Source organism: Trachypithecus francoisi, unplaced genomic scaffold (genome assembly GCF_009764315.1).
Source record: "Trachypithecus francoisi isolate TF-2019V2 unplaced genomic scaffold, Tfra_2.0 Contig00395, whole genome shotgun sequence".
NCBI lineage: Eukaryota > Metazoa > Chordata > Mammalia > Primates > Cercopithecidae > Trachypithecus > Trachypithecus francoisi.
This window is the reverse complement of record NW_022680616.1, coordinates 1-130,851: the sequence shown is the minus strand read 5'-3', so window position 1 is coordinate 130,851 and position 130,851 is coordinate 1. Positions and strand designations below refer to the sequence as shown.

Here is a 130,851-nt window from a genome sequence, read left to right as displayed (position 1 = left end):
TTCTCCAGGAGTCAGCTCCAGACACACAGGGTATTGGCATGCTAATTTCCAGCCTCAGTGGTCAAGGTCAACATGCTAATCACCCTCCTCCATGAAACAGTGACAAAAATTACCTGAAGAAAGTGACAGCCAAGCTCCAGGCCCCTGCCCCACAAAGCCCCTTCCCCACGCCTCCCTCAAGGTGACCCTCGCCCCACATAACCCTCCTGGTGAATCCAAGCCCCCCTCCCTGGGCCTTAGCCTAGCTGCTCGTCTGCCAGGAATCCCTTCCTCTCTCTGCCTAACAAAATTATCTGCAGCCCAGTCACTACCTCCTCCAAGAAGTCCTCCTGGATCTTCAGGTTGTATTCTAGTGCTTCCCTAGCCCTGGCTCTCGCTTGCACCTGCATTTACCCCACCAGGGCCTTGCTCTCCTGGACTGTATGGTCTCTCTCATTTTGACATAAGCAGAGCTGTGGACCCACATGGCCAGTCACTGACCCTCCTCCACCAGGAACTTCCTGCAGGCTCAGGCAGGACGGAGGACCCCAGGCTCTGGGCCACGGCTCAGGGTTCCACTGCAGGGTTCCTCACCCAGGCCCCTGACGTTACTGACTCACCAGCTGCCTGGATGTCCTTCACAATCTGGCCGTGAGGCTGCCGTTGTAGAAGGCCTGAGCACCCTCGATGGCCAGCGTCTCGTAGGTGTCAGCCAGCCGCGGCAGGGTCAGTCTCTCCCCCTCCCGAAGCACCTTTCCATTCCGGCAGAACACCTCACTGGGGCAGAGGGGGCTCACGTAAGGAAGCAGGTGGGGTGGACTCAGCTAGACCACCCCCCACACCTGCCCACAGAGGAGAATGGAGCAAAGCAGGGGCAGCACCTGTCACAGGTGGGTGGCCCTGTCACTCAGCGCTCATCCTCCCAGTGTACCTTCCAGGAGCCTCCTAGTGTCCTTTACCACTCAGGACACACGGCCAGCCACAGTGGCCACTGGGACCCCAGGCTGAGAATGTGTCCCCACACGTGGTGGGAAGGGTCTGCATCTCCTCAGCCCGTTATCAGTGCGGGGTCCTGAAGGCAGAGGGCCACTCCACTGCTGCTAGGGGCCTGCAGGGTCCTTGGGCTGTGCCTGCGCTGCCTGTGTCCGGGGGCCGCACCCACAGACATACCACAAGACAGGCTGCTGCTCGATGATGGTCCGCTTGTTTTCCAGGGCTGCTGCCAAGCTCTTGCCCACGGGGAAGCCCTGGCGGGCCAGCTGGATGCTGGGCTGGAAGAGGCGAGCCCAGGGCAGCCGCCCATGCCGCTGGTGCACCAGCTCAAAGCCTCCGATCTCTCCAGGCACCGCCACCCACAGTCCCCCTGGGGAGAGAGAGCCACAGTTAGCGACCGGGAGTGGGGAACATCGGAATCTCTCGCAGGCAGCATCCCAGGCACATTCCCTGCCTCGTTTTACAGATGGGGCAGGGGCTTATGCCATTGCCTATGATTCCTGCATTCTCTTACCCCGAGCAACTTCACATCTACAGATGCTGAGTTTCTCAATGAGTATTTAAAAAAAAAAAAAAAATCAAAGATTCACCAAGCACGGTGGCTCACGCCCATAATCCCAACACTTTGGGAGGCCGAGGCAGGTGGATCACGAGGTCAGGAGTTTGAGACCAGCCTGGGCAACATAGTGAAACCCCATCTCTACTAAAAATACAAAAAATTAGCTGAGCATGGTGGTGGGTGCCTGTAATCCCAGCTACTTGGGAGGCTGAGGCAGGAGAATTGCTTGAGCCCAGGAGGCGGTGGTTGCAGTGACAGGAGATTGTGCCACTGCACTCCAGCCTGGGCAACAAGAGTGAGAGACCTTCTCAAAAAAAAAAAAAAAATCAAAGATTGAGTATGTTGCAGAAGACTCCAAAGGGTACCACCCAGGATCCTCACCTGAGGTCTAAGACTTGCTATGGTGAGTGTGCCCTGCTCCTCCATCCTCCAACTTTTTTTTTTTTGAGACAGTGTTTCATGCTTGTTGCCCAGGCTGCAGTGCAGTGGCACAATCTTGGCTCACTGCAACCTCCACCTCCCAGGCTCAAGTGATTCTCCTGCCTTAGCCTCATGAGTACCTGGGACTACAGGCGTATGCCACCACACCTGGCTAATTTTTGTATTTTTAGTAGAGACAGGGTTTCACCATATTGGCCAGCCTGGTCTTGAATTCCTGACCTAGGTGATCCACCCACCTCAGCCTCCTGAGGTGCTGGGATTACAGGAGCAAGCCACCGCGCCCAGTCTTTTTTTTTTTTTTTGACAGGGTCTCGCTTTGTTGCCTAAACTTGAGTGCGGTGGTATAATCATGGCTCACTGCAGCCTCAACCTCCTGTGCTCAAGTGATTCTCCCACCTCAGCCTCCCGAGTAGCTGGGGCCATAAACACATACCACCACACCTGGTTAATTTTTTTTTCCCATTTTTTGTAGAGACAAAGTCTTGCTATGTTGCCCAGGCTGGTCTCAAACTCCCAGGCTCATGCAATCCTCCTGACTTGGCCTCCCAAAGTGCTAGGATTATAGGCGTGAGATGTTGAGACGCTCCCATCCTCCAACTTTTATCCCACAATCTATTGTGCCTCCTTTGAGCAGTGTCCCTGGATAGACAGTGACTTCCCCTCAGGTACCTGGGGAATTTGGGGGCCTCCTCTCCACTGAAGACCAGATTAGAAAAGAGAGACTCCACCTCACACTCTAGAGCACCATCCCCACAAATGAACAAATGAGTGAATGGGATGCCTGTTGAAAAGGCAGGATATAGGCCGGGCGCGGTGGCTCAAGCCTATAATCCCAGCACTTTGGGAGGCCGAGACGGGTGGATCACGAGGTCAGGAGATCGAGACCATCCTGGCTAACACAGTGAAACCCTGTCTCTACTAAAAAAATACAAAAAAACGGCCAGGCGCGGTGGCTCAAGCCTGTAATCCCAGCACTTTGGGAGGCTGAGACGGGCGGATCATGAGGTCAGGAGATCGAGATCATCCTGGCTAACACGGTGAAACCCCGTCTCTACTAAAAATACAAAAAAACTAGCCGGCGAGGTGGTGGGCGCCTGTAGTCCCAGCTACTCAGGAGGCTGAGGCAGGAGAATGGCGTAAACCCGGGAAGCGGAGCTTGCAGTGAGCTGAGATCCGGCCACTGCACTCCAGCCGGGGCAACAGAGCGAGACTCCGTCTCAAAAAAAAAAAAAAAAAATACAAAAAAACTAGCCGGGCGATGTGGCAGGTCCCTGTAGTCCCAATTACTCGGGAGGCTGAAGCAGGAGAATGGCGTAAACCTGGGAGGCGAAGCTTGCAGTAAGCTGAGATCTGGCCACTGCACTCCAGCCCGGGCTACAGAGCGAGACTCCGTCTCAAAAAAAAAAAAAAAAAGAAAGAAAGAAAAGGCAGGGTATAGACAGCCTGGGGCCAATTTTAGCTTTACCACCTCCCAGCTGTGTGACCTCAGCTGATTTGCATGACCTCTCTGAGCCTCGGCATCCCCACCCTGTAAAATGGGAATCCACACAGCATCCCCTCCCGCAAAGGAGCAGGGAGGGGTGTGAGGGGCTCGTGGGTGAAAAGCACGGAGCAGAGCGTGGGCCCCAGTGAGCCCTGGTCCATAAGGTCTGCTAGTGTAATAATTATTCTCTCCGTGTGCTGCACAGGGTGGCCCCAGAGGCCTCAGTAGAAATAACAGAAGCTCCCGGCCCTTTACCCTAGTGATGATGGTCCTGACCACACATTGTGGGAGGATGCTATGGGGCCAGGAAGGGATGGGGGTGCTAGAATTGCCCCTGGACCCTGATGGGGCCAGGCTCCTGTGGGTAAGGCCCCCTCCTGGTGGCCCAGCTGGCTCTGCACCCACGCCCCAAGCCACCTACAGGACCGCTTACCGTCTTGGGACTGCTCCGAGCTGTTGAACATGCTGGCAAAGGCCAGCCTGGGGGCCACCTCGTGGGTGTTGGTGACCTCAACTTTTCCTAGAAGGAGAAGCAGGTAGGCAGGCAGACCCATGCCGCGTCAGCCCGGGGACCACCCAGCTGTACCTTGGCCCAACCCACACCCCCTGCCCCTCTCCCTTGCCTCTCCCAAGTCACTCACGTGTGGTGCTGTTGTAGATGGTGAGGAACAGGCCGCCCCCGATGCCCATGCTGTGGGCATTCATGAGCCCCACACACGACAGGGCTGCAATGGCTGCATCCACCGCAGAGCCCCCGTCCCGCAGTGCATCACTGCCATGTGGCACATAAAGACGTGAGAACCTGCAGGCTTCCATCCTGGCCCCACATTCACACCCTGCTGCCCACCTGCCTAAAGGAGGATGGAAGAGAAGTCCATTCGAGTTTGGTTTTTTTTTTTTTTTGAGATAGAGTCTCACTCTGTTGCCAGGCTGGAGTGCAGTGGCACAATCTTGGTTCACTGCAACCTCCATCTCCCAGGTTCAAGTGATTCTTCTGCCTCAGCCTCCCGAGTAGCTGGGACTACAGGCACGTGCCACCACACCCAGCTAATTTTTGTATTTTTTAGTAGAGACGGTGCTTCACCTTGTTGGCCAGGATGGTCTCAATCTCTTGACCTCATGATCAGCCTGCCTTGGCCTCTTTTTTTTTTTTTTCTTGAGACATAGTTTCTCTTTGTTGCTCAGATTGGAGTGCAGTGGTGTGATCTCAGATCACTATAGCCTCAATTTCCTGAGCTCAGTTGACCCTCCCATCTCAGCCTCCCAGGTAGCTGGGACTATGGGCACACACTACCACGCCCGGCTAATTTTTTCTGTTTGTTTTGTTTTCGGTGGAGATGGGGTTTTGCCATGTTGCCGAGGCTGGTCAAGAACTCCTGGGTTCAAGTGATCCACCTACCTTAGCCTCTCAAAGTGCTGGCATTACAGGTGTGAGTCGCTGCATGTGGCCTTTGTTTTATAAGACAGAGTCTCACTTTGTCACCCAGGATGAAGTGCAGTGGCATTGTCACGGCTCAATGCAGCCTTGACCTCCTGGGCTCAAGCAATCCTCCCACTTCAGCCTCCTGAGTAGCTGGGACTACGGGTAAAAACCACCGTTCCTGGCAATTTTTTGTCTTTTTTGTAGAGACAGGGTCTCCCTATGTTGCCCAGGCTGATCTCGAACTCATGATCTAAAGCAATCCTATCACCCCAACCTCTCAAAGTGCTGGGATTACAGTTCCTCTTTTTCTTTCTTTCTTTTTTTTTTTTCCTTTTTTTTCTGAGACGGAGTTTCACTCAGTCACCCAGGCTAGAGTACAGTGGCGTGATCTTAACTCACTGCAACCTCTGCCTCCTGGGTTCAAGTGATTCTCTGCCTCAACCTCCTGAGTAGCTGAGAATAAAGGCGCACGCCACCATGCCTGGCTAATTTTTTGTATTTTTAGTAGAGAAGAAGTTTCACCATGTTGGCCAGGCTGGTCTTGAACTCCTGACCTCAGGTGATCCACCCTCCACAGACTCCCAAAGTGCTGGGATTACAGGTATGAGCCACCTCGCCCAGCCAGTTTCCTCTTTTTCAAGCAAACAAATGTATATGACTTTTATAAGTGGGACAAAAAGGGAAATTGCTGTATTTTATTAATAACTTTTTTTTTTTCTGGCTGGAGACGGTGGCTTGCACCTGTAATCTCAGCACTTTGGGAGGCCAAGATGGAGGATCACTTGAGGCCAGGAGTTCAAGACCAGCCTGGGCAATATAGTGAGACCTCATCTCTCCAAAACAGTCTTTTTTAATTAGTCAAGTATGATGCACACCTGTAGTCCTAGCGACTCAGGAGGCTGAGGTGGGAAGATGGCTTAAGCCCAAGAGTTCAAGGCTGCAGTGAGCTATGATCATGCCACTGCACTCCAGTCTGGGCGACAGAACAAGACGCTGTCTCAAAAAATCAAAAACCTAAGATTTATTCTGTTTAAGTCTTTAGGAGGGAACTGATCTTTGTATATGACATGAGACAGGAGTCTAAACAGTAGAGGCCAGGTGCCGTGGCTCACACCTGTAATCCTAGTACTTTAGGAAGCTGAGGCGGGAGGATCACTTAAACCCGAGAGTTCGAGGCTGCAGTGGACTATGATTGCTCCCCTACAATCCAGCCTGGGCAATAGAGTAAGACTCCACCTTTAAAAAAAGAAATAAGCTGGGTATGATAGCTCACACCTGTAATCCCAACACTCTGGGAGGCCAAAGCAGGTCGATTACCTGAGGTCAGGAGTTCGAGACCAGCCTGGCCAACATGGTGAAACCCTGTCTCTACTAAAAACACAAAAATTAGGCCAGATGCAGTGGCTCGCGCCTGTAATCCTAGCACTTTGGGAGGTATAGGGGGATGAATCACGAGGTCAGAGGTTCAAGACCAGACTGGCCAATAGTGAAACCCTGTCTCTACTAAAAATGCAAAAATTAGCCAGGCATGGTGGCACATGCCTGTAGTCCCAGCTACTTGGGAGACTGAGGCAGGAGAATCACTTGAACCTGGAAGGTGGAGGTTGCAGTGAGCTGAGATTGCACCACTGCACTCCATACTGGGTGACAGAGCAAGATTCCACCTCAGGGGAGAAACAAACAAACAAACACAAAAACACAAAAATTAGCTGGGCATGGTGGCGCATGTCTGTAATCCCAGCTACTTGGGAGACTTAGGCATGAGAATTGCTTGAACTCAGGTGGCAGAGGTTGCAGTTAACTGAGATTGCACCACTGCACTCCAGCCTGGTGACAGACCGGGACTCTGTCTCAATAAATAAATAAATAGAAATAAGTAAAAATAACAACCAAACAACAAAACAGAGGAGTTTATCCAAAGTGACAGAGACTCTTAGAACTGAGAAAAGGGGCCCTGTTGGGTTCTAGGAGACCCACACCCTGCTCTCGGGGTCACCGTCCCCTTCCCAGAGGCTACTGAGTCCAAGCAAAGCTTACATGTGGGGAAACTGAGTCTTAGAGGGGCAAAGGTATTGTCCAGGTCCACTTGCCCGGTTTCCAGGGCCCATGACCCCATGCCCTGACCTGCTCACCTCCCAATCTCAGAGCAGTGCTTGGCATCCGCAGCCACGGCAGCCCTGGCGTACACATGGTTGTCAGGTTCCTTGGAGGCCAAGGGCAGCGAGAGACAGAGGCCAACAATGTCCACGGCCAGCAGGCCCAGCACCACTAATTTCTTCATGGCTCTGCTGCATCCACGGGGTAAGGAGCAGGGTCAGGCCCAGCCTCAGACACACCCATAACTGAGCCTAATCTAGGCTGAGCTGAGCAGCTTCCCAGGATGCAGCAGAGAGAGGAGTATGAGGAAGAGGTAGACATGGCAGCCAGTCTGAAGTTTCCCTGTTAATCCTCCAACCCAGCTTGATGGCTTTGTCACCACAACCCCAGAGCCACAAGGCTGAAACTGGAGCACAGCCCCAACCCCATTCACAGGCAGGAAACTGAAGCTTAGACAAAAGGGATTTACCGAGGTCAGCTGGCCCCAGGAGGTCTGCAGACCTGCAGGTAAGCCCAGGACCCACCCACCCCTTACGCTGCCAGCCTCCAGGATGGAGTCACTACCCCTGGGTATGAGAATGCACAGATGTCTGGGGCTTCCCCAGGCCTGTCTACACCCCTGGACCGGACGCTTACCACCCAGACCTGGAGTTGGAATCCATCTCCCACACTGTCTACCCTTGCAGTGCACAGTTGAGAATTAGAAAAAACACCCCTTCAGTAAGATTTAATAACCCCTACCTGCTGGAAACCTGTTGAAAGAACTATATGTATCTCTATATAGAGCTGAGAGGTGGCAGGGGCCCCCTGGAGTTGGGCAATGACTCCTCGCACAACCGGCCCTGTCCCACCCCAATCCACAGCCACAAACAGAGCCCAGGAGTGGGACAAGCATGGCCCAAGGACACAGGGTCCCCCAACCCCATCACAGCTCTGGCTCTACTCCAGAGCTGACCCCCCACCCCCACCCCCACTCAGGGCTGCCAAGTCCTCCCGGGCCTCAGTTTCTCCATGCTGTACTCTTCCCTCTTAATTCCAAGAAGCCACAGCTGTCTCAAGGGTGTCTTCGCGTAAGTCAGGTGACTCCCCCCAGCCCTCCTTCACCCACCCGCACACCTCACTCAAACCCACTCATCAGTCAAGAAACGGAGGCGCCCCCAGCCCAGACCCAGTCGGATAAAGAACCCAGGGCTCTGCCCACCTGTGGGATCCTTCTGCAGGGTGCGCCCACACCGGTCTCACCCCCTCGCTGAGCTGAATGAGGCTGGATTTCAGCAGGAGACAGATTAGAACAAACGTTCCCTGGGAGATGAGGCCACAGAGCTGGGGTGCAGCCAGACGCCCACACCAGGAGGGGCTAGAGATGTAAGCATCTGAGGCCCCACAAGGTCTGAGGAGCCTAGATCACCTCTACAACCCCAGGACAGGGATGTCTCTCCTAACAGGCCCTCTCCCCAACTTGCAGGGCTACAGGCAAGGTTCTAGGAGATGTCACTCCAAGGACCCTGGTCACCTGGGCTGAAGGGAGTCACATGATGCAGGAGGGTCCTTCCTCAACCCCCAATTTCAGGGATCTGAGCAGACAGGCTGACGGAGGACCCCAGACAGTGGAAGCAGGGGGATGAGGCCCATCCATCCATCACACCCTCACCTGCTCTGCCCCATTCAATGAGATGGGGTGGGTGCCCTCACAGGGCTGGGATACCCCCATTAGAACTCCTCCCTGGCACCCCCTTCTCCAACAGGATTTGGCACATAGGACCATCTGCATAGACCTCTAGCCAGAGGAGGTTGAGGTCTCTGGCAGATGACAGCTTGAGGTCTTGAGATTCAGATCTGAGCAGACAAACTGTGTCCTCGACACTCACCTTCCCATCCTGAAGGCACGGCCTGGGCTGTGAACCTGACATACTGACCAGGCTCCAAACCCCCGACAACCTACCTGCTCCTGTCCAGGGAGGGCCCCTCTTCTCCTATTTCCCCCAAACACATGGGGAGGGCTCAGCACTGCCCTGATGGACACAGCTGAGGCCTGGCCTGGACGGGCCTGCCCTGGGCCCTGTGTTACCTGTGAGTGCCTTCTGGTAAAGGGCCAGAGGCGTCGAGGGTGAGGGTTGAACCAATATCTATATTCTCGGGAAACAGTCTCATTTTGGCCTCTTCTGCGACGAGGAGGTTGGCAGCATGTTGGGACACAGCAGGAGAACATGTTGTTCTCTCGAGTGTCGACTACCAACTGAGCTGGAAATGGGGCTGTGTGTATAATATGGGTGCCTAGTTACCAGAATTCTAAGTTCTGTAGGGGTCTGTCAGTAAGAAAGTGAGGTCACATCTTGTAGGTTCCATCCTGTAAGCTCCTCCTTTCCATAAGACCTACTCAAAGGCGCCTCTGGGCTTCTGGCCGCTCACCCTCCCCCATCAACTCCTTAATTTTCACCGTTATGCCAAAGTGTACCCCTTCAGCACCTTGGGAAGACCTGGATGTAACCAGGGTCCCAGGTTTGAGGAGACAGTTCTGGGTCAAACAACCTTTATCTTAGCAGTTGTGAGACCCTAGGGAACTCCTTTGGTGTTTTGGGAGCTTCCCAGCATGCACAATGGGGGTTACGCTAACATCTCCCTCGTAGGGAACTCAAGAGGTGTGTTTGAGATAGATCTTAAAAAACTCATGGTGTGGTGTTCCCTGTAGTTTATTGCACACACTTACAGATGGAAGAAATATGAGAAGCGTTGAGAGGTAGCATGGAATATACCTCCAGTGGGCCTGGGGTCCACAGTGCGGTCCCAGGAGAAGACACTTTTGCTCTGGGCCTCATCTTTTATGCTGCACCAGTAGAGGTTGAGATTAAATGAAATTCAGACCTTCACCTCTGACGTTGCACCTTCCAGTGTCTTCCCATTTTATTTAGACCCAGACCCTGTGCCTCATCTCAGCCTAGGGTGGACAGCATCCACAAAGACAGCACTGGGGGTTAGTGACTCCCTTCTGAATGATGGAGTATGACACAGGTGATGGAATAGCACTTCTGGAGTAGTTCAGGATGTTACAGCAAAGAGCCATAGCCTGAGGAGCTCATCAAAAACAGAATTATATTTCTCCCAGTTATGGAGGCTGGAAGTTGGATATCAGGGTTCCAGCCTGGTCAGGCCTTAGTGAGGACCCTCCAGTCCCATTCACTGAGCTTTTACAGTGCTGTCCTTTCCTTGGAGGACGGCTCAACTTTAGGAGCATGGGTAGACCTCCATTCAAAGCCCAGCTCCCACTTACAGCTTTGTGATCGTGAGAAAGTCATAGGACATCCCTGTGCCTGTTTTCTCCTCTGATATATGGCATTAGTGAGAATTGCTTCCTTTTTTAATCACAGAAAATAAAGCATGCGAAGAAGTTAACTCGGTGCTATTGTGCAGAGAGTGAGAGCCCAGCAAACCAGAGAGATCAGCTTGCCCACAGCAGTGGTGAGGAGTGTGGAGAGTGGGTGAGGCTGGGGCAGGAAGCAGGCCAGCCTGCCAGAGCCCAGGAACAGGTGAGGGGCAAGAGTGGGCTCCTCTTTCTGAATTCTCAGGGGACACAGACATGCAGGAGCTGTGGGGAGCACAATCATCAGGGCTGCTGTCATTCCCCTGGTTCCCTCCGTATCTGACGTGGTCCCAGGGCCCCTCTCCCTGTGTTTCCTCTCTGCCCTGCTTTCTTCCTGGCTGCCCTCCCAGGACTCATTTTTGTCCCTGGTCAGCGGGAGTCTGGAGGTAACTATAGGCCTATTAATAACTTCTCTGAGGTTCAACCCGCCATTTGTTGAGACCTCTGAGCTTAGTCAGAGCCCTCCTCCTGCTGGGACCTGAGAGAAGGCTGCGGGGAGCTGACAGTGCAATGGCAGTTTTCCCTGGGGCTGCCGCTCCAGGGCCCACTGGCAGGTATCTGCTGAATTCAAGCTTTCTTTTGGGTTTTGGGGTTCTGAGGTGTGACTTTCCCTTTGAAGACAGGCTGAGTCCCTGGTGGGTGCCTTAGCCTCAGAAATGGGTCCCCCTGAGCTGGGAGTTGTGCTCTACCCTCAGTGTCCTAGGACACCTCACACCTGGCCCTGCCCATTCTGGCTTCCAAAGCCCAGAGAGAGGGTCTCCAGAAATTGCTAGATATAAAAGGGCTACAAATAAGTCATAGGAAGTGTATTTACAGAACTCAGTGGTTTTCAGCCATTACATTTACTTCAGCAAAAGCGATATTTAAAAATGTGAATACCCTGTGTCACCCTGCGGAGAGTTGGGTTTATTTGATGGGGCAGAAGACAGGCATCTTTGGTTTTTTGTTTGTTTGATTATAACAGGATCTTGTGCTGTGGCCCAGGTTATAGCACAGTGGCATGATCATGGGCACTGCAACCTTGACCTCCCAGGCTCAAGGAATCCTCCCTTCTCAGCCTCCCAAATGGGTGGGACTATGGGCCTGCACCACCATGCCATGCTAATTTTTGTGTTTTGTAGAGACAGGGTCTCACTATTCCACCGAGGCTGTTCTTAAAGTCCTAATGTCAAGCTGTACTCGTGCCTCTGCCTCCCACAATGCTGAGTTTACAGACGTGAGCTACTGTCTGTATCTTTTAAGAGCTTCCCTAGTGCTTTGAATAGGCACCCAAGCAAAGAAGGCTTTGCTTGCAGAGGCTTGTGGAATCCTGTTGAGGCTGCATCTTCTTCACAGCCAGCAGATTGTTCCCTGAAGTGTCTGCTTAGCAATGCACAGGCTGTTTACATCGAGGGCTTTGGGGAGCTGTTGGGTTTGGGGGTTCACTGGGGCATGAGTGTTGGCTGTGGGATCTGTCACAACCTGGTCCTATTGGACACCCAGTCCCATAGGATCCTTCTTCCCAGACCACCATCCTGCCTCTCACTGCTCCTATGACAGGAGGCCAAATATCACGTCCCCCTTGACAGAGGCATCCAGGTGCAGGACTGAAGTGGAGTGACTCACATCAGGAGGGGTGCAGCTGCTTGCTGAAAGGGTGTTGGGAAGTGTTGGTCCGCCAGCTGTCACGTCCTCCGGTTCTGCTGAATCCCAGTGATCCTCACTTGGAGTCTGGGTCTCAGAAGGGTGTGGCCCTGGGTTCTTGGCTGGCTGAGCTGGTGCTTTTGCAGCCTCTGGGGCTCTTGTATGTGAGGCCTGACCTGAGTTGCTTCAGGAAACTTTTGCCCCTGAGGCTGCCTTCTGCTTAAGAGCAGAGCCTTTGTGTGGAGATCTGGCTGGCCTCCCTAGCACGCAGCCTGTCCTGTCCTGTTATGTCTGGGTTTGAGGCTGTTTGGAGGGATCTCTTCCCATAGAGGAGGCAAGGTCAGTCGTGTGGGTCAGAGCGAAGCATGGCCATCCCAGGTTGTTCCCGGCCTTTGGCTGGAGGAGTCTGAGAATGACCAGGCCTGGGGAGCTGCCCTTCCTAGGAAACAGCTTGTCTCCTCCCCTATTTTGGAGTTTCTGGATGTGACCCAGAGTGTGCTGGGCCTCTGTAGAATGTGCTGGGTGTAGCCGTGTGATTCAGGGTGGGAGGTGCATGGGATTATCTGCTCTGAGCCAGGTAAGGGCTGGACAGGACTGGGGCAGTCCTCGAAGAAGCCAAGTCTGATGGGAGAATAGGCATGGGTAGAGAGGGGACATGGTCACCAGGGCTGTGTGTCACCTGTTCTTGCTGCTTGGTCTGTCCTGGGAGTGAGAACAGAGGTGGAGGCTGCTGTGGATCCTCTTTGGCTTCCTGCAAACGGGTGTTCACGTGGGGAGCAAGGCGGGTGGGGGAAAAACTGGTCTCTGAGGTGTTGAGTGGTTTTTTGTATGTCATTGTCCTTTTTCTCTCTGCTGTCCCCAACAGCTCTGCTGTACCAGCCCATTGACCAAGTAAGTCACTCAGAGCATCCTGGTCCTACACATGAGTGTTAATGCCCTTGAAGGGCCAGAGAGGGCTTAGGGGTTTCTCAGAAGACTGAGCCTGGGGTGGGGGAGCACCAGAGTCACTGCAAACAGACCATTTGAAAAGTCAGGCAGAGGGATCCTAGGCCCTGAGTATGCCTGCCTGGCCTGAGGTAACCATGCCAACAGGGCCAGGGCCTCAATAGAGCTTAGCTACTGAGCTTGACATTTGGCCAATTGCTCTCTTGGTGAAGGCAGGAACATCTTGCTCCCCCAACCCCTGTCTTTTGATCTCCAGGACCTTTGGAGCAGCTGCAGGGTGGGTAGAGGGGTGTCTCTCCCAGCTGCTAGGTGAGATGAGCCTCCAACCTGCTGCCTCTGCCAGGGGAAAAGAGTGATGACTGCAGCAGGGAGAAAAGCGAGCCAGGGCCCTTTTAGAGTCAACCCTGCTGCTCTGATTCTAATTTTCAGTTCAGATTTTGCAGGCATGAGTGTGGGTCCCTGAGTGCCTGCCCTTTGAATTCTTTTGGTGAGGACTGAGCATTCCCCAGGGGCTTCTCACTGAGCCCTGGAAACACATCCTCCAATTCACCAGCTCATCCCTTTCCAGGACCTGCTGAAGCACACACCTGTGGACCAGCCAGACTGCCTGCCACTACAGGAGGCCTTCGCACCTCCCAGGACTTCTGTCTGGCATCAGTGAGGACATTGATCCCGTTGGACTGCAGTCACAATGGATTCCCAAGGGGCAGGTGAGCTCAGGTCCCGGCAAGACCTCACACTCAGGTTGAGGAGCCCAGGGTAGACCAGATCTTCTGATGGCACAGGCATCACTCTGTGCCCCTTGTCTCTGCAACCCTGATCCCCCATTCCCAGCCAAGGAGAAGTCTTCAGTCCTTGGTCACCCTGATTTGATTCCCTGTGGCATTCTGGGCCCTAGGCTGAGAGCTTTAAGTCCAGTGTCTCAATAATCCTCCTAAGAATCCAGTGAGCCAGAAGAGGACACAGGCCCAGAGAATCTCTCCAGGTCTGCCACACAGTCTTTCAGCTGTGTCAGAGCTGGATTCCTTACCTAGTTCTGGCTGTCTGGAGGTGCCAGGCATTGTCCCCTGCACCAGGGAAGTCGGACTGTGAATACCTCATTCTTGAATGCAGACATCTGCCTCTGGCCAGTGTGATGCCATCAGGGTGACCTGGGTGGCTAAGGGAGCAGGACATCTCAGTCACTTTAGATCAGCCTTCATGAGCAAGAGCCAGGAAGGGAGCCCCACAGAGGGAAAGGCTGGTACTAGAGGTGGCCGAGGTCATCCAGGTTGCTGGAACGTTCCACATGGGCTCCTGGATGTTGATCAGCAGTTTTCCTAGGGACCCTCTTGGTGCAAGGGTGAGGCTTAGCCCAGTGAGGGGAAGCAACACTCAGCATTAGAGGCACAATTAACCCCTGTGGGTCGGCAGCCTGGCCCAGATCAAAGGCTTCCTGACTGATAGAGGTTGTTAAGTGGCCCTTAGGAGTGAAGACTGCCTGGGTTCATGCTTGTTTGTTACGTTTGCGAGCGTGGGGCAGGTCTGGAGAGTGTCTGATGGAGCATAAGGAGCTGTTTCTGTGCAGTTGTTGGTTCTGGTTTGCAAAACCATGGAATGTCACTAGTTTGTTTTCATCTGGGGATATCTGAAAAATCTCTGGAAGACTTTGAGTAGCATCGGTTGTAGGTCATCTTCACTGTACACTTTCAGTACACACACCTACATATTGCAGTATACGTAGGTCACACGGTGTGTCATGGAGACAGGAAAGACTGGGACAGATGGTCACAGCCCCATGGGAGCCCCCCTGACCCTGAGGGTGGCTGATGGGAAACTCTGGAAATCCTCATGGAGTAGAGACCATCCAGAGCCCAGATGAGCGGCATCTGTAGACCCCAGGACACTTCAGCATCCCGACAAAAGGCAGCCTGGGGTCTCCCATTCCCTGGGTGTATTTTTTTTAATGTATCTATCATATACGAATTTGGGTTTGATATTTGGCTGCCTCATTGTGTCTGTTCTGTATTTTTGTGTTAATGCCAATACCATATTGTTTGGATCACTATAGCTTTTCTATGTCATTTGTAATCCGGGAGCATAATACATCCATGTACTTTGTATTTCCCAGTACTGAGACTGCTGGATGACATAGTAGTTGTATTTTTCATTTGAGGAGGAACTGCCGACTATTGCTCATAGTGTGTACACCAATTTCTGTTTCCACCAGTGGTGTCAAAGAGTTTCCCTCTCTGCAAAGCTACACTGGTGATTGCCTTTTCAAAATTCTGTTTTTGCTTTTCCTTTACCTGTTAGTTCATTTCCTGCCTTTCTTTTTTTTTTTTTTTTTTTTTTTTGGAGACGGAGTCTCGCTCTGTCGCCCAGGCTGGAGTGCAGTGGCCAGATCTCAGCTCACTGCAAGCTCCGCCCCCCGGGTTCACGCCATTCTCCTGCCTCAGCCTCCTAAGTAGCTGGGACTACAGGTGCCCACCACCTCGCCCGGCTAATTTTTTGTATTTTTTAGTAGAGACGGGGTTTCACCGTATTAGCCAGGATGGTCTCAATCTCCTGACCTCATGATCCGCCCGTCTCGGCCTCCCAAAGTGCTGGGATTACAGGCTTGAGCCACCGCGCCTGGCCCATTTCCTGCCTTCTTTTCAGCAGTGTCTATAGGTTCTTTGCCCAAGTTTTATTGGATTATTTGGTTTTCGTATTTTTTTACTTTGTGTTAGTTTCTGGTATATGTCAGATGAATACCTTCAGCTATATAATTCCTTATACTCACTGCCTCACAGCATCCTCTGCTCATTCTGTCTCTTCTGCTCAATGACCACTGCCTATGTCCCATTCTTCTCCCTCCCCAGGGCAGGGTCCAGACCTCCTGCCTCCCACGTTTCGTTATACTCATGGAGGCCTGGCCCAGTGCGGGGCCAGCCACATGGCATAATGTCCAGAGTCTTTCTGGGTGGTGGGCAGGCCAGTTGGCATGGAAAATGGCATCTGGGGTCTCTGAGTTGACTATTGAATGCAGACTCACCCCACTCACAACCAGTCGGCACCACTGCCACCCAAGCAAACCACCTGGGAGCCTGGAAATTGCTCTGCCCACCTGTTGCTATGGGCACAGACACATATCACAGGGAGGACTGACAACAGAGCCTGGCCATCTGCCCCTGGTGCCCAAGGATGACATTCAGGGGTCCGGGGATTACCCCAGCCCACCAACCACAACCTGTGTCCATGCAGGCTCCCACAGGACCCGAGGACAGGCTGACCCCTCCCAAAGAACCCCCACCCCACAAGTGCCCAAGTACTCCATGCAGGGACCTGGGGATAGACCTGCCCTTCCTGCCAATTCTGGCACATGCTTGCACCAGCAGGGTGCCTAACAACAGGCCAGACCACCTGCTGCCAGCATCCAAGCCTGCCATCTTGGGGCCTGGGATCACCCTGCTCTACCCATGAGCACCATCGGGGGCCCTGGGGCAGGTTCATCCCACCTGGCATATGTATGCATGAACTAGAAATGTGTTTGCCTGCTGGGCGCAGTGGCTCATGCCTGTCATCCCAGCACCTTGGGAGGCCAAGGCGGGTGGATCACCTGAGGTCAGGAGTTGGAGACCAGTCTGGCCAACATGGTGAAACTCCATCTCTAAAAATTAGCCGGGCTTGGTGGCACACGCCTGTAGTCCCAGCTACTCTGGAGGCTGAGGCAGGAGAATCGTTTGAACTCAGGAGGTGGAGGTTGCAGTGAGCCGAGATTGTGCCACTGCTCTCCAGCCTGGGGGACAGAGTGAGATTCCATCTCCCAAAAAAATGAGAAAGAAAAACAATGTGTTTGGGGCTGGGATACTTTCAACAACTCACAGACATGGGGAAGCCCTTGATGCGACACAAAAAAGTCCATGGCAGATCCAGCTGACAGATGTGATGGCAGTTCTGCTATAAAATCAGTCTTGGTTTGACATTAAGGTTTGTCACAGCTCTTGAAAATTCAGCAGTGAGGTTGAAGGTCTCTCAGAAATTTCATGTACCCTTGTATTGTGTATGCATGAATAAAGTTAGAAATTTTTTAAATCTTTCTCTAGAAATAAATATGAACTTGGGTTAACTTTCTGAGTCAGTTCCCTTGGAACCCTGGAAAAGGTGGAATGTCATCTGTGTTGGGTTACCAGACTACATATAAAAATGGTCCATAGTTGGTCATCATTATCTGAATTGGGAGAGCTATGAATGAGTTGTAAACAATGGGGGCATCTGGAGTTAGAGAAGAGGAATTGCAATTTTTGAAGTCTGCCACCAATTGAACTTTGCTATTGTTAGAAATGTTTTGAAGTCTGTGGTCAACTTTTTGGTGGCTTACTTTGGAGAAAAAATCAAGAGGTAAACCACACTTTGGGTTTCCCTGAGTGCAGTGGTGTTTGTAACTAGGCATGTCCGTTGCTGGGACCCTTGAAAACTTTGACCATGGGACTGTTAAAAGAAATCTTAGTTCCTTTTTGGGACACAGGCTTCTAAGCTGGGTAGCCCTGTGCCCGCCCATGTGACCTTGTTCCTTTGCACCTGAGGTGTCACTTGGGGAGCAGAATCCAGAGAATAGCCCCTGGACTGAAGTGTGCACAGCCATGAGGACCCCTGCTAAAGACACAGGCATGATACCAGTCTGCTGGCACACAGTGTTTCGTGTCTTGTATCCTTCTACGTGATACCAGTGGCACTATTGGCTTCATAGTGACTATTTTAGTCATGTCAATGTTAGATGTATAATTGAGTTAAGGCCAACCGAAGGCATGGTGGCATGTCAATGTCACTAATCATCAGAGAAACACAAATCAAAACCACAATGAGATATCATCTCACCCCAGTTAAAATAGGCCTTTGTCAAAAAGACAGGCAATATTGAATGCTGGTGAGGATGTGGAGAGAGGGGAACCCTCAAACACTGTTGGTGGGCATGTAAACCCCTCACCTCAAATGATCTGCCAGACTCCTCAGCCTCCCACAGTGCTGCTGAGATTACAGACATGAGCCACCATGCCTGGCCGCAAGTGGTATTGTTTTATTTTATATGCGATGGTTCATTTCAAGTATATTAAATGCAGTTCCCTTCTGCCTGTTTGTGTTGTATCACAAAACCCATAATGAAACTCTAAGACCAGAGCATTTGTGAGCCACTCCTGGATTTTGAATGGGGCATGGATGGACTCAACTTCTTTTAATTGCTCCAATGAATCCCATGAGATTTTAAAAAAACTTTCACTTTAGATTCAAGGGGTACATGTGCAGGTTTGTTACATGGGTATATTGTGCCATGCTAAGGTTTGGGCTATGAATGATCCCCAGCACCCAGATAGGACCCAATATGTAGGTTTTCAGCATTTGTCCCTCTCCCTCTCCCCCCTCTGTGGTTGTCCCCAGTGTCTATTGTTCCATCTTGATGTCCATGTGAACCCAGTGCTTAGCTTCCACTTGTAAGTGAGAACATGTGGTATTTGGTTTTCTGTTTCTGCTTAATGTGCTTTAGATATGACCTCCAGCTGTATCCATGATACTGCAATGGACATAATTTCATTCATTTTTATGGCTGAGTGGTATCCCACAGTGTATATGTACCACATTTTCTTTATCCAATCCACTGTTAATGAGCATCTAGGTTGATTCCATGTCTTTGCTCTTGTGAATAGTGCTGTGATGAACACACAGGTGCAAGTGACTTTTTTTTTTTTAGAATGATGTGCAGATATACCCAGTCATGGGATTACTGTGTTGAATGGTAGTTCTTTTCTAAGTTCTTTGAAAAATCTTCAAACTGCTTCCCACCATGGCTGAACGAATTTACAATCACACCAACAGTGCATGAGTGGTGGTGCATGCCTGTAATCCCAGCTACTCAGGAATGCTGAGGCAGGAGAATCACTTGAACCCCAGAGGCAGAGGTTGTAGAGAGCCGAGATCACCCCATTACACTCCAGTCTGGGCAATAAGAGTGAAACTCCATCTGAAAAAAAAAATAATAATAATTTGGAAAGCTCAATAATAAAACATAGGAAAAAAATTGAACAGACTTAAGAAGATACAGATGGCAAACACACACATGAAAAGATGTTCAACATCATTAGTCATTAGGGAAATGCCAAATTAAAGCCACAGAGATACTGCTACACACCCAGAAGAAGGGCTGATGTTTAAAAAACTGACGATGCTACATGCTGTTGAAGATATAAAGCAACAGGAACTCCCAAACACTGCTGATGGGGATGTAAAACTGCAGCACCACTTTGGAAAACAGTTTGATGGTTTTTTTTTTTTTTTTTTTTGAGACGGAGTCTCGCTCTGCCGCCCAGGCTGGAGTGCTGTGGCCGGATCTCAGCTCACTGCAAGCTCCGCCTCCCAGGTTGACGCCATTCTCCTGCCTCAGCCTCCCGAGTTGCTGGGACTACAGGCGCCCACCACCTCGCCCGGCTAAATTTTTGTATTTTTTTTTAGTAGAGACGGGGTTTCACCGTGTTAGCCAGGATGGATGGTTTCTTAAAACATTAAAAATACATCTACCTTATGATCCCTGCATTCCACTCCTAGGTATTTACCCAAGAGAAAAAGAAATATATGTCCATGTAAAAACTTACACATTAATTTTCATAGCAGCTTTATTTGTAGTAGCCAAAAACCAGAAACAACTCAAACGTCCATCAGCAGATGAATGGATAAATTGTGGCACACCGTCCTGCAGAATACTCCGCAATAAAAAGGAACTACTGGTACACGTGAGTCTCAAAATCATTATGCTAAGTGAAAAGCCATATAGAAAAGAGTACATCTAGCCAGGTGCAGTGGCTCACGCCTGTAATCCCAGCACTTTGGGAGGCCGAGGCAGGGCAGATCACTTGAGGCCAGGAGTTCAAGATGAACCTGGCCAACATGGTGAAACCCCGTGTGTACTAAAAATACAAAAATTAGCTGGGCATGGTGGCATGCGCCTGTAGTCCCAGGTACCTAGGAGGCTGAAGCATGAGAAGAGCTTGAATCTGGGAGGTGGAGGTTGCAGTGAGCTGAGACTCTACTCCAGTGTGGGTGACAGAGTGAGATCCCACCTCACACATACACACACACAAAGCATATTTTATGATTTTATATAATCCAAAACCTATAAAATGCAAACTATGGAAACAGAAAGCAGATCAATTGTTGCTTTTGGATGGCGGCGGGCAGGGAGAGGCAGGAGGGAGGGATTCCCAAGAGGCATGAGGAAACTTTGGGGTGACAGGTACATTTACTACCTTGGTTGTGATAGTGGCTTCATGGATGTATATATGTGGCAAATGTGTCATATCGCACACTTAAATCCAGTCCATGCTTGGAATGTCCACTTCATTGTGTTTCCATTATACCTCAATGAAGGGTTATTGTAAAAACTAAAATATTGTTTTTAAAAAACAGGCTGGGCACGGGGGCTCACACCTGTAATCCCAGCACTTTGGGAAGCCAAGGTAGGTGGATCACACAAAAAAGATACAGTAAATAAAGGCTACAAATAAACAGTCAGATGAAGAGATAATATAAGGTGAGGACTGGAAGACTCCCAGGTACAGAAGTTTCTGTCCTGCTGGAGTTGGACACGTGGATGAGTTGGGTTTTTTTGTTGTTGCCCAGGCTGGAGTTCAGTGGCTCTATCTGAGCTCACTGCAGCCTCTGCCTCCCATGCTCAAGTGATCATCCCCCTCAACCTCCCAAGTAGCTGGGACCACAGGCATGTGCCATCACACCCAGCTAATTTTTTTTTATGTTTGTAGAGATGGAGTCTGTCTATCTTGCCCAGACCAGTGGTGAACTCCTAGGCTCAAGCCATCCACCTGCCTTGCCCTCCTGAAGTGCTGGGATTATAGGTATGGGCCACTGCGCCTGGCAGTGGATGAGTTCTTATTCACCTTCCTGTCAGCCTCCACATGAAGCTCCCCAAACCCTGGCCCCTTTGGTCTTTTAAAAAACATAATTTAAAAATTAAAGACAGGGTCTCACTATGTTGCCTACACTGGTCTTAAACTACTGATCTCAAGTGATCCACCCACCTTGTCCTTCCATAGTACTGGGATTACAAGATTAGAGATGCCAGCTGTCAGGTGGCTAGGTAGATTCAGTGTAAAGTCCTAGAAGATGCATTTTAGTAAAAACAGCCACCTGACAGCTGGCATCCATCCATTCAGTGAAGATTGCTGGGCACTGTGGATACTGTGGAAGAGGCAGCAGTAGCAGCTGGCCTGCAGAGTGAAATGCAGTGCCGGAGGGCTTCAGGACGAGGTGGCATTGTGATTGGTGTCTGAGGAGTGCCTCCATGGAAATGGAGTCAGTGCAAAGTCCCAAAGACACAGAAGGAGCAATAGGAAGGACAGTTCATACCCAGCTGCCCCACTCCAAAAAAAAAAAGAAAGACGGGTGGCAGCAAGGTAGCACAAGGGGGGCCGCCGGAGTGTTTTCTTTTTCAGTGGGGGAGGGGTGTGCTCAGATTGCATGCCGATTGCCAAGGTTACAGTAGGGAGACAGCAGTGGGGCTGAGACCTGTGATTGGGAGTCTTCGGGTAAGAGTGGTGGCCCATGGGGACTGGCGGTCAGGTGAGGCTGGGAGTGAGGTGTAGAGGTGGGAGCAGCTGGACAGGACCAGTGAGGATGCAGGGGCTGCTGCCCCGGGCTAGACTCTGGCTGCTCTGACCATTGGAGGTCTGGGGAGGCAGCTGCTTAGCTCAGGCTTGGGCATGTCCACCTGGCACGTCTGAAACAGCCAGCGGGGGTGCAGACTCGTCAGTGAGAGCATTCCTGAGCCCAGTATCCAAGAAGCAAGGGAGGTCGAGAAGGTGCTGCTACGAGGCAGGGGGAGGTAAGGGGAGCCCCCAAAAGTCCAGGTGAGAGCATGGTGTGCGTGGAAAGTGCTGGGCAGTTTTGGCATCAGTGAAGTCATGGGGGGCTGTGTGTGAACAGGTGGGCTTGGGCGTCACCAGGGAGGCCTTGAGACAGGAGCAGATTGGCTCTCCTGGAGACCAGACCGTGGGATAGTGTCGGGACTAGGGCATGGACAATCTTCCTCCACCCCTAACCTCTCCTTGGAGCTTTGAGACGTTGCAGATCATTAGCAGGTGATGTGATAAATACTACCTGTGGAGGGTGCCTTGGGCAATGAGGACAGGGCGGCCAGGAGGGGCACCCTTTGGACCCCTGCTCTGAGCTGCTCATCAGGAAAGGAGAGAAGCTCCTACAGGCCTGGTGTTAGAGCCTGGCGAGACCCTGTGAGACCTCGAAAGTAGCAGGTGCCTCCTACAGTCTGTGCACGGCCATCTCAGGGAATCCACCCAGCAACTGTTCTAGTTATCCCTGTTCTTCAGGTAGGAAACTGAGGCCAGGAAAGGAAAGATGATTACCCACACTTTCAGTGGCTGGGGTTGAGTTTGAACCTAGGGACTCTAGGGCCCATGCTTCTGCCATCCTGCCTCTGAGTTTGGGAGTTGGACTTGGTCCATCAACTGCCAGGCCAGCCCTGCTGCTGGGTGCTCCCAGGCATGCACAAGCTGACAATCCTGAAGGACCCACGCACTTGGCCGTGCTCCAGCCTGTGTCCTCACATCAAAGGTGGGTGCTGGAATAGTAGATGCTGCAAATGGCACTGGGGGTGTTGGCCAGGCTCTAGGGGCACAGGAGCTCTGTCCATGCCCACAGTTGGCCTGTGCTGACCTCCCTCCATCACAACTGAGTGGCACCCGCCCTCTCATTGAGCTGAAGTCTTCCTTCCATCCCTTCAGTGTGGTGTTTGTGGCTCAGAGAGGCTGTGGCCAGGTACAGGACCTGGGGTGGCCCCTGCTTCTCTGCTCTGTGGCCTTAGACAGTGGGCAGGATCTGAGGTCAGGCCCACCTGCAGCAGGCATTACAAAGAGGCAAATTGGGGCTTAATGTTTGGAAGAACTTGCCAACCAACTAGAGTCCCGCTGTCTTTGAAGGTAGTGAGCTCCCCATTGGGGAAGGTATGTAAGCCGACCTTTCTGGGATGCTGGAAGATCAGAGACCAAACACTTGAGATTCTGTGATCCTAATATTGAGTCAAATGCTATGAGGCTTGGATTTGAAGTCAGTTTCATTTAGGCAGTTTATCAAGTATCTCCTTGGTGCAGGACACCAGGGGACACAAAATGACCTGGATAATACTGGGTTTCTGGCTCCCAGGGGTCCCTGAGATGTTGTTCCAGCAGTTCTGGAGTATGGGCCAGGCACGGCTGGCATCTGGACCCATCCCCATTGCTCGCTCATTGTCAGCCTCATGACTGCAGTTCGGGATGTCACCACCCATGCGCCCCCCACCCCCACCCCGCGCCACCATGGCCCTCACCATGGCCCACTCAGGGCACGAGGCTTTCTGGGTGATTCCTGGTACTCAGTGTGGTCAGCTTCCCGGACCTGCCAGTGGGGTGGGGCTGCAATGAGACGCCAGTTGCAGGAAGTGGTTTGCACAGCCTTCCTGGTGTCATGGGTCACTGTCTTGTCAAGTGGCTTTCAGCAGGTCCCTTCCCCTCTCGGGCTGCAGGTTCCTATGCCAGGAGCTCCCTTCTTGCCCCACCAGTGCCTTGTTTTCCCAGATACAGAGATGGGGCAGATCCCAGCCCACTGAAACAGACAGCTTTGGAGGCCACGGTGGGCCCATTTCTCAGAAGGGCCGTGTGGCTAGATGCTGAGCCAGGCACTGGACTGGCCCCTTGAGCCTCCTGTCTGGCCAAGGCCCCCAAGGCAGTGTGGGCTGCTGGTGCCAGTACACAGGGGTGATAAGGAGATGAAAGTCACTACGATGGTGGGGCGGCACCCGCCCCGGGTCTATGTCGGTAGGTGCCTCTGGCTGGAGGCCAGCTTGGCCCTGGATCGCTCCTCAAGAAACAACGGCACTAGAGAGTCAGCTCAGCCAGCCTCCACCTAGCACCCCAGTCAGCACTCCCTTCTTCCCATGACCCCTACCCTCTGTCTGCCTCCTGGAACTGGCCAAGGAGCTAATGGACACCCACCAGGGTCTTAATGAGTGAGCCAGGGTTAAGGGGTTACTGGACCTGGTGACACATTGACCAATATCCCAGGGTTCTCAAAGTCCAGACTGGCCTGGCCTTGAAGGTCTTCGCTCAGCCACCTCCTTTTCCAGTCTTGACACCTCGGGGCTCAGGAAGAGCCTAGGGTAGTCAAGAGGTCCCCTGAAGCCCTCACTTCCTGGAAAAGGCTCCATTTCCTGGCCTTCAGGGTCAGGTGGTTCCTTCTTCCTGGCAGATCCTCCCCAAATCCAATCCCAGCTCGGGCTGTATTCCCTATTCTGGTGTCTGCCCCTCCCCTAGGGCTCTTCCCTCTGGGGTGACCATACTCTCTCATGCCCAGCCAGGTCAGGGCTCCTTGAGAGAAGAATCTGGAGGGGCCAGGATTTGATGGGAGAATGAATGATGGAATGAAAGAAGGAATTTAAGCGTGCACCTTGCTAAGAGTGCTGGCAGGCTGCAGACCATGTGTGGGCCTCGATCTGAGGGCTGAGAGGCTTGGGCCTGCCAGCCCTGTGAGGGCACCCACCCCATCTCATTGAATGGGGCAGAGCAGGTGAGGGCGTGATGGATGGATGGGCCTCATCCCCCTGCTTCCACTGTCTGGGGTCCTCCATCAGCCTGTCAGCTCAGACCCCTGAAATTGGGGGTTGAGGAAGGACCCTCCTGCATCATGTGACTCCCTTCAGTCCAGGTGACCAGGGTCCTTGGAGTGACAGTTCCTAGAGCCCTGCCGGTAGCCCTGTAAGTTGGGGAGAGGGCCTGTTAGGAGAGACATCCCCTGCCCTGGGGTTGTAGAGGTGATCTAGGCTCCTCAGACCTTGTGGGGCCTCAGATGCTTATATCTCTAGCCCCTCCTGGTGTGGGCATCTGGCTGCACCCCAGCTCTGTGGCCCCATCTCCCAGGGAACCTTTGGTCTAATCTGCCTCCCGCTGAAACCCAGCCTCATTTCAGCCCCACCAAGGCCTTCAGAGCTCAGGTCTCTCATTCCGGGTTTGAGACCCCACTGGACTCAGACCTGCAGTTATCCCAGATCACACAGCCCCAGGGATGTGGGATGTGGGCTTTAAAGCCTCCCCCACACTGCACTGCCCACCCCCAGGCTGCCAGGGGAAGCGGGGAAGAGAGGAGCTGGGTCACAGTGGGGAATCTTAGCTTGGTTTTCGTGTGCTGCTGGATGACCAGATCCAGAGTCAGCCCGGTGGGCCAGCGAGTGAGGGCAGCTGGCTGTGCCCCAGTGCTGTGTGACCCAGAGGAGCCACTCACCCTCTCTGAGCTGCTGGACATCATAGGTGGGGAAGCTCAGGCCAGGGGACTCCCAGGAGTGTCTGGAGGCCTGAGTTCCATTCTCAGCTGTGCCATATGCTTGCTGCGCTCTAGAGGGACTCTTCCTTTTGGAGCCTCAGTTTATGCAGCTCTGTGGTGGGAGTGAGTTGCACTTCAGGGTGAAGGGGGCGAGACTCATGTATGTGCATCCTGCAGAGGGATCTTACAGGTGGGGAGAGCCCTGGGTTCTTTATCCAACTGCATCTGAGCTGCAGCGGGTGGGGGGGTCTCTGTTTCTTGGCTGATAAGTGGGCTTGAGAGAGGTATGCTGGTGGGTGGAGGGCTGGGGCAGAGTCACCTGACTTATTCAAAGAAGACCTTGAGAGAGCCATGGCTTCTTGGAATTAAGAGGCAAGAGTGGGCCGGGTGCAGTGGTCATGCGTGTAATCCCGGCACTTTGGGAGGCCAAAGTGGGCAGATCATGAGGTCAAGAGATCAAGACCATCCTGGTCAACATGATGAAATCTCCTCCCTACTAAAAAAACAAAAATTATCTGGTCATGGTGGTACACGCCTGTAGTCCCAGCTACTCTGGAGGCTGAGGCAGGAGAATCACCTGAACTGGGAGGTAGAGGTTGCAGTGAGCTGAGATCATACCATTACACTCCAGCCTGGGTGACAGAGAGACTCCATCTCAAAAAAAAGAAACAAAATAAAAAACATGCATGCCAATGCTCACTGCAGCACTATTCACAATAGCAAAGGCATGGAATCAACTTAAATGCCCATCAATGGTAGACTGGATAAAGAAAATGTGGTACATATGCACTATGGAATACTATGCAGCCACAAAAAAGAATGAGATCATACCCTTTCCAGGAACATGAATGGAGATAGAAGCCATTATCCTTAGCAAACTGATGCAGAACAGAAAAACAAATACCATGTGTTTCCACTTACAAGTGGGAGCTAGATAATGGGAACACATGGACACAATGGGGAGCAAGACACTGGGGCCTATCGGAGGATGAAAGGTGGGAGGAGCAGAAAAAATAACTTGGCTAATAGGCTTAGTACCTGGATGATGAAATCATCTGTACAACAAACCCACGTGACATGTTTACCTGTATAACAAACCTGCATATGTACCCTTGAACTTAAATTTTTTTTTCTTTAAAAGGAACATGTTGAAATAAATAGTCTCTTACTTTATCATTTGGTTCAAAATAGCCTCCAGCTTCTGCTGTGAGACAAGGTGTTCATTAGAACAAGGGCCCATTAGAACAAGGGCCACCTTTGAGTAACCTAGGGTAGATTATATGAAAAGAAAAAATCTGTGCCTCAGTTTCCCCATTCTAAAATGGAATAATTTGGGGACTTACATCATCAGGGTTGTTGTGGTTACACACAGTTCCTGGAGCATAGTGAGTGCCCAAAAAAAGTGAATAATGAGCTTCACCACCATAAAGTTCCTGCACACAGGCCACAGTGATCCCTGACCACCACTGCCTCAGGACCACCCCAGACTCCCTGGCATCTGTCAGCCTTCAAAGTGGATCAAGCCCAAGCCCACATCTGAGAGGCTGGAATGGGAAAAGAGTGAGCTGAATTCCAGCTCTTCCTTCCAGGGCTGCCTGGACCTCTTCCCCTGTCCACAGTCTGGTCTGTGCCCCAGGATGGGTTCGGAGGAGGGTGCAGCCTCCTCTCTTCCTGCATGGAGACAATGCCCTTTTCTGCAGTGTTCAAGGGTAATAACCTGTTACCCTCCTTGCTAATTACCAGCCTTTTCAATTTCATCTCCTGGCCTTAGGTTGTCAGCCTGTCATTTACTCCTGGGGAGATATTCTAGCAGATAGCTGGGATATCAGACTTCTGGGGAGATATACCCAGTACTGGGTAGCAAAGGTGGGAGAGGTCCTCACTTATCCCAGCCCGTCCCTCAGGCTGAGAACTACATGCACCCTTAACATCAGCAGCTCCAGATTCTTTCCCAAGGTAAGAGGTTTACAGCCAGCTTCCTGGCTGTGTGACCTCAGGAGAGGAGCTTAACCTCTCTGAGTTTTGAGATCCACAGCTGTAAGTGGACAACCTTCTCCACTCTGCAGCGTTTGGACTTGAGACAGTGTGTGAATACTGTCATGATGGCAACAGGAAACGGCTCCTGCAAACTGAGTACATTAAGGCAAATTTAATAAATGGGCTATTGACTGGTGGTGGGAGGGAGGGCCTGGTCCAGCTCTCAGATGGATACATGGATGTGCCGGCATGGTAGGAAGAGTTGGCAGGAAGGGGATCTGAGGAGGAGAAGGAGGTGGCACCCCGGTGCATCAACAGTGCACTTCGGGGTGAGGCCAAGGCCATCTGGGAATGCAGAGCCTCTTGGAATTCCCATGCTTTGTCCTCGCCCACAGCAGGGGCAGCTCATCTTCCTCCTGCAGCTCTAGCACCCAGCATGGATGCACAACAGGAGAGACACAGGTGCCAGGACTACCTGGGCCCAGTGGCCCTGATAACATCTGCTGCAGGGGCCCCCCTCTATGCCTTTTGTGTCTGGGAGGAAGCACAGCTCACCAGGCTCCCTGTTCTCCTCCGATCCCCTTCCTGCCACCACTTCCCACTCCCGGGCCTCGGCACCATTCACCTTGCTGACCCCTGCCCCCTCCCCAGCCCCAAGCATGGACTGCACCAGGAGAAGCCCAAGCCCTGCCTCTCCTGCTCCTGCAGCTGCTTCAGCAGCCCCTTCCCCACTTCACAGTCAACCCCACGTGGGGGTCCCCTCTGAACGAGGAAGACAGAGGCCCTTCACATTCCTGGGCCTCAACCACAGCTGCAGCAAGAGCTGGCTTTGCCTTCCCTGTCTCTCAGCACCAGCAGGATGGAATTCCCATCCCCAAAGTGCATGGATTTTCCTGTGTTCTCCAGACAGAGCCCCACATTGCCCCCGACTCTAGTGCTCCTCTCTGCCATGGTCTGTGGATTGCTGTATCTGGAGCCAGTTCCAGCCCTGCAGCCAGCACATCTGCTAAACTGGCTCCCCAGCCAACAACTGACTTGGAGGTCACCCCCATGGATACCAGTCCCCCTTCTCAGCTTTTCCTCCTGGGATGTCCTGCTGTCTTCAGTGAAAGCTTCTTTCCATCTACCCAGGCCCTTTTGGTGCCCCACAGCGACAGCACAGTCCCAGCCAAGGACACCACCGGCCTGGCTGACCTGAGGTTCTCTGGCTTCACTCCAACATTGAAACTTCCTGTTAGACTGCAGCCACAGTCCAGGCCACATCTGGGATCCTGGATGTGCAGCAGCATGGAGCCCCCACCTGTAGAAGCTCTCTCCAGTTTCTAGGCCTGGCATCTCCAGCTCCAGCCCCGGCCTCAAACTCTGCTCCAGCCAGCCAGGTCGGGGCACCACAGCATACTCAGCCATAGGGGGTTCAATACCCACCACTTCCACCTTGGGCACCCCTGCCAGTACCCAGCTGGCTTTTGCTGCACCCCTGGCTGTATCCCATCCTGACCCATCCACTGCCTCTGCCTGTGAGCTGCTGCCCACAAACCCCTCCCTCGGCCAATATCCTCTCCAGCATTAGGCGGCTCTGCTCAGCATTTGGCAGCAGGAGTCCAGCCCCCTCAAGCTTGGTGGTTTCAGCCGCACTTACAGGCTGTGGGAGCAGAGAGGCAGCCCCAGCTCTGGGTTTCAGAAATGAATCCCTCAGCAGCAAAGCGGCAATGAGAAGGGCCCTGAGCACCACAGACAGCAGTGAGACGTGGGGGCCTGAACCCCAGGGGCCCACCAAGCAGAGCACCCCCATAATGACTGGGGACCCAGCACGAGGAGCAACTCTGTTGGGAGGCACTGTTTCAATCACATCACCCGTGGGGGATCAGTTAAGTAGACACCCCCAGTTACAAGTTGGGGACCCAGTGCCACTGCAAACAAGGCTGGCTTCAGGTGCAAGTCTGGGCCGGCCTCTGACCCTAGCAACCCCACTACCCGTGGGGGCACAGTGAGTAGGAGCCTGGCCTTTTGCGTCCCCTGGTCTCCTGTCCAGGGTTCTGCTGAACGCAGGTCTGCTAGGCCCTCCTCCAGTTCATCCTATAGGATAATTTCCCCATGTCAGACTTGAGCTATAAATTTTAGCTATAAATTATTTGCCTAGACCAAGGTCCAGGAGAGTTTTCTCCATGTTTCCTTGTAGTATTTTTGGAGTTTTGGGTCTTATGTGCAAATCTTTGATCTATCCTGAGGTAACTTCTGTATTTGGTGGAGCACAGGGGCCCAGGCTAACTCTTCTGCTTGTTGTTATCCAACCTTCCCCCTACTGTTGAACAGGGTGGCCTTTCCCCGATGTGTGTTTCTGTTGGCTCTGTTGAAGATCAGTTGACTATGCATTTGTGGCTGAGTTCTGCCCCGCTTACTTTGCAGGGTTCAGCTTCCTGGACTGTTCTTACAGGTGATTGAGTGACTGCAGGTTTTCCAGGTGCAAGCAGGGTGCAAGCTATCAGTGGCTTTACGATTCAAGGGTCTGGAAACCAGTGGCCCCCTTCCCACGCACCACTAGACAGTGCCCCAGTGGGGACTCTGTGTGGTGATTCCAAGCCCACATTTCCCCTCCACTCTGTCCTAATAGAGTTTCTTTGTGAAGGCTCTGCCCCTGCAGCAGGCTTCTACCTGGATATTCAGGCTTTCCTATACATTCCCTGGAATCTAGATGGAGGCTCTAGCTATACCTGGGACCCTTTGATCAGAGACAGGAGCCAGAGTGGCCAGCATGCCGGGAGCAGTGTGCCAAGGCTGTGCAGGGCAGTGGGGCCCTTGGCCTGGTCCAGGAGACATTTCATTATTTCTAGGGCTGCTTCTGAAATATGCCCAGAGTATACTAGTTTCCTTACTCATAAATGAGAGCTAAGCTTTGTGGATGCAAAGGCGTAAGAATGACACCATGGACTTTGGGGACTTAGGGGGAAAGGATGGAAATGGGGTGAGGAATAAAAGACTACAAATTGGGTTCAGTATACTGCTCAGGAGATGGGTGCACCAAAATCTCACAAAAACTTATGTAACCAAATACCACCTGCTCCCCCAAAACCCTTGAAAATAAAAAATGTTTTCAAAAAAAGATAAAACTGCCGTCAAGGAAAACTATTTTTGCAGGACACTGCCAGCCTGGAAAAAGGGAAATGCCAAACCTCTATCCTTTTAGTCTCACCAAAGAGGGGAAAACTGAGAGGCACACCTGGAGGTCACAGCACATGGCCTTGGACTCCTAGAAGAGTTATCACAGGACTTGAAAACACTTTCCTCCTCCACAGCACACCACCCCATCCTCGGGACCGCTGTATATTACAGGGAGTGCAACAGAAGGAACTGCCAGTCTCACATCTTACGACAAGTCTCTAGTGAACCCCCCCAAACAATAAGGAAGACAAAAACATGACCAGGTGCAGTGGCTCACGCTTGTAATCCCAGCACTTTGGGAGGCCGAGGTGGGCAGATCACCTGAGGTCAGGAGTTCAAGACCAGCCTTGCCAACATGATGAAACCCCATCTCTACTAAAAATACAAAAAAATTCTGGGCGTGGTGGGGGTGCCTACAGTCCTAACCACTAGGCAGGAGAATCACCTGAACCTGGGAGGCAGAGGTTGCAGTGAGCGGAGATCGTGCCACTGCACTCCAGCCTGGGGAACAGAGAGAGACTGTCTAAAAAAAAACTAGTGGTTTCACCACCATGTGACCTTGGCCATCCCTTTTCTTCTTTCTGCATCCATTTCCTGCATAAAATGGATAAGATGAGGATAACACTGCAGGGTTTGGAATGGTGCTTGGTATTAAGCAGAGACTTGGCGTGGGTTTTATTTGTGTTGTTTGTTTTTAAGACAGCCTCACTCTTGTCCCAGTCTGGAGTGCAGTGGTGCGATCTCTGCTCACTGCAACCTCTGCCTCCCAGCTTCAAGTGACTCTCCTGCCTCAGCCTCCCAAGTAGCTGGGATTACAGGCATGTGCCACCACACCAAGCTAATTTTTATATTTTTAGTCTAGCCCAATCCTTATCCTCTTGTTTTGTTTTGTTTTGTTTTGTTTTGAGACAGAGTCTCGCTCTGTCGCCCAGGCTGGAGTGCAGTAGTGCGATCTTGGCTCCCTGCAGCCTCCACCTCTTGGGTTCAAGAAATTCTCATGCCTCAGCCTCCCATGTAGCTGGGACCACAGGTGCATGCCACCACTCCTGGCTTATTTTTTTTTCCTTTTTTTTTTTTTTTTTTGTGGGGGGGGGATGTCGTTTTGCTGTTGTTGTCCAGGCTTGAGTGCAATGTTGCGATCTTGGCTCACTGAAACGTTTGTCTCCTGGGTTCAAGTGATTCTCCTGCCTCAGCCTCCCAAGTAGCTGGGGTTACAGGCATATGCTACCACACCCAGCTAATTTTGTATTTTTAATAGAGATGGGGTTTCACTATGTTGGCCAGGCTGGTCTTGAACTCCCGACCTCAGGTGATCCACCCACCTCGGCCTCCCAAAGTGCTGGGATTACAGGCATGTGCCACCATGTCCAGCCTCCTTATCCTCTTTTGCCTTTAAAAAAAAAACTGCTTTTGGGCCAGGCACAGTGGCTCACAATCCCAGCACTTTGGGAGTCTGAGTTGGGGGGATCACTTGAGTTCAGAAATTGGAGGCCAGACTGGGCAACATAGCAAGATACCATCTCTTTAAAAAAAGAGACTGCTTGTAACAAAGGTTGAATTAAGCACTCCCCAAGCACTCCACACTTGGAAGTGTGTCTGGGGCAACTGTTCTCAACCTTGGCCCAAATAACCTCTGTATTAATTTTGCCTCAATTTCTTTCTTTAGGTCGACAGTCCCTGTAACAATACACCAGAGGCATAGGTATAAAAAGATGGCCTTACATTTTTCATTAGTGTGGAAAATAAATACTGTGTATACAAGGTGAAAAAAAATCTAAACAATGCAGGGAACGAACCCCAGGCTAGGGGACATTGAAGTTGTGCTCAGCCTTTAGCTTCTTGAAACACTGTTGTGCTGTGTCAATAAGTTCAGGTTAACCTGGAGGAGAAATTCACAGAAGTAGATTGGCTGGTTAAATGGCACAAGCATTTTCTATCTAGAGTTGTACCAGTTGACGCCACCACCAACCTACAAGAGAGCCTGGGTCCCCACGCAGTCACTGGTGTTCGGAGCCTTCTCCTTTTTTGCTCTTTGCCAGCCACCATGTTGTTGGGTGGCATGACATTTCCCAGAACTCCGTTTCCTGCGTGTTTCTGGTTAGGGGGAGCCACAAGAGATTCCTGTGCAAGATTTGGCAGAAGTGAAACACAAGTCATTTTCTTAGCTCGCTCTCCAGTCACAGGCAGAGGCCAGGCCTGCAACTGTTCTGCCTTTCCTTGGATCTGCCTTCAGCTGTGCTGACTCCTGGGCCACATGTGTGACAAAAGGTCCCAGCTTTTCAGGAACCCTTGTCACCCATGGCAACAAGATAGGACCACTCGTGATGGCTCACACTTGTAATCCCAGCTATTTGGGGGGCTGAGGTAGGAGGATCACTTGAGGCCAGGAGTTTAAGACCAGCCTGGCCAACATAGTAAGACCCTGTCTCTACTGAAAATACAAAATTAACTGGGCGTGGTGGCACATGTCTGTAATCCCAGCACTTTGAGAGGCTGAGGCGGGTGGATCATCTGAGGTCGAGTTCAGTACCAGCATGACCAACATGGTGAAGCCCCGACTCCACTAAAAATATGAAGTTAGCTGGGCGTCGTGGTGACACCTGCAGTTCCAGCTACTTGGGAGGCTGAGGCAGGAGAATCGCTTGAACCCAGCAGAAGTTTCAGTGAGTTGAGATTGTGCCAGTGCATTCTGACCTGGGCAATGGAGCAAGACGTCATCTCTCAATGAATAAATAGTCGGGCATGCTGGTGCGCACCTGCAGTTCCAGCTACTTTAGGAGGCAGAGGCGGGAGGATATTTTCAGCCTGGGATGTCAAGGCTGCAGTGAGCCGTGATCCCAGCACTGCACTCCAGCCTGGGTGACAGAGTGAGACCCTGTATCTAAAAAAAAAAGAAAAAATTACAGTTTTTCGTTTCTTTTTTTTTTTCTTTTGAGACAGAGTTTCTTGTTGCCCAGGCTGGGGTGCAATGGCACCATCTTGGCTCACTGCAAATTCCGCCTCCCGAGTTCAAGCAATTCTCCTGCCTCAGCCTCCCAAGTAGCTGGAATTACAGGCATGAGCCACCATGCCTGGCTAATTTTGTATTTTCAGTAGAGACAGGATTTCACCATGTTGGTCAGGCTAGTCTCAAACTCCTGACCTCAAGTGATCCACCCACAAAAGCCTCCCAAAGTGCTGGGATTACAGGAATGAGACACTGCGCCTGTTCAAAAATGCCAGTTTTTCTTTTTTTTTTTTAGAGACAGTTTCACTCCTCAGCCAGCCTGGAGTGCAATGGTGCAGTCTCAGCTCACTGCAACCTCCGCCTCCTGGATTCAAGCAATTCTTCCACCTCATTCTCCCAAATAGCTGGGATTACAGGCATGTACCACCATGCCCGGCTAATTTTTGTATTTTTAGTAGAGACGGGGTTTGGTCACGTATATGTGTGTGTATATGTATTATATGTGTGTATATACATATATGTACATATATGTATATGTGTGTATAGAGAGAGAGGGAGAGCGTGCAAGGGAGAAACAGACACTGAGACTGGGTCTCACTCTGTCACCCAGGGTGGAGTACAGTGGTGCAATCACGGCTCACCTCCTGGGCTCAATCAATCCTCATGCCTCAGCCTCCTGAATAGCAGGGACTGCAGGCATGCACCACCATACCTGGCTAATTTTTGTATTTTTTGTAGAGATGGGGTTTCACGATGTTGCCCAGGCTGGTCTCGACCTCCTGGACTCAAGCAATCCTCCCAACTCATCCTTTTAAATTTTGAAGCCCTCAAAATCACCTTTGGGGACAGACACAGACCATAGGCTGCTTCTGTGATTCTGTTTTTTTTTTTTCCTCCTGGGCATTGTCCTTAACCTTGGCAAAGTAAACTCCTAAATTGATTGAGACCTGTCTCAGATGCTTTCTGGTTTACACTACTACAAGCAATTTTACTTCAGAAAAGGTTTTTTTATTTGTGGCTGGTACGTAGAAATACCATTGATTTTTGCATATATTCCTTGATTCCAGTTGATGCAGCTTTGATGACTGGAGGAACACCAGGGTTTTTGTTTTGTACTGATAGGATTAATGACACCAACACACATGGAGTGGTTTTTTGTTTGTTTTTAGTTAGTTTTTTTGAGACAGAGTTTTCACTCTTGTTACCCAGGCTGGAATGCAATGGCACGATCTCAGCTCACTGCAACCTCCGCCTCCTGGTTTCAAGCAATTCTTCTGCCTCAGCCTCCTGAGTAGCTGGGATTACAGGCGTGTGCCACCACACCTGGCTAATATTTGTATTTTTAGTAGAGATGGAGTTTCACCATGTTGGTCAGGCTGGTGGAGTGGTTTTAAGGAGCAAAAGGTGTAATAGGCAAGAAAGAAAAATAAATACAGGAGACAGAGAGAGGAGAGAGAGAAAAAAAGAGAAAGAAAAAAGAAAAGAGAAAAAGCTTCTCCGTACAGGGACAGAGGGAGGGGAATTTGAATAACTAGAATCCGTGTGTGAGTCAGAAAAGTGGTTGCTTTTATTGGGATGCTGGAGGAGAAGGTGTTTGATTTGCATAAGGCCCAGGGGATTGGTTTGATCAGGTGTGTTATTTACCTAGCCAGCAAAAACTGGCCCTTTTACTTTAGCCCTTTAATATGCAAATGCACATTGCCATGTTTTGAACACATGGTGTTATTTGGAGGTGGTCATGACACTTGATACACCTGGTGACAAGGAGATGATGGTGGAAATTGCCATATTGAGTGAACCCAGTTTTTAATGGCTGGTATTTGCATATTAAAGGTTGCTGGCCAGGCCCTTTAAGCTGCCTTTTTTTTTTTTTTTAATAGAAAAGAGATGGTATTGGGGTTGTTTTTTATTACAGGAAAATTTTTACCAAGAACCTTTACCTTTATTATTTGCCTAAAAGTTATTTTTAATAACTTCTGTATTACAATGACCTTGCTCAATTCACCTAAGTTTCTCGAGTATCTACAAATAATGACTGTAAAAGTTAAAGAAAGAGGAACAAAACACGAAAAGTGGCTCAACAGTCAAAGACATATTTATTTTGGAGAATAAACCTGAGAGGGGCTTCTGGCTGATTTCCGTCAGGGGCGTGCTCTATTACAAACTAAGAGTATTTATTGGTTTTTTAGGGTGAGAGGGCTTATCACTAGCTTGGAATGTTTCTGTGTGGGGGAGAAGTTTATGGTGGGGTTGGAAGTCTGGTCCCAGGGGAGGTTATCTTGGGGCTAATGTCTCTCTGGCCAGAGGGGAGGTTATCTCGGGGCTGGCATGTCTCCAGTCAGGGAGGGGTTTACAATGTTTCTGGTCAGAGAGATTATTTGCAGTTTATGGTCATGCTGACCTTAGCCATTAGGCTGATGCCCTTTGGATTTAGGCAGTTTTTGATCAAGGTGAACTTTAAAATGACGGTGCTTGTCCAAGATGGTGATGTTCCTGCTCTGTCAATGAAAGTTTCATGTCCTCCTTTCCAATCTTTATGGGTTTTGTTTTTCTCACCTTATTACATTGGCTAAGACTTCCCCTATACGACTGAAAGGAAATAATGAAATAATTCTTAGCTTGGTTTCCATCTCAAAAGGGAGGCTTTTTATGTTGTGCCTTTAAGCATGACACCGTAGGTTTTTGTAGCCGCAGTTTATCAGATTAAGGAAGTTTCCTTTCATTCCCAGTTGCCGAAAATTTTTATTATAACTGAATGTTGGCGAATTCTATCAAATGCTTCTCTGCATCTACTGAGATGGTGAGTGACTTTTCTTCTTTTTTCTGTGAGTGTGGTGAATTGTGTTGCTTGATTTTCTTTTTTCTTTTCTTTGTTTTGTGACAGGGTCTGGCCCTGTCATCCAGGCTGTGGGGCAGTGGCGTGATCTTGGCTGACTGCAGCCTCCACCTCCTAGGCTCAAGTGATCCGCCCACCTCAGCCTCCTGAATAGCTGGGACTACAGGTGTGTGCCACTATGCCCAACTAATTTTTGCATTTTCTGGTAGAGACAAAGTTTTGCCATGTTGGCCTGGCTTGTCTCGAACTCCTGGGTTCAAGGATTCCACAGGCTTCAGCCTCCAAAAGTGCTGGGATTACAGATGTGAGCCTTGATTTTCTAATGGTCAGTCAATCTTGCATTCCTGGAACACACCAAAATTGGTGGTGATTCTTTTTTTTTTTTTTTTTTTTTGCTTTCTGTGTCCCTGGATTTGGTTAATTCATGTTTTGTTTAAGAGTCATTCATCTCTAGGCCGGGTGCAGTGGCTCATGCCTGTAATCCCAGCACTTTGGGAGGCCAAGGCGATTGGATCACGTGAGGTCAGGAGTTTGAGACATGGTGAAACCCCGCCTCTACTAAAAATACAAAACTTAGCCGGGGGTGGTAGCAGGCCCCTGTAATCCCAGCTATTCGGGAGGCTGAAGCACAAGAATCACTTGAACCTGGGAGGCAGAGGTTGCAGTGAGCCAAGATCGAGCCACTGCACTCCAGCCTGAGCGACAGAGTGAGACTTTGTCTCAAAAAAAAAAAAGTTATACAACTGTTTATGAATCAAATAGACTTTTCCTTCTTGACATTTTTTTCACTAGACTTTGCTTTCAAAGTTATGCTTACTTAGAGAACTAGGGAAGAAGCCTCATCCCAGAATCCATGATTGGGGTAAGGCAAGGAGGCTTGAAATGCGCTCAAGGGCATGCTTCTCTCTCCTGTCCCAGGACACTGGAGCTTTGGCAGAGAGCACAGTTCTCCCACTTACATTCATACCCAGGCACCCTCCAAGACCCATACACACAAGCCCCCACCACCTAGAGGGAATGCATCTGCTTCCAGAGCCTGCAGAGCATTGTTGATAACCTAGGATATCAACTTCTTTAGCCACATTTCCAAGTAAGAGAAGACAAGCAACCTCCTATTGGCAAAATCTGGGTTCTCCTCTTCTAATATGTCAGAAGACTTCTCCAACAGGCCTTGGGGAGTTAGGAGGACTCAGAGTCACTCTCAGGACATTGGTGGTGCTGCTCATGAATTACTCGCAGAGTTTGCTTGACTTGGGCAGTGGCTGGAGTGAATGGCGGTGTTGGTTGTCAAGCAGGAAGAGAGCTGCTGCTGTTCTATCCTTTTTGGCAGAAGAAGGGTGACCAAAAAAAAGAAAAAAAGGAAAGAAAAAGCAGGACATGAATGAGAAACAGAGTTTTTGGCCTTGTAGCTATAGGCCACCTAATGTAACATGAAATAGTGTACATATGGCCCTATCTCTATACTGTGATACAATCGCAGCATTCCCTCAGTCTTTCTGCCATGTTTGAAGTCCAGCTAAATTGACACTATCTTCTTTACATCTTCCAAATCCGTGGGTCCACATATGCCGCTGCTGTGTCCATCTGCTGTAGAGGATTCGTGCTTGATGGAAAGCCAACTTTTATTGAGAGAACAGGAATCAGTTCTAGGAAAAGCATTCTATTCTGTTTAGTATTCTTATGTCAAAATATAATCATTTATAGAAGATTGGAGAAAAGTTATCCTATCAATGAAAACAACCACTAATCATATGCTGTGTTCCTTCCAGTCCTCATTTTCTGTGCTGTGTGTGTCCACTGGGTTGGTGGCTGTGCAGGCCACACATGCCAGTGAACAGTGAGACTGTTCATGATGGAGGAGAGGCCAGGTGAGTGCAGAGGGTCTTGAACCAGGTGCACAAGCAAGTTGCAACAGATGAAGGAAACCAGACTAGTACTCAAGTGATACTTTGAGTTCCTTTTTTTTTTTTTTTTTATTTGAAACAGAGTGTCGCTCTATTGCCCAGGCTGGAGTGCAATGGTGCGATCTCAGCTCACTGCAACCTCAGCCTCCCAGGATCAAGAGATCAAGAGATTCTCCTGCCTCAGTCTACTGAGTAGCTGGGATTACAGGTGTACACCACCATGCCCAGATAATTTTTGTATTTTTAGTAGAAAAAGGGTTTCACCACGTTGGTCAGGCTGGTCTTGAACTCCTGACCTTGTGATCCACCCACCTTGGCCTCCCAAAGTGCTGGAACTGCAGGCGTGAGCCACCGTGCCCAGCCAAGTTCCTTTTTTTTGTTTGTTTTGTTTTGAGAGGGAGTTTCGCTCTTGTTGCCCAGGCTGGAGTGCAATGGCGTGATCTCTGCTCACTGCAACCTCTGCCTCCTGAGTTCAAGCAATTCTCGTCTCAGCCGCCCGAGTAGCTGAGATTACAGGTGCCTGGCACCACACCTGGGTAATTTTGCTATTTTAGTAGAGACGTGGTTTCACCATGTTGTTCAGGCTGGTCTCTTAACTCCTGACCTCAGGTGATCCACCCACCTCAACCTCCCAAAATGCTGGGATTACAGGTGTGAGCCACCGTGACTGGCCAATACTCTGAGTTCTTATTTGCAACTATCCCTGGGGGTTTTAGCTCACAGGATTTGAGCATTTCTGGGTTTGCGGTGATGATATTAACAAATATGCCAAAATATGTCAACAATTTTGTATGTTCTGGGCTTCAGGTGTGGGCCACTATTTTCTGCATGGCCCCTGGCAACTCCTGGAATCTCCAACCTGACCAGGAACATCAGGGTGCATTTGTGATTTTCACACTCATGTCTACGGCAAAAGTTGTGTAAAAATGAACATATAGCTGGGCACGATGGCTCATGCCTGTAATCCCAGCAGTTTGGGAGGCCGAGGCGGATGGATCATGAGATCAGGAGATAGAGACCATCCTGGCTAAACACAGTGAAACCCTGTCTCTACTAAAAAATACAAAAAATTAGCCAGGCGTGGTGGCGGGCGCCTGTAGTCCCAGCTACTGGGGAGCCTGAGGCAGGAGAATGGAGTGAACCTGGAAGGTGAAGCTTGCAGTGAGCCGAGATCATGCCCCTGCACTCCAGCCTGGGTGACAGGGCGAGACTCTGTCTCAAAAAAAAAGAAGAAAGCAAGCTCATTGTTTTCTGTGTTCTGTTATTTCATCAGGAGCAGCACATCCTCACTTGTCTCTTACAACTTTATTTCAAGGACGCCTCCTCTGATTAGTTCTCAAAATGTCTGAGTGTTGTCAGAGCCCTGCTTTTTTTTTTTTAATACATTTATTTGTTTGTTTTCAGATGGAGTTTTGCTCTCGTTGCCCAGGCTGGAGGGCAATGGCGCAGTCTCAGCTCACTGCAACCTCCAGCTCCTGGGTTCAGTCATTCTCCTGCCTCAGCCTCCCTAGTAGCTGGGATTATAGGCTTCCGCCACCATGCCCGGCTAATTTTTTTTTTTTTTTTTTTTGTATTTAATAGAGATGGTTTTCCCCATGTATGTCAGGGTGGTCTCGAACTCCTGACCTCAGGTGATCCACCCACCTTGGCCTCCCAAAGTGTTGGGAGCCACCGCACCAGGCCAGAGAGCCCCACTGTTTTGTGTTTTGTTGAGCCCCTAATATTCACAGGATTGTCTGTGGAGTGAGAAGTTCTCCCTCTGTGTTGCAAGCCTCTGAAATCACAGAGAGTGCATCCGTGTTTGTGAAGTGAAACCTGAGGATACTGCTCACACAGAGACCTGGGAGACTGTGTGTTGAATGATGGTGCCAAGTCCTGGGGCATTAAGTACCCAGACCCTGAGTACACTGAAGTTGGACCTGTGACCAGTAAGGAGTGCCGTGCCCGGTCCCAGGCCCTGTCTGGGGATTGCTCACAACTGGGTGAGCCCCACTGGCTTCCAACTGGCAGAGTCAGAGCCTTCCCCTGTGCTCAGAATGTGACCCAATGGCCTGGTGCTCTCAAGGCTTGGCAGGGTCCTGTGTGTGTTCCCAACAGCTGCTCCCTGCACAATGCTGCTGGGCCTGCACTCAGAGCAGCCCCTCCCTCAGCCTCCTCTGTCCTGAGGTCCCCTCTCAGACTCCTGAATCAGTGATCAGGCAGGGTCTGAGGGATCCAGGTGGGGGGAAGTGAATTTGCATGAACAGCCCCTTCTTTTCCCTGGGGGCAGGAGGGAAATTAGACAAGCCAGACAAGCCTGGGACAGCCCAGCCCCATTGTGAGCGTCAGGGGCTGTGTCCACCACGGCCTGGATTCCTCTCCTCCTCATGTCCCTCTCTCTCTGCACAGGTAGGGACAGGCCTCAGAGACCCAGGGCAGTCCCCAGTCTGTTTTCATCTCTTCTGGGTCTGGCCCTGAGAATCTTTACCCTGGTCCTTGACCCAGCCCAGTGACTGACTGTGTCTGCAGGTTCCCTCTCCAGCCTGTGCTGACTCAGCTGCCCTCCCTCTCTGCAACCCTGGGAGCAACTGCCAGACTCCCCTGCACCCTGAGCAGTGGCTTCAGTGTTGGCGACCGTGGGACACGCTGGAGATGGCAGAAGCCAGGGAGCCCTCCCCAGCATCTCCTGAGCTAGCACTCACATTCAAATAAGCACCAGGGCTCCAGCGTCCCCAGCTGCTTCTTTGGAACCAAAGATGCCCCTGAAAACGCAGGGATTCTTCACATCTCTGGGCCCCAGCTTGAGGACAAGGCTGTTACTGTATGCCTGGACCAGTGATGCTGCTCACAGTGACACAGGCAGGCAGGGAAGTGGGACAAAACCTGCTGGCCCCCCAGATGCTGGCCCCTCTCTTACTTTGTTGATGTTAGAATGTATGTACACCATTGATACCGCTTTACAAATTCAGAATTTCCAGTTTATTTTTGTTTGCTTACCAAGTATGAAGACTCAAATGACCAAAACACTTTTCAAACCAACATAACCATAGACTGACATAATCTTAGAGGAATGTCTGCTGTTAATTACCTGTGGATCTAGAATTCACATCCAGAGGGCAGCCTACAGTACAGAATTGTGTCCAGTCCACAAGTGAACAGATCGGTCATCCTCCCTTCAGGAGCCTCCCTCGTGCCCCAAAGACTCCACATCAGCCCCAAGGAGACACCCTGCTCTCCCTCCAGGAACTGCAGCAGGGACGGTACCAGGCCTTGTCCAGAACATTCTGGGAAGTGCAGCGCTCAAGATTAGAATTCAGTTGTGAGGAAACTGTCACTGGGGGGGTTAAAATGACAGTCTCTTATCATCTTCTGGTTCACATAGTCAAAAAGAGTCCAGGGGTTCAAGAAGGTCACTCCTCGGTTCTGACGCTTGCCCCAGTGGAGTTTTACGCAAGACAATAAGATTCTCACTCTTAGAAATCCTGAAGAACAGACTTCCATCTCTTTTCAAAGCAGGATGATGCTTTTTTTTTGAGGCGGAGTCTCTCACTGTCACCCAGGTTGGAGTGCAGTGGTGTAATCACTGGAACCTCTGCCTCCTGGGTTCAAGTGATTCTCCTGCCTCAGCCTCCCCGAGTAGCTGGGACCACAGGCGTGTGCCACCACATCTGGCTAATTTCTTTTGTATTTTTAGTAGAGACGAGGTTTCACCATGTTGGTTTAAGGTGGTTTCCTGAATGGCTGGCCCTCAGGATCCCTGACCCAGCTGCTCCTTGACCAGAGGGAAGGCTGGGCCCAGGGAGGAAAGGCACTTGCCCAGGATCACACAGTGTGTCAGCCACAGGTCTGGGCAAGAACCCAGGAGATAACAGCAATGGCTGGGGTTAGGTGAGGGTCCCCATGGGCCTGGTAGGCATTCTCATTTAATCCCCAAAACCACCTGTGGGGAGAGAATGTTATCACCCCCCCGTACAGATGAGGAAACTGAGGCCCATTGAAGGTAATCAAATTGCCCAAGGTCAAGGGCTGCTGAGGGCTGAGCTTGGGCAGGACACTTTCTGTCTGACCCTGGGGTTGGGGCTCCCACAGCAGAGGCTCCACTTGGAAGAACACGCTCTGGGCTCCTGCATGCCTTTGCCAGCTGCCCTTCGTCCTCCTAGCCATTCAGGGGAGGAGTGGCCATCAGGCTCCGTAGCCCTGACTCTGCCTGATTCTGCTCTGAGGCCTCTTTTCTGCATCCCTGAAATGGGGTCAGAGCTGGGGAATGGTAAAGGGAGGTCACCCCACCTGACCATATCTGGTGCCTGGCAGAGGGCAGTGCTCCATACAGGCGCCCTCCATACAAGTATGTTCCCTACAGGTGTGCTCCGATGTGAGCTTGGGCAGGCCCCTTCCTCTCCCGATCTCCCCATTTCTCAGATGGGAGGCCCTGGGCTGAAAGTCAGGGCACCCCTGAGCTGGCTCTGCTTGACTCATTGGGATTTAACTGCTCTGGGCCTCAGTTATCCTACCTGTGAAATGGGACCATGATCCTGGCCATGGTCCCCACAGAATCCCTGAGTGGCTCAGCTGGGTAACACGTCCCATGTTTTATAAATGTTCAGGGAAAATAAGGCCACTCAATAGCGTTTCAACACAGGACACAGCTGCCTTTAGGAGTTGCAGATCTGGCCAGATCTGAGGCGTTCAGGGCCTTCATTCTCAGCCTTGCTCCCTCTGGTCCCTGTTCCTGCCCCTCTACAGGGCTCTGGGGCTTAGGACACGTCAGCCTGCTGGCCCAGCCCAGCGTGCATTTTCACAGCCCTTGTCTACCATCCACCCCAGAAAACTGTGCACCATGCAGGGCCCTGCCCTGGACCTGCCTCCCCGCATCCTCTGCTCATTCAGTCTTCTCTACTAGGGGTCACTGCCTGTGTCCCATTCAGGGCCCAGACCCTCTCCCTCCCTTGTCCCCTATCCCATTGAAGACCTGGCCCAGTGCAGGGCCCAGTCATGTGGCAGAACAGAAGGAATTTCTGGGTGGTGACTAGAGTGGCAGGGCAGGTGGCATGGCAGACAGGTTTTAGGGTCTCTGAGATGATCCTTCAGGGTGCTTTTGTGGGGGGCCTGTGTGCACCTGCCATATCCCTGTTGAGAGAAGGAGCACTAAGGTCACTCCTGTGCCTTTGCTCACACCCATCTTCCAGCATGATTTCCTCCCTCTGCTCTCCAGCCCTGGTTCCAGCTCCCACGCCTGCTGGAGGTTGCCACTGCCACCAGGTCACCTTTGCCGATGTGGAATCCCCAGTATCCACTGCCCCTTGTCTTCTTCACAGAGGGTCTCACCTGCAGCCTGAGCTCTGGGCTGGGCAGGGACAAGTACTCCCAGGGGACCCCAGTGCCACAGCCCCCTTCTCCCACGGTGCATGAGCAGGCACACTTCAGGTCTCACCGTGGCTGGGCGAGGCCGAGCCTGCCTTGCCTGGGACATCAGGAGCTGAGGGTCTATATAGGTCGGGCCCCAGGAGACCTCAGGGGGCTTGTGGAAGGATGGGGGTGTGCATGGACAGATACATGGATGGACAGACTGATGGAAAAACGGATGAGTAACTGTCCAGTCTGAAGTCCTGTCCATGGAGGAGGGACCCAGGAAGGCCTCTTGGGGACAGCTGTGCTTCCAGGTTCCTAGTCACTACACAAGATCTTAGGGTCCCAGGGCAGCAATCAGAAGGGTCCCCATTTCCCTTTCACTCCCTGTAACTGACCCAGCCCCCCTGAAATGTCCAAGGTCTGGAGGCAGCAGGTGGGGTGTGTTCTGTAAGGACCCACTTCCAGCTTCTGCCAATCCTGCCCACCCCTGGGTCCCTCTGAGCTCCGAGTGTCTGGCGGTGCCCTACAGTTGGCCATAGCTCTGCACCCAGCATTTTGAAAAGTTCCTGGTGATCCCTGAGGAGGAGGCAGGGGCTGCATGAACAGAAGGTTCTGGAGCAGCAGATGTCACTTCTGATCCTTGACTGTGATCTTGAGACCCTGTCTAGCTTAGGTCTGGGCATGGGGCTTGGGCACCTCTGTGCTGGGATACAGGCCCATTTTCCAGCTGTGCTAGGGTAGGCTTCATTAACCGAACCCTCCCCTACTCCTATGTCCCCACCGCAACCAACTTCCCCTCTAAAAACCATTTGTCAATTTTGTTTTTGTTTTTTGTTTTTTTTTGAGACGGAGTCTCACTCTGTGGCCCAGGCTGGAGTGCAGTGGCATGATCTCAGCTCACTGCAAGCTCTGCCTCCTGGGTTCATGCCATTCTGCTGTTTCAACCTCCCAAGTAGCTGGGACTACAAGTGCCCACCACCACTACTGGGTAATTTTTTGTATTTTTAGTAGAGATGGGATTTCATCGTTAGCCAGGATGGTCTCGATCTCCTGACCTTGTGATTCACCCGCCTTGGCCTCCCAATGTGCTGGGATTACAGGCATGAACCACTGCACCCGGCCAGCAATTTCTAATAAACATATGCTTATGCATATCAAGCAAACCCTAGTCCTAGGTTTTTATCCAAGTGGAATGAAAACTTACGTGTAAACAAAAATTTGTTTGAAAATATTTATACTGGTTTTATTCACCATTAGCAAGAAGCAGAAACATTTGGTTTGACCCACGACACACATACACGCACATCACACACACCACACACACACCCACACCACACACACACCACATCACCCACCCACACCACACACACCCACACACATGCCCCTACCACCCACACACCACACACACCCCACATACACACCACACACACGCCACACACCACACACACCACACAACCACGCACTCACACACCCACAAACTACACACACCACACGCACCGCACACAGCACACACACCCACACACCGCACACACCCACACCACACCACACACACCCCACACACAACCCCACATACACACCACACACGCCACACACCACACACACACACACACCACAGACACAAGTGGAAACAACCCAATTGTCATTCAGCTGGTGAATGCATTGTGACACCTTCATAAATAGAATCAGACTCAGCAATAATAGGGAACAAACTATTGATCCATAAGGGAACTGGGATGAATTGCAACATTGTTACACTGACCTCAGGAAGCCAGACTCAGAAGGTTACATACTTAGACTTCTACTCAGCATTAAAAAGGAACAAACTATGTTGCAACCGAGCCACCTGGAGGAACACCTAGAAAACTCTGCTGAGTGGGAGAAAGCCAGTCCCTAGAAGTCACATACTGTATGATTCCATGTGCAGAACATTCTTGAAATAACACCATTATACAAGGGGAGACCAAATTAGTGGTTGCCAGGGGCTAAGGAGGGGTTTGGGACAGTGGGAAGTGGGTTTCTGTGAAAGGGCAGCATGAGGGATGTTTGGGAGGGAAACTTCGGTTCTCACTGTATCAGTGTCAATATCCTGGCTGTGATCCGTTAGTGTAGCTGCAAGGTGCTACCTTTGAGGGAACTGGCCGGAGTACCGAGGATCCCTCTGTATTATTCCTCACAACTACATGAGAAGCTACAGTTATCTCAAAATAAAAAGTTTAATTTAAAAAACAGTCACATCCTTTACATTTGCACTTCTATGATATTCTGTAAAAAGCAAAAGTACAGGGTCAGAAAGAGATCAGTGGTTGCCGTGGTTGGGGTACAGAAAGGGTTTGACTACAAGAGGCACAAAAGGGCTGAGAGCAGCGGCTCACCCCTGTGTCTCTAAAGAAGGGGTGCTTAGAGAAATTTGGGGGTGGTGGTGGAAATACTCTGTATTTCAATCGTGATAGTTACCTGAGTCAATGATATTTAAAAAATTATACTAGGTTTTATTAGCTACACCAAAAAGAGTAAAGTTTACTGTAAATTAAAATAGAAATGTTTCAAATATTTAAATGTTTTAAAATGTTTATGTCATTACAGTTGTCAAAAACATACTTATCTTCAATTCTTCAATGTTTAATGTCCCTCCTATGGATGTAACAGAGTTTATTTTACCTCCCCCTAATGTTCGACATTTAGGCTGTTTCCACTTTACCCTCCATGAAATTTATTTATTTATTTATTTATTTTGAGATAGTCTCGCTCTGTTACCCAGGCTGGAGTGCAGTGGCACAATCTTGGCTCACTGCAACCTCTGCCTCCCAGGTTCAAGCGATTCTCCTACCTCAGCCTCCCCCACACATTAAGAATTTTTAGCTGAAATTTTGTCTCTCCAAGACAGATTTCTAGAAGTGGAATGACTTGATTAAAAGGAATGTACTTTTTTTTTTTTTTTTGAGACGGAGTCTTGCTCTGTGCCCCAGGCTGGAGTGCAGTGGTGCGATCTCGGCTCACTGCAAGCTCCATCCCCCAGGTTCACACCATTCTCCTGCCTCAGCCTCCTGAGTAGCTGGGACTACAGGCGCCCGCCACCACGCCCGGCTAATATCCTTGTATTTTTAGTAGAAACGGGGTTTCACCGTATTAGCCAGGATGGTCTCGATCTCCTGACCTCGTGATCTGCCCGCCTCGGCCTCCCAAAGTGCTGGGATTACAGGCTTGAGCCACCGCGCCCGGCCCAGGAATGTACATTTTTATGATTTATCATTCATGTTTCTGAAATCCAGTATCCCTCGGCAGGCCCGAGAATGCCTGCTACTCCCCATCAGCCTCTGGTGCCCCCAATTCAGCTTCACCCACCCATTTCACAGCAATCTGGGCCCCTGGGTGGCTTAAACTTGTGCCTCCTCCAGGCTGCTCACCTCCCCCAGACCTGGCTACCCCCACTCTCTGCCCTGGGCCTCCCTCCTCTAATCTGGTCTACACCAGCCTCTCACCAGAACCACACAAATCTGATGATCAGTCTCCTACCCAACTCTCTCCAAAGACTCCTCCTGGATCTGAGGATAAAGGCGAGCCACAAGGACCGTGTGGTCTGTCAGCCTCTCCCTTCGCGTCCCCCAGGAGCTCCCCTCCACAGCCCTTGGTCTCCTCTCCACTAGCACTGCTGACTTTGAGGGGCACCCATCACCAGCCACTGCTGCTCGATCTGTGAGACCAGTATTGGCATCCCTCCACTGCAGAGGGGGGACCCCCTCCCCTTTTATTGCTCCATAAATGGGCCATGATCTGTCCTCCTGACTGGACAGTCCCCCTCCGTTTGGTCTACCCTCCCTGTGTCCCCCAACCTGGCCCCCAGTAAGCCTTTATGAGCAAGTCAGTGAGTGGATGGCCTTGGGGGAGACCAAGCCAAGCCCTTGCTGCCTTCTTGGGATGCTTTGCAGACCACCACTTCCCTTGGGCATTTTGTTTAAAACACAGGATGTGCTGACATACAGTGTTCTCTTCACTGTTTATCAAAAAACCCAGGGTTGTCCTTGCACTTCCCTCTGCTGTTCCCCCTTCTCCTGAGTCTGTCCTCATATCAGTCAAACTGCCTGGGTCACCACCACCCTCCCTGGGGTGTCCCTAGTTCTGGATTCACACCCCTGCCCACCCATCCAAGACTGGTCTCATCGATCCCTGCAAAACACCTCCAGGACTCCCCAGATGAGTCTGTCCCCCAGGGATGAGTTCTCTGGGTCTGGGCCTGGTACCTGTCTAGCCTGCTCTCAGACCACCTTGGCCCCAGGACTCATTTGCTCCAGCCCTGTGGGCCACCTGGAGCTTCTTGAGACTCTATGCCTGGGAGTCCCCTTCCAGGTGTCCCCTACACCTGTCACTCATCCTCTGTGTAGACCCTTTGGGCTTTCCCTGTCCCAGTCTCTCTCCTGCAGGCATCACACTGCACGTGGCTGTCAGTTCACATGACACCCTCCCTTTGTGGACTTGAGTTGGGGTAAGTCTGGTTCCTCCAGGATCTCAGCCCTGGCACAAAGCCTGACCCCAATGGGGACTCCTTGCCTGGAAGTACCTGCAGGACTCTCAGACCCGGGTCCCAGCCTGGCACCCACTAGTCTTAACCCTCCCCCGATGGGGGCACCGCTGGAGTTGCACAGGGTCAGCTTTCCTCGTGGAAGCCCTCACCACGGCCACTGCAGGGGTGGGCATCAGGATGCAAGGCCCTCACCAATCAGGAACCCTCACTTTGCAGAAGGGGAAACTGAGGCCGCAGAAGTGCACGTCAGCTCCATCAGCTCAGGGGACAGGGACAGGGAAGAGCTGCGGTTGGCCTAACTAAAGCCCTGTGACTTTCTCAATCACTAGTGCTGCTGAGCTGGCACTATCTTTATTGTCCGGTTCCTTTCAGAGTTGATATTTGGAATAAAGTACAAGGCCTTCCCTTTATTTCTGTGAAATTACATCTTGATCTAGTTATCCCAATCCATCGCATTTGGTGCAGTTGTCCAAAGTACTCATGAACTCTGCCAGCTCTGTGATATGAGCTGAGTGACTTGGGCGGGGCCTCACCTCTCTGGCCTCTATCCCCATTTGTACAATGGGGACCACAGCAGGACCTGCCTATGAGACCACTGAGATGGAGGTGCTGTCCCTGAAATGATTATTATGTGGGGTATAAAGTTCACCAGTGATGAACAGGCCATTGTGACCCAGAAGGTTGTAAATGAACCCAGATGCTCAGTGCCTTATCTGGGGACTTCCCCCCCACACAGAGAGAGAAAGAACTGGGGTCACACAGGGAGAGGGGCTGCACTGTGTCCCCCCACAAGCCTCCCCAGGGCCTTTCCCTCAGAGGCACCTGCACCCTGTGTGGGCTTGGGTTTCCTAGGGATCAGTCCTAGGAGGTGACCCTGGCTGAGGCCCAGTGACCCAGGGACCCCAGGGAAGGCCCCCGCAACATCAGCTGGAGCCCACCACCTGGAGCTCGGGGAGGTGGCCCCCGCCCAGTGGGGGAAAGGGCGTGGAGGCGGCACATAGGCAGTGGGAGGGGGAGGGGGACAGGGAGAAAGGAGCAGCCTGGGTGCCCTGTGGAGACAGCAGCCGCCATCCTCTGTGGCCCCTGACTCCATTCCTGCCATACCCAGAGGATTGGGGAGAGGTCAGTGAGATGCTGGCCTTGGTGCCAAATTTAAGAGGGACCAGAAATCCCAAGAATCAAGATAAATATTTGAGAGCAAGCCCCAGGTCCTTCAAGACCCTTGGCCAGAGCCTATGGCTTCCCGTCGCCTTTAGTTGGGCACAGCTCTTTTTGGTGTGTGAGACAGCAGCCTACCTCTAGTCTTCCATCTCAGAGTCGAACCAAGCTCTTCTTGCAGGTGCCTCTGAGGGAAAGCCCTGGGAGCTTGTGGGGGACACAGGAAGCCCCTCTCCCTGTTGTTACCCCAGTTCTTTCTCTCTCTCCAGTGTGGGGGGAACCCCCAAAGGCACTGAGCATCTGGTTCATTTAAACCTTCTGGTCACAATGGCCTGTTCATCACTGGTGAACTTTATCCCCACATAATCATCCCTTTCGGGACAGCACCTCCTCTCAGTGGTCTCATAGGCAGTCCTGCTGTGTTCCCCATTGACAAATGGGGATAGAGGCCAGAGAGGTGAGGCCACCCCGCCCAAGTCCTCAGCTCTATCACAGAGCTGGCAGAGTTCATGAGTACTTGGACAACTGCACCAATGCATGGATTGGATAACTAGATAAGATGTAATTTCACAGAAATAAAGGGAAGGCCTTGTACTTTATTCCAAATATTGGCCGGGCGCGGTGGCTCAGCCTTTATCCCAGCACTTGGGAGGCCGATACGGGCGGATCACGAGGTCAGAGGTCGAGACCATCCTGGCGAACACTGTGAAACCCCGTCTCTACTAAAAAATTTGAAAAAATTAGCCGGGCGAGTGGCGGGGCGCCTGTATCCCGCTGCTCGGGAGGCTAGACAGGAGAATGGCGTAAACCCGGGAGACGGAGCTGCAGTGAGCTGAGATCCGGCCACAGCACTCCAGCCTGGCGGCAGAGCGAGACTCCGTCTCAAAAAAAAAAAAAAAAAAAAAAAAAAAAATATTTGAATATGACATTTAAAAACAAAAATTAGGCCAGGCACAGGCTAATATGCACTCATGCCTGTAATCCCAGCACTGGAGGCCGAGGCAGGTGTCACTTGAGGTCAGAGTTCGAGATCAACCTGCCCAACATGACAAATCCCTCTCTACAAATAGAAAATTAGCCGGGCTTGTGGTGTGCACCTGTAATCCCAGCTACTTGGGAGGCTGAGGAGGAGAATCACTTGAACTTGGGAGGTGGAGGTTGCTTAGCTGAGTTCTCACTACACTCGCCTGGGTGACAAGAGACCCCACCAAAAAAAAAAAAAATCATGATGAAAAAAAGTACTTAGTGAAGCTAGTGTCTGCCCAGGCCCCTCTAGGGACTGATGCTCCTCCTCACCCTTGGCTTGTCTCCTCCACAGGCCTCCACTCCCTTAAAATCTCCCGCCACTTACCTCCCCACAGGCCTCGAGGGAGAGACCACTTCCCTCCCAGGCTTCCAGCTCCAGCTGGGAGGAGCCAAGTGGGGCCTGTTTATGGGGGAGCCTTGCCTCATTGTACATCTCCCAGTACCTGTACCCCAGCTGTGCCATGTGGAGCCCCCCCTTCCCACAGAGCCCCAGGTCCCTTCAAGACCCCTTGGCCAGAGCCTATGGCTTCCCGTCGCCTTTAGTTGGGGCACAGCTCTTTTTGGTGTGTGAGACAGCAGCCTACACTCTAGGTCTTCCATCTCAGAGTCGAACCCAAGCTCTTCTCAAGGGCTGGTCTGACCAGGCGTGAGTCTACAACTCCTTTGAAATATTTTGTGTGGGAACGGAGGGCTTTATTGGCTCCCCTACTCTGGGGCGGTGGTAGGGAAGAGTGGAGGGTCCCCTCATGTGCCTGGGCCCCGCAGCAGTGAACTGCCGGACCTCCCAGGGGTGGCTGCTGCCTCTCAGGCCACTGTGCCCTGCTATGGCAGATGTCCCGAGATGCCAGCAACCAAAGGCTGGCCCTTCCTGGGTCCTCTGCATCTGCCCTCTCAGCCCCTGACATGGCTTCACCCACAGCCTCCTGCTCGCTTCTCAGACCCCTGGCCAGGCAGCTTTGGGGGGTGACGGGGAACTTGCAAGTTCTCTTTTTCAAACCCACCCAGTTGCTCTGCAAAATCCTCCTGAGCTCTGAGGCCAACCAGCATGGGAGGCGGTGGGCCGGTCCCCCCTCAGTGCCCTTTCCTGTCGTGCAGCGCCTCGGTGTCATCAGCAGGGTCTCATCGCTCACTGGTAGAAGCTGCAGAGCAGCAGCTCCAGGAGCTCATCCTGGCCTCTGCCTGCAGGAGCTGCAGGAGAGGGTCTGGCACCTCCTCCCCATGAGGAAGGCGAAAAGAAGCACTGATGACGATCCTGACACCCAGCAGTCACTGAGAGCCTCCTGTGTGCCAGGCATTGTCTCCAAACCTCACATTTAGACAATCCTCCAGGAGGCGATGTCTGCCTTCACAGTGAGGAAACGGAGGCGCAGTGTCTTGTCTCTCACCCCAGGTCACACGGGATCATAGTCTACATCCTGGCCTCAAAACTGGGGGAGCACAAAGACTCAGAGCTTGTAGTGGTTGGGGGGTGTTCCCACACTGGGCCCCTCATTGTGAGGATGGGCCGGTCACCGACCCCCAGAGTCCCTGCCGTGGCTGTGATCATGTCCCCTTGCTGGGGGGCCCCTCTTGCCTTCCCTAGGTCCTGGCTTCTCTTTCTTCTGAGAGTCTCATTAGAGACCCGGGTGAGTATTTCTCCAAGTGTGGCCCCTGAACCAGACCCCGGGTGGTCTGTGGAAATGCATGTTCCCAGGCCCCGTCCCAGCCCCATCATTTTTAGGTTTGCACACAGGTCCCTTTCTGTGCGATCAGGAGGTGGCTTCCAGAAGAGAGCTTGCTCGCTCAAACTGCGGCCTCCCCACCTCCCCCAATCCTCCTGTGTCTACTGTGACCACCATCCTTGCCGTCATTTCCTGTGTCATCCCAAAGGTCACAGCAGGGGACTTTGGCCCAAGTTGAGATTACTTGGCTCAAAAAGTGCTGAGGTGGGAAACCCAGCTCTTGCCTCAGCGTCTTGCTGCGTGAATGCATCAGGAATCCCTGCAGCAGGGGGACGGGGTGGCAACTCCCCTGAGACTGCAGGCACAAGGTCAAAGAGGGCTAGGGTGCGAGGGGGTGAGAAGACCCCTTCAGCCTGTTAGGAATGCCCTGTGTTGGTGGCCTGCCGAGAGTATGTTTCCCTGGACACACAAGCCATCAGCCTGCTCCTGAGGCGCTACACTCACCCATGGCAGGGTGTGCCTGAGGCCACCAAGGCCTTCACCACGCTGCCAGAGGCCCCTGAGGCTGGAAGTTCCTGCAGGCCCACATGCACACCTTCTGTTCCTGGAGAAGGACTCTGACAGCAAGGCTTACGAGGGTGAGGCCTTATGGCAGGCGACCCAGATCACCATCGATGTCAGGAGTGGAAACCCACACTGCCACGTGCAGTGTGATGCCTGCAGGAAGAGACTGGGACAGGGAAAGCCCAAAGGGTCTACACAGAGGATGAGTGACAGGTGTAGGGACACCTGGAAGGGACCCAGGCATGAGTCTCAAGAAGCTCCAGGTGGCCCACAGGGCTGGAGCAATTGAGTCCTGGGGCCAAGGTGGTCTGAGAGCAGGCTAGACAGGTGTCATTCAAACAGGCCAAGCTCATACAGCCTGCTCTACCTACACCAATGAAGCTGAAAGACATGACTCTGAACACTTTCTGCCATGAGGATAAGTGTCCAGGTGCAAATATACACTGTTTACTGAAATGGGGAAATGTATACCAATAGAAACGGACAAATTCAGGAAAAAATGTCCATGCGTACAGGGGTGATTTTTTTGGTTAACTAGCTTACAAAAAAATTTTTTTATTTGATGCCACTTGATTGAGATATACAAAATAGTGGTATAAAAAAATCACAAATTTGTCCGGGTGCGGTGGCTCATGCCTGTTATTCCAGCACTTTGGGAGGCCGAGGTAGGCAGATCACGGGGTCAAGAGATTGAGATCATTCCAGCCAACATGGTAAATCCATGTCTCTACTAAAAATAAAAAAACTAGCTGGGGGTGATGGCACACGCCTGTAGTCCCAGCTACCAGGGAGGCTAAGGCAGGAGAATCAGTTGAACCTACAAGGCAGAGGTTGCAGTGAGTGGAGATCATGTTACTGCATCCTGTCTAATGACAGAGCAAGACTCCGCCCAAAAAATATTTTTAGTCATGTTAAATCTACCTTACGAGCTGTCAACATAAGATTCTAGAAAGTAAAGAAGCTACAAAGCAGTTGAGAGGAATCCTGTATTCATGGATAGGAAGACTAAACCTGACACAATACTACACACATGATCTACGGACTCACAACAACTGCTATGAAACTGGTAACAGCCATCTGTGCAGAAATGCAAAAGATAATCCTAAGACTTTAAATAATTTATATATGCCTCAAATAACCACGGTAACTTTGAAAAGGAATAGTGTTAGAGGATGGACATTCAGGAGATTGAAATCTACAAAAAAAAAAAAAAAAAAAAGAGAAAAATTCAGATAGCACGCTCCTAGCTTGGGGGCACCCATAAGTATCACAGATACAGAGAGCTCCGGCTCAAAAGAAAAAGGTCTAGAACTTTAGTGATGAATATCATCTCAAAAGCCAAAACCAAAGCCAAATTTTTAAAGACAGGAAATAGTGTGATACTATTTTTTCTGGGAAGGAACTCTTGACTTCTCCAAAAATTAGAGAACTGGGGAGAAAGAAACCTCATCTCAGAATGTGTGATTGGGTTGGGAAATGGAGGCTAGAAATGTCCTCAAGGTCAAACATTCCTCCTCCCTTCAAAGGAGACTGGAGTTTTACCAGTGAGCCCAGCGTGAATATTCACTCCGCCATCCACCCCAGGAGATCCCTTTAAACCAGGAGCGCACAGTGAGGACAGAAACATGAACGTGCACTAACAAGTCCTGAAAGTTCAGAGGGTGATTCTCGATTTCCCCTTGGCACACAGCAGAAGAACTGTTTCTCTAGGTTCCAGGAAATGCCTGTGAGAGAGCTGTGTCCCCCAGATTCCCTTCATCACAGATGACACCCAGTGCTTAAGCCTACACCCCTTGTGCACAATCCCAAGGAGTGCTGACTAATCCAAACCAAAGGTTCTGATGTTCCACAGGCAGAAAAGAGCAGGTGGACTGCAAAGAGAATCTCTCATGAACGCGGCACCCCCATAGCCCATAGCGACAGTTCTTACCATGATGCCAAGAAACTCTGAAAACAACAAGCCAGACCTCACACGTATTTCCATTTTCTTTCTGATTTCATACCCCCTCCTTCAGCCCCTCCTCCCAATCAGCAGGATAACCTGGAGGCTCCTGGGAACCTTTTCCCATTAGGTTTTTCCTGGCACGTAGCTCCCTAACTGGATCAGTCTCCTCGTCACTTATACTCTCCAGCGTCAAGTCTTTAGAAAGAAAGCCACCAGGATAAGTCATTAGACAGAGTGACTCGCGCACTCCTCCTACTTTAGCTGAAGCTGAAGGATGGGCTATTCTCCCACCCCACGCTGCTTCAGACATGATCCCCTAATCTTTCTTCTGGGTTGGCAAACCTCCCTACAGCTTCTTGGGCCAGAGTTCTATACCGGCACAATCACTTTCATGAGAACCCCAAGCCTCTTTCCCAGCAGGAACCCAGAATCAGGTTTCTATACACTGATGGTAGCAAGTTTTTCCCTCAGGAAGTGAGTTATTTCATGGTACATACCGTTGTCGCTGCAAGCTCTTCTCTGCAACTATATAAAAGAAAACAATATGAGAATCAGATTGTGCTGTGCGCTTCACACAGATCTGTTATTCTCTGGACAACGATAAAACACCAGAAGGTGGTACAGCGATTGAGCCATAGACCAAAGTCCCAAAGACTAGCACAGAGGATAGCTATAGAAAATAATACCTTAATTCACAGAATTTACCTTTAATTTCATATGCAAATGCACAATGCTTAATCCAAGGAGGAACTGGTGCTGTGGAAAATGCCTCAGCATTCCAGTTGATAATGGATGCTGTCATTGAAAAGCACTCTAGTGTACCACATATAAGGTGGGAAGACACTCCTACTGAATTCCAGCTCCACAAAGAGAATAGGTTACAGTGTACATAATGCACATTGCCAGATTTTCATATCAAAATTAATTGAGAAGTAAAGCAATCGGGAAAACAACACTGCCGTAAAAGACAAAAAAGGGGAATCTTACGTGGGCATCGTTGTCATCATCATCATCTTCTTTTTCTTCTGCTTCACCTCTGCATTGTGGTGAGCCTCTTAAAACCAGGCCATCCTCAGAACAAACTGGGAGGACACAGAGGAAAGATCAGTGCACTGGTGGTTGGTGACTGTGAGTCACTCAGGGAACTTTGCTGGATGTGGTGTATGGAGGTGGTTGACAAGCATGAACTGAGTTGATGCTGGGCTATTCCCCTGAGTGGGAGAGGGATGGCAGAGAAGGGGAGCAGGAAAGACACGAGACACGAAGGCGTCGGCCTCGTACTAGAGGCATCAGGCAGCAACACAAAAGAGACAACCCCAAATGCATCTAAAATGCATACTGAGGGTCAGTGGAAGAGTGCTTTTCTGTCTCTCAAATGTTTTGAAACTCTTCAAAGCAAACAGCATTTTCTTAACTTATCCAAGACCTCTTCAGTACACTGGGATCTAATTATACTGGTACTGCATTTAGCATCTGTTTTAAAGGATTTATTACTTGATTAAAAGCCAATTTTATGGTGAAATGGACTCAATTTTACCCAAATTACTCTATTCTATTAATCACACATTCTTTTTCATAGAGATCATTTAAAAATTCAATGTTAAAATGCCGCAATTAAAAAGAGTCATGATTTCCTCTTTGTAAGTCTTCTTCTGGAACCACTTCTACACACCCTTTTGGACCCCTGTGATCAGGCGCCCCAGCACCTCCTGTGTGACTCTCCCTGAGGAGATTCCCTAAAAATCAGGCTTCATTCAAACAGGCCAATCTCACACAGCCTGCTCTACCTACACCAGTGAAGCTGAGAGACATGACTCTGAACACTTTCTGCCATGAGGATAAGCTTCCAGGTTCAAATACACATTATCTACTGAAATGAGCAAATGTATACCAATAGAAATGAATGAATTCATGAAAAAATGTTCATGAGTACAGGGGTGATTTTTGGTTAACCAGCTCACGTAAAAATTATTTTTTTGGCTGAGCACTCTGGCTCACACCTGTAATTCCAGCACTTTGGGAGGCTGAGGTGGGCGGATGACCTGATGTCAAGAGTTCATGACCAGCCTGGCCAGCATGGCGAAACCCCGTCTCTATCAAAAACACAAAAAAATTAGCCAAGCGTGGTGGTAGGCACCTGTAGTCCCAGCTACTCGGGAGGCTGAGGCAGAAGAATGGCGCGAACCCAGGAGGCAGAGCTTGCAGTGAGCTAAGATCACACCACTGCACTCCAGCCTGGGCAAGAGAGCGAGACTTTGTCTCAGAGAAAAAAATAACTAAAGAAAAAGTCCAGAACTTAGGTCATGAGTATCAACTTAGAGAACAAAACCAAACCCAAAGTTCTGGAGATAGGAAATAGTGTGATACTATCTTTTGTGGGAAGGAACTATTGGCTTCGCCCAAAATTAGAGAACTGGGGAGAAAGAAACCTCATCTCAGAATCTGTGACTGGGTTTGAACTGGAGGCTGGAAATATGCTCAAGGTCAAACATTCCTCCTCCCTTCAAAGGAGACTGGAGTTTTATCAGTGAGCCCAGCATGAATATTCACTCCGCCATCCACCCCAGGAGATCCCTTTAAACCAGGAGCGCACAGTGAGGACAGAAACATGAACGTGCACTATCAAGTCCTGAAAGGTCAGAGGGTGACTCTCGATTTCCCCTTGGCACACAGCAGAACTGTTTCTCTAGGTTCCAGGAAATGCCTGTGAGAGAGCTGTGTCCCCCAGATTCCCTTCATCACAGATGACACCCAGTGCTTAAGCCTACACCCTTGTGCACAATCCCTAGGAGTGCTGACTAATCCAAAGCAAAGGCTCTGATGTTCCACAGGCAGAAAAGAGCAGGTGGACTGCAAAGAGAATCTCTCATGAACATGGCACCCCCAAAGCCCATAGAGAGAGTTCTTACCATGATGCCAAGAAACTGAAAACAATAAGCCAGACCTCACACGTATTTCCATTTTCCTTCTGATTTCATACTCCCTCCTTCAGCCCCTCCTCCCAATCAGCAGGGATAACCTGGAGGCTCCTGGGAACCTTTTCCCATTGGGTTTTTCCTGGCACGTAGCTCCCTACCTGGATCAATCTCCTCCTCACCAATACTCTCCAGCATCAAGTCTTTAGAAAGAAAAACACCAGGATAAGTCATTAGACAGAGTGACTCACCCACTCCTCCTACTTTAGCTGAAGCTGAATGATGGGCTATTCTCCCACCCCACGCTGCTTTAGACATGATCCCCTAATCTTTCTTCTGGGTTGACAAAACTCCCTACAGTTTCTCGGGCCAGAGATCTACACTGGCAAAATCACTTTCGCGAAAACCCCAATCCCGTTTCCCAGCAGGAACCCAGAATCAGGTTCCTATACACTGATGCTAGCAAGTTTTTCCCTCAGGAAGTGAGTTGTTTCATGGTACATACCGTTGTCGCTGCAAGCTCTTCTCTGCAACTATATAAAAGAAAACAATATGAGAATCAGATTGTGCTGTGCGCTTCACACAGATCTGTTATTCTCTGGACAACAATAAAACACCAGAAGGTGGTACAGCGATTGAGCCATAGACCAAAGTCCCCAAAGACTAGCACAGAGGATAGCTATAGAAAAATAATACCTTAATTCACAGAATTTACCTTTAATTTCATATGCAAATGCACAATGCTTAATCCAAGGAGGAAAACTGGTGCTGTGGAAAATGCCTCAGCATTCCAGTTGATAATGGATGCTGTCATTGAAAAGCACTCTAGTGTACCACATATAAGGTGGGAAGACACTCCTACTGAATTCCAGCTCCACAAAGAGAATAGGTTACAGTGTACATAATGCGCATTGCCAGATTTTCATATCAAATTGAGAAGTAAAGCAATCGGGAAAACAACACTGCTGTAAAAGACAAAATAGGGAGTCTTACGTGGGCATCGTTGTCATCATCATCATCTTCTTTTTCTTCTGCTTCACCTCTGCATTGTGGTGAGCCTCTTAAAACCAGGCCATCCTCAGGACAAACTGGAAGGACACAGAGGAAAGATCAGTGCACTGGTGGTTGGTGACTGTGAGTCACTCAGGGAACTTTGCTGGATGTGGTGTATGGAGGTCGATTAACAAGCATGGACTGAGTTGATGCTGGGCTATTCCCCTGAATGGAACAGGGCAGAGAAGGGGAGCAGGAAAGACATGAGACATGGAGATCTTCGCCTTACACTAGAGGCATCAGGCAACAACAGAGAAGAGTCAACCCAAAATGAAACTAAAATGCACACCGAGGGTCAATGGAAGAGTGTCTTCCTCCCTCTCAAATGTTTTGAAACTCTTCGAAACGAACAGCATTTTCTTAACATATTCAAGAGCCTGTCAGTACACTAGGATCCAATTACGCTGGTACTACATTTAGCATCTGCTTAAAAAAGTTGTTACTTGATTAAAATCCTATTAATGAAATGGACTCAATTTTACCCAGATTACTCTATTCTATTAAGCGCACACTCTTTTTCATAGAAATCATTTAAAAAATTAAATATTAATGTGCTACAATTAAAACTAGTCATGATTTCCTCTTTGTTTTTTTCTGGAACCAGGGTGTGTGCACAAAACCTATTGGGCTCCTGTAATCAGGGGCTTCAGCAGCTCCTGTGTCACTCTCCCTGAGGAGAGTCCCTGAAGATCAGGTGTCATTCAAACAGGCCAAGCTCATAGAGCCTGCTCTACCTACACCAATGAAGCTGAGAGACATGACTCTGAACACTTTCTGCCATGAGGGTAAGTGTCCAGGTGCAAATATACACTGTTTACTGAAATGGGGAAATGTATACCAACAGAAATGGACAAATTCAGGAAAAAATGTCCATGCGTACAGGGGTGATTTTTTTGGTTAACTAGCTTACAAAAAAAAAATTTTATGTGATGCCACTTCATTGAGATATACAAAATAGTGGTATAAAAAAATCACAAATTTGTCCGGGTGCGGTGGCTCATGCCTGTTATTCCAGCACTTTGGGAGGCCGAGGTAGGCAGATCACGGGGTCAAGAGATTGAGATCATTCTAGGCAACATGGCAAATCCATGTCTCTACTAAAAATAAAAAAACTAGCTGGGGGTGATGGCACACGCCTGTAGTCCCAGCTACTAGGGAGGCTAAGGCAGGAGAATCAGTTGAACCTACAAGGCAGAGGTTGCAGTGAGTGGAGATCATGTTACTGCATCCTGTCTAATGACAGAGCAAGACTCCGCCCAAAAAATATTAAAAAATCACAAATTTTTATTAGTCATGTTAAATCTACCTTATGAGCTGTCAACACAAAAATTCTAGAAAGTAAAGAAGGTACAAAGAAGTTGAGAGGAATCCTGTATTCATGGATAGGAAGACTAAACCTGACACAATACTACACACATGATCTACAGACTCACAACAACTGCTATGAAACTGGTAACAGCCATCTGTGCAGAAATGCAAAAGATAATCCTAAGACTTTAAATAATTTATATATGCTTCAGATAACCATGGTAACTTTGAAAAATAATAGTGTTAAAGGATGGACATTCATGAATTGAAATCTACAAAAAAAAAAAAAAAGATAAATTCAGATAGCACGCTCCTAGCTTGGGGGCACCCATGAGTATCACAGATATAGAGAGCCCAGAATTAAATGCATACATAGAGTCAGCTGATCTTCAAGAAAGGTACCAAGAATACACAATGGGGAAAGGAAAACCTCTTCCACAAATGATGGTAAAACTGCCTGTTCTCATTCAAATGAAGAACTGGAATGCTGACAGTGTGCTCAAGGTTGTGCTTCTCTCTCCATTTCCAAGATACTGGAGCTTTTGTAGTGAGCCCAGAGTGAGTTTTCATTCTGTCCTCCCTGTCCAGGGAGATGTCTTGATACCAGAGGTAAAACAGCAAGGACAGACAAATGAATGTGCTGCCATGAAACGTAACAGTTCATAAGGTGAGGATTCATTTCTCCTATGCATCTGGGCACACCGCAGAAGAATTCTGTCTCCAGGATTAAGTAACTGCCTGTGACAGAACTGTGTTCCAAACCAAAGGCTCTGACATATGCAGTGGCAGAGGCAGAAAAGAGCAGGTGTTCTCAGAAAAATCACCTTTAAATAATAAAGAAGATGTGATCGAAATCACAGGATACTCAAAAACGTAGTACTTCTCACCCTGATGACACTGAACTATGAAAATAACAAACTCAGCTTATATTTACTTTTTCTCTTTCTACACCCTCTCTCAGCCTCCTAAGCAGCAGGTATAACATGAAGGTTGCTGGAAATGCTGTTTTATTAGATCCCACCTGAAGTCTTGTTGACTACCTGGAAAAAGGCATCCTCTTCCCTGCTGAGATTCTCCAGAATCCACTCTTTAGAACTACCAATATCAGAATAAGTCAGTGAGAGGTGCACTTACTTCTCCTACTCCAGGTGAAGACACACTGGCTCACACAAAATCTCCTGGTTGGTCCTCTGGGTTCACACACATTTCTACAGCCCCTCTGCTCATAGTTATCCACTTGCAAAATCATTTGCTCTCACCACACCCCCAGTATTTTTTAACAGGAACCCAGATTAAGATTTCTACGTATTAAAGCCAGCAAGCTTGTTTCTCAGAAAGTGACTTAGTTGAAGGTACGTACCCTGGACACGTGATGGTAAAATCTGCAACGAGACAAAAGAAGATGCTATGAGGATCAGATCAATTCTGCTGCACCCCTTACCCAGACCTGTGAGTCTCTTGATGACTTCAGAAAACTAGCTGTGAAACAGTGGTTGAATCAAAGGTCAAAGGCCAAACATTCTAGCACAGAGGACACCTGTGGGAAAGACAAGGGCTTTTCCCACAGTATTTATCTTTGAGGTTGATGTAGATTGCTAAATGCACAGGGCCTAATCCAATGAGAAAAACTGGTGTGGAGGAAACTGCCTCTGCATTAGTTGATGATGGACGCTGTCCTTCAAAAACATCATAGTGTGTCATGTATTAGATGAAAAGAAACTCCCACTGACATCCACCCTCACAAAGAGAATTGTGTATGTTGTACATAATGTGCCTTGTCATATTTCTATATCAAAATTAATTGAGAAGAAAAGAAATCAGGTGAAAAAAATAATGTATACACTGGCCCATTTTTAAAACAAAGTGCCTTGAACCAGTTTAGGTCAGCAAAGGACAGAAGAAATACTAGCTTCCTTCTTGGATGGGCAATGCCTGCTTGCTGGGCCCCCTCGTCCTCCCCACTTAGTTGCCCTCACTTGAATCAAAGAAAATTAAGTCTAAGATGAAAATTTACTAGCCTGCAAAGTACCTCGCATTGTCTGTTCTTATCACTCTACCCAGCTACTTGAAGAGCCCCTGAGCTGACTAGGATGGCAATGCATTGTGGGCTGTGAAAACATGCAGTAAGAGAATCCTGGAAAAACACCTAAATCCCTCAACAACAATCAGTAGGCCACACCCAGGAAAACTGTAACCCCACAGTACTCAGCCTGTGAGGAACCAGGGGAGGGACCTGCACACTACGGGATAAATTGCTTGTTGAAACTCTGCTGGGTGTGTCTGCCCATCAGACACCGGGTCTTGCAACACTGTCATTAAAAGTCTCACTTTTGGCCAGGCGCGGTGGCTCATGCTTGTAATCCCAGCACTTCAGGAGGCCGAGGTGGGTGGATTACCTGAGGTCAGCAGTTCGAGACCAGCCTGGCCAACATGGTGAAACCCTGTCTCTACTAAGAATACAAAAATTAGCTGGGCATGGGGACATGGGGACACGTGTTGTGATCCCAGCTACTCAGGAGGCTGAGGCAGGAGAAGTGATTGAAGCCAGGAGATGGAGGTTGCACTGAGTTGAGATTGCACTACTGTACTCCAGCCTGGCCAGCTGAGCGAGACTCTGTCTCAAAAAAAACAAGGAAAGAAAACCTCCCTTTGCTGGTTTTCAGCTCCATGAGTCTGTTCTTTGAGTTTGGACTGGTGAGTTTGTTTCTCACATCAGAAAACCAACGTTTCCCTAGAAGACAAAGAAAGGTGGTCTCACCTGGACATCATCATCATCCTCCCCATCATCACAATCATTATCTTCACTTGGTGGTGGGCTCACTAAACTCAGGTTGTCCTCAGGAGAAGCTGGAAGGACACAGAGGAAAGATCAGTGCCCTGGTTGGTTGTGACTGTGAGTCACTCCAAGCTTTGCTGGATGTGGTGTATGGAGCTGGTTAACAAGCATGGACTGAGTTGATGCTGGGCTACTCCCCTGGGTGGAAGGGAGATGGCAGAGGAGGGGAGCAGCAAAGACATGAGACATGGAGGTGTTGGCCTTGTACTAGAGGCACCATGCAGTAACACAAACCAGTCAACCCAAAATGGAACAAAAACACACACTAAGGGTTAATGGAAGAGTGCCTTCCTCCTTCTGAAATGTCTTGAAACTCTTCTAACAAACAACATTTTCTTAACATATTCAAGACCATATCAGTACACTAGGATCCAATTATGCTGCTACTACATTTAGTATCTCTTTTAAAGGATTTATGACTTAATTAAAAGCTTACTTTATTGGTAAAATGGATTCAATTGTACCCAAATTATTCTATTAGTCACACATTCTTTTCATAAAGATAATTTAAAAGTTAAATTTTAAAATGCTACAATTAAAAATAGTCATGATTGACCAGGTGCGGTGGCTCACGCCTGTAATCCCAGCACTTTTGGGGGCCAAGGCAGGCGGATCGCGAAGTCAGGAGATAGAGACTATCCTGGCTAACATGGTGAAACCCCATCTCTACTGAAAATACAAAAAATTAGCCGGGCATGGTGGCAGGCACTTGTAGTCCCAGCTACTTGCGAGGCTAAGGCAGGAGAATGGCTTGAACCTGGGAGGCAGAGCTTGCAGTGAGCCGAGATCGCACCACTGCACTCCAGACTGGGCGACAGAGTGAGGCTCTGTCTCAAATAAATAAATAAATAAAACAAAACAATAGTCATGATTTCCTCTTTGTAAGTCTTCTTCTGGAACCACGGTGTGTGTGAAAAGCCTACTGGCTCCTGTAATCAGGGGCTTCAGCAGCTCTGTGTCACTCTCCCTGAGGAGATGCCAGAAGTATCAGGCTTCATTCAAATGGGCCAAGCTCACAGACCCTGTTCTACCTACAACAATGAAGCTGAGAGACATGACTCTGAACACTTTTCTGCCATGAGGATGAGTTTCCAGGTTCAAATATACATTGATTACTGAAATGAGGAAATGTATGCTAACAGAAATGAACACATTCTTGAAAAAATGTCCGTGAGTACAGGGGTGATTTTTTGGTTAACCAGCTTACATAAATTTTTTTTATTTGATGCCTATTCATTCAGACATAAAAAATATTCGTATAACAAATCACAAATTTGGCCAGGCACGGTGGCTCATGCCTGTTATTCCAGCACACGGGAGGCCGAGGTAGGAAGATGACGAGGTCAAGAGATTGAGACCACCCGGGCCACCATGGTAAAACCACGTCTCTACTAAAAATAAAAATTAAAAAATTAGCTGGGCATGGTGGCACAGGCCTGTACTCTCAGCTACTTGGAAGGCTAAGGCAGGAGAATCACTTGAACCTGGGATGGGGAGGTTGCTGTGAGCGGAGCCCATCACTGCACCCCAGTATGGTGACAGAGTGAAACTCCATCTCAAAAAGAAAAAACCACAAATTTATATTAGTCATGTTACATCTAACTTAGCTGTCAACATAAAGATTCCAGAAAGTAAAGAGGGTACAAATAAGTTGAAAGGCATCCCATATTCATGGATAAGAAGACTAAATATGACTAACAGACAATACTACACAAATGATCTACAGATTAAAAATAACTGCTGTCAAATTGGTAATAGCCATGTGTGCAGCAATGGAAGACATTCCTAAGAGTTTAATGAATTTTTATGTGCCTCAAATAACCATGGTAACATTGAAAAAGAATAGTGTTGCAGGACGCACATTCATGAGATTCAAATATACAATAAAAAAAAAGAGAGAGAGAAAAAGTGAGACAGCATGCTTCTAGCGTGGGGGCACCCATAAGTATCACAGGTATAGAACAGAGCCCAGAATTAAATGCACACATACAGAGTCAGCTGACCTTCAAGAAAGGTGCCAAGAATACACAATGGGGAAAGGAAAGCCTCTTCCACAAATGATGGTGAAACTGCATATTCTCATGAAAATGAAATGGAATGCTGACAGTGTGCTCAAGGTTGTGCTTCTCTCTCCATTTCCAAGATACTGGAGCTTTTGCAATGAGCCCAGAGTGATTTTCATTGTGTCCTCCGCACCCAGGGAGATGTCTTGATACCAGAGGTGAACAGCAAGGACGGACTAATGAATGTGCTGCCATGAAACCTAACAGTTCATAAGGTGAGGATCCATTTCTCCTATGCATCTGGGCACACTGCAGAAGAATTCTGTCTCCAGGATTAAGTAACTGCCTGTGACAGAACTGCATCCCAAACCGAAGGTTCTGACATTTTGCAGTGGCAGAGGCAGAAAAGAGCAGGTATTCTCAGAAAAATCATCTTTAAATAATAAAGCAAGAAGAGGTGATTGAAAACACAGGATACTCAAAAGCCCATAAACATAGTACTTCTCACCACGATGACATTAAACTCTGAAAATAACAAACTCAGCTTATATTTAGTTTTTCTTTTTCTCTTTCTCAACTCTCCCTAAGCCTCCTAAGCAGCAGGTATAACCTGAAGGTTGTTGGAAATGCTGTTTTATTAGATCCCACCAGAAGTCTTGTTGCCTATGTGGAAAGGCATCCTCTTTCCTGCTGAGATTTTCCAGAATCCATTCTTTTTTTTTTTTTTTTGAGATGAAGTCTCACTCTGTCGCCCAGGCTGGAGTGCAGTGGCGCGATCTCGGCTCACTGCAAGCTATGCTTCCCGTGTTCATGCCATTCTTCTGCCTCAGCCTCCCGAGTGGCTGGGACTACAGGCACCTGCCACCACGCCCGGCTAAATTTTGTATATTTAGTAGAGATGGGGTTTCACCATATTAGCCAGGATGGTCTCGACCTCCTGACCTTACGATCCGCCCACCGCAGCCTCCCAAAGTGCTGGAATTACAGGTGTGAGCCACCACGCCAGGCCCAGAATCCACTCTTTAGAACCACCAACATCAGGATAAGTCAGTGAGAGGTGCACTCACTTCTCCTACTCCAGGTGAAGAAACACTGGCTCACACAAAATCTCCTGGTTGGTCCTCTGGGTTCACACACATTTCTACAGCCCCTCTGGTCATAGTTATACACTTGCAAAATCATTTGCTCTCAGCAGACCCCCAATATTAAGGTCTGGTGAGAGCAAATATAGAAACCCGGATTAAGGTTTCAATGTATTAAAGCCAGGAAGTTTGTTTCTCAGAAAGTGAGTTAGTTGAAGGTACGTACCCTGGACACGTGATGGTAAAATCTGAAACAAGACAAAAGAAGATGCTATGAGGATCAGATCAATTCTGCTGCATGCCTTACACAGATCTGTTCGTTGTGAAACAGTGGTTGAGTCAAGGGTCAAAGGCCAAACATTCTAGCATAGAGGACCACTGTGAAAAAGACAAGAGCTTTTCCCACAGAATTTATCTTTGAGGTTGATTCAGATTCGTAAACACACAATGCCTAATCCAAGGAGAAAAACTAGTGTGAGGAAAATGCCTCTGCATTACAGTTGATGATGGATGCTGTCCTTCAAAAACATCCTAGCATGTCATGTATTACATGGGAAGACACTCCCACTAAACTCCATCCCAACAAGGACTATTGTGTATGTTGTACCTTATGTTCCTCATCATATTCTTATATCAAAGTTAATTGAGAAAGAAAGAAATCAGGTGAAGGAAATAATGTATACAGTGGTCCATATTTAAAACAAAGTGCCTTGAACCTGTTTAGGTCAGCAAAGCACAGAAGAAATAGGATATGCCAGGCTCCTGCTTGGATAGGCAATGCCTGCTTGTTGGGCCCCCTCTCTACCCCACTTAGTTCCCATCACTTGAACAAAGTTTAGTCTAAGTTGAAATTTTACTAGCCTGCAAAATACCTCACTTTGTCTGTTCTTATCAGCCTGCCCAGCTACTTAGGTCATAAGTCAAACACTTGAAGAGCCCCTGAGCTGACTAGGATTGCAATACATTGTGGGCTGCAACAACATGCAGTAAGACAACCCTAAATAAAAAATACCTAAAGCTCCTAACCAACAATCAATATGCAACATCTGGGAAGATTATGGCCTCATAGTACTCAGTCTATGAGGAACAAGGGGAGGGACCTGAACACTAGGGGATCAATTGGTTGTTGAAACTGTTCTGGGTGTGTCTGCCCATCAGACACCCGATCTTGCAAGCCCATCATTAAAAGTCTCACTTTCTCTGTTCTGCGGGCCTCTGCATCCATTCTTTGGGTGTGGATGGGTGAGTCTGTTTCACACATGAGGAAAGCAACATTTCCTTAGAAGACAAGGAAAGGGGGTCTTACCTGGGCATCATCATTGTCTTCCTCACTTGGTGGTAGAGATTTTACACGCAGGCTGTCCTCAGGGGAGCCTAAAAGGACACAGAGTTAATGTCAGTGCCCTGGGGGTTGCAGACTGTGAGTCCCTCAGGGAGATTTGCTAGATGCGGCATATGGAGCGTGGGACTGAAGATTCTGAGACCACCTCAGAGAAACAACTATGTTCAAGTAGTGGGCATGAGGGAGTCTCACCAGATACCTTGCATCTTAGTCAGTGCCTGGACCTAATAAGACTTGCATTCCCAAGTCCCAGAAGATATTAACCAATCAAAACTCAAGGCTTTGATGTTTGCTGTGACATAGACAAGACAAACTGGTCTTCTGGAAAGTAACCATTAAACACCAGAGCAAGAAAAAAAAAATGGTTACAAACAGCACACAAAGCCCATGGACACAAATTGTCTCACCTCTATCTTATTAAAATACAAAAGGAACAAGTCAGACTTCTACACATATTTCCTTTGGTTCTGACTTCCTCACCCTGTTCCTAGGTTCCAAAGCAACAGGTGTCACCCAACTGCTCCCAGAGATCCTCCTAGAGTATCATTCTCCACCTGCAGGTCTGCCTCACTGCAGCTGCCCTCATGGACGGTGTCCACTGGCCAATCATTAGAAACAAAAACTCCACAAGAAGTTATTCCAGAGAGCAACTCGCCCACCCTCCTACTCCAGGTGAGGCCACACTGGGTTACATGAGATCACTCTGCCCTTTCCTCGGTGTTGTCAGACTCTCCCTGGGCTCTGGGGAGTCAGAGGTCTCTAGAAAGGCATCACTCACACTTGCCAGCCTTCAAGTGAGAAAGAGGAACTGAAGGAACCACCTTTCAACTTTTTCCTTCCATTGGCCCATTATAGGTCTCACCTCCAATCTCACAGCCCTGAGATTCAAACTTTGATGTGCACGCTTTGAGTTAGAGGAGTCCAACAATCGTTCCCTCAGCCAGCCTCACAGCAGATGTGAAAGAGCATTCTGTGGGGATGGAAATCTCTCCGCTGCATGAACAAAAAGCTTCTGGGCCATTGCACGGTGGCTGTTGTGATGAGGTTCTGAATTTTTTTTTTTTCCTTCAAGATGGAGTTTCACCCTTGCTGCCCAGGCTGGAGTACAATGGCATGATCTTGGTTCACTGCAACCTCTGCCTCCCGGATTCAGGCAATTTTCCTGCCTCAGTCTCCTGAGTAGCTGGGATTACAAGCGTGCGCCACCACACCTGGCTAATTTTTGCATTTTTAATAGAAACGGGGTTTCACCATGTTGGCCAGGCTGGTCTCGAACTCCTAACCTCAGGTGATCCACACTCCCTGGCCTCCCAAAGTGCTGAAATTACAGGTGTGAGGCACCACGCCCGGCCCTGAACTTTTAATTGTAAATATTTAAATGTATTTATGAGGAGGCACATATATGACTGAGAACATTAGACGGCACAGGAGATCCAGACATGAGGAAGACATGACTCCCCTCCCCTAGTGTTTTCTAGCAAAACAGTTTGCAGCTCTGCTCCTACCATACATTTATGGTTACTTTCTGGGCATCTACACAAGGGCCAGTCACTGTGTGGGCCTGGGGATATGATAACAATGAGGACAACATCCAGGTCCAGAAGGATTCCAGCAGGGGGCGCGCATGGACACAGGGGAAGACCGTGGCCCTGCACACCCTGTCTACACAGGATCAGAGCAGCAGGAGCCGAGGGGCAGGGGCACCTCACTGTCCTCAGGAGCTCAACCTCATCTCCAGGGACCCTGACTCAGAAGCTGGGGCAGGATCCAGGATTGGTGTAGGGCTCAACAGGCTGGACAGGCTGAGAAGGGAACATTTCCACACCTGCGCTAGATCCCAGCCCAGGGCTGACCTAGAACTCACCCCAGGGATGTGTTCACTATAGTGCCCATGGGGCCTAACATGTTCTCCCCAGGACTGAGCTCTGGGGTAAGGACTAATGAGGAAGACACAGTCACTGCCCTGGCAGGAAACACCCATAGCCAGGGTTCCTCTATCCACCCTGTGGGAAGACACAACACAGATAGAGTTTGACACTGAAGATTCCAAACCTTCTACAAAATAAGTGGAAACTGAAATACCATTTGACCCAGCCATCCCATTACTGGGTATATACCCAAAGGATTATAAATAATGCTGCTAGAAAGACACATGCACACGTATGTTTACTGCAGCACTATTCACAATAGCAAAGACTTGGAATCAACCCAAATGTCCATCAGTGACAGACTAGATTAAGAAAACGTAGCACATATACACCATGGAATACTATGCAGCCATAAAAAAGGATGAATGCGTGTCCTTTGTAGGAACATGGATGCAGCTGGAAACCATCATTCTCAGCAAACTATCACAAGAACAGAAAACCAAACACCACATGTTCTCACTCACAGGTGGGAACTGAACAATGAGATCACTTGGACACAGGAAGGGGAACATCACACACTGGGGCCTATTGTGGAGAGGGGACAAGGGGGAGGGATAGCATTAGGAGATATACCTAATGTAAATGATGAGTTAATGGGTACAGCATACCAACATGGCACATGTATACATATATAACAAACCTGCACGTTGTGCACATGTACCCTAGAACTTAAAGTATAATAATAAAAATAAATAAATAAAAATTATGTTTCCAAACAAGACACAGCAAGGTTTTTAACAGCTATATTCATAATTGCCCAAACTGAAGGCAAATATCTAAACATTTGAGGTGTCCTTTACTATTAAAAGTGAACCGAGCCTGGGCAACATGGTGAAACCCCATCTCGACAAAAAAAAAAAAATATATATATATATATAAATTAGCTTGGCATGATGCCTTAGTGCCAGTTACTTCGGAGCCTGAGGTCGGGGGAACACCTGAACCTGAAGAGGTCAAGGTTGCAGTGAGCTGTGATTGCACCAATGCACTCTTGGATGACAAAGTGAGGTCTTGTCTCAAAAAAAATAAAACAATAATTTTGAATTTTGAATTTAAGAAATCTCTGGCTGGGCGTGGTGGCTCACGCATGTAATCCCAGCACTTCGGATGGCTGAGGCAGGTGGATCACAAGGTCTGGAGATAGAGACCATCCTGGCTAACATGGTGAAACACGTCGGTACTAAAAATACAAAAAATTAGCCAGGTGAGGTGACACGCACCTGTAGTCCTAGCTACTCAGGAGGCTGAGGCAGGAGAATCGCTTGAACCCGGGAGGCAGAGGTGGCAGTGAGCCAAGATCGCACCACTGCACTCCAGCCTGGGCAACAGAGTGAGACTCCATCTAAAACAAACAAACAAAAAAATCCAAATATTTGGGACTGAATTATCCCAATTATTAGCTACCTAAAGGGATGGGAGAAAAGAAACAATCTGGCCCTTACCTGGTTCCTTCATTTAGGTACCAAACCAGCTGGATAAGCAAGGCTAGAGAATGGGATGGGGACTCCAAAACTGGGCTATTTGAATTTTCATTGAGAAAAGGAAGAGACTAGATCAAAAAAGCCTCAATGTCTAAGACAAGAGGCAGAGCCAACCTCTGCCCCCCATGCCCAGACCTGGAAAGCTGGCTATGGGCAGGATGGAGCTGGAAGCTGAGGATGTCTCTGGGGATGAGGGTATGGGAAGGGGGTGAGGTGGCCAGAGGTGTGCCAGAGAGTAAATGGAACCCAAGGCTTTTTTACCTGTGGGCATCTTTTGCCTGCTGATGTGCTGCAGGTCGTGGCCCTCCGTGGCTCCCACATCCAGCTTGCCAGGCTCTACAGTAGCGGATTCTGATTTTGGAGCAGCCACAGCCTCATAAAAATCAGATTCATCACTGGATGCTGACTTCCCCCTGTGCCAGCCACAGCTGGAACTGACTTTGGGGCACACACAAGAGGTCAGTATATTCCCCATGGGATCTTGACACGCCTGTCCACTCCTGCCTGAGCCTTCGATGAAACTGAAATGGTGTTGCCCTAGCAGGCACGCTACTGAGGCTGGCAAAGCACTTGCAGAAGCAGCCTGACCCCAGGCAGATCTGGGGCCTCAGCCCTTACTCTGCCGCCACCTGCTACCTTCTCCGAAAGATAAATGAACACAAGCACCGACAGGCACAAAACTGCTGGGACACAGCACAGTCGGAGCTCCTCCTCCTCCTCCTCCTCGCTACCGACTGAGGGCTGCTGGCCCTGGCTGATGCCTATAACCCACAAAGCTTCCTATGTCACCTGGCTACCAGGAAACAGCCAGGCCAGGCTAGTGACTCACAATGTCCAGCCCCACAGCCTCACCCAAGGCCTCACAATGCCCATCCCTGCTGCTGCCCACCTTGTGGCCACCCAGGCCCCCTGTGCTGACTGCACTAATCAGGCTTTTATTCACCCTGGGCTGCCTGAGCTTTCCAGTCCTGAGAAAAGTGCAGGGGGGTTGTTATTGGAAGTCACCCTTGGCAAGAAACTCAATAGAAAACCCTGGTACAGCCGGGCACGGTGGCTCATGCCTGTAATCTAGCACTTTGGGAGGCTGAGGGGGGTGGATCACCCGAGGTCAGGAATTCGAGACCAGCCTGGCCAACATGGTGAAATCCCACCTCTACTAAAAATACAAAACATTAGCTCAGCGTGGTGGCGGGCACCTGCTATCCTAGCTACACGGGAGGCTGAGGCAGAATAACTGCTTGAATCCAGGAGGCGGAGGTTGCACAGCGAGCCAAGATTGCACCATTGCACTCCAGCCTGGGTGACAAGGGTGTCTCAGGAAAAAAAAAAAAAAAAAAGAAAAGAAAGAAAACCTCAGTTACTAAAGTCATTTCCACCAGCATTGCTGTTTTTCAGAGTCTGACAGCTTTCATTTGCTCACCAAATGTAGTTATATACAAATTTTTGACTGCTTTTCTAACTAAATTCTAACTAACTGCTTTTCTCTCCTGTCCTACAAGTGTTAGTTCTTGTCTGCCACTTGACCATAGCTACGCCCAGGGCCCTGGTCCCACTCTCAGTAGAGAGTTATGGCTGTGTATCCTGAATGAAAGCCTGGGACACATCACACTTTCCCCTCCTGGTCTATAAAATAGAGACTGAACACATCCTTCCCAGCTCTGTAATGCTAGGACCTACCAACTCCCTTTTCTACCTGTTTCTTCTTTCCATGGCACGGGTACTCAGATATTTCTTTTATTTACTTATTTATTATCTTTTGAGATGGAGTGTCACTCGGTCGACCAGGCTAGAGTGCAGTGGCACGAGCTCGGCTCACTGCAACCTCCACCTCCCAGATTCAAGCGATTCTCCAGCACCAGCCTCCTGAGTATCTGGGACTACAGGCACACGCCATCACATCTGGCTAATTTTTGTTTTTTTAGGAGGGACGAGGGTTTCACCATGTTGGTCAGACTGGTCTTGAACGCCTGACCTCAGGTGATCCACTCGCCTCGGCCTCCCAAAGTGCTGGGATTACAGGCGTGAGCCGCCACGCCCGGCCTCAGATATTTCTTTCACTAACAAATCATAAAGCATTAGTTTCTTATACAAAATTGAGAACCCCACAGTGGGGTACCACTGTCCTCATAGGATAAAGATGAATAGTCAACATCTGGCAAGCATTATGTGCCTGACAGTGTTGCAACTGTGGCATACTCATTTAACCCTCAGAAACAGTCCCATTGTACACATTTTACAGCATAAATCTAGATGTAAAAATCAAGTAACTTCCCCAAGGTCCCATGACTGCTCAGTGAGTTCAGGCAGATGAGCAAACAAAGGCTTAGAGTTCAGTTGTCTGAGGCTACGCTGCTGGACAGTGGATGAACCTGGAATACAAAGGCTCATTCACTGTCCAGCACTAGAGTTTAAGTAGGGTTTAAATTTTATTCTGGAAACATGAGAGTCACTGAACCACACAGAGGTGAGGAGTCTCTATCAGATGTGTTTGCAGTGAGGTCTCTCTGCAAATACAGAAGGGCTGACGGAAGCAATGGAACCAATTGAGAGACATTATGTTGGTAGGCCAAGGTGGCTGGATCATTTGAGGTCAGGAGTTCGAGACCAGCCTGGCCAACATGGTGAAACCCCATTTCTATTAAAATTACAAAAATTAGCCAGGCGCAATGATGGGCGCCTGTAATCCCAGCTACTTGGGAGACTGAGGAAGGAGAATGGTTTAAACCTGGTGGACAGAGTTTGCAATGAGCCAAGATAGTGCCACTGCACTCTAGCCTGGGCAACAGCGTGAAACTCCGTCTCAAAAAAAAAAAGATAGTTTTAGACTCTTAAGTATTGCATTGAAATGGAGCTCTCTGGTAGAAAGTTGGATAGAAACCTCTGTAGGCTAAATCCATTCTGTGACATCACAACTCATGTTTTAAAAAATACACATACAAAGTCAAACCATTAAGGAAATATTCTAAAATTTACATATTAAAATATGAGAACTTTTTAGTTATTACTTTCTTAGAGCAACTTTGAATTTACAATCGTAGTGAATGAGGTGACATGTAAAATAAAGCTGTTATATAAAAACAACATTTAAATTTTATTGTCATCAGAGCATAGAGAAGACAATTGAAGCCATGGGTATGGCAGGGATTGCTTTAAAAAGCTGTGCCTCATAAGAAAAGTTGGAAAGAAAGGAGACTTGAGGGCTGGGCGCGGTGGCTCATGCCTGTAATCCCAACACTTTGGGAGGCCTAAGTGGGAGGATCACTGGAGGTCCGGAGGAGTTCGAGACCAGCCTGGCCAACATGGCAAAACCCCATCTCTACTAAAAATACAAAAATAAGCCAGGCGTGGTGGTGGGCACCTGTAATCCCAGCTATTCAGGAGGCTGACGCAGGAGAATTGCTTGAACCCAGGAGATGGACGTTGCAGTGAGCCGAGATGGTGCCACTGCACTCCAGCCTGGGTGACAGAGCGAGACTCTGTCTAAAAAACAAAATAGAAAAGAAAGAAGACTTGGGGAATAGGGAGGTTTAAGTGGCATTAAGTAAAGCCTGCAAATGTGAGCAGTGAGAGTCAGGGTACCTGAGTGTTCATCAGAAACGGCTGATCGGGTGAGTCTCATCACAATGGAGATGGCGTCTGCTTTTCATTTCTCTAATGGCCGTACCTAGCACAGCAGCTGGTCAACAGGGACTCAATACCTAATACCTCAATGAACACAGTAAAATTCTGCCAGTTCAAAATATGTCCATACCCACCAACTTCCCTCGTGGAGTTTTACTTCTTTCACTTACTGTAATGTTTTGAAGTTCATCCCTCCTGTGGCCTGTATCCATAGTTTCTTTTCTTTGTATAACTGAGCAGCACTCCACTGTATGCACAGACCACGTGGGTCTATCCATTCTCTAGCTGACGGGCACTTGGGTTGTTTCCAGTTGTTGCCTGTAGTGAATGAGGTTGCTGAGAACATTTATGTATACGTCTTTTTGAACACATGCTTTCATTTCTTCTAGATAAATTCCTAGGGCTGGAATTGCTAGGTCAAATGGCTAGTTTATGCTTAACTTCTTTTTTTGCCTTTCTTATTCGTAGAAAATATTATACTGATACATAATATTGGACATTTCTATGAGGCGCGTGTGCTGTTTGGTTCCGTGCATCCAACGTGTCATCATCAAGTCAATGTATCTGGAGTATGGCCTTGAGTATTTATCATTTCTATGTGTTGAATATACTTGAAGTTCTCTCTTGTACCTATTTTAAAATACACATTATTGCTAACCATAACCACCCTACTCTGCTATCCAACATTAGAACACACTCCTTGCATCTAACTGTAAGTGTGTATTCATTGACCAACCTCTCTGCATTCCCTTTTCATACCCGGAGGAGAGGGGAAGGAGGGAAAGGAGCTGTGGGTAGCTGAATTAGGGCCCAGGGATGGTTGTGTCCCAGTCCCAGGACCTGTCCATGTGCTGTGTTGTGTGGCCACAGGGACTTTACAGATGTGAGGATGTGAAGGAGCCTGAGGTGGAAGATGATCCTGGGTTATCTGGGTGGGTCCAAGGTGGGGTCTTTACAAGGGAAAGGAGGAGGCAGGAGGGAGGGAGAAAGAAAGAGAGAGAGAGAGAGAGGAGTGGGAGAGAGATTTGAAGATGCTGAGCCCTGGCTTTGAAGTAGGAGGAGGGGGCCAGGAGCCCAGGGCATCCTCTAGAAGCTGGAAAAATCCTGGAAATGGATTCTCCAGAGAGCCCTCAGAAGGAGCCTGGCCCGGCTGGCACCCTGATTTTAGCACTCTAGGATTCATTTTGGACGTCTGACTCCAGAGCAGGGAGAGAATCAATGTGCGATGTATGAAGCCTCTGAATTAGGGGTCATTTGTGACAGCAGCAGCCACAGCAAAGTAAAACAGGAGTCATGGGACAGACTCCCTAGGATGCCCCGAGAGTCCCTCCCTGGCCCCACTCACAGAAACACAGGCCTGACCACTGCTGGTGCCCCCACCCCTCTAACACCCTGCTCAGCAGGAACCATGCAGGAGGGGCTGGGTGTGGCTGGGCCATGCTCTCTCCCCCTACACCTTCTCAGAGAGCAGCTGGAGCCCCAGACCCAGGGAGCCTCCCAGAGAAATTCCCAACACAGGACCTGGTTTTCCACCTAAGGCTCAGGATCCAATGGAGAAGTGTTTCCCAAAAATGATGCTTCCTCCAAAGATGGCCAGTGACTTTCTGTGCCAAGCATCTGAGAAAAATCTCCATGTCCTAGGGCTGCCAGGCAGTCACCCGTGCGTATGTCGGAGCCCAAATCCCATCAATAGTGAGGCCGTGGGTAAAACACATGCCCACTTTCAATTGCGAAGAGATGCCTGGCCTCGGCATTGAAAACACCAACCTCCCTCGAGCAAAGACTTGTTTAATCTCTTAGAAATGATGGAGCACACCAGCCTGAACAACATGGTGAAACCCTGTCTGTAAGAAAAATACAAAAATCAGCCTGGCATTGTGGCACGTACCTGTATTCCCAGCTACTCAGGAGGCGGAGGCAGGAGAACCGGTTGAACCTGGGAGGCGGAGGTTATGGTGAGCCGAGATCGTGCCATTGCACTCCAGCCTAGGCAACAGAGCAAGACTCCATTTAAAAAAAAAAGAAAGAATGGAGCATCAATTACCCTTCTTGCACTGGTTCCTGGGGAGCTCAGAGCCTATCTTTTGCAAGTGTCCTGAGCCTCTTGCAAGCCTTTCATGTGTTTCCTTCCTGGCTTCTTCCTATTTTTCTCACACCTCTGAACTTGCTGTCAGGTGAAAAATCAAGGTGGGCCCAAAATTTAAGAGCTCATGAATTTGGTGGTGTTGGAGTGTCCTGGACAGTCCAACCCTTGGGGGTGGGGAGTTGGGCAGAGAGGAGGGAGGGCATTCCAGGGCCCAGGACCAGAAAAAGAGGGACTCCAGGCCCAGAGTAGGATTTCCAGGCTGAGGAAAGACAGGCCGTGGGTGGGTAGAGGGTCCAGACCAGGACAGGGACAGAGGGTGTATCAGCCACAAATAGCTCCCTCCAGAAAACAGGCAGCGGGTTGGGGGTTGAGCTGTAAGGAGGAAGGGGAGGTGGGAGAGAATGGATGGACCGGTGTCCAGTGAGCCAACTCCTCCTATCCTGGCCTATTTCCCCAGGGGACACGCCTGGGAGCCTGTGATCCTCTCCTCCAGGCTGCTTTCCCACTGGTGCCAGGATTCCCTCAAAGCCACACTGAGAACCCAGGAGAAGCATCAAATTATATGAGAGCTATGAAGAGAGGGGGCAGGATTTCTGGTTGACCAAGAGGATATTTATTGAGGGTTTACTGGGTACAGGGAGAAGAGCTGGCTGGCTTGGGATGCAGAGAGACCCTTCCCCTGGGAGCCTGCAGCTCCAGGACCCTGTGGCTGGGGTGAGGGTTGGGAACCTACGAACATTCTGCAGGGTCCACTGTCTTCTCCACGGTGCTCCCTTCATGCGTGACCTGGCAGCTGTAGCTTCTGCGGGACCTCCACTGCTCGGGCGTCAGTCTCAGGTAGCTGCTGGCTGTGTACTTCTTGCTCTGTTTGGAGGGTGTGGTCATCTCCACACCCTGGGTGATGGGGGTACCATCTGCCTTCCAGGTCACCGTTAAGATTCCCGGATAGAAGTCACTCATGAGACACACCAGCGTGGCCTTGTTGGCTTGGAGCTCCTCAAAGGATGGCAGGAACAGAGTGACCGAGGGGGTGGCCTTGGGCTGACCTGTGTGGACAGAGGAGGGGGTGAGAGATGGCAGAGGGAGAGTGGGGTGTGTGGAGCGCCTCTGTCTAAAGTCTGGGAGGGTTCACGGTGTGGTTGTCTGGCCCACCAAGGGCCTCTCCTTCCCTCTTCATTCCCTCCTTTCCACTGGAGCCCTCTGGAGAGCAGACAGCCCTGCACCTTGCTAGGGGCCTTCCCAAGTCACCTTTCCCAGTTGTCCTGGTCCAGTCATTTCCTCTGCAGCCTCAGTTACCCCGTGTGTCCCCAGGGCAGGCTGTGCTCCCTCCTTCCCGGTTTCTGGAGTCTGAGTTTGGAATCTAGGGGTCTCCCCTACAGCCCACAAAACCGTCCTGGCAGGGTGTGGGGAGGCCCAAGCCTGGCATGGCCTGGAGCTTCCTGTCCCCAGGGACAGCAGGCTGTGTCCCAACCTGGCCCGCTCAGCTCTCCTGGTGAAGCACGGACTCCACCCAGACACACCCTGGGCTCTGCCGTCGTCTCTCCCCACCAGCCCGACCACAGGACTCTTCACATTGGCTGGGTTCTTGGGGCTGCTCCCCTTGACTTTGGGGCGCCGCAGCCCCCATGCCCACCCCAGCAGCCTCTGATGCTCCTGGACTTCACCTGGCGGCCCTGGAGTTCTCTGTACCCCCGTTTACTCCCCGCTAGTCACTTTCTAAGGTGCCCTTCCTCAAATGAAGGCGGGAGGTCGACCCGTGAAGAGAGACCGGGCCCCAGAGGTGACGGGGCTCCAGGGACAGATACATCTCTGCCCTAAGAGACCCTCTCCTTTCTTGTGACTGTCCTGGGAGGGCTGGGCTCTCCGACCTCACCCAGTCTCACTCATCTCTCTCTGTCCCCGTATCCTCACGACCCAGCACAGGCCACAGAGCTGCAGCCTAAACCCAGAGCCCTCTGTGTGCCCTCCACAGGGACTCCCCTTGGGCTAACCCCTGTGTCCCCAGGCCCCCGTGTAGCCCTCCCAGGCTGGATGGGCTTCCACTTTCAGCCTAGACCCTGGGGTCCCAGTGACTGTCTCTAAGGCTACTGCAGGGCCCCTCATCAGAACCGGCCTCTGTCCTTCACTCAGACTTGTGCCCTGGGAGAGGGGAGAAGCCCTGACCCTGCCCAATTCCAACACAGGCCCCCAGGACCAGGCTGTGTCCCGCCATTGGAACCTGAAGGCGGCTGCTCCCACTGTGGGAGCCCTTCCCACCAGTTACCCTGAGACTAGCTCGCTTCCCCCAGGCCCCATGGAGAAAGGTTCGATGCTTAAGGCTTGGAGGGCAGAGGGGAAGAAGCCCCAGAAAAAGAAAACAGATTTTTCCAGAGACAGGAGACGGTGGGACAGGCTGGGAAAGGTTGTCAGAGCCACGTACCTAAAACAGTGAGCTGGGTCCCGCTGCCAAACACATGCTTCCATGAATTATGCTTGGATCGAAACCCCGGGGCCAGCACCTGGGGCCAGTCCAGGAGCTGTGCTGGAACAGGAACCTGCTGGGTGTGAGGGGCACAGGGCTGCAGTGTGTAGGCTGTGACCTAGGCACAGGGCATGGGGGTGGCCAGTATCCCAGTAGTGTCTCTGTGCCTGTCCCTTCTCTGAGGCAGGTGCCACCCACAGCCTTGGAGTCACCCCAGCCTGTGTCCCACTCTCTGAAGCTGTTGGTGCTGATGGCAACACTGACCCAGTGGGTCCCAGCAACTCCCTGAGTGACACATCCCCTCAGGCAGCTGTGCGGTGTGGCTCAGGAGTCCTGAGCTGGCTCGGACCTGCCCAGCCTCACTTGACCTCTTTTCAAGGGCCTCTGAAATCCACCACAAGTGTCCCCAGTCAAGCCAGGCTGACTTCCTCCCTGGACCAGGACACTGGGTCATTCCTGACTCAACAGGAGAGTCCTCTCCTTTTATATCTATCCATGGAGATGCAGCTCAGTCTCACTTTGTTCATGAAGCCTTTTCTGATCATTCATTCCATCTGTCCATCTATGCATCTCTCCATCTATTCATCTGTCTTTGCATCTATCATCTATCCATTCGTCCATCCATCCACCTGTCCACCCATCCATAGATCCATCCTGTCTACCAGGCACCGTTTTGTGTGCTGGGGACATGGTGTGGTCCCCCAGGCTCTCACCCCCATCTCTACCAGGTCATGGCCAACAAGGTCTTTCTGCTGTACCTGGTGTCTCTGCTGGATGTGACATGGGGCTGGCCCCTCTTTCCAGTGATTCTTTTCCCTTTGGGGTCTGAGACTCCCCTTTCCTCTTCCCCTGGCATCTGTTTCCCCATGGCCCATGCCTGGCTGCTGACTCCCCAGATCCCCACCAGACCCATTTCTTGGCCATCTTCAAACTCTGTGACCCCCACTACTGCCCACATAGTGAGGCTGGAGTCTATCCCAGCTCCAAACCCTCTCAGCTCCTCAACTGCCTACTGACCATGCCCGGTGGGCTACCCAACAGGAATCTCAAACTAATCACGTCCAGAGGAGATGACCACCTTCCCCCAGCACAGCTCATTTTCCATCTTCATCTCATCACAATGACCATGGGTGGTCTCAACCCCTCAGCCAAAAACCTGGAGTCCCTGGACTCAGTCACCTCAACTCCCACACTGAAAAGGCTTCTGCGTACTTAGCTACTGCATCTAGACATTCCTTTTGTTGTTGTTGTTTTGAGACAGATTCTTGCTCTGTCGCCCAGGCTGGCATGATCTCAGCTCACTGCAACCTCCGCCGCCCAGGTTCTAGGCAATTCTCCTGTCTCAGCCTCCAGAGTCCTGGGATTACAGGCATGTGGCACCACACCCGGCTGATTTTGTACTTTTAGTAGAGACGGGGTTTCAACATGTTGGCCAGGCTGGTCTCGAACTCCTGACCTCAGGTGATCCACCCAACTTGGCCTCCCAAAGTGCTGGGATTAGAGGCATGAGCCACTGCACCCAGTGACATTCCCTTTAAAGCTACAAGAAGGCTCAATATAATTAAGAAACAATAAAACCACCTTCTCAGACTCCAAAACCACAAGAAGTGTGAACTTTGCTTTTCTGGATTTTAATCTCAAACTCTCTTTGGTACAAGGATGTGGTGTTGAGCTAGGGCTTACTGGGTGCAAGCTCCCTGCCAAGGGTGGTTCGGACCAAAGTGTTTCTACCTTAGGAGCTGGTCTAGTAATTGGTGATTGGTTTTGTGATGTAAATATAAGATTTTTTTTATTTATTTGCTTATTTATTTGTTGAGACAGGGTCTTGCTCTGACACCCAAACTGGAGTGAAGTGGCACCATCACAGCTCACTGCAGCCTTGATCTCCTGGGCTCAACCGATCCTCACACCTCAGCCTCCTGAGTAGCTGGGACCACAGACATGTGCTACCATGCCCAGCTAACTTTCTTTTAATATTTTTTTGTAGAAATGGGGTCTCACCATGTTGCCCAGGCTGGTCTCGAGCTCCTGGGCCTCCCAAAGTACTGGGATTATAGGCATGAGCCACCATGCCCAGTGAGATTTTATTCTGTTCTCTTCTTTTCTTTTCTTTTTTTTCTTTTTGAGATGGAGTCTTGCTCTGTCGCCAGGCTGGAGTGCAGTGATGCAATCTCGGCTCACTGCAACCTCCGCCTCCTTTGTTCAAGAGACAGTCCTGCCTCAGCCCCCAAGTAGCTAGGACTATAGGTGCGCACCACCACGCCCAGCTAATTTTTGTATTTTTAGTAGACTCAGGGTTTCACCATGTTGGCCATTACGGTCTCTAACTCCTGACCTTGTGATCAACCCACCTCAGCCTCCCAAAGTGCTGGGATTACAGGTGTAAGCCACTGCTCCTGGCCTTTATTGCTTATTTTCAAAAACAACTTCCTTTTTTTTTTTTTTTGAGATGGAGTCTCGTTCAGTCACCCAAGCTGGAGTGCAGTGGTGGCATCTTGGCTCGTTGCAACCTCCACCTCCTGGGTTTGTGATTCTCCTGCTTCAGCTTCCAAGTAACTGGGACTACAGGTGCGTGCCACCACGCCTAATTTTTGTATTTTTAGTAGAGATGGGGCTTCATCATATGGTCAGGCTGGTCTTAAACTCCTGACCTCATGATCTCCCCGCCTTAGCCTCCCAAAGTGCTGGGATTACAGGCGTGAGCTGCTGCCTCAGCATTTTTTTTTTTTTTTTTTTTCTGGCTGAGTGTCACTCTGTTGCCCAGCCTGGAGTGCAGTGGTACGATCTCGGTTCACTACAACCTCTGCCTCCTGAGTTCCCGGGTTCAAGCAATTCTCATGCTTCAGTCTCTCAAGTAGCTGGGACTGCAGGCATGCACCACCACACCCAGCGAACTTTTCTATTTTTTACAGAGAGGGGGTTTCACCATGTTGGCCAGGCTGGTCTTGAACTCCTGACCTCAAGTGATCTACCCACCTGGGCCTCCCAAAGTACTGGAATTACAGGCGTGAGCCACCATGCCTGGCCCTCGAAAAAATCTTCACTCTTAAAATTATGAGAATATAACATTTAAGAAAAGGAATAGAGAAGTGAATTTAAGAGGTGCAATATTGGGCTGGGCTCGGTGGCTCACTCCTGTAATCCTAACAATTTGGGAGGCCAAGGTGGGCGGATTGCAAGACCAGCTTCAGTAACACGGTGAAACCCCATCTCTACTAAAATACAAAAAAAAAGGCCGGGTGCTGTGGCTCACGCCTGTAATCCCAGCACTCTGGGAGGCCAAGGAGGGTGGATCACCTGAGGTTGGGAGTTCAAGACCAGCCTAGCCAACATGGAGAAACCTCTTCTCTATAAAAATCAAAATTAGCTGGGCATGGTGGCACATGCCTGTAATCGCAGCTACTTGGGAGGCTGAGGCAGGAGAACTGCTTGAACCCGGGTGGCAGAGGTTGTGGTGAGCCGAGATCGTGCCATTGCACTCCAGCCTGGACAAGAAGAATGAAACTCCATCTCAAAAAAAAAAAAAATAGCCAGGCATGGGTGTACGCCTGTAGTTCCAGCTACTCGGGAGGCTGAGGCAGAATTGCTTGAACCTCAGAGGCGGAGGCTGCACTGAGCTGAGATCGTGCCATGGCACTCCAGCCTGGGCAACAAGAGTGGACCTCCATCTCAAAAAAAAAAAAAAGAAGTGTAATACTGGCCAGGCGTGGTGGCTCACGCCTGTAATCCCAGCACTTTTCGAGGCTGAGGCAGGCGGATCATGAGGTCAAGAGATCGACACCATCCTGGCCAACATGGTGAAACCCTGTCTCTACTAAAAGTACAAAAAGTAGCTGGGCATGGTGGCACGCAGCTGTAGTCCCAGCTACTCAGGAGGCTGAGGCAGGAGAATGGCTTGAACCCGGTGGTGGAGGTTGCAGTGAGCCAAGATCGCGCCACTGCACCCCAGCCTGGCAACAGAGCAAGACTCCATCTCACCAAAAAAAAAAAAAAAAATTGATCTCTCCCTCTCTCTCCTGCTACATATAGCTCCATTTCCTTTTTTTTTTCTAAGACAGAGTTTCGCACTTGTTTGTTGCCCAGGCTGGAGTGCGATGGCACAATCTTGGCTCACTGTAACCTCTGCCTCCCAGATTCAAGCAATTCTCCTGCCTCAGCCTCCCGAGTAGCTGGGATTACAGGCATGCGCCACCACTTCCTGCTAATTTTTTGTATTTTTAGTAGAGACAGGGTTTCACCATGTTGGTCAGGCTGGTCTTGAACTTCTGACCTCAGATGATCTGCCCGCCTTGGCCTCCCAAAGTGCTGGGATTGCAGGTGTGAGCCACCATGCCCAGCTCCATTTTTATAATTGTGGTCAAACACACATAGCATCAATATTTCCACTTTCACTATTTTTAAACGTACAGCTCCGTGGCACTAAGTATATTCACACTGTTGGGCAACCTTCACCACCATCCATCTCCAGAACTCTTCCATCTTCCCAAACAGAAACTCTAAACCCATTAACTACAGCCCCCCATTCTTCCTTCCCCCTCGCCCCGTTAACTCAAATCTACTTGTTGTCTATGTGAATTTGCCAATTCTAGGTACCTCATAAAAGTGGATTCAAATGACATTTGCCCCTTTTGTGTCTGGCTTATTTCACTAAGTATAATGTCTTCAAGGTTCATCCATGTTGTGGAAGCTTTTTGAAATTAATTTACCAATAATTAACAATCAAAACCTATTAAGACCTATTCAAAGTAGTACAGCCGGGCACGAAGGCTCAGCCTGTAATCCCAGCACGGTGGGAGACCAAGGTGGGGAGATCACAAGGCCAGGAGATCGAGACCATCCTGGCTAACACAGTGAAACCCCGCCTCTATTAAAAATGCAAGGCTTGGCACGGTGGCTCAAGCCTGTAATCCCAGCACTTTGGGAGGCTGAGATGGGCGGATCATGAGGTCAGGAGATCGAGACCATCCTGGCTAACACGGTGAAACCCCATCTCTACTAAAAAATACAAAAAACTAGCCGGGCGAGGTGGCGGGTGCCTGTAGTCCCAGCTACTCGGGAGGCTGAGGCAGGAGAATGGCGTAAACCCGGGAGGCGGAGCTTGCAGTGAACTGAGATCCGGTCACTGCACTCCAGCCTGGCGACAGAGCCAGACTCCCTTTCAAAAAAACAAAAACAAAAACAAAAAAATAGGCCTGGTGGCACGTGCCTATAGTCCCAGCTACTTGGGAGGCTGAGGCAGGAGAACTGCTTGAACCCAGGAGGTGGAGGTTTCAGTGAGCCAAGATCGTGCCACTGCACTCCAGCCTGGGTGACAGAGCAAGACTCCGTCTTAAAAAAAAAAAAAAAGGTTCAAATGTGACCTTTGAAAAGTGTGTTGGATCTGTCAGTATACAGTATATAAAATGTATGAAAGGTAGCCTGTTCACGAGTTAAGTTTGTAAAGCTAAGGACTATCTGCATATACATGGCACGCCCTTTCCCTGCACACCATCCTAAAAATTCTTCCCTCCAATCTTTTTTTTTTTTTTTTTTTGAGACAGTGTCTCACTCTGTCACCCAGGCTGGAGTGCAGTGGCATGATCACAGCTCACTGCAGCCTTGACCTCCTCAAGCGATCCTCCCATCTCAGCCTCCTGAGTAGCTGGGATTATAGGCGTGAGCCACTACACCCAGTTAATTTTTTTTATTTTTATTTTTAGAGATGGGGTCTCACAATGTTGCCCAGCTCATCTGGAACTCCTGGGTCCAAGCAATCCATCCACCTTGGCCTCCCAAAATGCTGAGATTACAGGCATGAACCACCACACCTGGCCTCCAATCTCTTCAAATTTCAGAACCTTACCTTTCTATCACCATAACGCTTTTTCCCTCACAGGATGCATGGTCATTATCAAGAAAGGCAGGAAGGGTGACGATTTCTAGCATTTCTCTCTCAGTCCCATTTGGTGCTTACATCTTATTTTGGGTTGCACTTGACATCTTGATATATGGAGTACTTGTCAGTTAGGCTTGCAACAGCCTTAGAGTGATCATGTGGGTAATCTTGATGAGAGAGATGATCATTAAATTCTAACCAAAATGTAGCATCCAAACATAAGACAAATACTTACATGTGATAAATCCTGCATGAAAGAGAGGATAACGGTGCCCATCTCTGATAATCTGTCTCAAATCAAGGCAGTAAAATTCCTGCGGAGAAAAAAAACAAAAGCATGACTGCCCGCTGCTGGCCTGTGTTAAGAGAGGGCTCTTTCTAAGGGCACCAGAGGGAATGGAGTGTAATTCAAACTGGAAGTCTTTTAAACCAGAGCTAGCTCACCTATTGAGGCTATACCTTTTAATTTCACTCAACTGCAGTAGTCAGGACTCTTGTTGCATGTGACAGAAACCCAACTCAAACTAGCTTAAGCCTAAAGACAGGTTTATGGCCTGTCTCTTGAAATTCATAAGCAAGATGGTTCTATCTGTCAGAATTCACTGGCCTTAAGAACTGGAGTCAGAGACTCAAACACCACTGTCTTCTCTTATCTCTGTTTCTCTGAGATTTGTCCTTTTTTCTCAGCAATTCCCCCAATCCTCTAGTTCACATAATCTGAAGCACGGTTACAGGGAGCTCCTAAATTTTATATTTTGCAATCAGAGAGGCTGGTTCAACTGTCTTTCAGTCTCCGTTCCAAATATCTGTGTAAGGACATTTATCGGACCGGCCTGGGACAGGTGCCTTCCCCTGAATCGATCAGCACTGGACATACGACAAGTTCATGTGATATGCTGGCAACCTAGAAAAACGAAGTAAGAAGCAGAAACAGCCCTCAGAAGGCAAGTAATGCCAGACCGACATTGCCATGGGTGTTCTCTGAATCAACAACCCTATCCATCTGATGTTTTCTTTTGCATTCATTAATATTTGTGTGAGTCTGGAGAAATATACCATGTTCATGGATTGGAACACTCGATATTATAAAGATCAGTTCTCCCCAAAGTGATTTGTACATTACATGTAATCCTTATCAAAATCTAAACATTTTGTTTTCTTTCTTTTTTATTTTTTGAAACGGAGTCACTCTCTGCTGCCCAGGCTGGAGTGCAGTGGCACAATCTCAGCTCACTGCAATCTCTGCCTCCTGGGTTCACACCATTCTCCTGCCTCAGCCTCCCGAGTAGCTGGTACTACAGGTGCCTGCCACCACGCCCAGCTAATTTTTTTTTTTTTTTTTTTTTGGTATTTTTAGTAGAGACGGGGTTTCACGGTTTTAGCCAGAATGATCTCCTGACCTTGTGATCCGCCTGCCACGGCCTCCCAAAGTGCTGGGATTACAAACATGAGCCACCGTGCCCGGCCTTTTTTTTTTTTTTTTAGCAAACCACCACCATCAGAATGAATCTCAACATATTTCTTAACAAATATTGACAAATTGATTATAATTTTCTTTTAAAAAGGGTCTTGCTCTGTTGTCTAAACTGGAGTACAGTGGTGCAATTATAGTTCACTGTGGCCTCAAACTCCTGGGCTCATGTGATCTTCCCTCCTCAGCCTCTCAAAGTGCTAGGATTACAGATGTGTACCACCACGCCTGGCTAATTCTCAATTTATATGAAAATGCAGGCTGGGCATGGTGGCTCACACCTGTAATCCCAGAACTTTGGGAAGCGGAGGCAGATGAATCACCTGAGGTCAAGAGTTCGAGACCAGCCTGGCCAACATGGCAAAACCCCATCTCTACTATAAAAACATAAAAAAATTACCCGAGCATAGTGGCACACGCCTGGAATCCCAGCTACTATTGCACTCCAGCCTAGGTAACAAGAGCAAAGCTCCGTCTCAAAGAAAAAACAGAGAAAGAACATGCAAAGGGCCAAGAATAGCCAAAATACTGACTTGTTCTGAAAGCTCTGGTCTATGAGATAATCCACTTCTTTTTTTTATTTTTTTTGAGACAGAGTCTCCTCGCTCTGTTGCCCAGGCTGTAGTGCAGTGGCGTGCTCTCGGCTCACTGCTAGCTCTGCCTCCCGGGTTTACGCTATTCTCCTGCCTCAGCCTCACGAGTAGCTGGGACAACAGGCGCCCGCCACCACGCCTGGCCAATTTTTTATGTTTTTAGTAGAGACGGGGTTTCACCTTGTTAGCCAGGATGATCTCGATCTCCTGACCTCATGATCTGCCCGCCTCATGCTCCCAAAGTGCTGGGATTACAGGCATGAGCCACTGCGCCCAGCCAGATGAAATGATCCATTTCTTACTGACTTCAAGATGTGATAAAAGGCTTCGAACAGTGGCTTATGCCTGTAATCCCAACACTGGGAGGAAAAAGTGGGAGGATCACTTGAGGTCAGGAATTGAAGAACAGTCCAGGCAACATGGTAGGAGCTTGTTTCTGCAGAAAAAGTTAAAATAAAATTTTAAAAAACTACCTGGGCATGATGATACACACCTGTAGCCCCAGCTATCCAGGAGGCTGAGGCAGGAAGATTATTTGAGCCCAGGAGTTCAAGGCTATAGTGCACTATGTTTATACCACTGCATTCCAGTGTGGGCAACATAGTTAGACCCGTCTCTGGGAAAAAAAAAAAAAATTAAGAAAGAACAAAACCCGGTCGGGGACGGTGGCTCACGCCTGTAATCCCAGCACTTTGGGAGGCCGAGGTGGGCAGATCACGAGGTGAGGAGAGCAAGACCATCCTGGCTAACACGGTGAAACCCCGTCTCTACTAAAAATACAAAAAACTAGCCGGGCAAGGTGGCGGGCGCCTGTAGTCCCAGCTACTCGGGATGCTGAGGCAGGAGAATGGCGTGAACCTGGGAGGCGGAGCTTGCAGTGAGCCGAGATCGCACCACTGCACTCCAGCCTGGGTGACAGAGCGAGACTCCGTCTCAAAACAAACAAACAAAAAACAAAAAAAAAAAGGAAAGAAAGAACAAAACCCTAGCAGAATGCTGCCCATAGCTAGTCTTCACTCAGGAATGCCCATTTGGCCACACAGTAGCTCTCAGGAGAAAAACATCAATTAGTTCACCGATAGAGCAAGGAAACTCACTCATTAGCTTTAGGTCTGTTTTAGGGCAGATGCGGTAATTGTCTAAATTATCATGGAGTTATTCAAGAACCATTCATTGAGAATGTATTCTGCTTATGCTCCACCCTACTCCTTCTACCTTGGTCTTCAGCATCCTGGTTTTCCAGTATCCTTGGGCACTACGCTTTTTTTTGTTTTTTTGAGACAGAGTCTCACTATGTCTCTGAGGCTGGAGTGTAGTGGTGCCATCGCAGCTCACACCTCACTGCACCCTCTGCCTCCCGGATTCAAGTGATTCTCAAGTTTCAGCCTCCTGAGTAGCTAGGTTTACAAGCACATGCCAACGTGCCCATCTAATTTTTGTATTCTTAGTAGACACGGGGTTTCACCATGGTGGCTGGCTGGTCTCAAACTCCTGGCCTTAAGTGATCCATCTACCACTGCCTCCCAAAGTCCTGGGATTACAGGCATGAGCCACTGCACACAGACTGCTGTGCTCGCTTTAAAAATGGAAATACTGCACTTTGGGAGGCTGAGACGGGCGGATCACGAGGTCAGGAGATCTAGACCATCCTGGCTAACACGGTGAAACCCCATCTCTACTAAAAAATACAAAAAACTAGCCGGGTGAGGTGGCGGGCGCCTGTAGTCCCAGCTATTCGGGAGGCTGAGGCAGGAGAATGGCGTAAACCCGGGAGGCGGAGCTTGCAGTGAGCTGAGATCCGGCCACTGCACTCCAGCCCGGGCGACAGAGCAAGACTCCGTCTCAAAAAAAAAAAAAAGGAAATACTGGTATTTTCGTTGGTGTAATACTATTGTTTTGGCCTGAGTCTGAAATCTGAATTATTTTGTATTGAGACTATTCATGGAGTTTTTTGATTCACTAAAATTCCAAATTGAACAAGAATACATTTAATTAATTTAAAAATAATTTTTCCAGGCCAGGTGCAGTGGCTCACACCTGTAATCCCAGCACTTTGGGAGACCAAGGCAGGTGAATCATTTGAGGTCTGAAGTTCAAGACCAACCCGGCCAACATGGCAAAACCCAGTCTCTACTAAAAATACAAAAATTACCCGGCTATGGTGGCACATGCCTGTAATTCCAGTTACTCGGGAGGCTGAAGTGGGAGAATCACTCCAACTCAGGAGACGGAGGCTGCAGTGAGCCGAGATCTCACCACTGCACTCCAGCCTGGTTGACAGAGCAAGACTCTGTCTCAAAAACATAATAATAATAATAATAATTAATAATAATTTTTCCATATTTCACACTTCTATACTATCTCCAAGAGTCAGAAGGTAACACCGACAAAGCAAAGCGTCTGATGCAAAAACATTATTATTATTTTTTGAGATGGAGTGGCGTCTCCCTCTGTCACCCAGGCAGGAGTACAGTGGCACAATCTCGGCTCACTGCAACCTCTGCCTCCCAGGTTCAAGCGATTCTCAGCTTCCCTGAGTAGCTGGGATGACGCACCTGCCACCACACCTGGGCAATTTTTGTATTTTTAGTAGAGACGGGTTTTCACCATGTTGGCCAGGCTGATTACAAACTCTTGATCTCAGGTGATCCACCTGCCTTGGCCTCACAAAGGACTGGGATTACAGATGTGAGCCACCGTGCCCGGCTACTGATGCAGTAATAATATTCTTAACACTGGTTCAAAAACTTTTTGAAGAAGCAGATAATGAGCATGACAGAATCAAAACTGATTTGGGAAATTGATTAAAATCTCTATCTAGGTCAGGCGTGATGGCTCACACCTGTAATCCCAGCACTTTGGGAGGCCAAGACAGGTGGATCACTTGAGGTCAGCAGTTCGAGACCAGCCCAGCAAACATGGTGAAATCCCATCTCTACTAAAAATACAAAAATTTGCTGGGTCTGTTGGTGTGCACCTGTAATCCCAGCTACTCAGGAGGCTGAGCCACGAGGATCACCTGAACCCAGGTGAAGGAGGTTGCAGTGAGCCACGATCACACCTGCACTCTAGCCTGGGCAACAGAGTGAGACCCTGTCTCAAAAAAAAAAAAAAAAGAAAAAAAATCTCGACTCATACATTATGAAACTGAAAGATCAAAAGAAAGCAGAATGATTTTTTGGGAGCAAAACACACTGCTTGCTGTCAATAAAAAGGTTACAGTCCTAACCTTTCCCCAAAGAATTCTGTCAGATAATCTCAAAGTTATCAAAATGAAAGGGATTATTTAAAGATGAAAGACTTAAAGAAAATTATTTGGCCAGGCACGGTGACTCACACTTGTAATCTCAGCACTTTGGGAGGCCGAGGCTGCTGGATCACCTGAGGTCAGGAGTTCAAAACTAGCCTGGGCAACATGAAGAAATCTCGTCTCCACTAAACATACAAAAATTAGCCGGGCATGGTGTCGGGTGCCTGTAATCCCAGCTACTCCAGAGGCTGAGGCAAGAGAATCGCTTGAACCCAGGAGGCGGAGGGTGTGCGCCTGTTATCCCAGTTACTGGGGAGGCTGAGGCATGAGAATTGCTCGAGTCCGGGAGACAGGGGTTGCAGTCAACTGAGATCCACCACTGCACTCCAGCCTGGGTGACAGAATGAGACTGCCTCAAAAAAAAAAAAAAAAAAAAAAACAGTGCTATTTTATCTTAAGTGTTTTATGATTAAACGTCTACAATTGTCTATTGCACTAAGTTCATTATTTTTATTGTATTAAACTAGATTCATGAGGTACATGTGCAGGTGTGTTCCATGAGTACACTGCAAAATGCTAAGGTTTGGGCTTCTATTGAACCCATCACCCAAACACTGACCATAGTACCCAATGAGCAGTTTTCCAACCCTTTCCCCTCCTTCCCTCCCCACATGTGGAGTTCCCAGTGTCTGTTATTTCCATCTTTATGTCCATTTGAACCAACTGTTTAGCTATTTATTTGTTTATTTATTTATTTATTGAGGCAGTCTTGCTCCTTCACCCCGGCTGGAGTGCAGTGGCATCATCTCAGCTCAATGCAACCTCCCCCTCCTGGGTTCAAGAGATTGTCCTGCCTCAGCCTTGAGTAGCTGCGATTATAGGCACGTGCCACCACACTGGGCAAACGTTTGCAATTTTAGTAGAAATGGGGTTTCACCATGTTGGCCAGGCTGATACCGAACTCCTGGCCTCAACTGATCCACCTGCTCTGCCCTCCCAAAGTGCTGGGATTATAGGCATGAGCCATTGCACCTGGCCTATTTTTAAATAATACTTTTTTTTGGGGGGGGGGGACAGGGTCTCACTCTGTCACCCAGGCTGGGGTGCAATGGCTCAATCACGCTTCCCTACAGCCTCAAATTCCTGAGCTCAAGTGATCCTCCCACCTCAGCTTCCTGAGCAGCTGGGACCACAGGCACGCACCACCATGCCAGCTCATTTTTCTACTTTTTGTGGAGACAGGGTCTTGCTATGTTGCCCAGGCTGGTCTCAAACTACTGAGCTCAAGCAATCTACCCACCTTGGCTTCCCAAAGTGCTGGGATTATAGGCATAAACCACCGTCCCTGGCCTAATAATGTAGGATCTTACTGAATGCTTCATAGTATGATTTTAAAAGTTTGTATTTGAAACGTATTTAAGTATGTAGTTTGATCTTTTGAAAAGCACTTGAATTCCTAACACATTATAAAATACTAGTTGTGCCCAAGAGGTAGAGGTTGCAATGAGCAAAGATTGCACCACTGCACTCCAGCCTGGGTGACAGAGCAAAACTCCAACTCAAAAAAAAAAAAAAAATGTTGTGTTAGGGTTCAAACCAGAGAAGCAGAACCAGTAGGATACACAGATCCAGATATAGATAAACATATAGGGACACACATGTGCCTAGATATAGAAACAGATGGCTTCTAGCCAGTCACAGTGGCTCATGTCTGTAATCCCAGCTCTTTGGGAGGCCGAGGCAGGCAGATCACCTGAGGTCAGGAGTTTGAAACTAGCCTGGCCAACATGATGAAACTCTGTCTCTACTAAAAATACAAAAATTAGCCAGGCACGTGGTGGTGCATGCCTGTAGTTCCAGCAACTCGGGAGGCTGAGGCAGAGGTTGAACCTGGGAGGCGGAGGTTACAGTGAGCCAAGATTGTGCCACTGCACGCCAGCCTGGATGACAAAGCTAGACTCCATCTCTAACAAACAAACAAACAAACAAACAGGCTATATAGAGACATACATCCACACAGACAGGTGTACTGGTAAAAGCTTGGCTTCTGCATTTGTGGGGTTGGCTAAGCAAGCCCAGAGTCCACAGGACTGGCCATCAGGAAACGACAATCACCGGCGGGCTGGAGCCGCATAGGGAGGGCCAAAGCTTGCTTTTCACAGGCACTCAGGAAGGAAGATCCAGAGGGAAGGGAGCACAATTGTGGACTTGGCTGCTATTTGACGTCTGTGCTCCAGTAAGTCCTAAGCCCTCTCTTTTTTAAAAAAAACATAAACTTTTGGCTGGGTGTGGTGGCACGTGCTGTAGTCTCAGCTGCTCAGGAGGTTGAGGCAGGAGAATTGCTTCAGCACAGGAGTTAGAATCCAGCCTGAGCAGCATCACAAGACCTTGGTTCTAAACAAAGGTTTAAAAAACAGGCTGGCCGCGATGGCTTACGCTTGTAGTCCCAGCACGCTGGGAGGCCAAGGAGGGTGAACTGCTTGAAGCCAGGAGTTCAAGACCAGCCTGGCCAACACGGTGAAACCCCATCTCTACTAAAAATACAAAAATCAGCCAGGCGCGGTGGTGCATGCCCGTAATCCCAGCTGCTCAGGAGGCTGAGGTGGAAGAATTGCTTGAACCTGGGAGGCAGAGGTTGCAGTGAGCCAACATCGCACTGCTGCATTCCAGCCTGGGTGACAGAGCAAGACCCTGTCTCAAGAAAATAAATACAAAAGATTTTAAAAGTAAAATACTTTTAATTTCTTAATTATTTTTTCTTTAGCAGCACATTGGAGGTTGAGTAAACTTTTTAAAACAGTTTCAGTATTACAGACAAATTGCCAAGACAGCAGAGTTCACACATACTCTTGTACCTGGCTTCCTTCTTATGAACATCTTAAATTAGTATGGTAAATTGCAACAGTTAAAAAACCTGGCTGGGCATGGCACCTCACGCCTATGATCCCAGCACTTTGGGAAGCCAAAGTGGGAGGATTACTTGAGTCTTGGAATTCAAGACTAGCCTGGGAAATACAGTGAAACCTTGTTTCAGTTTAAAAAAAAAAATTTAAGGCCGGGTGCGGTGGCTCACACCTATAATCCCAGCACTTTGGGAGGCCAAGGCGGGCAGATCACCTGAGGTAGGGAGTTTGAGACCAGCCTGACCAACATGGAGAAATCCCGTCTCTATTAAAAATACAAAATTAGCCAGACGTGGTGGCGTGCGCCTGTAATGAGGCTAATGCAGAAGAATCGCTTGAAACCAGGAGGCAGAGGTTGTGGTGAGCCGAGATCTCACTATTGCACTCCAGACTGGCCAAGAAGAGCGAAACTCTGTCTCAAAAAAAAAAAATTTTTTTTAACGAATAAATGTTTGGAGAGATGGGATCTTGCCCTGTTGACCAGGCGGGAGCACAGTGGCACAGTCACAGCTCACTGCAGCCTCAAACTCCTGGGCTCAAGCAATTCTCCCTCCTTAACCACCCTAGCAGCTGGGACTATAAGTGCATACCACCATGTTCACTGACTAAAAGAAAAAAAAAAAAAATTTGAGAGAGATGCGGTCTCACTATGTTGCCCAGGCTAGTCTCATACTCCTGACCTCAGGATCTTCCCACTTTAGCCTCCCAAAGTACTAGGATGCGAGCCACCATCCCCAGCCCCAATAAACCAATACCGATACATGATTATACATTATCAACAACTAAGGTTCATCTTTACTATTCATTCTTTACTATTCTTTACTACTTCCCCTAATGTCCTTTTCCTGTCCCAAGATCTCATCCAGGAGACCATACTATGTTTAGTTTTTAAGTCTCCTCAGGATTGCTGGAGTGCAGTGACTCCATCTCAGCTCATTGCAACCTCTGACCTCTGAGTTCAAGCGATTCTCCTGCCTCAGCCTCCCAAGTTGCTGGGATTACAGGCTCCTGCCACCATGCCCAGGTAATTGGTTTGTTTGTTGAGAGGGAGTCTCCCTGTCGCCCAGGCTGGAGTGCAGTGGGGCAATCTTCGCTCACTGCAACCTCCGCTTCCTGGGTTCAAACGATTCTCCTGCCTCAGCCTCCCGAGTAGCTGGGATTACAGGTGTGTGCCACCACACGCTGGTTTTTTGTTTTTGCTTTTTTTCGAGACGGAGTTTGAGATGGGGTTTCACCACGTTGGCCAGGCTGGTCTCGAACTCCTGGCCTCAGGTCATCCACCCACCTCAGCCTCCCAAAGTGCTGGGATTACAGGTGTGAGCCACCCGCCCAGCTTGGCTGTGTGTTTTTTTTTTTTTTTAATGCAGTAGCTGGGGTCTTGCTATGTTGCCCAGGCCTCCCAAAGTGCTAGGATTACAGGCGTGAGCCACCACTCCTGGTCTAAGAGGTCACTGTGATGCCCTATTTGAAGGGGATGGGGTCTAGACAGGGCAGAGGCTATGATGGGAGGCCCCTCTTCCCTTCCCATCTATGACTCTCACTCCCCTTACCCAGTTTTCTGTGCTTTCAGTTTTTTTAAGTTTTAATTTTTATTTTTTTAGAGACAGGGTCTCCGTCTGTTGCCCAGGCTGGAATCCAGTGGTGTGATCATAGCTCACTGCAGACTCCATTCCTAGGCACAAGTGATCCTCTCACCTCAGCCTTACAAGCAGCTGAGATTATGTGCACGGGCACCACGCTGTGCTAGTTATTTATTACTGGGTAGAGACGGGGTCTCCTTCGGTTGCCCAGACTTGTCTCAATCTCCTAGCCTCAAGCATCCTCGCACCTTGCCCTTCCAAAGTGCTGGGATTACAGGCGACCCCGCTCTGCCTCTCCAGTCCCTGACCGTACCCACAGGCCAGCCCCAAAATGTCCAGCAACGAGGGAGCCAGGCTAGGACAGGAAACACGCAGCAACCTCCTCTTGCACCCATTTTATTTGGGGGCAGGTGCGGGAGGACCTAGGCCTGCTGTGTATCTGCGCAGTAATGCCCGCACCTGATCTGCCAGTCGATGCTGGAGTGCACAGTGCCATCCAGGGTACCATACTGCTCCACGCTGTGCCCGTAGTTCCACACATGGCTCATGTTGCCTGAGAATACGAGGCTGAAAAGAGGGAGGGGTGGGCCAGGGCCCCAGGCCACCCTGGGCTCCAGGCACCCAGGCTCACCTCCTAGGAGACGGTGTGGGGAAGGGGGTGGGCCGCCCGATGCTCTGCAGCTCCTGCAGTGACAGCTGGTTGAGGGCAACCCCCTTGGTCTCGGCTATGAACATGGCTTTCCCCAGAGGCCTCGTGGGCCTGGTGGAACGGCATCTGAGTGCCGGGCAGGAAAGTGGCACTGAGGCAGCTTCGTCCATGCCCTATCTTCTTCCAGTGCCTGCGCCCCTGCCTTTTTTTGTTGTTGTTGTTTGATACAAAGTCTCGCTCTTTTGCCCAGGCTGGAGGGCAGTGGCGTGAACTCACCTCACTGCAATCTCCACCTCCCTGAGGGAGAGGAGGAGCAGGGGCTCAGGTGGAGGCTCAGGCAAGGTCTGCCTGTGACACTGGGACCCTGCAGGCCTGGGTCACCCCTGGAAAAAGTGTCATCCTACAGCACTCCACCTGAATGAGGGATCCAGTGATCTTCCAGGAAAAATTGGTCTTAAGGGAAAAAGAGGCCGGAAGTGGGGTTGTGTGAACCAAGGACTGGGTCTGAGCTGTGGGGCCTCGGGGGTGAGGTTTTGCCAGGAGCCTGAGCCTCTGTCACTCAGCATCTCTGAGCGGGGGCCAGAACAGGGGAGGAGGCCCATGCTGGGTATGACTTGGCCATGGGAGGTTTTGTCTGAGGACCCCAGAAATAGCTGGGGCTCATTCAAGGGCTGCTCTGAGCAGCTGAGACGCCCTCCTCCTCATTCAAGTAGGGAGGGCAGAGGCAGAGGCAGAGGTGCTGTGAGTGATGGTCCTGTTCTCTTACTGTTTTTTGTTTTTAGACACAGGGTCTCATTCTGTTGCTCAGGCTGGAGTGCAGTGGCACGATCATAGCTCACTGCTGCCTCGATCTCCTGGGCTCAAGAGATCCTCCTGCCTAAGCCTCCTGAGTAGCTGGGACCACAGGGACACGCTACCATGTCCAGCTAATTTTTAATTTTTTGTAAAAATAGGGTCTTGCTATATTGCCCAGGGTGGTCTGAAACTCCTCCTGCCTTGGCCTTCCAAAGGCCTGGGATTACAAACGTGAACCACCACACCTGGCCTGTTTTTTGTTGTTTTTGAGACGGCGTTTCACTCTTGTTGCCAAGGCTGAAGTGCAAGGGCACGATCTTGACTCACTGCAACTTCTGTCTCCCATGTTCAAGATTCTCCTGCCTCAGCCTCCCAAGTAGCTGGGATTACAGGCATCCGCCACCACGCCCAGCTAGTTTTTGGATAGTAGAGACAGGGTTTCACTATCTGTTGACCAGGCTGGTCTCGAACCCTGAGCTCACGTGATCCACCTACGTCGGCCTCCCAAAGTGCTGGGATTACAGGAGTGAGCCACCACACCCGGCCTAGACTGTTGTTGAAGCCTGTTTTCCTCTTCTCTTTCCTCAGTTCATTTCTTTTCTTTTACACCCTCCCCCGATCATTGCTCTGCCCATCCAAAGGCTGTGGCTGGCACTGGACTGAATAGAAGCCCCTAGCCTCAAGTTCCAAACCCACGCTCTCCAACAGCCAGGCTTTCATATGGGAAGCTTCAAAGCCTTGTGACAGCCTGGCTGAACCTCTCCAGCCCGGGCGCTCCCTCCAATTCCTGCCCCAGAAAACAGGCATCTCCTCTGGCCACGTCCCAAAGAAGCCTGTCCAGAAGCCTCAGGCACCCGCTGCTGGAAGCCTGTACTCTTCACATTCGCAACAAAGGCCCTGTCCGCCCAGTGCTGCTGAGCACACTCCTGTGCCCCTGAGCCCTGAACTGTCCTTTGCTCAGGCTGGGACGACTTCTCAGAGCCTTCCACTTGCTGCAGACTTCGCTCAGCTTAAAGCACTCCATGAAATTGGGGTGTGGCATCTGCCTCAAGGAGCATTTCTACAACCTCTGTTGCCTCTACCGCAAAAAACTCCACCTCTGAACACTGAATGAGAACTGCATGATTGTAAGGAAGAAAAGGGGGTGGGCGTTGCGGCTCACACCTATAATCCCAGCACTTTGGGCAGCTGAGGCAGGCGGATCACTGAAGGCCAGGAGTTCGAGGCCAGCTTAGCAAACATGGTGAAATCCCGTCTCTACTGAAAATACAAAAATTAGCTGGGCACAGTTGATCAGCCTATAATCCCAGCACTCTGGGAGGCCAAGGCAGGCACCTGAGGTCAGGACTCTAAGACCAGCCTGGCCAACATGGTGAAACCCTGTCTCTGCTTAAAAAAATGCAAGTTGGCTGGCCACGGTAGCTTACACCTGTAATACCAGCACTTTGGAAAATCGAGGCGGGCACATCACAAGGTCAAGAGATGGGGACCATCCTGGCCAACATGGTGAAACCCCACCTCTACTAGAAATACAAAAATTAGCCAGGCGTGGTGGCATGCACCTGTAATCCCAGCTACTTGGGAGGCTGAGGCAGGAGAATCGCTTGAACCTAGGAGGTTAAAGTTGCAGTGACCAGCTACTCGGGAGGCTGAGGCAGGAGAATCGCTTGAACCTGGGAGGTTAACGTTGCAGTGAGCTGAGATCACGCCACTGCACTCCAGCCTGGGCAACACAGCAAGACTTCCTAAAAAAAAAAAAAAAAAAAAAAAAAAAAGCAAAAGTTAGCTGGGCGTGGTGGTGGTGGCACACATCTATAATTCCAGCTACTTGGGAGGCTGAGGCAGAAAGGTCACCTGAGCCTGGGAAGTCGATCGAGGCTGTAGTGAATCAAGATCGTGCCACTGTACTCCAGCCTGGGCCACCAGAGTGAAACCCCATTTCAAAAACAAAACAGGCCAAGTGCATGCCCTCATGCGTGTCTGTAATCCCAGCTACTCAGGAGGCTGAGGCAGAAGAATCACTTGAACCCAGGAGGCCGAGGGTGAAGTGAGCCAAGATCTCACCACTGCACTCCAGCCTGGGCGACACAGCAAAACTCTGTCTCAAAAACACAGAAAAATAAAACCACAATTTGGGTAGGTGGATATCTGGTTCCCTGAACTGTCCGGGTATGGACGGCCCTCCCATTGGGGTGGGATGGGACGCTGATCTCGGACTGCACACGTCCACCCGTCTGCCACCTGCCAGGGTCTCCTTCCCGATCCAGCCCAGGACAGGCCGGGGGCACTCACCTGATGTAGTAGCCAGCAGATTCTAGGTAGGACGCAGGCTCATTGGTCAGACCACATCACCAGGGCAGGGTGATTCTTGTCTCTGTGCACCAGTTCTTCCATCACCCACATATAGTGATGCATAGACACGTTGTTGAAGAGCTGCCAGGGGCCAGGAGGGAAGGGACAGAGGCACGGTGTGGCCCATGGGCTGGCCAGACGGAGCAGGTGCACAGCAGGGACTCATGGCAGCACCAGGCCCACAGCGGGACACTCATCAATAACCACAATCCCATCCCGGTCACACATCTGCAGCTTCTCTGTGTAGGGATAGTGGCTGGTGCAGAAGGCGTTGGTGCCAAGCCAGCAAAGCAGGTTGAAGTCCTTCACCAGCAGCAGACAGTCGAAGTTCTTCACCAGCAGCAGACAGTCGAAGTCCTTCCCTCGGATCTAGAGGACAGCAGAGTTAGGACAGACAGACTGTCCCTGTCAAAGCTGCACTTCCTCCAATGGCAGGACTCTGGAGAGCCATGCCGTGAGCCCCCTCTCCAGCCCAAGCACCAGCTCCACAGCAGGGTGGTTTGGAGCCATTTGCCTCATTGCCCTGAGCTGCCCTCAGCTACAGCACACAGGGAAGGCGAAAGTGGAAGGTGACCAGAAGCAGCCCCCACGAGGACCTAGGAGCCCCAGTGCACGTCTACATCCTCATGCTTGTTGACACTGTGGAAATAGAAAGGTTTCCCATTGATGAGGAACTGGCTCTCGGTGACAGCCACAGTGAGGATTGCCACAGGGAGTGTGTAGAAGTCAGAAAAAGGCCTCAGTGATGTCTGTGCAGTCAGCCGCAGCTAGGATAGCTAAAGCGCCAACACGCCTCTCACCGCGGCAGCGTAGCCCCTGATAGTGGACCCTGTGTGTCACCCACCGCCAGCAGTGCAAACCCGATAGCGCACCCAGCCTACTCCCTGCCGGGCAGTGCAGCCCCCCCATAGCATACAACCCGCCCCCACACCCCCGCCACTGGCCGTCCGCCCCCGATAATGTCCCATGCTGTAGGCAGGGCAGCCTATGCTTAGCGCCCCCAACCAGTCCCCAGCCATGGGCAGTGACGCCTCGGATATCACACCCAACAAGTTCCCCGCCATGGGCACTGAGGGTCCACATAGCGCCCCCAACCCGTGACCCTCCGCAACCAGCGCAGCCACGGATAGCGCCCCCAGCAAGACCCGCCGCTGCGGGAAATGATGCCTGGGATAACGCACCCAAAACTCCCCTGCCAAGATCAGTGCAACACCCAACACTGCCCCTAACACGACCCCCACCACCGGCGGTGCAGGAAACGATGGCGCCCCCAATCCCACCCCCGCCTCAGGCAGTACAGCCGCAATAGCATACCCAACCCATTCCACACGCCCCTTGACCCCCGCCGGAGGCAATGCAGCACCGGATAGCGCCCCTAACACGCCCCCGCCACCGGCGGTGTAGCCCAGGATAGCGCCGCCAGCTCCCTCTCGCCAACATCCCTCTCGCCGTGGCAGTGTAGCCCCGATAGTGCACCCAATCTGCCACCCGGAGAGTGCACCCAACCACTCCCTTCCGGGCAGTGCAGCCCCCCACTGCACCACAGCACCAAACCCATCCCCCCACCCCCGCCACTGGCAGTCCGCCCCGGTAACGCCCACAACACTCCAGCCTGGGCAACAAAGAGCAAAACACTGTCTCAAAGACACAAAGAACCTTTTTTTAAAGTAATACCGCTGAGCACCTCAGGGGATGAATTTTATATGAAATATATTTTTTAAAAGGACAACATCATTCAAGAATCATGCTTTCTGTATCATTTGCATTTCTACATAATTTCTGGGGGTCTTACATTTAGCATCTCTACAGCATGGTGACAGGTTTTTAAACTTTAATCAGATCAATAATATTCTTTATTCACTGAGGTTGCATGTTCAAATTTCAGCTATCATTAAACTCAATTATAACATTTAAATATAAAGATATTTATATTTTTGATTATATTTATAATTATTTTTTTATATTTATAATTCTGATAATTACCATATTACCAGGCTTATGGTAATTCTATAGCTGTTATATTTCTGATTTTACCATTTCTGCTTTATGATCTTAAGTTGTGATAAGAATTACAGATTTCACATAAAACTGATAACTCCTAATGACTGATACAGTCACGCAATTTCCTCATGTCATTCTCCACAGTCTTTTTTGTAGCTTTTGATATCCAGCAACTCCTAGTTTTAAACTTTGCCTCTTAGGCATCTGTAAAACAGTTATTAATTTCCTATTTCTCTACATTTTAATTTGTTTAAGCCTACTTCCTCCCATTGTTCTATAACACTGGCTCTTCTCACATGCTCTGTTCTACTTTCTCTGTATTCATTTTGCTTACTCATTTCTTCCTGATGTGGTTTGGATCTGTGTCCCCACCCAAATCTCCTGTCAAATTGTAATCCCCAGTGTTGGAAATAGGGCCTGGTAGAAGGTGACCGGATCTTGGGGGCAGACTTCCCTCTTGGTGCTGCTGCAATAGTGCATGAGTCTTCATGAGATCTGGTTGTTTAAGAGTGTGTGGTATCTCCCCCTAACCCTTCCTTGTGCGCTGGCCACGTGAGCATGCCTGCTCTGGCTTTGCCTTGTGCCAATGGGTAAAAGCTCCCTGAGGCCCCCGCAGCCATGCTTCCTGTACAGCATGCAGAACTGTGAGTCAATTAAACCTCCTTTCTTTATAAATTACCCAGTCTCACGTATTTCTTTATGGCAGTGTGAGAATTAATACATTTCCCCTTCCTTCTCTCCTTCTTTCCTTCCCGAGCTTCCTCCCTCCCTTCCTTTCTTCCTTCCGGTCTTGAGGTTTATAATAAAGACTGTATTTTTTTTTTCCATTGTCCTAAGACAGCGCTTATCTAGGGGTGAAAGGCTTGAACTCTGCAGTCAGCCCTGTCTAGATTTACCTTGCTTCCTCTAGCTTAGTTATAGTCAAATAACAACTGAGAGTTTTTGTGAGAACTACACAAGACAATGAATATGATTGGAAAGTGCAGTAATTGAGAAAGAAGTCTCTGATGTCTAAAATGGAGATGGGGTTTATATTAACTCAATAATTAACTCTAATATTAACTCTATTCTACATTGCATGTCCTCAAATAAAGCAAGCTGTTCCCTGATGTACGTTTATATGTTCTTGGGAGATGAGCACTATGTGTAAATTTGGAAAACAGCTTATTTCCTCTCAATTATCATTTAAAAAAATGTAAACACATATTCAAACATCTCAGAGTACATATTATAAACTATTTGACAAGTGATTTTCTCTGTTCCTCACATTTGGAGAGTACCGGACTGTATAAATTATCTACGTAATGTGAATTAAAAGAATTATACATGGTTAATGAAAATAATAAAAAATTTACTCTGTCCTACATCTTTACTGTAAATCAGTGCTTTATGTAATACCATTTAACCTGTCATGTGAATTTAATTTAAATGTATTTGAATGCTTTATACATAGAATTCAAAACCTTTCCAAAAATGTGATATTTTAATTCTAACTCTTAACCTTAACTATTATTGTTTAAAAACTTTGTTTATATACATCTCTCAAAAAATACATATACAAAATATTTTTATAGTAATTGCAAAAGGGACAAAGGCCTTTTTTTTTTTATCTTTGTTTTAACTAACTTGATGAAGAAACTATAAAGAGTAAAAGAGAGCACAAACTGATTCTTTCTGGACTTTTCCTAATTTTCTTTCCATTGGGTATCACTGGAGAATCTTTCACCAACCAGAGGACATTTTCTCAAAAGCTTCACTGAAATACTCTAAGCTTTTCCATTTCTTTCAGGCAAATGCTCTAGCTGATTTTATGATGTAATCTATTTTAAAGTTGACCTGTCATAACAGCAAGTAAGTAAAACCATAGGCTTGGATTTTTAAAAAAATGCTTTCTAAAAAATGCTCTATTTTGTGCCAGTTACAAGATACACAGAACATAACTTTTAACAGAATATGATGGAATAGAACTTAAAGGACATAAATTGAGATGTAAAGTAATCTGGTTACTCATTCATGTCTCAGTATTTTTTAAGTATCTGCCATTTGTCAGGGAGTTTGTCAGTCTAAGGGTATCAAGATAAATGGAAGATTATTCTTTTCTAGAGGGTCACAATGTAGTAGCCTGACGGTGTAAACGGTGTGACTGATTGGCCAACACACCATTGGAACAGAGCTACGTGTATGTCTCTGAAAGATGTACATACACAGTGATTCAGGAGGAGTACGGAAGATCACACACACACACACATTTTGGAAAAAGGCAAAGACAGGAGAGTTTCAAGGAGGAATTACCTTTTATGTGGGTAAGGACTACTTGAGAATTTACAAGTCATTCTGGATAAAATGGTCAGGACATTTAAGCCAAGGGAGTAACAAGTAGAATGAAAGGACGTGTGAAAGGTCATAGTAAGATCAGGAAACAGGAAAATGCAGTACTTCTATGTGACTGAAGTGAAACAAATATAGAAGAGTGGATGTTGCCTAGAATTTTAAGTCATCTATTCACTCCTGTATGTTAGACCCGAGGAAACAAAGTTAGTCCCCAAATGATCATCTTATTCAGTCTTCGGAAAACAAGAAGAAATGTTATCTCTTTCAGTGAAGTGATTCCAAGACTTCTGCAAGGAGTGAGGCTATTTTTGACATCCCAAAAATAAAGCAGCTTAAATAAATTTTCTGAGTCTGTGGGAAGAAAATTAACATGATATCTGAGGTATTTAAAAGCTGACAATTTTGTTTCGTTTTGTTTTTCAGGTATGAAATAGTTTGAATCAGAAAGTTTGGACAAAAACCAAATAGGTAATGTTTGAAAGGGACTTAAATCTAAACGGCTGTCTTTAAAAATTGTATCAATTAAAAAAGCGTACATGTAACAGGGGAAAATGCATCCTGTAATTAAGTCCTATCAAAAGAATTACACTTTCTTTTTTTTTTTTTTTACAAGGCTCCCACACTCTGTCCCTCATTTCCATTATTCACCAAGCTTCATGCACTCTTCTCAACAATAGATTCACCCAGTGAGGATGCTGATCCTCTTGTTTTTACTTCTAGTTTCAGAACATTTTATGTGAGTATACAGATACTTGTTAGATTGAAATTAATATGTTGTCAGGACATGAATATATTTTAGAGACAAAAAAGATCACGTTGAGAATGAATTTTTAAATAGATATTTCCTACTGATACAAGCAAAACAGTCTCTTTCTCTCTCATCCAGATCACTGTGGTACAGTGAAAACAGCAAAGGGCTGGTAAAAAGGTAGAGAGGAAGATTTGAGTCCTATGTGAGTTGAGCCAGCGCCTCTCTCTCTCTCTCTCTCTATAATGGAGGTGACAATACTTATTTGAAAGGCATCAGGGAAATCCACAGTTGGTGGACACACGGTGGTGGGGCAAGCAATCCTGGAAAAGCAGGCAAATAACAAAATGTGAAGAACATTCAATGCCCTTCTCTTTAGATTAAGAATCTTAAACTTACTAGATTCTGATGAGTGAGAGATAGAAAAATCTATATTTCTTTTTGAAAGATGGGCATGCTAAGGAGATGTAAGTATAAATGGAGTGAAAATGAATTACTATGGGTTTCTTTTATCTTACAAGTAAAGTACTGTTTTCTTTTTATTATACTTTCTGGCTTTTAATGGTATTCTACATACATATATATGATTTTGAATTACGTGAGTGGTCAAGAAATCAAACTTTGCCTATGTAGTATCACGTTTAAAAGATAGGCATCTTGGGCCAGAGGCAGTGGCTCATGCCTATAATCCCAGCACTTTGGAAGGCAGAGTTGGGCAGATCACGAGGTCAAGAGATAAAGACAGTCCTGGCCAGCATGGTGAAACCCTGTCTTTAGTAAAAATATAAAAGAAGAAGAAGAAAAAAAAAATAGCCGAGCATGGTGGTACACGCCTGTAGTCCCAGCTACTCGGGAGGCTGAGGCAGGAGAATCACTTGGACCTGGGAGGTGGAGGTTGCAGTGAGCTGAGATGGCACCACTGCACTCCAGCCTGGCGACAGAGAGAGACTTCATCTTGGAAAAAAAAAAAAAAAAAAGCATCTTATTCATAAATATAAGCAATTTAAGAAAATGCATGTTAGCTATTTAATTCCAAGGTACACAAACATAATTTAAACTAAGCATTACATTCATTTTATAATGTTTCTTCAAAGTAACAAAAGAAAAAAATGGGGAAAGATTGGAAACTGAGAATCATCCATCAAAAACTATTCGTTATATTAATTACTTGTATAATTCTAAGACATTATCAAGTTTACAAGTTTATTTTAAATATAGATAGCTTAGGCAGAAGAACACATATTTTCTCCCATTTATTATTATTATTATTATTATTTTGAGATGGAGTCTCGCTCTGTCTCCCAGGCTGGAGTGCAGTGGTGGGATCTCGGCTCACAGCAAGCTCCGTCCCCCGGGTTTACGCCATTCTCTTGCCTCAGCCTCCCGAGTAGCTGGGACTACAGGCACCCGCCACCTCACCCGGCTAATTTTTTATATTTTTAGTAGAGACAGGGTTTCACCGTGTTAGCCAGGTTGGTCTCAATTTCCTGACCTCGTGATCCGTCTGCCTCGGCCTCCCAAAGTGCTGGGATTACAGGCGTGAGCCACCGCACCGGGCCTGTTTTGCTATTTTTAAGCAAAATATAGATATATCAGAATCAATTGTTTTATTTAGAAACACTTCCAAATGACAGCATTATCATACATACCTTCTCTACTAAATATATTCACATTATTGATGTGCTTAGAATTGTTCTCTTTTTGTTTTATTAAGTGTGTAAGTACCATGATTTATATTAATATACTATTTACGATCAGGACTCAAGAGCTTAAATGACTTCATTTAATAGAGAAAGATACAGTACTGATTCCTTGGTAAACCTATTTGAAATGATAAAACCTTAAAAAAACTTTACTATTTCAAAATAATTAACAACAAATTAATAAAGAAATTGTAATTTTTAATTATGTCTAAATAAGTATCTGTATCTTTCCAATTTATATTCATTACTTAATAAATTTGTTTAGTACTTATTGACTGCTAGAGTGATAAGCTAAAATTCCCCTAAGAAATTAAGTCAAGAATATTGACTAAATTAGACATTATGTGATACTTGTAGATATGTACAAGTATCTACATTGATATGGGAACTGCTTTGTCTTTATCTTCAAAAAGACAAGAATCAAAATTAACTGAGGAGGATGCTTATCATTCCATTTTGATTCCTAGTCTTAGAAAATATAAGGTGACTTGTATAATTTTTCATACTGTAGCATCTAATTTATTATAATCTTGGAGAGAAATTCATGTATAGCCAATCATAGTCTCAGGGAATAAAAACAAGAATATTTTTCTCATGCTAACCTGTTATAATTGGGTAGCTTTATTTGTAAATATGAAGGCTGCCTTATAGTTTTTATAGACTGAGATATGCTTTTGGAAGATGACAAAATCCTTTTCAATATGATACAGGTTTTATTTAAAATAAAAATCTCATATAACTGCCTTTGATTTTTAATCATGAATGTTACGCTATTATATGCTCTGGAAATTGAAAAGAGTATTTTTGAATCGATACTGTTCTGCTAGCTGGGAAAATACTTTCTTTTTTGTAAGCCAATATAACATTTGTACATTTTTTCATTAAGAATATGATCACTAAAGAAAAGTGTGACAATGGCATCTCGAAGGCTCATCATTTCTCCTAATCATAGCATACTTTGATCAGATCTTCCCCCCTTGAAACTGCCCACTGACCATGTAATTCTCAATCATTGCAACCTATGTCACCCTAAGACAGTCAGAGAAGCAGAACCATATTCATCACACATAGGCAGTTGTCAACTATGGCACCATCAAGCTTTAATACCCTTAATATAAAATCCCTGCCTTCTGTATTCTGGATATCCAACCCCGATGGGTATCAGAACAGAGCAAGCATAAACTGAGAAGACTCTATCTCAGAAGTGGAACTCCTAGTCGGAGAACCCAGACCTGTTCCTCTGTTTCTCAGTGTTTCTGTTTACTTTGATTAGACTATAACCTAATCAATGTATAATGGTGAGGTTATTACTTTTTTAAGAAAATAGAAGGTAGTAACAAACATCCATTTCTTTCTCCATTTAATCCCTTTTAAATTAAATGAAAAAATTTTCATATTGATTCATTTCTCTAAGCAAGACCTAATTGCACTATAGTACTTAGCTACCACTGAAAACTACAGTAAACACATGTAAGCTACTAGTTTCAACTCCAGAACAAAAATTTTAACCTCAATTTAGCACAGATTATTTGTAGAAAAAAATACATAGGAAACCCTTTTATATAGGCTTTTGTCCTAATCAATTTTAATATTTCTTATCGAATATATATTACACATATTTCTTAATTTCATAATTTTGTTATAAATATTATTTTCAGGTATAAACATTAGCTTACTATTATTTATATTTTTGATACTTGGGGTGTTTATTCTATTTAAACTTGTGAAACTGGCAGTAAGTTTAAGCTCTAAGTAAATTTTAATCCCCAATGCTGGATTCATTAATCAGTGATCATTTACACTAATAGAAGTTCATTGATCTTATTCTTCAGACCCTCCCTTGTGAGTAATTTCATCCTTTAGAAGACATTATCAGATACATTAAGCAGTGGCATTCTATTCCAACAAATGAGCCTAGCTTGACTGCTGGAGAAACACCCAATTAATAATGAAATGTAAAGTGACTTGTATAATTTTTCATATTGTAACTTCTAATTTATTATAATCTTGGAAATAAATTCATGTATGGCCATTGAAAAATGAATTATCGGAAAATATATATCATTAGATACTGATTAAATCAATTGAAATCTACATATATTTCTCATTATGTTTATCTTCAAATATACTTGACATGGAAATTCTTGCTTTTTAATGCATATCATGAACATTTAAAAACACTTTAAATTTAAACCTTCGATATATTAATGAAATGTGTGGGTTTCTACTTTACAAACTTTAACTGACTTTATTAGTCTTAAATGTACAGTCTCTTTAAAATACTACTTCATGCCGTCTGTTGCTAAGAATGGTTTCTTTCTTGCTTTCCTAAAATCCATTTTTAACTTAACATGTGTCATGACCACAGTGGAGGAAAAAGTTATTATAGTTTCATTTTTTCATATGGTATTAGACTTTTAAAGAAGAAATTAAATATTACTGTTACTATAACTAGAAAACCTGCACCTCAAATGTATTTTATCATTTGAATCTAAAAATAGCTCTTTAGGTGGATAGTGGAATAATACTGATACTAGTTTGAAATAGAATGTCCTCTCTTTTAAAGCATTTCCCTTATCTTCTGTCACTTTCTACCCATTTATTCAGTAGCATTCATTGCCTCAACCAAGGGAAACCTAAAAGACAAAGAAAAAGCATTTCAAGTTAAAAAGTTTAGACTTTTGTACTGCCAAATTCTTGACACTAGACTAGATAAAAACCTCACCCCAGACTTGTTGAGGAACCCGTAAGCGGAGAGCATAGGCCGAGGTAAAGCAAAGACCACAGGCACTGGAGGAAGAGAAGGAAAAAGCAAGTCTTTTTCAGGACTCTTCTTTAGTATGGTGGCACTTTTATTATCAATCTTTTGTGTGACTCTACGGAAGCCACACATCTGGCAGGCTTGCAGAAATCCCTGCATTGGGCATGATGCAGGCACAGAAGACCACCCACATTCATCAGGAAGACAGTAGTGAACCACCTCCTAGAGATTCACTGCCCTCAAAGGGCATCAAGAATAGCAGTATGATTCCAGAAAAGCCAAGGGATCTGAGAATTGTACAGTGGGGAGAGAGGCTGGTATAGTGACCTTCATGAACCTTTCATCAAAGGACCAATGAAAGCAGGAATATCTCAATATTTTTCTTGTAAATTTTCCAAGAAACAAGACCAAACACAATCATGGAGAAATTCTTCCCAGGTGGAACAAAGGAAGAATTGGATCTGAGCCCATCAAATCAAGGAGCATACCATAGTATACACTGGAGAGTTCTGCCTAAATCTCATCATAAGAGCCAAGGCACCTGCCCCCCCAGCTGCCAGAAGTGTCAGTCTGTGATGATTCACAGTTGTGTCCCTCATTAGACATCTCCCCTACTTGCAGAAATTGACCTTTCCCACTGCAGCCCATGGCCAATGACTGGCCAAGGCAGGGATGTAAAACTCAGCTCCATAATCTCAATTTGGGCCAATTCTGAAAGTCCATCCAAGCTCCAGAGTTCTCTGGATAAAATCAGTTGCAATCACATTGCAGATCAGCTCCTCCCTCCGCCCACCTGCCTTTTGCACATCGTTGTAGCTGTACCCCCTGAAAGCATCCCTTAATGACAATGCCCCTGCTGCACTCAACTCACCATCTCAGAGTCTGTTTGAGAACTCACTTAAAACAAAGGGATAAAGGGTAAATAACTTAAATCCTAGAGTCCAAAGGCAGAGAGAGGTAGTAGGGCTTCAAATATTTATGGAGGGGAAGAATGGAATCTTGCTATGGCAAAAAAAGAAAAAAATCTGAGCTCCTATTTAACCCCTGCTGGCGGAAGTATACTGTCTTTCTGAGATGATGTTTTACTTTAGCTCCTGGGGATTCCCGAGAACGCTGTCTATACCCTGCAGAAGAGTCACACCCAGGATCAGCTCTGATCTCCCACACCTGCCTGATTCTGTGCTTTACAGAGCCGAGATGTAATCCTGGCAGATTAAATGTGGTAAGAATTCCTCATCTGGAGTTTCTAATATCTAGCGTACTAGCAGAAAATATTTAGAAATTGTTACAGAAGGATAGAGAAATCGTGTTTGAACATCTAGTCTGTTGACTAGAATTCGTGCCAGTTAGATAAAAGAGGCATGATATTGCTCATTTTACAAATGGAGAAACTAAATTTTTGATATGTATGTACGTACCCATATTCATCTTGTTTAAAAGTGTCAGAGAAAGATTTGAACCCAGGTCTAACTTCAAAGTCCTCATTTTTATCACATCCCTATGTGGTATCATACAGTTGAAAAAATTATTTTCATTATCCAAAATTTTTATAATTATCTTAATTTTATATTCATGATTTCTCAGGGATTTTTAAAAAATGTGACCAATGTTTCTCATTTTTCATATGACACATATAAAATTATTTCTGACATTTTGTTGCACCTATGATTAGAACACTAAGTGGGTTAAAAATGTCAAATGCCTTTTTATAGTTTTTTATAAATTTAAATATTTAAGAGATTAAGCAGACATTATTTGCTTTAATTTTTCTTTTACTTTGTCTCTCTGTAAATGGAAGAGTATGTCTATGCCTTATTTTGTTTTGTTTTGTTAAATATTTTATTAAATAGCATTCAATATGATTTAACCATAAATGAAATTCTGAAAATGTAAGAAACATTTTACTGTGTCTATTATAGCAATACAAATTTCTTTATGGCTTGAGGAAACAATTTCAACAATGAAACTTAAAATTTCAGAAAAGTTATTAACAAATATTATCATGTATCCAAAGATAAAATAATTTTTACATATATTGAAAAAGATACATATTATACATTAACATCAGATAAAGTTTTATTTATATAGTCAATTACCTCCATAAAAGCTACAAATAATAAATGGCCGGGCGTGGTGGCTCAAGCCTGTAATCCCAGCACTTTGGGAGGCCGAGACGGGCGGATCACGAGGTCAGGAGATCGAGACCATCCTGGCTAATACGGTGAAACCCTGTCTCTACTTAAAAATACAAAAAACTAGCCGGGCGACGAGGCGGGCGCCTGTAGTCCCAGCTACTCGGGAGGCTGAGGCAGGAGAATGGCGTAAACCCAGGAGGCGGAGCTTGCAGTGAGCTGAGATCCGGCCACTGCACTCCAGCCTGGGTGGCAAAGCAAGACTCTCCGTCTCAAAAAAAAAAAAAAAAAAAAAAGAAAGAATGTGAAAGGATAATTTCATAATACCTTTAGTCATTAATCTATGCCCTGGAAAGAAAAATAAAATCATAAAACAAAACAAACAAAAAAAACTTCTTGGCTAAAATGCCACAGGGCTTTGGGGTATAGAGTCCTACAATAGCTAAAGCAATATCAGAAAGATATAGACCTGAGTTATGCCAAATTTCTTTAATCATTTCACCCCAGAAAAGGTCTCTTTTATAAAGGATATTATCTTATTAATAGGTCTTCTTCAAATCAAAAACTTAATGAAAAGAGAAAGAGATAATGGATTCTCATAAATTACCTTTCAGCTTAAAAGTTATTTTCAGAATTTCTCAAAGAGAAAGCTGAGAAAATATTACAATATCTAATCAAAGGAAATACTTGAAACCCCTATGAGCAGTGCCACCTGCAAGAATTGTGGGATATTTTCCTTTCAAGGATAACAAACAAAGGTCACATATGACTATTGCACAAATAATATTTGTGCTTTCTTATTAAATATATTCTGTGACTGACATTTGTTTATTTTTTATCAGTATATGATTTTTATTTCTTAACATATTCTTCTCATAAATGTAGTAGTTATCACAAAATGTTCATGAATTTAGCTTCTATCAGATTTTCCAGGGTGTATTAAGATAATGCTTTGAATGACAGTATTTTTTTGTTGTTGTTCTTAAATACAGGAAGCTAGGTAGATACTTAATCCTTTGGAACTGAAATGTCTAATAATAGTGCACTAATATATACAGAACTGTGTGTGTCCATGTATACATATCTTCTTATTTAGCACAGTGTTTAAAATTATACCAAATATTGAATAGTTTATCGTATATTCATGGTGGTCAACTTATAAAATAGAAGTTATTTTATCGGTGCTTTGAAGAATATAATGGCAGATTATTCGAATAAGTAACACTTGTGATACTTTTCATACACCACGTATCAATTTATTTGTCAAACATGATACCCCTGAGTATATTTGTGGTTATTTCAATTTATATGTTGAAATTAAACATTTGTTTGTTTATTCATATGTTGCATAATGCTGGTTCTAGATTTATTTCTAATTGTTAAAAATTTAAAAATTATTTAAAATATTTAAAGAAAAGAATGTATCTAAAAGGTTAGGATTATACAAAAATTATTACATTAAAAAATTAAGAAAACAAAAACGAACAAAACAGGATTGAACAAAATTTTATAAAATAAAAATAATAGCCTGGCAACTTCCAAACACAATAATAATGAGGGTCAATTGTAAACCTTGTGGAAGGCAGAGACAGGTGCAGAGTTTGACCAAGCTTACTTTATGGAAAAGATGAATTTCCATTGCCTTTCATTTTCCCTTTGTCATTTTGGTTTTAATTAGAGAAAAATGAAAACAGAGGAAAAGAGAAGAAGAAAGAGAAGATGGTTAAAACTTGCTAAGACGACAACACAATTATTCCTCTCTGGGAGTTTAGGATGAACAGAAGGCAGGCTAAGCTGGAGATGTAAGTGCCTAATTAAAGACTAAAGATGCGATACCTAAAGGGAGCAGGAGTAACACACTGGAGAAGTCGCAGATACACAGATATTCGGAATTGAATCCTCTGAGTACTAAAACAGATTGAAACCATCTATTTCCTCGACTACTAGAGTCCGTAAGGGCCGTTTGAACCATGGATTTGTAAAGTAATTTAGAGCCCTAAAATTCTGAAATTGAAGGATTTAGGGTTATTAAAATACTGATAGTAACTAGCAGTTTGCTGAAAACAGTGGAATTTTAGGAGCAGCACAGGCAGTTTTAAGTGTAAGCTCTTCTTTAGTATGGTAGCACTTTTATTATCTTCCTATGAGAGAGAGTATATAAATATATATCTCATATATAACCACATATATAATATGTATATATGTGTGTGTACCTCTGCATGTGTGTGAGTGTGTGTGTGTGTGTGTATGTGAACCTTTGATACAACCCAAAAGAGTATGGAATGTTTACCTCCTTTGGGATCATCAGTAATGAGACTAGAAAGATGCTGAGATTTATTATAGTATATTCTTTTTTTTCTTTTTTTGAGATGGAGTCTTGCTCGGTCACCCAGGCTGGAGTGCAGTGGCACGATCTTAACTCACTGCAACCTGTGCCTCCTGGGTTCAAGTGATTCTCCTGCTTCAGCCTCCTGAGTAGCTGGGACCACAGGCACATGCCACCACACCTGGCTAAGCTCTGCTTACACAGAGACAAAAACCAAATAAATGTTTAAGTATTATTTTGAATGGTTACATCCAAGTCCCTAAACTTATATACAATAAAGAAAATATCCAAATACCAAAACAGATAAATTCATCTCCCCACTCACTTTCCCATTCCCATACGCCGTTAGTTATTCCAAACAGTTAACAAGCCTAGGAAACTTGGAGCTCTCTTTGACTCTTCTTGTTGCAAATCTCATATAAATGACCAAGCTCATTATTCCATGACATCTGCCTTTGAAATAAATCTCAGATTCTCCTGTTTGCACCGTTTCCATTGCTAACACTCTTTTAGTGACTTTTCTCATTTACTTACACCGGATTACTACAGGAAGTTGAATTCTTAGCCTTGAGTCATTCATTATTCCACCTATACACTATCGTTAGTTATTTTTGAGAAAACACTGAAGGCACTGATTTAATACTTACTATTCTTTTGCTCTAGGATTATCATACATGATATACAATATAAAAAAGATGATGAAAGTAAAAGAAATTATATAAAGATGATAGATATGCACATGTATGGTCATGTGAGTGTGTGTACATCTGTGTGTTTATGTGTATACAGAATCAACCCAGAGAATTTGCTAAACATGTAATTTGATCAAGACCGCTCCACATATATTGACCATGATAATATTCTATGGAGATCTTAAACTAAGCAATATGAAAAATATATATATTGTTAACTTGTACCTATAATATTTCATGATACATCATGGTATGTATGTAGCTTAGTACATAGTATGTACCTTAGTCAACCTGGATAAGTAATTGAAATATTTAGTAAGATAGGTTGATAGATGATTGATAGATAGGTAGACAGGTAGGAAAAAATACTATAAGGTGAAATAAAAGAAACCTTTACACTTGCTAGCTTTTATAAAATAGTCCTTTATTAATCATTCTCATTTTTAAAAAGAGAACAGAAAGGATACTTTGGTAGGAGAGAGAAGTTAACTTAGAAATATAGGACCCGGAAAGGTAATGGGAGTTTTGGCCTCAACCACAGATCTTTTGAAACTCTGCGGAACAACCTACCTATTGAAATAAGTATTCCCATTTCATGGATCATTAATTTCTTTTTCAAGTGATTAACAATATATGATAGAAGAAAGCCTTACCCAGACCAGGAAAGAGGACATTATAAAGTGGGTTTTCTATCTATTAAGTCCCCAAAGGTTTTATCTTGTCTGTTTTTGATCATCTCTAGTGCTCGTGTCTACAGGGAAGAATATTCTTTCTAATTGTTCTCACTGACAGAAACATTTTTCATTATACTTAAATTTTTATCTTTTTAAAACTTCAGATCATTATTCCTTGTTCTAAGACCTTAGCTAGCTAAAATAAATCTTCCTTCTCTTTTATAACATACTATTGCAAGTATTTATATATAGTTATAATATCCTCTCATTTGTCACCATATCTCTTAGCCATACATATTAATTATCTTTAATTTTCTTTATTACATCATATGCCCCTTTCTTTTTATCATTTCCACCATCCTTTAAATTGGCTAATTTTTCAGTGCGCCTTTCATGTCAAAGAAGAGACAGGAGAGAAAAGAAGAAGAGAATTGAAAGATACATATATATATATACACACACACACATATATACACAATATATCATATAACTATATGTAGTTATAAAAAAGACAGATGTTTTATCTTTGTGTCCTAACTCAACTTGCTAATTTTCAGTGAGAATATAAAAAAAGTTTATATTAAGCTTACTTTTGACTTACAGTAACATAAAACTAAAGATCTCAGGTAATTTACCACCCACACAATTAAAACACAAGTAGACCCTTAAGAAATGATTAATAAATGCTGAAATACTGTATGAAGAACATATTTCAAAAATGTAAAAGGAAGGTATCTGAACACTGATTAGCAATTAGAAATTCTGCCACAGAGTGACTCTTCCATTTTTGGTGTCTGGGTTGTGTGTGTGTGTGTGTGTGTGTGTGTTTTAATATGTAGAACAACCATTATCATCTAGTCTACTGAGTTTGCAAGATTATTATATAGAAAAAATGAACTAATAGATTAATAGATTAAACACCTTTGAAGTTATATAAGGTCTATAAAAATACAGACATCTTACTATTAAATTCAAGCAAATAGCGATCGGAACTGAATAATTACCTCTAAACCATGTCACATGGCAGAAACAGTAAGGAAACTCTTCCAACATTGCTGGAGACAATGTTATTCCAGGTTTCCTAACTGATCACATACTTTCATGTTATCCACACCTTTGATCACATTCCTCCCTCAATCTGGAAAGCTCTTTCCTCCATTTCTGCTTCCCAAGACCTTCCAGAGCCAGTTGAACTCTCTCCTCCTCTAGGTAGGCCGTGTTATTCTTCCTAATTAATGTCTTTTAACTTTATTCTGAACAAGCACAACACTATGTTCATTTGACAGATATTTATCACATATTTTTTACAGAGAGTAAAGCATTTTGCTGCTTACAAGAAATACAATAGTGGGAAACTGTTATCTCCTCATGTGGTGCTAAGATTCTAGTGGCAAAGACTTAAATAATCACACAAACATGTAAGAACTAATCATGATAGACGCTAGGAAGGAAAATGAGCACATTCTCCTGTTTGCTTTTCCCACAATTCTCACCCTACAATAGTTGGAGTGGATCCAGGCACTGTTTCAATAGAAGCTGAAGCTGGAAACCTCATTTTTTTTTTTTTTTGAAAACTTCATTAAGAACAGGGATCAGGTCTTCTATTACTTTATTTCTACCCCTCACGGTATCTAGCACGATGCTATAGCAGGTACTCCACGCATGCATGTTAAATTGAGTGCAGGTGTGCTCACTTGGGTTTTTTTTTTTTTTTTTTTTTTAAACACAAAGCAGAGTTTGCAGACCACCTGCATCAGAAATACCCAGGGTGCTTGTTACAATGCAGAGCCCTCTGAGACCTTTTGAAACAGAATCTTTGGTGGAGATTTGGGAATTGAAAATTTCAATTATGTTCCCAAGTGATTTTCACATACACTATTATTTTGGGAATCACTGGAGCAGAAGATATGGACCACATGTTTAGAGAACCATTTACTGCTTAAAAAAAGAATTTACATTTCATATAGTGAGTATATAAAGTATAAAAATAACAGGCTTTTTTGGTATTTCTTTGTATATGTAGTTGATGCTATTTGATAGGCATATTATAAGATACCTTGTTTTCCAAAAGCCCTCAAGGAGATTTTCTGTCACGTGTCTGTAAATGGAGAAGCAGATGCTCTCGTCTGCCCACACAACATCCTTTCTGTCTTTCCCACAAACAGAGTGCTGACTTCTGCTCTGGGTGACAATGTGCCCACACAAAAGTACAAATCTCTCGGAGCTGGCTGTAGCCATAAAGTGCGAGAAGTCACTAGGCAGGGTTGCCAGGAAAAGAAAATGTTAAAAGGCATGATTCTTTGTCCTTTCCGCTTGCCTTTTCTTCCTGCTGAGAATGTGGGCACGTTGGATAGAGGTGAAAATCACACGCTTCCAATGGTGAAGTAGAAGGATAATGGTGCCTGGGAGGTGGATAACCACAGGGAATGCAAGCCAGATTGCACATCTCAGATGAATTGTTATGTGGGAAATATAAATACCTCTGTTATATCAACCACCATTTTAGTATTTAGGTCTTTGATTATTTAAGAGATAACTCCAAACAAGACATCTGTAGTAACCAAAATTGTCCATATCCTAATCCCTAGAACTTGTGCATAGGTTACTTTACATGGCAAAGGAGAATTAAGATTGCAGATGCAATTCAGGTTGCCAATCAGCTGATGGGAGATTATCCTGTATTATCTGGGTGGGCCCAACATAGTCAGGAGAGTCCTTACAAGGAGAAGAAGGAGGCAGAAGAGTCAATGTCAGATTGATGCAGCCTCAGAAAGACTTGACTGGGCATTTCTGGTTTTGTACATGGAAGGTGATATGGTTTAGCTGTGTCTCCACCCACATCTCATCTTGAATTGTGGGAGGGACCTGGTGGGAGAGAATTGAATCATGGGGGCACTTTCCCCCTTACTGTTCTCGTGGAAGTGAGTAAGTCTCACGAGATCTGATGATTTTCTAAGGGGTTTCCCTTTTGCTTGGCTCTCATTCTCTCTTGTCCACCACCATGTAAGACATGCCTTTCGCCTTCTGCCATGATTGTGATGCCTCCCTAACCACGTGGAACTGTGAGTCCATTAAATCTCTTTTTCTTTATAAATTACCCAGTTTCTGGTATGTCTTTATCAGCAGCCTGAAAACAAACTAGTACAGAAGGTGTAAATTAAAAGTAAAATCCTTACCCCACCCCTGAAAAGAACCCCGCTTCACCAAGTAAACTCCAGAAAAAAACCTTAAAATCTTAGTTCCCTCTCGTGATGGGACAGGAGGTCAGACATGCCTCGTTATAACCTCTCCCTTCTGTAGTTTAGACACAACAGCTGACCAGCATTAATGTTAAAATAGAGATCATAAGACAGACGGAATGGACTCTTTGTGGCAATAAGACACCAAATTATAAACAAGACCTAAGGCCTTGCCAGGCAAGGGTTAGCTTCACACCCCTACACTTAAGGAATAAACCATGTCCTAACTGCCAAAAGGCTTTTCTTTCTCTCCAGCAGCTAAACAAGCACTAGCGTGGAAATAAGCAACATTAAAACTATTACAACTCATCCAGTTCACAGACGCTGACTGACTCCCTGTTCTGCCAGCCATAAATGCAGCTTTGATTGGACAAAAGACTGATCTCAGTAACTTCCTCCTGATAAGAAAACCACCAACCATGAACTGGTTCCGATCGGTTTACGGAGGCTGCCCACTTGCGTACCTTTGTCCTGAAAAGACCTTTGGATGTGCAGGGTCTAACTGTAATGCATTTAAATGTGAACGCTCCACCCCAAAGTGCACATGAGTCCTTTCTTCTATGCATGTTTTCTCAGTACACATGTGCCAGGACTACCCCTCCATGAATATTCATAGCTCCTCCTGTAACCTGTTGAATATGTCTGTTTAGCCAACCTGTTTGGCATAAAGCTCCTGCCTCAACCCCTCCTCCTTTGAAGTGCCTATCTTTGGTCTTGGCCAGGGGCTGCAATTCCCAGCCTGTTTGATGGCCACCTTGCAGACTGTAACACTTTATAAGAAATATGGTCTCCCTCTCTCCTTTTCTAAACTTATCATTCTTTTTTTAAGTTAACAAAGGGGACCCAGTGTCAACAGAATGTAGGTACTTCTAGAAGCTGAAAATGGCAAGGAAATGACTTCTCTCCTATAGACGTTAGAAGGAATATGGATAAATCGATTTTACTCCAGTGAGACTCATTTTAGACTTAACTGTAAGATGATAAATTTGTGTTGCTTTAAAACCACTAAATTTGGGGAAAATGTTGTAGCAGCAACTGGAAATAATGTGATATTCAGTTCAAAAAAATAATCTAATGCCTATTTAAATTTTAAGAAATATTAAGGACACCAATAACATTTTAAAATATAATATGCTCTGGGTTAATTTATATACACAGATACAAAAATAAAAGATTGAAGAAGAATCTTTTCAGGAAAAAGGCCAAGAATCTGTAATGAATATAAGAATATTCTACCATACAATGATTCTTTGCTAGAACACAAACTGCTGTTCTACATGTGATGATATTTTCCCCCACAAAAAATATAGGCAATATAATTAAAACATTCTGTGTCAAATTCCTTAGCCATGGGTGACTCACCTCTCAGTTGCAAACTAGGAGGCAATCTGGTGCTGAAAACTATAGCTCTAGGCAGCCCTCAATCTTCAGGGCCTAATTATAATAGTTTTATTAACACAGAGTCGAGTTAGCCAGAGGTTTTTAGTTCCAGGAGATGCAGGATTGATGTGGAAAATATCAACCTGTATTTAGAAACTTTGACTAACCCTCCTATTAGCAAACTGGCTCTCCTCTCCTTCTCTTTCCACCTGGCTATTTGTACACAACCTCAGAGAATAATTGGTCCTTCCTATGATTGGTACAATTTTTTCCTCCCCCCCCCCCCCGGAAATATGTACTTACAATTCTCTCCTTATTCAAGATGGCTCTATTTAAGCAAATACAGACAAAGGTATCTACAGTCAGTAAAGAGATACAGACTTAACAGAGGAAACAGAATGCTTTCCTATACCCAATGAGTTTACATTTTCTGGAATTTAACTGTCACTAGATAAAACAATCAATCCAAGGCAATTTCCTGGTTACTTCTAACACTTTTGATCCAGGAACTGGACTTGTCCTTCAGGGCGAGGGCGATGAATACAGGAGGGCAAGTTTGAGACAACACCTGCAGGTGTGCGGTTGTGGAGAGTGTTCAAATGAGCTCCAGATTTGACTCGAGGAAAGAAACACACCTTTAGATTTTAGGCCAGAAAAATGTGTCTATTCGATCACATGCCCGTGAATTTATAAATAAGAAACATGAAGCAAAACAATCCCCAATTCAATTGTTAAATATTTTATAAGTTATCATCATCTGTGTTGCTTTTTATTCAGGGTTTATCATGACCTACATAAATTATATGACCCTTTTTTTGTTTTACCGCAGATTCATTTTTTTTCCTCATAAGCCCTTGCAGTTTAAGGTTTCTTAGGCTAAACTCAAAACCAGATGCGAAAACCTATCTTTTATTCTCAGAGCCAAATATCGTCCTTGTTCTAGAATTAATTTTAGAACATATTTGCTACCATAAAATGTAATTAATAAATAATTTAATAATTTTTAGTAATAGTTATGAGTTACAAAATTATTATAGGGTTCATATTCATAATTTTAGGTATGCAAAAATTATTTTTATTTTATAACCTAATTAAATGGGTTTGGTAAATCTTTTCTCCTGGATGTTTTCTATTGAGACTTGGAAGGAAACTCAGACATGAGCCATGAACAGTGGCTCGCTCCTATAATCCCAGCACTTTGGGAGGTTGAGGCTATAGGATCGCTTGAGCCCAGGATCTTGAGAGCAGCCTGGGAAAGATGGTGAAACCCCATCTCTATAAAAATAAAAATAAAAAAAAGGAAAAAAAATAGTTGGACTTGGTGTTTGCTCCCACCTGTGGCCCCAGCTACTCAGGAGGATGAGGTAGGAGGATTGTTTGAGCCCAGGAGCTCCAGGCTACCAATATTTTTCTTATAAAACTGAAGAAACTGAATCTGAGAAATTGAAGATGGGCAAGGTCACCAGCTGGGGAGTATTACAGCCTCATCTGGCTCCACTACGGGAACCTGCAGACTGACTTTCTCACAGACAGCTCTGCTTTGCTGATGTCATTGTTAGTGACATGTTCTAAGAACAGATAAATGAAAATTCTTTAACTTATGCGCAAATACTTTACTTAAGGTACCAATTTAGATATATTCACTGTGCCTGACTTTAGTAAAAGGACAAAGATTTGTGTGTGAGAAATTAAAAGATATTTCACACACAATAAAATAACCCATCATAATAAATAAATAAATGAACTAGTTTTGCATTCACTCTATAGACATTGCCATAGTTCTTAGATTATGTTATAGATAAGGAAAAAACAATGAAAATATTCTATAAATTATTTTTGTTGTTTATTTAAATAATCTGGGCCATAACTAATAATTTGTGCCATGTTTCCAAATTTAACACTATCCTCAAAACCAAAGCAAACAGTAAAATCAAAACAGCAGAACTTTAATTTCCAAATAACGTAGATCTCCTAACTTAAATATAAAACATTATCATTTCTAATACTGGATCAGGTACTAAACTGGTTTTAAATTTTTAAGCAACCATGTTTATTCTACTTGCTATGTCATGATTTTTAAAAGAACTTAAAATCATTGATTCATTTAGTCTTCATAATAATGCTATCATATCAGCCCTGTAAGGCTTGTACTATTATTACCTGTAATTTACAGATAGAGAAATTATTGTCTCTGCCTGGGAAGTGGTAAATTCAAATTCTGGTACTGTAGCTTCAAAATCTATGTATAGCATGCTGAGTTACATCTTTGATATGACTACATTGCTTTCAGATTGGAGTTCTTTAGAAGGCAAATCCTAAGGTAGATCTGAAAAATGCTAAAGCAAATCTGAAATCAATTGAAAATATACGATGTATTGTTGTTTTGAATAATAAAATAATAGGTTAGGCTTTACTTACTGGCTAACATATTTATCATGTAATTAATTATACATACATACACACATATACAATATATTTCAAAATGTTTTAAATATAAGAAATGTTTTTCATTTAAGACTTGGTTGGAATATACATCATTTATTTTTGGAACAGCAGAAAGTAAAGTAACTAAATTGTACTTTATTAGATATATCATAATATTTGTATAACATATGGACATAAAATAAAATAACACAATCGGAATCAGAATGGAATCCTGAAAGTTCCAACATGCTGCAGAGATGAATGTCATTACAGGAGTAAAAATAACCTGGAAATCTTGAGTTGAAAAAATAATTTGTGTAAACACAGGAGACCACTTAACAAGGACATGCAGTAAGCGTGTTCCGAGTTTATTTACTCGTTCAGTTTTGAGTGAGATCTTACGGAAAATAGTTGTTAGTGTCAAAGGAAGCTACATTAATTAAATGAGGTATCTAGAATGATGAAGAGACTGCCTCCTTGCTCTTCCTTGAACAAGATTTTGTGTTTGCTATTTTCTTTTCGTAAATACCTTTTCTCAGATACCACTTAGCTTAATACTCATGTTGAGTCAAATCTGCACTTAAACGTCTTGCTACTATGAGTTCTCTTTTAACCACTCTACTAAAACAGCGCTCCATTCTCATTCTCTATGTCCTGTTTTATTCATAATTCATAGCATGTATTATTTGTTCATTATTTTTCTTCCTTCTCCAATGCTCTGAAATCCGCAAATTTGTATATTTCAGTGTGTGGGAGAGTGACCCTGACTCATGGCTGGTATTAAATGAAAATATTAATCAAATAAATTGTAGGCCAAGATAACATGATGATGTCATGCTTGATACCATCCTCCATGGTCCTACCAAGTCAACAGATTATGGATTAAAAAAATTTAAAATTTTTAAAAATTGATAAAAATACAATCAAAATGCAACATGGTTTGAAAGCAAAGAGAGGCAGAGACAATGAGTCATATTCATCCTGCAGAAGAATGTGCCCTACTCCAACTGAGCCCCAGAAAGGGAATAACTGCAGCCCCAACCTGCTAACATAGGACTGTGATTATGAAATGGGGCACTGGATATTTAGTTGAAGACAAATGAAAAAATCCTAGACTCTAATACTTGGAGGGCTGAGCAGAGAGAGAATTCAATTTAACATAAGCCTGCAAACCAAAAATTAAAGAAATAAGAAGCTGATGTTAAACACACCTCCCCTGACAACAACATAAAAAGCAACAATTAAAAAATGAAAGACTTTTAAGAAGTGGCAGATCAGTTTTAAATGAATTTGAAATCAGTATGTTTAAAATAAAGGATAACAATGCAATAACGTGTTATACATGATAAGAAATAATGTGACAAAAACATAAATAAATGAAACAAGAACATGTGGAGTACAAAAAAAATAGTGAGGAAATTAGCCAGAAAGCCTCAAAAGAAAAAAAAAAAATAGGTCAAGGTAAGTCAGTATCAAGAGGAAAGAGATATTGAGCCAAGGGTATATTTTGAGAAATGTTTTTCATTTAAGACTTGGTGGGAATATAAATCATGTATTTTTGGAACAGCAGAAAGCCAGAGTAAGTGGAGGAAAGATTAGTAAAGGAAGATGATCGAGGTGTTTAGGACCAAAAAAATATGATAATGATTCAAAAGTTCTACGGAAGTCTAACAGGAGTTCCAGAAAAATGTTCTTCTCCCCCAGCAACCCCTCAAAAAAAATCAACAACGAAGGAATTATGGAGAAGTAGAGATAAAAGAAAAAATAGGCAAGAATGTTCCTCCATTAATACAGACCACCTTTGAAAAAAAAACTACAAAATATGCTTCAAAAGATGTAGAGTGGTTGTCAGAAGAAATGTGTTCCCAAAAATATAGAGAAAATATTAGATAATTGAATTAACTTTTGCCTATTAAATAATAGCTTTTGTCATTTAAAAAGTTGGAGAAGTTATAAAGAATAACATGAGAGGTGAGGCAGGTGATTGTTCAATAGAAATCATGATAAGGTTCTTGTCATCTTCCAGGAAGGGATAGATAATGAACAACTTTAGATTTTTAGAAGAGAAATTTGTTCCTATTGCACTAGCTTTAGATCAGGAGGGGCAAGTGGAAGCAACTACCAATCTGCAAAATGGAGAAGAACAAAAGCAAAGACAAAGGAAGAAGAAAGTAAGCAGCAATCAAATAAACAACTGCTACTCAAGATGAGTCTGCAAACAGAAATTCTGCAACTCAGTCTACTGTAGCATCACAGAGACTCTGTAGTAGGAATTACTTGTCTTGAATCCTGGCACTCCAATACTATTTGAGCTTGGGCAATTGATATAGCCTTTCTAAATTGGGGTGTCTTTTCTTTGATATGGGAATCGCAGTGCCATTGTCCTTATAGGCGTATTGTGAATATTAAATTAGATAATGTTCATTAAAAAAGCAGTTGTTAACACTCATTAAACACTTCATTTAATGATATTGATGTACACAAAAAGAAAAGAGAAATAGTATTTCTAGCAAAGATAATCCCATGGGGACCAACACAATTTGAGCCAAAAATAGAAAAAATACTAAAAGAAAATGTGTGTATACATATATACACACATATACACATGTTTTATATATGCTTCCTATCTACATGCATGTTTATATATGTATCACGTGTATATATATAATACATACATACACATAGAGCACATATGTCAGTTGTGTGGTCTAGAAAGAAGCAATGATAAGGTGTTATTAATTGCATATATTAATTATTCACAATGGGTGAGAAATAGGAAAGATGCATCTTTGACCTAGTATATACCTGGATTTATGTTGTGGATAAAGGGAAATAAATATTTGACATACTTCTAAGTCCTTTAAATTATTTAAAAGTTATATGGTTTTAAAACATTTCAGGTCAAAATCTAAGTAGACAGTGCATTGTGAAAGTTTTAATATTTCTGCTTGAATTTTGCTGAATAAAAATAAAAAATGATTATGGTCTTTTTATGTTTGTGTGTGTGTGTGTGCTAGGCAGTCTAGTCGGATTACTGTTTATTCAATTTTACAAGTGAAACAACATAATTTGATCTTTTAAAGATCAAATACAGACTTCTGGAACAGACACAATGACATATGCATGCTTTTCCTGATTCCTCTCTGATAAGCACAACTATAATGCTGAAATGATTCAAGAAGCAAACACGGAAGAGCTCAGAAAGGTAGTAACAAGAAGGTAGCTGGTTTGGAACCCCAGACCTGAAGGAACAGCATGGGCTGGGCATTTAATGTCCTCTTACCCAACAGAAGATGACCTAGACCCCCAATCCAGCAGCAGAAGCTCCTGGATACCCAACAGGAGTCCTGACAACAGGTGAGCCAGGCACCACTGGTGAGGGAGATCAATCAGGAGATTTGCTAACACCAAGTGACCAGAAAGTCCATATTCTCCATCCCTATATGCATGATGCTCCTCTCCATGCCAAGAGATGCTGAGATGGAGCACCTGAGCAGAGGTGGGTGAGGGATCAGCATGGGACGCAGTCACAACAAGTGTCCTGGCCCAGGATGCCTCTTTGATCTTCAGGCCTGAGACCCACTTGCTCAGCCCAGAGATTATGGAGCAGAGTGGGGAGGGACTGAGGAGGTGCATAAATAGGAGGATCCTGCGGCAAAGATGCCCAACTCAGAAAGTTTGGTCCATCCAAATAATCAGGGAGGATCACCCCCTTAGGTGCTAAGCCAGGAAACATCTTCATGGCCCGAGGCTCCCTTCTCCCACCAGGAAACACATTGTAGGCATGATAAAGGATAACAAGGAAATACTATGAACAGCTTTATGTTTATAAATTCCACAACTTCAAAGAAATGGACTAATTCCTTGAAAACCACAAACTCAAAACCTAGTCAACATAAAATATTTAAATAGTTCTATAACCATTAATGCCATTGAAATGATAATTAAAGACTTTGAAAAAGAAATCTCTGGGCCCAGGTAAATTCATCAGAAAGTCCTACTAATATTTAAAGAAAAAATATTACTAATTGTAAAGAAAATAGAAGAGGAGGAAACACTCTTCTATTCATTTTATGATGCCAGTATTATGGCACCTAAACCTAACAAATATAACACCGAGAAATATATGTATATGTGTGTGTGTGTGTGTCGCGTATGTATATATACATATAAATGTCATGAATTTAGCCACAGAAATTGTCAACAAAATTTAGCAAACCAAATCCAACAATGCATAGAAATAATTAAGCACCATAACCAAATGGGATTCATTCCAGGTTTGGAAACCTGGTTCAATATTTGAAAATCAATTTATATGAAGCACCATATAATGAGGTAGAGAAAAAACCATATGATCATAGCAATTGTAAACAAAAAGGTATTTAATAAAATCTAACATTCACTGATGATAAAAAGTTTCCATCAAAATAAGAATAAAGAATTACTTCAGCTCCACAAAGAACATCTAGAAAAAACCTACAGCTAATGTCACATATAATGTTGGGAGACTGGATACTTTTCCCCTAAGATATTGAACAAAGTAAAAAATGTCTTCTGTCACCACTCTTATTCAAAATAGTGCTAAGTATTCTAGCCAAAGCAGTCAGGCAAGTAAAATAAGTAAAAGACAAATAGGAAAGAAATAAATTAAGCTGTTTCTCTTTGAAAATGACAAGATTGCTTACATTTTAAAAACCTGAAAATCTATAAAAACCGTTCATAGAACTAATAAATGAATTAGAACTAAGAAAGTTCAGAAGAGTCTTGGGTTGAAAGATCAACACATACAAAAATCATATTTCTTTATACTAACAATGACTGGTGCCAGTATCATTTTAGCCACCCAAAGAAAATATGTAAGTGTACACTTAAAATATGGATAGGGCCAGATGCAGTGGTGCCTGTAATCTCAGCGCTTTGGGAGGCTAAGGTGGGAGGACTGCTTGAAGTGGCAGTTCGATACCAGCCTGGGCAACCAAGGGAGGCCTTGTCTCTACAAAAGATTAAAAAAAAAAATTTCAATTGGCAGGGTGTGATGGCACACACTTTGGTGGCACATACTTGTGGTCCCAGTTACTTGGGAGGCTGAAGTGGGGAGACTGCTTGAACCCAGGAATCTGCGGCTGCAGGGAGCTATGATCATGTCACTGTACTCCAGCCTTGACAACAGAGTGTCTCTAAAACAAACAAACAAAAACATGTATAGAATCGATATGCTGAAAACCACAGAACACTGAAGAAAGGAATTTTTAAAAGATCTAAATAATAGCAAGAATTACTGCACTCAAGGATTGGAAGTCTCATAATAAAGATGTCTATTCTCTCCCAAACTGATTTACAGTTTTAATGTTATTCCCAGCAAAATTTAAGCAAGGATTTTGTAGACACAGACATGCTTTTTCTAAAATTTATATAGAAAGGTATAGGCCCTAAAATAATCCCAATGACCTTGAGCTACAATAATCATTCCAAGAAAAATGAAGTGGGAGGCATTACTCTGATTTTAAGACTTACTCCACAAAAGCTACAGTAGTCAAGATAGTGCAGTACTGGTGGAGAGATAGACATACAGATCAATAAAACACAATGGAGAACCCAGAAATTGACCAGCGCAAGTATGTTCAGCTGATTGTTGACAGAAGTACACAAGCACTTTAAGGAAGTAAAGACAGCCTATTCAACAAATAATGCCAAGCAGTGGGACATTCACTGGTGAAAAACTGAATGTCAACTTACTTAATCCTCATAGCTTGTACAAAAATTAATTCAAAATGTATCATGGACTTAGATGTAAAACACAAACTATGAAATTTCTAGGGGAAAAAAAACACACACAGGAAAGAAAATCTTTGAGATCTAAGTCCGGGCAAAGAACTTTTAGACTTGATACCAAAAGCATGATACATAAAAGGAAATGTAAGTAATCTGAACCTCATTAAATGTAAAAACTTTTGTTCTGTGAAAGACTTTGTGAAAAGGATGAAAAGATAAAAGGCATACTGGGAGCAAATATTGCCAACTCAATACCTGACAAAGAACTAGTATACAGACTATATGAAAAATTTCAAATTCAACAATGAAAAAAACAAAAAATCCAATCAGAGCTGGCAAACTAAAATCCAATTAAACCCAGTTAAAAATTGAGAGAAACTGTAAAGCAGTAAACTGTAAGGACTTTTACTTTGGAATGATGGCAATGTTTTTTTGAAGTAGCATTCATCATTGCACAACACTTGAATGTACTGAATGCTACTGAATTGTTAACTTTTAAATGGTTACTTTTTTTTTTTTAGATGGGGTTTCACTCTGTCGCCCAAGTCTGGAGTGCACTGGCGGGATCTCTGCTCATGGCAACCTCTGCCTCTGGGGTTCAAGTGATTCTCCTGCCTCAGCCTCCCAAGTAGCTGAGATTACAAGTGCCCGCCACCACGTCCTGCTAATTTTTGTATTTTTAGTAGAGACAGGGTTTTGCCATGTTGGCCAGGCTGACCTCAAACTCCTGACCTCAGGTGATCCACCCACTTCGGCCTCCCAAAGTGTTGGGATTACCAGCATGCACCACCATACCCAGCTGTTTCCTTTTATGTCATGTGAATTTCACCTCAATACATATGACAAAAAGAATCTCTCATAAAGAGCCCTCAGGGAAGTATCATCATGCACCTATCAGAATGGCTAAAATAAGAACAAAAAAGTGTTAATATCAAATGCTGGTGAAGCCATGGAGATCTGGATCCTCATACATTGCTGGTGGGTAATGTAAAATGGCACAGACACTCTGGAAAACAGGTTGGAAGTCTGTAATAAAACTAACCACACAATTATAATATGAACCAGAAATTTCACTCTTGGCCATTTATCCCAGAAAAATAAAATCTTATTTTCACTCAAAAACCTTCTCAAAAATCTTTACCGTAACAGCCCAAACTAGAAACAACCAGTATGTCCTTTAGCCTGTGAATGGTTCAACCAATTGTGGCACGTGCCTACCATGGAATAGTACCCAGCAATAAGAAGAGCAAACTCTTGATACACACAATAACTCGGATGGATCTCTAGGGAATTATGCTTAGTGAAAAAAAAAGCTAATCCCAAAAGGCTGAATAATGTGTTATTGTATTTACAGAACATTATTGAAATGAAATGATTCTATAAATGGAGATAGATTCACATTTCCTAGGGGTTAGAGATGAAGGTGGGGGTGGGGATGAAGGCAGGGGAGGGATCTGGAGGAAAACCATGAAGGGGTTGAATGTGAATATAAAAGGGCAACATGAGGGAGCATTGTGGAGATGAAATTGTAGTCACGCATGGCTTAATGGCAGAGCTACGTTCTGAGAAATACATTCTTATGTGACTTTGTTATTGTGCAAATATCACAGAGTGCACTTATACAAACCTAGATACAGCCTGTTGTGCACCTAGGCTATATGGTATGACCCACTGCTCCCAGGTTACACACCTGTACAGCATGTGACTCTACTGAATCCTGTGGGCAACTGTAGCACAATGGTAAGTATTTGTGTATCTAAACATAGCTAAACATAGAAAAGGTACACTAAAACTATGGTATTATAACATGACAGGACCACTGTTATATGTGCAGCCTGTCATTGACTGAAAAGTTATGCAGCACATGACTGTATTCAGTATCTTGAGTCAAGTGGTAACTCCATGAACCTATACATGAAATAAAATTGATTAGAAGCACACATGCACACACGTGTGTGCATAGATGAGTACTTGTAAAACTGGCAAAATCTAAGCGAGATTGGGGAATTGCATCAATGTCAGTATCCTGGTTATGGTTCTATACTTCACACAATGTTTCCAAAGGGAAAATGGGTAGAGCATACAGTGCCTCTCTCATGTGAATCTATTATCTGCAGAAATTTTCAATTAAAAAAATGCAATAGATTTAACTTAGCCAGTTCAGTTAACCATATTCATTTGGCCTGAGATGCCCACTTAAAATATTAAAAAAGATGAATTATAAAGTGTTTACTATACAACATAGTGGTTTTCATTTACTGTATGAGCTGACATGAGCATATACAAGTTTGATATGCTGAAGTTTCTAAAGAAACATTTGTTGCCAATTTGATCGAGGTGGATAAGGTGTTTTATGTGTTGTTGAATTCAGTTTGCCAATATTGTATTGAAGATTTTTGCATCAATGTTAATCAAGGATATTGGCCTGAATTTTCTTTTCTTGTTGTGTCTCTGCCAGGTTTTGGTATCAGGATGATGCTGGTCTCATAGAATGAGTCTCCCTTTTTATTTTTTTGAAATAGTTTCCATAAGAATGGTATCAGCTCTTCATTCCTCTGGTAGAATTCAGCTGTGAATCCATCTGGTCTTGGGCTTTTTTGGTTGATAGACTATTTATTACTGCCTCAATTTCAGAACTCATTATTGGTTTGTTCAGGGATTCAGTTTCTTCCTGGTTCAGTCTTGGGAGGGTGTATGTGTCCAGGAATTTATCCATTGCTTCTAGACTTTCTAGTTCATGTGCATAAAGGTGTTTATAGTATTCTCTGATGGTTATTTGTGTTTCTGTGAGGTCAGTGGTGACTGGTTCAACATATGCAAATCAATAAATGTGATTCATCACATTAACAGAACTAAAGAAAAAAAAAACATGATTATCTCAATAGATGCAGAAAAGACCTTCAATACAATTCAACATCCTTCATGTTAAAAACTCTCAATAAATTGGGTATTGAAAGAACATACTTCAAAATAATAAGAGCCTCATATGCAAAACCCACAGCCAATATCATACCAAATAGGCAAAAGCTGGAAGCATTCCCCTTGAAAACCGGCACATGATAAGGATGTCCTCTCTCACCACTCCTATTCAACAGTATTGCACATGCTGGCCAGGGCAATCAGGCAAGAGAAAGAAATAAAGTGTATTCAAATAGGAAGAGAGGAAGGCAAATTATCTTTGTTTGCAGATGATATGATCCTATATCTAGAAAACCCCATTGTCTCAGCCCAAAAGCTTCTTGAGCTGATAAGCAACTTCCGTAAAGTCTAAGGATATAAAAATCAGTGTGCAAAATCGCTAGCATTTTTATACACCAGCAACAGGCAAACAGAGAGCCAAATCATGAATGAAATCCCATTCACGACTGCTACAAAAAGAATAAAATACCTAAGAATACAGCTAACAAGAGAAGTGACAGACCACTAACAGCTCAAAGAAATCAATGAGGAAACAAACAAATGGAAAAAACAGTCCATGCTCATGGATAGGAAGAATCAATATTGTGAAAATGACCATACTGCCAAAGTAATGTACAGATTCAATGCTATTCCCATTAAACTACCATTGATATTCTTCACAGAATTAGAAAAAAAAAAAAAACTACCTTAAAATTATATGGAACCAAAATAGAGCCTGAATAGCTAAGACAATCCTAAGAAAAACGAACAAAACTGGAGGCATCATGCTACCTGACTTCAAACTATACTGCAGGGCTACAGTATGGTACAGCATGGTGCTAGTACAAGAACAGACATATAGACTAATGGAAAGGAATAGAGAACTCAGAAATAAGACTGCACACCTACAACCATCTGATCTTTGACAAACCTGACACTAGGAATAGGGAAAGGAGTCCTTTTTAAATAAGTGATGCTGGGATAACTGGCTGGCCATATGCAGAAAATTGAAATTGGATCCCTTCCTTACTTACACCATATACAAAAATTAACTCAAGATGGATTAAAGACTTAAATGTAAAACCCAATACTATAAAAACACTAGAAGAAAATCTAGGCAATACCATTTAAGACATAGGCATGGGCAACGATTTCATGAGGCAAATGCCAAAAGCAACTGCAGCAGAAGCCCAAATTGACAAATGGGATCTAATTAAACTAAAGAGCTTCTGCACAACAAAAGGAACCATCATCAGAGTGAACAGATAACCTACAGAATGGGAGAAAATGTTTACAACCTACTCATCTGACAAAGGTCTAATATCCAGAGTCTGTAAAGATCTTAAGCAAATTTACAAGAGTAAAACAAACAACCCCGTCAAAAAGTGGGCGAAGGACAAAAACAGACACTTCTCAAAAGAAGACATACATGTGGCCAACAAATGTATGAAAAAAAAGCTCACCATCACTGATTATTAGAGAAATGCAAATCAAACCACAATGAGCTACCATCTCGTGCCAGTCAGAACAGTCATTATTAAAAAGTCAAGAAACAACAGATGCTGGTAAGCCTGGGAGAAATAGAAATGCTTTTACACTGTTGGTGGCAATGTAAATTAGTTCAGCCATTGTGGAAGACAGCGTACCAATTCCTCAAAGACCTAGAACCAGAAACACCATTTGACCCAGCAATCCCGTTAGTGGGTATATACCCAAAAGACTATAAATAATTGCAACCCTATTCATAATAGCAAAGACAGGGAATAAACCTAAATGCCCATCAATGATAGAGTGGATAAAGAAAATGTGATACATATACACCATGGAGTACTATGCAGCCATAAAAAAGGAAGAGATCTTGTCCTCTGCAGGGATATAAAGGGAGTTGGAAGCAGTTATCTTCAGAAGACTAACGCAGGAACAGAAAGCCA

General features: G+C 46.4%; 2 protein-coding genes across 2 annotated transcripts; both read right to left on the bottom strand.

Moving 5' to 3' along the window:
* Positions 1-8: 8 nt before the first annotated feature.
* On the bottom strand, positions 9-8,669 carry LOC117083819 (glutathione hydrolase 1 proenzyme-like). The gene is given in 8 exon segments (XM_033211898.1): positions 9-113; positions 600-629; positions 632-756; positions 1,150-1,342; positions 3,889-3,975; positions 4,097-4,227; positions 7,011-7,163; positions 8,177-8,669. Coding segments are annotated over 7 exon segments (753 nt in total). The 5' UTR covers positions 7,160-7,163; positions 8,177-8,669; the 3' UTR covers positions 9-75.
* A 40,695-nt stretch (positions 8,670-49,364) lies between these two features.
* Positions 49,365-98,208, bottom strand: LOC117083824. Its single transcript, XM_033211913.1, has 19 exons — positions 97,780-98,208; positions 84,482-84,560; positions 78,330-78,447; positions 76,648-76,956; positions 73,995-74,142; positions 70,465-70,616; positions 66,759-66,826; positions 65,679-65,700; positions 62,290-62,378; positions 60,892-60,913; positions 58,164-58,258; positions 57,676-57,697; positions 57,332-57,373; positions 55,243-55,337; positions 54,753-54,780; positions 54,314-54,450; positions 53,237-53,255; positions 52,251-52,350; positions 49,365-49,476 (listed from the first exon to the last, which is right to left on the bottom strand). The coding sequence occupies exons 2-19, from the start codon at positions 84,521-84,523 to the stop codon at positions 49,365-49,367; spliced, it is 1,620 nt and encodes a 539-aa protein (XP_033067804.1). The 5' UTR covers positions 84,524-84,560; positions 97,780-98,208.
* Positions 98,209-130,851: the final 32,643 nt, after the last annotated feature.

Bases quoted from the DNA above. Each gene is read 5' to 3' on its own strand.
- LOC117083824 (XM_033211913.1), bottom strand. From the start codon at position 84,523: ATGGGCACCGTTATCCTCTCTTTCATGCAGGATTTATCACAT. The intron at 66,827-70,464 runs GTAAAAAAGCCT...GTGTCCTTTTAG, and splicing joins CAGGCAAAAGATGCCCACAG to GCTCCCCTGAGGACAGCCTG. The intron at 57,374-57,675 runs GTATGTACCATG...TTCTTTCTAAAG, and splicing joins AAGAGCTTGCAGCGACAACG to ACTTGATGCTGGAGAGTATT.